At 36.1% G+C, this 116,193-nt stretch overlaps 3 protein-coding genes and 1 long non-coding RNA gene across 10 annotated transcripts; 1 reads left to right on the top strand and 3 right to left on the bottom strand.

Moving 5' to 3' along the window:
* The first annotated feature begins 4,270 nt into the window (after window positions 1–4,270).
* Window positions 4,271–9,558, top strand: LOC126715857 (uncharacterized). 3 transcript variants are annotated; one of them, XM_050416679.1, is made up of 4 exons: window positions 4,271–4,624; window positions 4,972–5,037; window positions 6,954–7,066; window positions 8,069–9,558. In XM_050416679.1, the coding sequence occupies exons 3-4, from the start codon at window positions 7,044–7,046 to the stop codon at window positions 9,192–9,194; spliced, it is 1,149 nt and encodes a 382-aa protein (XP_050272636.1). In that variant the 5' UTR covers window positions 4,271–4,624; window positions 4,972–5,037; window positions 6,954–7,043; the 3' UTR covers window positions 9,195–9,558. The 3 variants fall into 3 exon arrangements, with proteins under 3 accessions (XP_050272636.1, XP_050272638.1, XP_050272637.1); XM_050416681.1 differs by lacking the exon at window positions 6,954–7,066 and having other exon boundaries at window positions 4,272–4,624; window positions 8,051–9,558; XM_050416680.1 differs by lacking the exon at window positions 6,954–7,066 and having other exon boundaries at window positions 4,273–4,624.
* LOC126715858 (uncharacterized) lies at window positions 8,769–58,743 on the bottom strand. The gene is made up of 2 exons (XR_007651943.1): window positions 58,630–58,743; window positions 8,769–8,971 (listed from the first exon to the last, which is right to left on the bottom strand). It is a non-coding gene; the product is annotated as an uncharacterized LOC126715858 (long non-coding RNA).
* A 19,660-nt stretch (window positions 58,744–78,403) lies between these two features.
* Window positions 78,404–79,312, bottom strand: LOC126705469 (uncharacterized). Its single transcript, XM_050404499.1, has one exon. The coding sequence runs from the start codon at window positions 79,310–79,312 to the stop codon at window positions 78,404–78,406; it is 909 nt and encodes a 302-aa protein (XP_050260456.1).
* Window positions 79,313–92,636: 13,324 nt separating this feature from the next.
* LOC126715856 (separase) lies at window positions 92,637–115,557 on the bottom strand. Of its 5 annotated transcripts, none has more exons than XM_050416674.1 (27): window positions 114,870–115,557; window positions 113,461–113,638; window positions 113,276–113,383; window positions 112,281–112,433; window positions 111,725–112,188; window positions 110,716–110,824; window positions 110,455–110,580; window positions 109,156–109,449; window positions 108,959–109,075; window positions 108,593–108,814; window positions 108,330–108,440; window positions 108,039–108,185; window positions 107,554–107,919; window positions 107,382–107,471; window positions 103,441–103,704; window positions 103,202–103,325; window positions 102,251–103,072; window positions 100,193–100,430; window positions 99,311–99,413; window positions 97,658–97,855; window positions 96,473–96,522; window positions 96,167–96,396; window positions 95,812–96,055; window positions 95,101–95,509; window positions 94,347–94,586; window positions 93,929–94,016; window positions 92,637–93,840 (listed from the first exon to the last, which is right to left on the bottom strand). In XM_050416674.1, the coding sequence occupies exons 1-27, from the start codon at window positions 115,496–115,498 to the stop codon at window positions 93,314–93,316; spliced, it is 6,651 nt and encodes a 2,216-aa protein (XP_050272631.1). In that variant the 5' UTR covers window positions 115,499–115,557; the 3' UTR covers window positions 92,637–93,313. The 5 variants fall into 5 exon arrangements, with proteins under 5 accessions (XP_050272631.1, XP_050272632.1, XP_050272633.1 ...); XM_050416675.1 differs by having other exon boundaries at window positions 95,812–96,052; XM_050416676.1 differs by having other exon boundaries at window positions 112,281–112,415.
* Between the last annotated feature and the right edge of the window lie 636 nt (window positions 115,558–116,193).

The raw sequence follows: 116,193 nt of genomic DNA, 5'->3' as shown, positions 1-116,193 counted from the left end.
GGACGATGGAGTTGATCAAACATGAACACCTCATTTGGGAGTTTATAAATAATTGAAATAGAATGAAGTAATTTTATTTAGATATTTTAAAATAAACGAATAAAATTTAAGTAATCTTATTTGAAAGTAAGATAAAAGGATTATAATTAAATTATTTTTATAACAATATTATTATTATACCCATATTTTAAAACAAAATGCCGAATGTTTAAGGATGTTTTGAGAGTTTTAGTGAAAATTTAATTAAACTTAAGTTCATTCTCTTTGATTCCTCCCAATTTTGGGGGATGAAAACTCAAGGTTTTAAGAGAAAATGGAGGAACCATACTCTCATACCCTTTTTTTCCTTTTTAAGAATCCTCTCACACTTAAACTCCCAAATAATATAATAGTTATTATATTCCCGTCATTAAAACTCTTAAACAAATGAATAAAATGATTTTTTTTTTTTTTTATATTCATCTATTTTCCTCATTCCAGATAGAGTGGAAATGACAAAGTAAAAAATTTAAATTATAAAGAATCAGAATAAAAACAAATTTAAACTATTTAAACTTTAATGTGACGTTTGGTACGAGGGAATCCATATTACTCATAGCATCCAAATTTCTAAGAATGTGATTCTTTGCAATCTGGATATCTAGGAATGTAGTTATTCCTATGTTTGGTTTCATTGGGAATCTCTTAAGATTCCTAGGAATGTGAGACGATAATGTTTGATTTATTCTCATAAATCTTAAATGAATTATTTATTTTTCCCATTCTATCCTTAGATTTGAATGTGAACTATCAAGTCCTTTAAAAAAAAAAAAAATTCCTCTAAATAAATAATGAAAAAAAAATATAAATTATTAATAATTTGTTGAGCAACACACACACAACAACAAAAGTGAATACCTGGCAATAATGGAGGGTCCCTTTCAAAATTTTTTTTTTCCCACATGTGAAACCTAAATAGAACTTTGTTAAAGAATATATCAACAGAGTTGTCTATCCTGTTGTTATTTCGGTGGGAAAATATATTGATAATTTGTTTTTTATTTTATTTTAATTGCTTAAATGATAAGGAAAAATGGTTAAAATTGTTAATTTATAAAAAAATACAATTTCCTTTAAACTTGGGAATCTGGATACCCACCTATTTAAAAAGGAATCCACATTCCTACCGAGAGGGGTTTAAAAGGGGAATCCAAATTCCCCTGGCATCTGGTTCCCTGGTGTGATTTGCAACCAAACATGAGAATCTTTAAACATTCTTGTGAATCCTAAAACATTACCCCATACCAAATGCCACATAAGAGTCCGTTTGGTTGAGGCGAAAACAAGAGGGAATTTCCTCTCCAAATTGGAGAGAAAATGGGGGAAAGTGGGCTTAAGATAGGAAATTTCCCATCTACCCCTCTCCCCCCTCCAACCCTTTTTTTTTTTTTTCTTTTTTAAACTTTTTTTTTGTTATAATTTTTTTTTATATGTAATATAGGCATGAGAGTAAATTTATACGAACAATATTTTTTATCCTCTCAATTTTATTCTTAACCAAACAAATGAGTTTTTTACCCTTTCACCCCAACCAAACACATAAGGAAAAACTAAAATTTTTTCACCCCCTACTTTTCTATATTCACTTTTCCATTCCCTACCAAACAAGGCAGTATCTACATTAGAGACATACAAGATCTTTCCCCGCCAATCGAATTTAAAAAGTTTACTTTAGTTTTGTGTTTAGTTATAGCATTTACATCAATGGGTGTATAGTAGAAAATTGTGTCAATTTACATATTTTTCTTTGAAAAACTCTCCACATCAGTCTATCTAAAACATTGTAGATTTTCATTTTTGCCACAATAATTGTGTAAATATACAACTTAGAGCACTCACACCAGTGAATCTAAAATAGAAAAAGTGGTAAAATATACACATTTTGGCCCAAAAATTGCCCACCTCAATGGGTGAATAGATGTGCAAATACATTACTACAGTAATTATGCATATATCTACTATCACTGTTAATGTGTAAATGAATTTTTAATACTTTTTTCACTCTCTTTGTAGCAAACCTATTCATCTTCTTCCTCAATTTCCTCTTCCCCCTCTGTCTTTCACCTCCCCTTTGTCTTCTTCCTCTCTTCGTACAAAACTACCACCCCAACCTAACAATAAAACCATTGCCTGGCCCAACCTCAACCACTGGTTAGATATAAATTCCCGAAAACTAAAATTAGCAATAACTCATTATAGAACAAGCAAGAACCCATATGAAATCAAAACCCAAAATTAACCAAAACGGAGATGAAATAAAGTCAAGACCATGGCGACGCGACATCAAGAGGGAAGGGATCAGAGATGGTGGGTCACTGAAATTGGTGCTTGCTTAGGTTGTTGGCAGTGATGTGATGTTGGTGGTAGTGAGTTGATTGAGTTTGAGATGCTGCTAAGAAGAAGAAGAGCAGTGGTAACGGCTGAAAGGGACGTGAGAGGCGAGCAAGCATTGGGATGATGAAGAAGAAGAGCAGCAGCAGTGGCGGTTGAGAGAGATATGATAAGTGAGAGGCGGGGATGAGTAGGGGTGTGTAGCCAACCCATCAACCCGCCAAAACCGACCCGACCCGACCCAACCCGTTGGGTTGGGTCAATTTTTTGGGTTGGGTTGGGTTACAAATTTTTTTTTGATAGCAGGTAGAGTTGGGTTTGAGTCATAAAATTTCAAACCCGCCAAACTCAACCCGACCCACCCATATATTTAATATATATATTTAAAAATTTTATAAATTTAATAAAATTTTTAAAATAACTAGCTCTTCCTATCCTATATAAAAGTCAATTAGTTCACACAAATCCTAGTAAATTACTATTGTCGTTTAGTATTTAGTGTTGTTTGTTTTTAAGGAGTCACGTTGATACTAATCTTTGGGTTTTTTTAATATATTTATATTTATATTGTTTTCTACTCAATTTAATAATAATAATAAAATTTGTCCAACCCATAGGTTCAACCCGACCCATGTGGGTTGGGTTGGACTTATGTGATAGGTTGGGTTGGGTTGAATTTTTTTGACCCACCATAATGGGTTGGGTCAAAAAATCTCCTTAACCCAACCCAACCCGACCCATGCATACCCTTAGGGACGAGAGAGGTGAGAGGCGAGAGTTATGATCAGAGATGAGAGGAGAGAGAGAGAGACTAAATGAAAAAAAAAAAAGTTATTATGTAAAATAGATAGAAAATTTTATAAAGACAGATGTGAATGCTCCTTCTCTCACTTCTCACATCAAATTCTCTGTTCACCCTGACTCTCTTCCTCCTCTATCTCCTTTTAAATCTCTACAAAATGCTTTGCAAATTCATCAAACACATCCTAAATTTAGATCTCAAACTCATTAAACCCATATGGTTGTCCTAAATCTATATCTCAAGTTCATCAAACTCATATACAAATCCATATGGATCATCAAACCCATATACAAATTCATGTGAATCATCAAAGAGGAGAAGAAGAAGAAAAAGAGGCTGCCAAGATGAAGAAGTAATGGTGGCAGCAGTAAAAAAAAGAAGAAGCAACGACAACAGCAAAAGAAGGAAGCAGAGGTTCGCCTTTGTGGTGGTCATGACAGCTTCGACCATGACCATAGAGGTCTAGCCATGGTTAGGAGAGAAGAGAGCAGATAGACAAGAGAAAACGAGAGAGTTAAGAGAGAAGAAAGAAGAGAGAGAATATGATAACAAATAAAGGTAAAAATGATAATAAAAATATAAATAAAAAATAATTATTTAAATAAAATTGGATGGATATATAATAAATAACTTCACGTATGATTCTTAAAAGTAGTTGTATATATTATAATAGAAAAAGTTAGTTTTTATACTCAAATATATAGAAAAATTAAAAAAAAAAACTAACATAAACCATAGATCTCAAAACTTTGTCATTTGAATTGAGGAAGAGAGAGAAATAATAAAGAAAAATAGAGTAAAATTACCAAAAATTAGCCTATTTTTAAGTAACTCTACCCTCGGCTAACTCCCCCTCTTCGCACAATTCAAACGGCCCACAATTCAAACTGCCCAGTTTATAAAATAAAAATAAAAATAAATACAGAGATCAGAGTTTAGACTATTGACTATTCGGATATTCCCCAACACAAAATATTTTATTCCCCAGAGAGTACCACGAAACTGGAAGGAAGGTATCCAAAAAACTGCACCCTTTCACGTCACACCACGTGACCACGCAAAATCGAGCGTCATCATACTCACACTCAATAGCGCGTGAACAACCCCTCCCATCTCTCTTGCTCTGTCTCTCTCTCTTCTTCCCTCTCTATGAGGTCACACAGAAAAGAGTGACAGACTAAAACAGTAGCGTGGAAATGACTCGACCTCAATCACATAACCAAATCCCTATAGTTTTTCCCTCTCTCTCTCTCTGAAATTTTCTCAAAACTCAAACCCCCAAAATTGAAATTTACTACTTCAACATAGAAAGTTCAGTCCCGCTAATTTAAACCCCGATTTCTTCGCCCTCCCTTGCTTTTCGTAAACCTAACTCTCTCTCTCTCTCTCTCTCTCTCTCTCTCAAATTCTCGTCCTCGATGATCGATTCGCCACTCTGAACTGCAATTTCCGGTACCAACCTTGTTTTCTAATTATTAGGTTTTTCAAGTTTTGAAATTTTCCCTTGTTTTCTTCGCTCCCAAACAGAGTCCCACTTTAACTTTTACTTTCACTCTTTGAATTTTTTTTAACGGTTTTTTTTTTGAATATTTTAAAGCTGTGGATCTGAGATGTGGATAAAAAAGACATAGCCATGTGCTAACGAATCGTAGCTTCATGCGACGCCTATCAATTTATTGATTTTTTTAATTATTTAATTCACTGTTTCTTTAGCGTGTTACTTTGGCTAAGCTTGTTGTTTGTATTGCAAGCAAATTTGTATTAAATCTCTGAAAGACTTTGCATTGTTTTATTATCAGACGCCAGCTTTGCTCTCTCTCTGTGCATTCAAACTCGGCAATCGATCTAGATTTTCTCGAGGCCTGGTGAGTATTTTTTTTGTTTTGTTTTGAAAGTTTCAATTTTGATGTCATTGCTGGATTACCCAGAAGAATTTTATGCTCAGAATTATGTTGTTCTTTGTAATTGTGGAAATGGGTCACCTCAGAATTTTGTGGGTTTTCCTTCTTTGATCAAATTTGATTACTTCTGCTCAATTTTGATATCATTTCCGGATTAGCCAGAAGAATTATGCTCAGAATTGTGTTGTTCTTTGTAATTGTGGAACTGGGTCACCTCAGAATTTAGTGGGTTTTGCTTCTTTTATCAATTTATTACTTCTGCTCATTTGATTGCTAGTTCTTACATGGTTGGATCATGGAATTCTATTCAGAACAACATTTTTTTTTTCTTTTTGTTTATTGTTATTATTAAAAATTTTACAATTCTGATATGCCTCTGAAATTGCATTTTACCTTGGATGATTTGTTTGGGTGCTGGATAATTTGGCTTTGTTCAATGTTGATGACTTGGGGGAGTTGCTATATTTGTACTTAAATTTTTTGTGGTATTAGATTTTTCCTCCTCCTTTTATGTTACAATGCTCAAAAAACAACCTAGGTTACCTTGTCTCGTGGTGCTCTTCTTACTTTATCAAGTTGTCATACATTTTTAATGATTGGCATAAATTTTGGACGCTTTCTGTTATAAATCCTTTATTTAGTGATTCTGTGAATGAAGATGCACAAACAGGATCTCTAGGACATCCTAGAAGAGTGTTTATTAACATGTTTTCATAATTTAATCTACTGATTGGATATTAAATTGGACTGGTCGGATTGTTAGGTAGTCAGTTGAATATTTTTGATCTGGTAGTGGGACACGTCAATCTTGATGCAGCCATGCTGCTTACCTTGTCCAGTCTGAGCTTGGAGTTATCCCCGACTTGGAAAATGCTTGACGATCTGGTGGTTTAAATAGGCAATTTAAGTTTTTAAGATTTATACCTATAAATTTGTATGTCATTTGGAGCGGGAAATGTGTGTCCCTAGGATGTTGACTGTTTAACTTGCACTTTGCCAGTGCATGGATAATGTTGGTCTGCTGAATTTAGACTGTCATGGAGTATAATTAGCAGGGAAGTGCGTGTTGCTACTATGTTGAGTGGTTGGAGCCAAGTTACACTAGATAGTGGATTCTTGGACTTGGAAGTTGGAATTTCTAGTGGCATACTTACTAAAAAATGTCATGTTTGTGTGTGTAAATAGTGAAACAGGAAACAGTTGAGGGATTTGAGTTGGTTTTGCATGTTGCCGGAAATTATATTTTGAGTTTACTATTCTCGTAGTGCCTTGCTGATTATCTTGGGCTGTATGCCCCCTTATGTCACTTATAGTCCCTTTTTATCTTCTAGGCCTTATTTTCTTTTCTTGGTCTAGTGAATTTTTGTAATCGATTTTCAATTTATTATTGCTGTGGGAACAATTGTTTTCCATTAAAAAAAAGGGGGGGGGGGGGGTGGGGGGGATACAAAGCAAAGTTTTGAAAGTCTCTGTTAAACACATAGTAAGATTTTTCTTAGCACTGTGAATAACCAATACATTCTGTATAAGTATGGTTTCCACTCATCCATGTAGTTTGATGTGACAAATATTTCCTCTAGCATCCCACTCTAGTTCATAGGCTGTTTGTTCGCAGTTGTAAATGGAGTAATGGACATTTATTCATGGTTTATTCAGGAGTTTAACATTTTACTAGGCTTAGAACTTATCAACTTCTCTTTCACCTTTATGTGAACATTAACCACAGGAATATTCCGGGTGAGCATTCCAGGCGATGCTGATATTGGAGCATTCGTTGTGCTATATTGCAGAATTCTGTTTCAGATTTAGCAGCCTAGGAACTAGCACCTAATTTTTGTGTCTACATCCTTATTTATGGTCTCTGATGTTTGTCATGCTAGGATGGCTCTATTGTATAAGGTGAAAGGAACAGTATCTGTTATGGATATTCCTAATTTGTTGTTTTTGCAACTCTTCGGCTATTTGAAAGCATGCATCCCATGGACATGCTCAGGTAAGCCCAAAGAGAGCATGTTTCTTTGGAGTGTTGTTATTCATCTGTCTAGATAAATGTTTTCTGTTTTCCTTTGTAAATATAAACATATCTGTGCTTTGTGCTCCTCCAATAGACCACAATTTAGGATAGCTGAGTTCTGGAATTCTGGATATAGGAAATTGAATATATGTGATTTTATTTTAACACATGGTTCTCCTATTGTGAATGTTTAAATTGCATGCTCCATTTGCAAATGTGCAAACAAAATATTCATTCGGGGAACTTTTTTCTTAATAAAATTTCAGAATTTCCTCTGGCATTTTTTACAATGGCATTGATTGTTGTGCTATGCTCATTGTAATATCATTAATTGGTTTCTAGCTTAGAAGCTGAGGATATGTCTTTCAGAAGAGAAGGATAAGAGATCTTGGCATTTTTCTGCTGCTATTTAATAGTTACCTCTCAGAAATCCGTAACATTTTCTCTTTTTAAACCAACAGAACTAGGGCCAAATGATTTATCCACTCTTTAAGAGTGGAAACTTCTGTTAATTAACTTGAGGATAATCCTGTACATAGATGTGATGATGTTAATTGAGGTGGTTTATATGACTCATGGGAAAGCTGTCGCTTTGAAATTGGGTGAGAAAGGCATGTGATTAATTAGATGAATTCACAGAACAGTGAAGCCTCGCAAAAACCATTATAATTTCTAATAATGCATTTTTTATTTTATTTTTAAAAGATGAAGTTACTATATATAGGGTCCAATTGCAATATTTACAAAGCATTGAGAAATGAAAAGATTTTACATTAGACATGTATGTTATATTAAGATGATTGCTGCTAGTGCCTTACCATGCATGGGACAGGAATTAAAGTGGATTAATCTGTTGCATAATTTCTGTGTCTATTGTTTCCTATAAATAATTTTTAACTTCTTTTGCATATTTATTCACAAAATTTTGCTGATTATTTGGCCACCTTTATTGTAATAAATTAGCGGCGATGTGGTTGTCAGGTATAGTTTGAAAATGGTGAAAGGTAGCAGAGGACGACGCAGGATTATTTCCCGACAAGCCAGGGCAACTCCATACCCACTGCCTTCTTATAACTCAGATATGTCAATGGAATTGTGCCCTAAGAAATGCTCCAAGGCTTTAGATAAGAAGGACTTGGAAGATGTGACATGTTCTGTGTGCATGGAGTGCCCTCACAATGCTGTTCTTCTCCTTTGTTCCTCACATGACAATGGTTGCCGTCCCTACATGTGTGGAACTGGCTTTCGGTTCTCCAACTGCCTTGATCAGTACAAGAATGCATATGCCAAAATAACCTCATCGAATGATGGACAACATGTGCATGGCTCTGTCGATAGTCCCATTTTGTTACCAGATTCCAGTTGGCCCATTGAGAAGTGTGAAGTCACTGAACTTGCTTGCCCCCTTTGCAGGGGACAGGTTAAAGGTTGGACTGTGGTTGAATCTGCACGAGAATACCTAAATGCGAAAAAGAGAAGCTGCATGCAGGACAACTGCTCATTCCTGGGAAATTACAAGGAGCTGAGAAAGCACATGAGGGCAGAGCACCCCTCTGCACGCCCGCGTGAAGTGGATCCCATACTTGAACAGAAATGGAGACGGTTTGAGCGGGAGCGAGAGCGGGATGACGTGATCAGCACAATAAGGTCAACAATGCCAGGGGCAATGGTTTTTGGAGACTATGTAATAGAAAGTAATCATAATGCTTTGGATTCAGATGAAGAGGATGGAGGTTTTGATGTAAACGCTATGGCAGAGAGGGCTGGGAGCTTTGAGGTGGGCTTTGATAGTAATCTGGTGAATGTCTTTCTTCTATTGCATGCGTTTGGGCCGTCATCAGGGAATGACCATGGTAGACGGCTGAGGCATCAGTCTGAGAGGACCTTTCATCACCATGCATCAGATCAGAATGCTGTTGGTATTCGCCACCCCTCTCCCGATGTTGGGTTGGACTCCTCTGATCAAGATGATAACAATAACAGCGACGATGATGGCGGCAGTGGTATGTCGCTGGTTAGCCGCCTCCACCGCCATGGCAATGGAGTGTTATTAGGACGATCAGGTAGGAGACGCAGACGTAGAGATGCCACCATGGGTCCGAGGTAGATCAAAATGGTACTGGGAAAAAGGAGGGAGGAATAGGAAAAAAGTTTCATGGGTATATATATTCAGTAGGGGGAAAAAAATAGATAATAACGTAAAGAATTTGACTTCTCACATTTCTCATTTATATTGTTGCATGGGTTGCCTGGTAGATTAACCAGGATGATGAAAGGTGGAAAGATGGCTATTAGTCTTTCCTTGATGTGTATTTTTAGATTTAATTTCCTAATAACCTTCAATCCTCCTCTTGTTTTCAATTATGATGATCTTCCTATGTGTAATTTATCCATGTAAAGTTGTGGTTCTGTCTAACATTGTGTTGAATGTCATGCGATAAATTCAATTGCAAATTGAACTATTTACCTTATGTCTTGTTGATAAAGTAGCGATGACTTTATTTGCGGCCATTGTTAACTTTTTTATTTTTATTAATTTAAAAAAAAGAAAAAAAGAAAAAAAAAAGAGAACTTTATTATATTGAAATGTATAGATACAAGATATATCATATGTTGCCATTATTTCCTGGTACTTAGTTAACGGCTGCTTTCTGGTTTCGTTCTCTCTCTCTCTTTTTAATAGAAGATTTGAATTGTGGCCTATCCCAATTCCCAAGGCAGTTGGGTGAAATTTGGCCTTCCCCGTTAAATCAGAATGTACCGTATTTTGAATCAAAAGGTAAAACTATGGTAAAATGTGAGTTGAATTCACGATTTTAAGAGTTGAAATCGTGTGTTCAACTCGTGTTTCTATGGTGCCATGGATAACGGGAGAAGTGCCATGTGAAATCATGAATTAAAGAAATGTTTTCAAATCTAGTTCATTAATGAAAATAAATTATTTTCTTTCCTTTTTTCTTGGGTTAAAAGGGAACTTATCTGTTGCTGTTTCTCCCCTAAACCCAAACCTCTGTGGTAATGATTCTTCTTTATATCCTATTTTGGGTTCCTGAAAGTTGGATTTTGCTTCTGTTTCTATTTAAAGAAAAGTTTGATTTGCCAAACAAAAAAAAAAAAAAAAAAAAAAAACCTTCCTAACCAAACTGCACGCTCCTAGACTCCTAGTGGTATATTGGCATCAAACTATACATATTTGGGCCATAACCCCTTAACTAGGCTTCAATGACATCACTGGTACTAATGAGTGTGAATTCCTACCGTCATAGTGTGCTAGTCAAACACATTCAGCTTACAATAATGTTATAATTTTTCACAACTTTTATCACAAAATTGAGGTCATAGATGGTGATGAATACAACATTTTTTTACTAGATTATTATTATTATTTTATAGTAATCACAATCTGTCTTAAAAATTTATGAAAAATGTCGTCGAATTAGAAATATTTAGGCAATGACTGACCCAAGATTTCGAGTTAGGAAGGGCCGGATTATAAGTAAAAAAAAAAATCGTGAAATTTTAAATAAACATCTATTTAGTATTAACAAATTATCAAAAAAAAAAAAAAAACAAATACACAAAATCATTGTTTCGTAATACATTATAATGCAATTATCTACTAACAAAGACAAAAACACAAAACATCATTGTTTCTTACTATATTAGAGCATTTGCATCAGCTCATGCACAAATTTCTGTTTATTTTAGCATAATAACTTCTTTTTTTTAAAATTTATATACTCACTTTTCAAAATGCTCCACATCAAATTATTTATTTTACACTACATTTCATCATAATGTTATTTTCTTATCAATTTTTTATTATTATCTCAAATCATCTCTCTTCCTCAACTAAAAACCACTGCTCCAATCTAAATTATTTATAAAACATTCATTTGCTTAGCAACAATAATTGTGTAAATTTGTCCAATCAACCCAAAATACACTCACATCAGTCTATGTATCATTGTACACAAATACATTTGTGTTATAGTAATTGTGTAAATTTGCAAAAAATACATGTGTGCATTGTGCTTCGGTAATTGTGTAAATTTACACAGTTATTGTAGCACAAATGTAATTTTGCATGATGGTGTATTTTAAGGTTAATTGGACAAATTTGAAATTTTATACTATTTTACAACTGATGCAAATGCTATTACAATAAAATCAATGTAAAATGTTAAGAGAAATGGCCTAAATATAAATATAAAATTGTAAAAACTATACCCATATATATTTTCTTTCTGGGCCCGGGGCCCCTTGGGCCCACCTAATTCCTTCCCTGTATTTAGGCATCACCCCTTGGTGCCCAAAAAGTAGTCTCTCAAACGTGTAGCCCCACCCCAAACAAGTTTCTGAGTCTTCTATACTCGGTGGTGGAACCACAAAAAAAGGAGAGGCCCCCAAAGTTGAGTTATATATACACGTGTGCGTGAGAGAGATCCCACCAAAAACTTGAAATATTATTTTGGGTAAATTGTGTTTTTGTACCTGGATCATGGGATCTATTTGATTTTGATTATGTAATTTTAAAGGTTAGATTTTTGGTTCTTTAATTTTTTATTTATTTAAATGTATCAAGTTAATTATTCCCATCTACTTAGAAAAACACTTCTAGACAACAATAAGATGGTGCCACGTGTAAGGACATAAATGAACCACTTCTTATTCCATAACAAGCCAAGGTATCTGAAAAGAGTATTTATAAACATCCAAAATATTTATGGCTTAATTAGTTTTTATATTGTATTTGAAACCAAGCTTGGTCTCTTTTAACATGAGAGATAAATTAGTGGTCTTTCAGTGTGGATAGAAGTTGTTCCTTCACACCTCTTTAATGTACTTCTTGCCAATTATGAAAAGTTTGTTTTAATAAAAGTTTGAAGTATTTCTTCTATATAAAAAAAGTATCATTGGTAAATGATTCCTAATAATAGCATTTTTGTTTCACATATATTTATAATAAGAAACGGAATTCAATATTCAATTGATATCCTAAATCTCCTGAAATAATTATTACTTATCTAGGTAGAGAAAAAAACATTTTTCACTACGAGAAAGTATATAGTGTTTCTGAAACTCCAACTCAGCACACATGTTGTATTTTTAAGACCAATACAAAATTAACACATGAATTAAAAATTACAACTCAGTAACTCAGGTTACTTAAAATAAAAAGACACCAATACCCTCTAAATTTTCACTATCCCACCACTCTTCCTTTTCTTCTTTCTCCAAAACAAAAAATTTCATCTTTCTCTCTCACACACTCTCTCTGTTTCTCTCACACTAGCACAGGGACGGAACCAGGATTCATACTTGGGGGGTGCCAAAGCTTAAAACCAATTTTTTTTTTTTTTTTATTTATGAAAATAAAAACTAACATCTATTTCATATTCAACAAAATAATACCTACAAAATAAGTATTTCTTAAACATTTCATATTATAAAACACATCAACAAAGTATAACATACAAAATAAATGTTTCTTATTTTGTGCGCGATTCTTGTTTAGTCCATATATATATATATTTTTTTGGTTTTGTAGTTAAAGGGGCATGAATTTTATTTATTTATTTATTTTCTTGTAGGTCAATATCTAAATATTTTAGAGGAGGAGAGACAAATATATATATATATATATAAAAGGGCAAATCTTAATTTTTTTATACTAGTTTTTTTTTTTTTTTTAATTGGGGGGGGGGGGGGGGGGCAATGGCCCCCCTCTTGCATAGTGTAGGTCCGTCCCTACACTAGCACCTCCATCTTCCCCTCTCAACTCCAAACCTTGACAGCCACTGCCTAGCATCGCTAGTCATCATCAGTTTCGACGAGACTGACCTTTGTCTCGTCGAAAAACGCCCTCTCTCTCTGTTTCTCTCGCACCACCGTAGCACACCAATCACCAGCACCTCCATCTTCCCTCTATCAACTCCAAACCTTGTCAACCACTACCTAGCATGGCCGATCATCATCAGTTCCAACGAGACCGACCTTTGTCTCATCGGAAAACGCCCAAAATTGTCTTTCTGTTGTTTCCAACCACGATGCCGAAAGTTTTCTTGCCGCTTTCAAATCTTGACTTTGCATGAAGGGTTCTCCTCACTCTTTTTTCATTTTATTTTCTGGATTTTTCTTCTTATATATATGCCTTTAAAAAAATTTTTTTTTTGACATATACATTCTTATGTAAAAAGGGAACTTGTACTGTTTGATAAAATGCTTCAGTGAGTATGGATGCACTCAAAATACAGTAAAAGGGCTTTTTTTTTTTTTTTTTTTCAAAAAATTGTTCTTTTGGATTATATTAAAAGTGGTTAGTATGATGTAGTTTTATAAGTAGAGAAATAAAGCTTCTTTCTTTGTTTAGTTGATTTAATGTATTTGATGGTTGTGCTTGATTTTCAGGTATTATTTATTTGTTAGATTTTTTCTTTCTGTTTTAGCTATTCATGTTAAAGATGGTTTCTTTTAGATGCATTTAAGTTTGCAATATGTGTTGGCTTACTTGGAATTTTCACAATTTGTTTCATTCCTTGTAATAAATTTTTTTCATGGTGCAGGGATGGATGTGATGCTTTTGTTCCGTTGTTTTTGGTAAAGGAATTAATTTTAATAAATAGTTTCTCTTAAGAGTCTCCTATGAGGTATTCAATCTATATTTAGTCTTTGGTTGATTTATTATGGAAAATTATGATATTTTGATAACTGGCATAAAGCCTACTTGAGTGTGTGTGTTTATGGCTGAGGATTAGCAAGTGATGGACATTTTTGTTTTTTTTTGTTTTTTTTTTTTTTTTTAGTTTTCTTACAGGTGGGGGGAAGGGGATTTTTTTTTTTTTTTTTTTTTTTTTTTTTCTAGAGGAGAATTGTACAAGTGTGTTTACAAGAAGACTTTTAGAAGCATGGCAAGTTCATTTTGTGTGTGAAGGTTGTTGACACCAATCCCATACTTTGTATTGCTTTTGTTGAGTTTATTGATTTAAATTTTGAGATTTACCATGGGGGAAGGTTCAGGAATCTTAATGAGGCAAGGTTAGCTTTGTGCTCTATGTTATTTTTAGGGGAATTAATATTTTGATGGTTATGTATATATTTTTTTGTATGTTATAAACTTATAATGTAGGATACATTGTCTACCAATGGTTAGAAGACACCTACAAGTACAGCAAGTGTTAGAGATGGAATTGCTGTTGCTACAAGTGCTGTTTTTGTAACTGAAACTACTACAAGGGCTGGAGAAGCAAGGGTTGCTACTATAAGTGTTGGAGATTCAATAGCTGCTGTTGCAAGTGCTGAAGATTCAAATTCAAAGGATGCAGGCCAAGAAGAAGAACAAACCTTGGAAGATTTGAGAACATATGACTAGGCATTAACAATAATCTATTTTATGTAACCCACATACATTTGGTGGTGATGATTTTGGAGCTTTAGGTGATATAGATTATGTACCCACAAATAATTCTGAAATTCTTTTTTGTCCTTAATATAATTATGCAGTTTTAGGTGATAATTCTCATCAATTTATCCTGAATAAAGTTGCATTTTTACAGATTGCATATTTAGGTGATATACATGACTATGTTGCCACATCAATAGCGTGGAAACTCTTATGGGAATACCTATTCTGTCAAACTTGAAAATATGTCATTGCAAAATGAAATACTTATTCTGTTAAAGCTTGAGTAAGATTTTTTTTTTTTTTGGACATAGTTCTGGAATTTAGATTATATATATTGTGTCATTGTTGTTTGCTGTAATACCTATAATTTAGATTATATAAAATGCAACAGTGTTGTTTACCTGCCGTAATCAGTGGTGTTGTTTGTCTTTGGCACCCAATGATTATCAAAGTTAACATAAAGCTAAATTTTATTGAACTTCATAAACTCAACAAAAGGCAACATCAATCTACAATTGTCTACTAAATCAAAAGCTAACATAAAGATAAATTTTCTAATATGTCACTATTATTGGCATCAATATTCAAAAAGTTACATCAAGGTAACAACATGTTGACTGCTTTTGTTTTGCCAGCATACATAAACACACCAAAGCAAACTACAAAAATAGCCATGACCCTATTGATGCCCACTTTAGCTTTTTCACAACTATTTTGTATTTATCCATCATTGATTGATACTTTTGAGCTTTAATTTATCCCACTGCTTCATATTTGACATCTTCATCGCTTTAATGAAAAATCTTACATAGTTGACGACCCCCTACAATAATCCAAAAAGAAACAAAAATTTAATAATTAGTATAGCCAACAATACTGGATTTTTTTTTGGGGGGGGGGGGGGGCGTAGGTAAATAAAACTCCACTACAATTATGATGAAAAAGTACCAAGAAAAAGACAAAGCAGGCAATGTGCTAAGAACCATAAAAATAGCAAACTAATATATAAGTATAATTATCTAGCAAATCTGGTAAGGATTAAAAGTAAAAATATTTGAAGTATGGTCAAGTCACTCTCTGTGCTTATTGCCTCAGTTCAGATTGCCATATGCACATGAATGCTAACATGAAGAACAAAATAATAGTTAGGTAAGAAGATTATGCATTTATAGATTTGGAATTTAATTTAGTGAAGTAAATCACGTAGAAAAATTTAATTTGCATTAAAATTGTAATATCCATTCTTTTCTCAAGTGTTGCTAGTTCTTCTTAAGCTTTACATACCTAGTGCATTTTCATATCTCTCTGTACATGTTCACAAGACATAAAGCACACAAGCTACCATTTTTTTTGTGAGTTCACAGGCATTACATTAAACAAGCACACACATCCATAGCAAAACCATCACATGAACAAATATTCACATGCATACACCAATATCAGCACAATACATAACACACAGCCATAACAAACCCCAAACCCACATCAGAAAATCCCCACAGAAACAACCAAACACCAAACCCACGGCCAAAATACCAATCACAATTATGAAATTCAAATTTAACATTTCATATAAAACACAATAAAATGTCTATTAATTGTAATAACTATCACAATTATAATATTTCATATTTGAACACTCAGGGGTGAAGGGCTGGGAATGTCACGTGCCCACTAAAAAAAAAAAATCATATTTCAATCTCCACACTTGGACCCATATGTAAAATCCCATTTTTAAATCTCCAAACCCCCTAACAAAAGAAAAAAGGAGGGACCTTTGAGCAGAAAAAAAAGAGAGAAGAAAATAAGATAAGAAAAATAAAGAGAGACGGAGAGGTTGGAGCTCGTGTGGCGGCTTATCAGTGAAGACTAAGGGTTGTGAAGAGAGAAACCTGAGAAAAAATTTAGGAAGAAAATTACCTAAGAAAACACAAAATCCTTTCTCTACACAATTTGGAATTGAGGGAGAGACCAAATTCAATGTTTTCAATTTGGGGTAATTTTAGTCTTAGGGTTTTTTGGCACTAGGTCTGGGACTGAGGCTAAAAACTAATCCGGCCAGATAGAGTAATCGAGAGAAGGAGGGGAACAAAATATTATACGTGAGGGAAGGAAGAAAGCTTCTAGCGTAAGATGGTTTTGCTAGAAAAAGAAGATTTGGAGGTTTTTTGACGAGACAAAGGCCAGTCTCGTTGGAACTTGCAATGTTCGGCAGTGTTATGTTGCCGGAGACACTACAGTTGGGAAGTGGCTATCAGGGTTTGGGGTTGAGAGAGAGCAAGGGCTATGGTGGCATGGGGACTGGGAAGAGAGAGAGAGATTTGGGCTCGTTTGGTAAAGTAAAACGTTGAAAATACATGTGGATGAAAAAATGTGGAAATACGTGTAATGTCCAAACGGCCTTTTTAATTATTTTTTTTTATTTTTTTTTTTTAAAGAGTTTCAATTTATGACATTTGCTCCTGATGATAGCTCTTTATCATCAGACCAAGACACCAATTAGTTTTTGGTGTAGGTGGGGATTGAACCCCAAATCTCTTATATAACCATTAAAGACTTTACCAATTGAGCTAACTGGAACCTACACAAACAGCCTGATTTTGAAAAGAGGAAAATTAATTGGTTTTTGGTTTTGCAGAGAGAGTAGCGTGTTTGAAATTTTTTCAGAGCCAATTTAGTCATTCTATTTTAAATAGCTCAATATACTATGTGTCTTTTTTTTAGGCTAGGTGTTAATTTCTTATTGGTCTTAGAAACACCACATGTGTGCTGAGTTGGAGTTTCTAAAACACTATATACTTTCTCCTAAACTTATTCGATTTATGCCACATCGAAACTATTACAAGGACTTAAACTTAAATCAGAAACATCTGCAACTATTACAAGGACTTAAATAAAAAAACATCTACAACTATTACAAGGACTTATTAAATCAGAAACATTTGCAACTATTACAAGGACTTAAATAAGAAACACCCGCAACTGTAGCAACCACTACCACCAAATTAAATCACTCTTATTCAATTATAGCTTAATAAGGATCAAGCAGGGACTATGATTGACTCTGAAGGACCAAAGCTGTATAATATCCCCTACCTCAAGTCCGTTATTTTCTGCGATTTTGTTCCAAGGTGAGCTCAACATGTAAGAGTTGTTGCCACCTTGCTGCCACTTCTTCAATGAGATGCTGCATTCTTTAAGGCTTGGCTGTATTAACTGGACTTCCATACCCTTGTAATGAACCCCATCTTCTTTTTTTTGCTGTAGACTCATTTGTTCTTCTTCGCTCAGAAACTCCGCTATCATTTGTCCTTTTGGTATTGAAAGTCGAGCAAATCGACCCAACATATCAGTTTTATATAGTTTCTTCTGGATCACAAGCTTTACATCAGAACCATTCTTAGCCATGATTATGTTCTTGAACTCCTTAGCCATGATTATGTTCTTGAACTCCTTAGGCATGTCTGGTGGTGGGTCTGGACCGGCTTGCTGTATGACTATGGGGTTCTTGGATGTGGCTGGTGAGTGTGAAAGGGTTCTTTTATTATGGTGCTTCAGCTTCTTGAATTGGGTGTGGTTGAGAGACTTTCTTTCAGAACCCAGCAGCCCAGTCTTGAATTGTCTCATCGATTTCTTTCTCATAGATATTTCTTTGTGATATTTCCGATCAGCAACACTAACAACCTCTAACAACCACTCAAAGGGAGACCAACTTGGATCAATGTACACACCCTTGAAATCGTGAGAAGTAAACATGGTACTGGACTCTGTTCGTTGTTTGAAATTGCATGAGGAGAGAATAGGAAAGCAGAAAGCTGTTCAGAGGTAGATATATAAGACCTGTTTGAAGCGAGTGAGAAAGGAATTGGGTACCTGCATGATATGATGGACGAGACTTGGGGCTCTTTTCTACATGCAATACCATCAGTCCACATAATCTTCCTAATTAGTGTTTGAAATTTTCAATTATTCTAAGGTCTACCATATCACTATCACTCACAAATTAATCACAGTCATAAAACCAAACCTAACAAATGCTTATATGAAATTTTCAATTTTTCTAAGATATGAACTACCATATCACTATCACTCACAATGATAGATCCAACCAAAACAAATGTGTATATAGAAAAAGTCCGAAACGAAAAAATAAATTAAAAAACATCAGTTATTTTTCACTTCCATCCAAAGCTTTTTCTTTGCGCCCTAAAGTTGAGCACATTAGTTATAGCAAAAAAAAAAAAAAAAAAAAAAAAAAAAAAAAAAATTGTAATGCAAAAGTGGTGGTATTATCTCATACGCCATGAGGCCATGTCTATTATTGGCAGGCTGAGGATTATTATTAGAGCAAGAAACAATACTCTTCGCAACAAATTTCACAATTACTTGACAACTTGGCATGTTATTCTTTATTCCTGTACGAGCCTACCATTCACGCGAATTTATTAATCACCGTCTACTGTCAACCATTGTTATTATTATTTTATGAAGGGGAAGAAAATAAAAATCAACGCGGCTCTGTTTCTGGAAAAAAAAAGAACAAAAGAAAGAAACACCTCTCTTTTCAACCGTTCTCTAGGTATATTGCACCCACCTCTCTTGTCTTTTCCTTCCCCTGGGCTGCTTTGATATGTGTATAAAAGTTCAAATCAGAAGCTTTATGAAGTTTATCAAAAAAGTCCAGATCAGAAGTTGTTTGATCTATATGAAGTTGTAAACAAATCAAACCTAGTTGGATATTAAAAACTCAATCTTATTCATTTAAATTTATTTTGAACATGAATCAAGCTCAAGAGCTTCACTTAATAAGATTATATATTTAAGCTTAGTTTATTTTTTTGTCCAACTTGCTTAAGCTTATTCACAAATTACTTGATTAAGTTATTCTTTTATATGTATAGAAATTTCATGACTACAATTTTTTACCCCTTCAAAATTCTATGATTTTTTTACTGAAAATGAATTATTTATATTATTAATAAAGTCAAAAATTAATTTGATCTCATATTAATTTATTTACAAACTTATACAATTTAATTTTAAGTTTATATAAGTATTTTTTAGACAAATATGCGTATAAAAATATAATATTATATATAATTAAATCGAATCTCATATTCATGAGTTAAGGTTATTGAAAAATGGTAAATTTAATAATTTAACAACATATTTATAACACCCCCCTTATGTGTGTAGGATTTTAAATGTGAGATAGAGTGGAGGAGACAACTATTGAACTTAATTAGGATCTCTTGCTCTAATGCTATATTAAATTACTAATTATCCAAAAAGTTTAAACTGTTGGAAAATAATAAATTAATCATTTAACCACATAATTCTAACAAATTTAGTTAGTGTGAGAGTGCTTTTTTTTCTTTAGCACACAGGCCCAAGGATCCTGGGCCAAATAGTTGTATTTTGGTGGACTGGGCTTGATTCACCGCAGCTAAATGAGGGCTGATTACGAACCAAGTTGTGTGCAAGTCACATAAATCTCCTCAAGGCAAAAATGCGATTCCTCCTAAGCAATAAAATACCATTATAAGTGTTTTAGTATCATAAAATGACCCTTTACGCTTACAAAATAAGTAAAATAGATGTTCATAATATTCACAATGAGAAAGAGATTGAAATAGAATATTTAAGGCTTATCTTTTATTGTATAAACATTTTAAAGAATTCCTTCACTTGGTACCCCGGGCGTACTGTCGTGGGATCCCGGGACGTACTGTCGTGGGATCCCGGGGCGTATTAGGCCTGTAAGAACCCAGAATCTCTGGTTCTCTGCACTATACAATTTTTCTCCGTGCTTGTTATGCAATGGAGTTTTGTCCTTTCCTTTTACCTCTATAGGTCCTACACAAGAACAACTATACAAGGCACATATCTTCAAATAATTGTTAGTTTCTTAGATTAGGGTATATATATATATATATATATATATATATATATATTAATACATATACATATATGTAAATGAATTTCATGAGAATGATTCAGCCACGAGGATCCTGGCCCCAATTCTCACAGACTTATGCTTTTGCACAAGACTTGTGGGATTTGGAACTCAAGTCTGAGTGGCTTTGCTTGGGCAGGGACTCAGCTTTACAAGCAAGAATATATATGTATTGAGCAGCAAGAAGCAGTAAAGAAATATGCAAAGTAATTGTTAGAAATTCTCAAATCAATATGAGATATTTCATTATTTTTCTTGATTGTGGATTACAAATGTGCTCACTAAGACGTGATACAAGGTTCAAATAAGCTCAAAAATTACAGACTTTGATGGCTATTCAAGCCTCTAAGACTTGCAAAGTTTGAATCCTTTTGAATCCAAGTATGTGCTATAGTGGCTGTTTCTGGGATATCGGGAGACATTCCTCTGTTTTTCTTAAATTTTACAGAGTTCTAATGACTCTGTTATGATATTCTTCCTACTGAAAATCCTCCCCCTTTCAACATGGGTTTTCTCTTCCTTTTATAGTGTATTTTCTAGGGCTCCATGGTACTAGTGATTTCTCTCTTTTGCCCCTCAGAGCTCGTGCTGTGACAGTTGCTCAAGGGCTGGTCTCTTTCCTTTTTTCTCATAGTTTTCATCTTTTATTGCTGTTTCTCTAAAAGTAATTTGCTGACTTTCCATTCCGGGGCGTCCTCAGCAATTAGCCTTCAATCTCTCTTCTTTCAAGGTTTCTCATTTTTCAGACTTAGCTGTCGGTGTTATTTCCTTGTTGTCATTATTCCCAAACAGTTGGAATCTTTTACTGCTGGGTTGAAAGTTCTCTTCCAGTTGCTTCTACGTATGATTTTCTCATTCTTGGTTCCTTGTGGTACAACTCCTTTGTTCATGAATGTTTGCTTTATACTTTCTGATTCTTTGCTGCACCAGTGGGTACTTGAGAAGGACATCTCTGTTCTTCATTTCTTGTATTTCGTGGTACCTTTCTTGAGTTGTCTCAATCCTACAGTAGCTGTTCTGCGTTACCTGAGGATCCTGGGCATCTGGCAGCCTCTGGGTATCCCGGCCCTCTGGCAGCCTCTGGGTATCCCGGCCCAGTTCTTTCACTGAATTTTGCTGGAATTTTTAATGACATTTTTTGCTGGAAATCTGAACATAAATAGGGCCTTAATGTTGATTCTTCTTGCTGCTTGAATTGGGCCTTCTTTACTTTTCATGGAATGGGCATTCTTGTGAAATTTTGGCCTTCAACAGTTAGTTTAGAAGTTGAGCCTAAACTTGGCCTTGTGCTTGTCTTGTTAGCTAAACAAACGAAAATAAATAAGTTTTTTCATGAGCTGAACTTGAGATTTTCATAAACAACTTCGTTAATTTACAACCTAACTTCAAACAACAAACAACACCTAATACCATGATGACTACTCCTAATGATTTTAAGGGTGCGTACACTAATCCAAGTTGGTCTTGCTTTGACTTTGAATACTTATTAGAGGATGTTGGTGTTCTTTTCTTTCCTTGGATAAAATTAATAAGGCAAAAATACAGTGTTCGTCCTTAAAGTTTCAAGTGAGTATTATTACTCCAAATTTGATTTGACTTCTCACATTTGCATTGTCTCACACTTGTCATTGTCTCACACCTGTCGGAAACTACCACTATAAGGTGATGCCTTTCGGATTAAAAAATGCAGGATCAACCTATCAGAGGATGATGACTAGAGTGTTCAAACCCTAGCTAGGCAAGGTTATTGAGGTCTACATAGACGATATGGTAGTAAAAAGTAAAGTGGCGTTCGAGCACGTGAAAGACCTTGAAGTCATTTTTAGCATCTTAAGGGAGCAGAGGCTGCGCCTCAACGCTTCTAAGTGTTCATTTGGGGTCGGGTCTGGAAAATTCCTAGGCTACATGGTAACTTACAGAGGAATAGAGGTGAGCCCGGATCAAATCAAAGCGATTAATAGCCTACAGGCTCCTCGGAATCCAAAAGAAGTGCATAAACTCACTGGTATGATCGCAGCATTGAATCGGTTCATCTCACGATCTGCAGACCGATGCCGACCTTTTTACCTTTTGATGAATAAGTGGAAAGGGTTGAGTGGTCAAATGATTGTGTTCTAGCTTTCCAGTAACTTAAAGAATACTTGTCACGACCACCCATCATGTCTAGCCCTGAGGCCGATGAGGTTTTGTTCACATACATAGCAGTAGCCTCTCGTGCTGTAAGCTTGGTATTAATAAGGGTTGATAATGGGATACAGCGACCAGTATACTACGTAAGTAAATCGTTGCATGAAGCTAAAGCAATTCTCGCAGTAGTGCATGCCACGCGAAAACTTCCCCATTACTTTCAGGCGCACACGGTCATTGTCCTAACTCAACTTCCCCTCTGATCGATGCTCCGAAGCGCCGATTACACAGGAAGAATCACCATGTGGAGTACGCTTCTAGGGGCTTTCGATATTAAATACATGCCTAGGACCTCTGTCAAGGGTCAAGTCCTCGTGGATCTAGTCGCTGAATTCGCTGAACCCTCTGTAGAAGCAATAGCCGAGGAGGAAATCATGGATGGAAAATCGATTGGCACAATCTCGGCACAAGCAAGCTCACGATGGAAAGTCTATATGGACGGCACGGCCAACCAAAAAGGATCTGGGATAGGGCTAGTTCTAATATCACCCGAAAGGATTACCATTGAAAAGTCATTAAGACTTGGGTTTTCGGCTACGAACAATGAAGCCGAGTACGAGGCCTTACTCCAAGGAATGATCATGGTGCAAAAAATGGGCGGAAAGGCAGTAGAAGCGTTCTCGAACTCCAAACTTGTAGTAGGCCAAGTGATGGGTGAGTTGGAAGCTAGAGATGCAAGAATGTAGGAGTACCTCGGTTAAGTCAAGCGCCTGCAATCAGGCTTTGAATCTTTTAATTTGACGCACGTTTCTAGAAGTGGGAACACACATGCGGATTCACTGGCTACCCTTGCCACGTCTTTCGCGCAGGATCTACCTTGAATGATCCTTGTTGAGGATTTATGCAAAACAGGTACCCTCGAAAGGGATACAGTTCAGATCCATCAAATCAGAAGGAATCTAAGCTGGATGGATCCTATAGTGAACTTCCTCAAAGATGATGTATTACCCGAAGGAAAACTGGAGGCTGAGAAGATACGAAGGAATGCTCCTCAGTTTTGGTTGTTAGAGGACCACAAGCTATACAAGCGTTCCTATTCTGGGCCGTACCTACTATGCATACACCCAAAGGAATCCGAGTCCCTGCTTAAGGAACTGCATGAGGGAATTTGTGGAAGCCACACAGGAGGAAGATCGCTAGCTCACAGAACACTCACCCAAGGGTACTGGTGGCCGAACATGTAGAGAGAGGCCCAAGAGTATGTAAATAAGTGTGATCAATACCAGAGGTTCGCCCCAAATATCCACCAGCCAAAGGGAGTCCTTAACCCTCTCTCCAATCTTTGGTCGTTCTCTCAGTGGGGTCTTGATATTGTTGGCCCTTTCCCGAAAGCTGCAGGGAATAAGCGATACCTAATAGTCGGCACTAATTATTTCACCAAATGGGTAGAGGCTAAACCTTTGGCCAACATCAGAGACGTGGATGCAAAGAAGTTCATTTGGACAAACATCGTTACGTGCTTTGAAACCCCTCACACCCTTATCTCGGACAACGGTCTTCAATTTGATAGTAAAACCTTCAGGAAATACTGTCGCGATTTTGGGATCACGAACTGATATTCCACTCCTACCTACCCCCAAGGAAATGGGCAAGCCGAGGTCGTGAACAAAGTCATAGTGAGCGGGCTGAAAAAGAGGTTGGACGATGCAAAGGGAAGATGGGTGGAAGAGCTACTGCATGTCTTATGGACCTATCGAACGACGCCGCGACGGTCAACGGGAGAAACTCCTTTTTCAATGACTTATGGGGCCGAAGCTGTGCTCCCCCTCGAAGCCAGTTTCCCCACATTGAAGTCCAGCACCTTTACCCCAAGAAATAATGACGAGTTACTAGGGAGAAGTCTAGACTTAGCTGAGGAGAAAAGAGAAAAAGCGATGATCCAAATGGCCTATTACCACCAAAAGTTAAAGCGGGAGTACGATGTTAATGTAAAGCTACGACCCCTAAGTCCAGGCGACCTCATGATGAGAAAAATTTTTGGCAACGCCAAGAACCCTTCCTGGGGCAAGCTGGGACCCAATTGGGAAGGATCATATCGCATTACCTCTGTGGTAGGAATAGGTGCTTATTATCTGGAAGACTTAGACGAAAAAACTGTACCTCGTCCGTGGAATGTAAATAATCTAAGAAGATATTATTATTAATGAAAACAGCTCTGCCTGCGTTTTGTCCTGTGATCATCGCGCATTTATTGGCTCACTTCCATCTATTCAAGGTTTAAATAGAACCTAAGTCCTGCATGGCTCCTTGGACCACAGACTTAGGGGAAATTAACAACTTATGGCATCTATTCAAGTTTTAAACAGAACCTAAGTCCTGCATAGCTCCTTGGACCACAGACTTAGGGGAAATTAACAACTTATGGCATCTATTCAAGTTTTAAACAGAACCTAAGTTCTGCATGGCTCCTCGGACCACAGACTTAGGGGAAATTAACAACTTACGACATCTATTCAAGTTTTAAACAGAACCTAAGTCTTGCATGACTCCTCGGACCACAGACTTAGGAGAAATTAACAACTTATGACATCTATTCAAGTTTTAAACAGAACCTAAATCCTGCATGGCTCCTCGGACCACAGACTTAGGGGAAATTAACAACTTACGACATCTATTTAAGTTTTAAACAGAACTTAAGTCCTGCATGGCTCCTCGGACCATAGACTTAGGGGAAATTAACAACTTATGGCGTCTATTCAAGTTTTAAACAGAACCTAAGTTTTGCATGGCTCCTCGGACCATAGACTTAGGGGAAATTAACAACTTATGGCGTCTATCTAAGTTTTAAACAAAACCTAGGTTCTGCATGGCTCCTTGGACCACAGACTTAGGGGAAATTAACAACTTAGGGCTCCTGTGCAATTTTAAGGTATGTTCATAATCTCGTATAATAACATCTATGGTACTAAGTTCATCGCACAGTCCTGCCCCTTCTCATTTGTTTATATTAGTAGGATTGTTGCAAACATCAACTAAGGAAACAGTAGCATTAACTTGGAACAAAATAACGAAATTCCATCAACATTAGTCATAAAGATAAAAAAAAAATGATGAAAGAAAGAGCATTCTATATTAATAAGCCAAAAATAATAAAAGAGGATTGCAAAAGAACAAAATGTAGCACAACTCCCGTCTGAAGTAAAAAAAAATAAAATACAGCAATAAAAACCCTAGGAGCTAAGCCTCAGCAGGAGGATTCTCTTTTTGCTCTGGCTGAGGAGGGGGAGCATCCTTATCTTGAGAATCTGCCCCAAGATCCTCGGTGACTGACTCCTTAGCAGGATCCTTGGCCTTGGAGGAAGTTCTTTTTCCCTTGCCCTTGCCCTTGTTCTTCTCCCCTTCCGCATCCTCGGCCTGGATGGCTACTTAACCAGAACCCCCAGCAGTTTCAGTTAGGGGGATGGCATCAGGAATAATCGTAGCCTGCTCGGAAGCTTCAGCGGCATCATCAGGGATTTCTCGGACTCAGGGGGGAAGAAGACTTTCTCAGGCAGTCTCAAGGCCGAGTCTGCAAGGATTCCTGTAGCATTAAGAGCGTGGGCCCATGAAATACTGCAGTAATCCCTGCATACCTCTAGTAGCTCCTCAGAAAGCCTAGCTTCAGTCTCCTCCGCCCTAAGCTGACAAGAAGCCTTCTTTTCAGCCTCTGCTACTTCCCTGACTAGCTAAGCCTCTTCCTTGGCCAGCTGGGCCTCCTCCTTGGCCTTCTGCAATGCGGCCTTAAAATCCAACACTGTTTGCTTTTCAGTAGCGAGGTTGGTCTCAGTCACGTACAGTTTTTGGCGCTGGTCTTCGGCTTGACTTTCAGCGTTCTTCAATCCAGCCTCAGCACTCCTATGACCCTTCTTAGCCTCTTTGAGCTTCTCAGAGAGCTCATAATTCTCCTGCTTAAGGGTCCCTAGTGCCTTCTCCACCTCGGCATGAGAGAGAGCCTCAACGTCAGCTAACTTGTGATTGTTGCAGCAGTACTCCTCGACCACAAACACTTGCTGAGTAATCTGTCCAAAGGATTACAAAACGATATGTTAAAATGTGATAGAATCTAATAATTTTATCAAGAAGAAGATGAATTGCCTTACCATCGCAAGGTCTCTCTTCAGGGATAGGAAGAGCTCAGGCTGTGAAAATCGCCTATAGGCCTCCATGTCCCTGGGAAGGAGCATGTCTGCTCTAGGGCCTCAGCTATGTACCCTGCTTGGCCCCTGTTGTACTTTCGGACCGAAGCAGTATAGGGAATGGCGACTCCGTCCACTTCGAGTTTCGGGCTCCAAGTACATGGAGTAACGTGCACCTCAGTTCGCTCTGTATCTTCTCGGCTCTCCACAGATGGAGCCCTTTTGTCCCTCTGCTCCTAGGTTGTCTTTTGCTGTTTACCCTGGCTAGGGCCCACCTCGCCTTCCTCGAGGGACTCAACCGGCCTTTTCGTCTTCAGGTCCGAAATAACTTTTAAGCCGAGATAGGCAAGGAGTTGTGGAGCAACGGGAGGAAGGATAGGGGTCTGGGACTTGGAGGGCAACTTTGATGATTGCCCTTTGCCTCAGGAGGACATCAGCTCTCGTAGGCTCTTTCCTTTGTTGGAGGCCATATTGTCCACCTCCTTGTTTGAAGAGTCATCCGAGCAGGCAATTACAAGTGGCACGCCAACCGCCGAGTGTCTATCCTGTTCTCCCTCAGGATCTAAAAGCTCAATCAGAGGAGCTTTTGGAATATCCTCTTCGAAGTAAAACTCGTCTATCTCCTCCTCAAGAGAAAGACGAGATGATTCACTCTCTCCTTCAGCTTGTGCTGCGACTTCAGGATCGTCTTATGGAGGCAGTTGCGCAACTGGTGGAGGATTTTGAATGCCAGGTAAAACAATTGGCTTGAGATCGTTTCGGGCCAAAAACCTGGGCTTGGATACGTCAATCCTAGCCAACCTTGGACTACCAGCTCTTATGGCTTGGCCGACGACTTGGAAGGCGCAGGACAGGGGTTGGTAACCCAAAATCAAATGAGTCGCGCGTAGTTGCCCATCCTTGTTAACGTAGATCTCAGACCTCAAAATGTAGTTCAAGGCCGGAACGTTCACGTGGCTCAGCCGAGGAGCAACGTGTTCTTTATCTGCAAAATAGCTGAGAAGGAAATTATGGTTAGGTTACAAAAATTTTGGATTTTCAAGCAAAAGAAAATAAAGCTAGAGGGTTAAACCCCCTTCCTAGGGGATTGGTCCTAGAGGCACCGCACCTGGATCTCCTGCCCGAGTTGGACAATGAAGACCATCGCTCCACTCTCCTGAGACAATAAGGAAGTCATCCTTCATACCCTTATTGGATTTAGGGAGATAGGAGATCAGCCTAACGACCTCGGACCGAGATTTAAGATAATATCCCACCTTGTCAAGGTGGTGGCACTCGTACAGGTGAACTACGTCATGCCATGTAAGGCCTAGACCCATTCGCTTGTTCAAAACATCTATGTTGCCTAAGACCCTAAACATGTTGGGAGCGCACTGATGCGGCGTCAACCTATGGTTAAACAAATAGTCACGGGTAATTCTACGCATGGGAAGTGCCATTCCTCCTTTTATAAAAGCGATCATGGAAATGACGACTTGACCCACTTCCCTATTAGTTAGCACTCTTTTCGGAGGACAATACTCCAAAATCACCCCCTGCGAGATACGATATTTTGCCCTAAAGGCCTCCATAGCGGCCAGAGTATCTACTAAATACTTGAATCTACCCATCTAGTCAAACCAGAGAGCCGAAAAGGAAAACTGAGGTGAAAATTGATGGCTGAGGAGAAATTTGAGGCTACGAAGAGAGAGTAGAACTTATGGGTGTCCTTACAACAATCTCTGAAACACTTGGAAATCTCTTCAGGGAAGGACGCTTCGCAGAAGTAGCTACAGAAATTCAAAGGTCGGAAGTGTTCGTGAGATCTCTGGGTGCTGGAGTTCTCTAGACTTCTTATATGCGAGTAAAAAAGAAAAATAAGTCCCCTTAAGGCTTTATATAGCAAAGGGGGAAGAAGGAGATTGCTCCCGCTCAAAATTCTGGGAAGAATGTCAGCTGCTAGATCTGCACCTCACCATTAGATAAGGGAGACATAAAGCCGCCTGGAGTAAATAGCCACGCCTCGTAAATTGTAGCGCGTCAAAAGCAACTGCCCCCACACGTGTGAACCGGAAACTAATTGATTTTATCCTTTGAAAGATCAAAACCTCGCTTTTCTCCTCGGAAGGAGATCAAAACTGGAGTTTTGAGGGACTATTGATAAACTAATTGATTTTATCAGTTAGCACTCTTTTCGGAGGACAATACTCCAAAATCACCCCCTGCGAGATACGATATTTTGCCCTAAAGGCCTCCATAGCGGCCAGAGTATCTACTAAATACTTGAATCTACCCATCTAGTCAAACCAGAGAGCCGAAAAGGAAAACTGAGGTGAAAATTGATGGCTGAGGAGAAATTTGAGGCTACGAAGAGAGAGTAGAACTTATGGGTGTCCTTACAACAATCTCTGAAACACTTGGAAATCTCTTCAGGGAAGGACGCTTCGCAGAAGTAGCTACAGAAATTCAAAGGTCGGAAGTGTTCGTGAGATCTCTGGGCGCTGGAGTTCTCTGGACTTCTTATATGCGAGTAAAAAAGAAAAATAAGTCCCCTTAAGGCTTTATATAGCAAAGGGGGAAGAAGGAGATCGCTCCCGCTCAAAATTCTGGGAAGAATGTCAGCTGCTAGATCTGCACCTCACCATTAGATAAGGGAGACATAAAGCCGCCTAGAGTAAATAGCCACGCCTCGTAAATTGTAGCGCGTCAAAAGCAACTGCCCCCACACGTGTGAACCGGAAACTAATTGATTTTATCCTTTGAAAGATCAAAACCTCGCTTTTCTCCTCGGAAGGAGATCAAAACTGGAGTTTTGAGGGACTATTGTGGAGACTGGCCCAAAATAACAGGTTGGGCCTTGGACCCATCCGAGGACTCAGCCCATCGAAGGAGTCAACGTGACTCAAGCAATCCACATTCAAACGTCACTAGGAACAAAGAAAACATGTCCGAGGAGGAATTTCTTCTTGAACACTGAAAATCTGGAGCGAAAGTACATCCTAGCCACTGAAACCTCTGTCCTAAATACGTGAAAAGGAAGGAAACACGAAATATCTAATCAAAAGCTGCCACCGCCACATTGAATGCACTATAGCTACTTTCCTGGCCGCATTAATGTGGAGAAGGTCCCTGAACAGTACTACCTTGGCTACCGCAACTCACAAAGAACTGAGAGGGGTGTCTGATGGGACAGGTGCTCAAATAAGGGTTTAGATGATTGACAAGTGTAAAGCCCAGATGATAAGAAAATGCCTATATAATGTGTAGGAGTCCCCATAAGAAAAAGAAAGGAAGAGAAAAGGAAAATACTGTTGCATGCAAAGGAATCCTACTGCACTAACCTGTATTCATAAATCAAGTTTTATCCCTATCATTCTGGGCGGTTTTTCAGTACAAAGGCTTTTGTTCTTGTTCATGTGTTCCATCACCCCATGCAATATTCCGTTTAACTTATTTAAACCTAATTCTTCAATCCATACTCTACAAGAATTCATTGTGTTGGGCTTTTTGGACCAAGACTTGAAACAATAAGGATTTGGCCACCAAATTGTTCCCCTACAAACTCCATACAATCAAAATATTAATTACATCGTACATTATAGAATAAGCGTGACATGTGGATTATATATAAAATTATATAAAATATTTTGAAATAAAATTGTAGCATGTGTAGGGAATTTATACGAAACTCTCAGATTTATAAGATGCAAAAATAAAGAAAAAATATGTGCCTAAGAAAACAATTACACAGGACTATATTTATGTGATTGGGCAATTTGCTTACATCCATGGAGTTGCAATGATTTTACTATTCACAGGGAAAAATACTAAATGTGGCAGTACAATTTTTTCTCTCAAAACAACACACAGAACCCTAATCTTCTAAACAACAGTTTTTCTATCTTGCGCATAAGATTCACAATAAACTAAAAACGTACCAAAAATTTTTCATAGACTAAACCTCAGAAAAAATCTCATTAAAACCCATAGCACCTTTATACTAAGTCAAGTATTAATTTGGATCAAACATCTAGGCTTTCACAATGTCCAAGTGTCCAACAGCATGTTCATGCTTTTGATGACTATTAATTTGGATCATTTTTGCGTCGTGTGCATATTCTCTTTGAAAGAAAAAGTGACATTCATTTTGTATCCATCGAAGTTCCTTTACAATAAATTATGTTCATTTTGAGCTTCTCTCCCTCTCTTCAGAGATCAAACAATAAAGGAACTGTGTTTTCAAAATCATATTGGATTTGGGAAATCAGATTTAAAAGGAAAAAAAAAAAAAAAAAACTTTGGTCAAATCTCAATTATGAAACTATTATAGTATTATTGATATAATTATAAAATCATACCATAATTTTCATTCTGGATAAAATCATTTATCATACCTATAATTAATTTCAGTCTTTCTTCTCTAAGAATTATACAAGACTACTGAAAACTAATAACAATATAATTACAGTTTTACTATAAATCTATAAACTAATTAGCTATTGCAAATATTTAAAGTCAAAGTTAATACTTATAGTGTACATGTAGTGCGTGTTCATGTTCAGTTGAAAATTTTGTGTATAATATTTTTATGAATTACAACTTACTTTAATATTAAGTATGAATTACTAAAGTTGAGATTACAATAATTTTTTTATAAAAAAAAAAACGGGAATATTAAAAATAATACAATCTATAGGAAAACGCCAGAACATGAACACTCTGAAAAAATTAATATCTAATCTAATACTTCAATTGTGTGGTTCTGCACTCAAGATCTTTTTATAAAGAAAATCCTAATTTATCTCATTTGAGTCTGTCTTGATTTTATTTTAAAAAATAAAAAATAAAGCTCACTTTTTTTTTTTTTTTTTTCTCTCTCTCTCTCTAGCTCACTCATTACTCAGCGTAGTTTCTCATGAAAATTAATTTCCGCACATGTATATAGGCAGGTCTTAACACTTAAGGGAAATTGTAAACCTGTACAATTCAAATTTCAAAATAAATAAAGTAGAAATTAGCAGCTTAAAAACCCAACCGCCTTAGAAACTCCTAATACAAGACGGCGAGAGTTTACTACCCGTTGGGTTAGAGAATCAAGTCCAAGCAACAATGTTATAAATATTGAGATTATGGTTCCTTAAGCCTCAAGAAACACCATTGACCCAAGAAAGTAGAAACCCTCTTCTTATTTTTTTCTCTCCCTCTCTCGGTAATTATGGAGGATTTCAAGGGTCTTCTGTACATTGTTCCAAGTTGGTTTCCATTTTCTTGCTTAGAGGTTGCTAGTATTGTTGAACAAGAATATCGCAAAGAAAGATTCATGAAGAACAAGCCGTTGGTGTCTGTGTCTGTGTCTGTGAGAGAATCAACAACATTAATGGCGAAACAAAAGCCTTTCATGGTCACTCATGAGCCTCTTGGTTTGGAAAGAAAGACTACTATGAAGCGAAGCTACCATTGCCACAACCAAACCCAGTTCAAGAAGCTCAAAACCCATCAAGAAAAGATAATTATTTCAAGTCCATCAGAGATCAAACAAGAACCATCAACTTCCATTGATTCAAGTCGGTTTACTGTTGAGGAATATTTAGGGCCTACTCATAGGCTGCCAATCCGTCAAAACTGACCCGACCTGACCCAACCCAACCGGCCAGGTTGGGTCGGTTTTTAGGGCTTGGTGGGTTGGGTTGGGTTACAAAATTTTATTTGAAAGCGGGTCGGGTTGGGTTCGGGTCATAAAATTCCAAACCCGTCAAACCCGACCCGATCCACCCATATATTTAATATATATTTAAAATATATTATATAATTAATAAATTTTTTTAAATAACCAAGTCTTCCTCCTATCCTATACAAAAGCCAATTTTAATGTATATTAGCTCATATATTAATGTATAACTGAGTTGGAATGTTAGTTCATATATTAATGTATATTTTGTTTATCAACTCAGGTGGTAGATATGATTTTTTTTTTCTCAATTTAATAATAATAGTAATAAAAAAAAATTATCCAACCCATGGGTTCAACCCGACCTATGTGGGTTGGGTTGGATTGAATTTTTTTTAACTCACTATGGTGGGTTGGGTCAAAAGATACCCTTTTTTTGACCCAACCCAACTCATGCACACCCCTGCCTTCCCATATTGCTTCTTGGAAAAATCACAAAGAAAGATCTATGAGAAACAAATGGTGACTTTGAGAGAATCATCAACACTGATCATGAATGAAAAGCCTATAAAGATCACTGAGGAGACTTTGGGTTCTGAAACAAAGGCTCTGAAATGGGTTTCAAGTCTTCCACAATTCAAGAACATGATCAAAACCCATCAAGAAAAACTCCTTGTAAAACGAAACCCACCATGCAAATCCAAGAACCCTTGAGTGATTAAACAAGCTGGTCCAAACCCACCACCATTTATGCCTATTGAGTTCAAGAACATAATGCTAGTACATTTTAAATTAAATATGTTAAAACTCAAAATAACTGAAGATGAATAAAGAGATGAGTTATAATAAAAGTTGTTAAAGAAAGAGTTACTTCTATGTAAGTTAGATTAAATAAATTAAGAGAAGTTTTCTAAATTAATAAATAACATGTAGGTTATGTGAAGGGTTGGAAGACTATATATACTGCTATGCTATGGACTAATTTCATATCAAGAGTGAATGAAGAAAATAGTTAAAAACAAAGAGTATTTTGTGAGAGAGTGAATTCAATTATATTCCTAAATACTTGAGAGATTTCGGGCCAAAGAAAGGTGTTCTTCTGGTGGAGCTTTGGGCTTGAACACTTTGTGCAGAAGCTATTCTAACCATATAACATTTGTTGGGCTGTTGTATTCTGCGGGAGACAAGTCAGAAAAGGTCTGCACCGGTTATAAAGATTAGCCAACCAAGGGCTTGAATCTCCTTAAAGAGAGCGAGTGTCGCGCCTTAGTCCAAATAGTGTTGTGTAATTTTTCTTATTGAATTAATAATATTTAGAAGTACTATTCAGTTTCTCATTGTGTTATTTCCATTATTATTGTGTTTGCACCATCAATTTTAAGGAGATTCAACACATGGAGCCTACACAAGAGAAACCAAATGAAACTGTTGGAGATCTCAACAAGCCCTTTCGCTTTAAGGGAGCCCACTTCAAGAGGTGGAAAGGAAAAGTTCTCTTCTACTTGAGCCTTCTCAAAGTCTCCTACATCCTCACTAACAAGAATCCATCAAAAGTTCCTACCGATGAGATGAGTGAGGAAGAATATAGTCTCCATCAATAAAAAATAGATAAGTATACAAAAGATGAATATAATTGTCATTCTTATCTTTTGAATTGTCTTGCCGATCATTTCTATGATTATTATTATACAACTTACAATTCTGCCAAGAAAATTTGGAAAGCTCTACAAAGCAAGTATGATACCGAGGAGGCTGGTGCAAAGTATGCTGCTAGTAGATTTTTCCGTTACCAAATAGTTGATGGAAAATCGGTGGTGGATCAAGCACAAGACTTCCAAATGATCGTGGTAGAATCGAGATCCGAAGGCATAAAGATTGGAGACAATTTGGTGGTAGCTGGCATAATTGATAAACTACCACAATCTTGGAGGGAGTTCCAAAAGACTTTGCGGCACAAACAAAAGGAGACATCCTTGGAGACTTTGATCACATGCATCCGTGTGGAGGAGGAGGCTAGAGGATAAGATGCACTCATGACATAAGAGAGCAATGGTAATTCCCCCACAAAGGTAAACCTTATTTCAGCCAATAATAATATGCCTAAAAATTATTTTCCTAGAAATGTTCAATTGAAGCCTAAAAAAAGAGCCTTTAAAAATAATAATAGACCTCAAGGAAGGGGAAACCCAAATAAAAATTACAATAAGAACCAAGGACCCCCTTCACAAGATCAATTTAATAGATCATGTTTTGTCTGTGGCAAGAGTGGGCATATTGCTCGATTTTGCAAATTTCGGAAACATGAATCTGTCCCACAAGCTAACGTAACCGAAGAGCCTTTAGTGGCTATGATTACATACATCAATATGGTGCAATATGTTGAAGGGTGATGGGCAGATTCTAGTGCTAATAGGCATGTCTGTTATGACAAAAATTGGTTCAAATTGTACACTCCTTTTGAAGAAGAAAAAACTGTTATGCTTGGTGACTCTAGCAAAACCAAGGTTCTTGGAAGTGGTGAGGTTGAATTGAAATTCACTTCTGGACGTGTGCTAACATTGAAAGATGTACTTTACACTCCGTCCATGAGGTAGAATTTGATGTCATGTTTTTTGCTTAACAAGGCTAGTTTCAAGCAAACTATAGAATTTGATAATTATGTAACCACTAAAAAGGGGTTATTTGTGGGCAAGGGTTATGCTTGTGATGGAATGTTTAAATTGAATGTTGAGAATAATAAAGCATCTACCAGTTCAGTTTTTATGCTTTCTTCTATTAATTTTTGGCATGCTCGTTTATGTCATATAAATAGTAGATATGTGGGAATCATGAGTAGTTTAGGATTAATTCCAAGATTGTCAAAAGATTTTCAAAAATGTGAAACTTGTAGTCAAGCTAAGATTACAAAAAAGCCTCATAAAAGTGTTGTAAGAAATACCGAATTGCTCGAGTTAATTCACTCCGATTCATGTGAATTTGAGGGAATTTTAACTCGTGGAGGAAATAGATATATTATCACTTTTATTGATGATTTCTCAAAATATACAACTATTTATTTGTTGAAAAATAAAAGTGATGCTTTTGAAAAATTTCAAGATTTTTTAAAAGAAGTTGAAAATCAATTCGGTAGAAAAATAAAAAGAATAAGAAGTGATAGAAGCCGTGAGTATGAATCAAGTGCATTCAACTCATTTGTTCAGTCTTTGGGAATTATCCATGAAACTACTGCACCATATTCACCTACTTCTAATGGTGTGGTTGAAAGAAAAAATAGAACTTTAATTGAGTTAACAAATGCCATGTTAATTGAATCTAATGCACCTTTACATTTTTGGGGTGAAGCTATTTTAATTGCATGTCATGTTTTGAATAGGGTGCCACATAAAAAGTCATATACCATATCTTTCGAGATGTAGAAAGGACATAAGCCAAATTTGGGATATTTGAGAGTATGGGGTTGTCTTGCTTATGTAAGGCTTACTGACCCTAAAATACCTAAATTAGGTATAAGAGCTACTACTTGTGCCTTTTAATAATGCAGCCTATAGATTTTTTGATCTTGAAAATAAAATAATTTTTGAATCTGGTGATGCAATTTTTCATGAAGAAAAATCTTCTTTTAAATTGAAAAATAGTGGGGGTGAAGAAAATATTTTGTCACAACCTAGTTCTTTTACTTCACATTTACAAAATCAAGAAAATTTTGAAATGGAACATAGAAAGAGTAAAAGAGCTAGAGTTGAAAAAGATTTTGGTCCTGATTATTATGTTTTTAACATTGAGGAAAATCCCCAAAATTTAAAAGAGGCTTTAACATCACCTGATGCTATATTTTGGAAAGAGGCTGTAAATGATGAGATGGAATTTCTAATTTCTAATAGAACTTGGAAATTAGTATATCTTCCACCGGGTTGTAAGACCATAGGTTGTAAATGGGTCCTTAGAAAAAAGTTGAAACCGGATGGATCAATAGATAAGTTTAAAGCTAGACTTGTTGCGAAAGGCTTTAAACAAAAAGCTGATCTTGATTTCTTTGATACATTTCCAGTAACAAGAATTACATCTATTAGATTGTTAATTGCTATTTCTGCAATTTTTGATTTGAAAATTCATCAAATGGATGTAAAAACTGCTTTTTTAAATGGGAACCTAGAGGAAGAGATTTATATGGACCAACCTGAAGGCTTTTTAGAGCCTGGACAAGAAAGCAAGGTATGTAAGCTAACTAAGTCCCTATATGGCTTAAAACAAGCACCTAAGTAGTGGCATGAAAATTTTGATTCCTGTGTGATTGAGAATGGTTATAAATCAAATGAATGTGATAAATGTATTTATTCTAAATTATGGAATAATCTACATGTTATTATTAGCCTTTATGTGGATGATATGTTGATTTTTGGCTCAAATATGCATGTTATAAATGAGACAAAAAATATGCTTAAAAGCCATTTTGATATGAAAGATCTTGGTGAGGCTAATTTTATTTTGGGCATGAAAATTACAAAAACATGTGGTGGAATATATCTTGATCAATCACATTATGTTGAGAAAATATTGAGAAAATATAATTTTCATGATCACAAAAGTGTAGCTACTCCTTTTGATTCTAGTGTTCATTTATTTCCTGTGAATAATGATGATGAGATTTTTAATCAAAAGGATTATGCTAGTATCATTGGTAGTTTGCGTTATGCTACTGATTGTACTAGACCTGACATTGCATATGCAGTAGGACCAAAATATTTATGGCTTAATTAGTTTTTATATTGCATTTGAAACCAAGCTTAGTCACTTACTTTCTTACCTGAAACCTACTATAGATGCCTTTAATTTTATCTCTTTTTCCCATACTACTAGTAGAATAAGCAATGCTATACATGCGAGATATGTTAATGGTCTTTCAGTGTGGATAGAGGTTATTCCTCCACATCTCCTTAGCGTACTTCTTACCAATTATAGCTAGTTTTTTATAATGAAAGTTCAATGTATTTCTTCTATAAAAAAAAGTATCATTTGTAAATAATTTCTAATAATAGATTTTTTTTTTCACATATATTTATAATAAGAAACGGAATTTAATATTCAATTGAACATCCTAAAGCACCTAAAATAATTATTACTTATAGGTAGAGAAAAAAAAAATCATTTTTCACTCTAAACTTGTTCGATTTATGCCACATCGAAACTATTACAAGGACTTAAATCAGAAACATCTGCAACTATTGCAAGGACTTAAACTTAAATTAGAAACATATGCAACTATTACAAGTGCTTATTAAATCAGAAACGTCTGCAACTATTACAAGGACTTAAATCAGAAACATCTGCAACTATTACAAGGACTTAAACTTAAATCAGAAACATCTGCAACTATAGCAACCATTACCACCAAATTAAATCACTCTTATTCAATTATAGCTTAATAAGGATCAAGTAGGGACTATGATCGACTTTGAAGGACCAAAGCTGTATAATATCCCCGACCTCAAGTCCACTTTTTTTTGCGATTTTTTCCAAGGTGAGCTCAACATGTAAGAGTTGTTGCGACCTTGCTTCCACTTCGTCAATGAGATGCTACATTATTTAAGGCTTGGCTGTATTAACTGGACTTTCATACCTTTGTAATGAACGCCATCTTCTTCCTTTTGCTGTAGACTCATTTGTTCATCTTCGCTCAGAAACTCAGCTATCATTTTTCCTTTTGGCATTGAAAGCCGATTCTTCAATATATCAGTATTAGATAGTTTCTTTTGGATCATAAGCTTTACATCAAAACCATTCTTAGCCAGATTATGTTCTCGAACTCCTTAGGCATGTCTGGTGGTGGGTCCGGACCCGCTTGCTGAGTCACAACTCTGGGGTTCTTGGATGTGGATGGTGAGTTTGAAAGGGTTCTTTTCTTATGGTGTTTCAGCTTCTTGAATTGGGTGTGATTGAGAGACTTGAATTGTCTCATCGGTTTGTTTCTCAAAGATATTTCTTTGTAATATTTCTGATCAGCAACACTAACAACCTCTAACAAGTACTCAAAGGGAGACCAACTTGGATCAATGTACACACCCTTGAAATCGTGAGAAGTTACCATGGTATTGGATGATGTTCCTTGTTTGAAGTTGTACGAGGAGAGAAGAGGGAGGTTGTATATTAGCAGTTTGAAGTGATGGAAAGAAGAGGTGGGAAGAAGGGGGTATTTATAATATAACAACCCCAGTTGGAGGAAGAAGGGGCTATACGGAACCACCAATATGCCCTCCATGGCCCGACCCCACCAATCTCTATGCTTTCTCCCCTCCATGGCCATTCCAATCTCATCATGTCCGACAAATCTCTATACTTTTTATGGCCATTCCAATCTCACCCTGGCCGACCAATCTCTATACGCTCTATGGCCATTCCAATCTCACCATGTCCGACCAATCTCAATAGTGCCCTCAGGATTTTTTTCTAGGGGGATAGAGTAAGAAATTTGTCATGGGAGTAGATAAAAAATAAAATGATTTTTTTTTTTTTTTCTGTACAAAATACTTCCATATTATATACAATAATCTAAAATAGTATTCTAAATACAATTCAGTATATAATACAATTATATTGTACAATAATATAAAAAAGTTATTAATAGTTTAAAGATCATTAAGACAACAAATATAATTAAATAATTAATCATAAATTTTTGTCAAATTAATTATAACTTATTATATTTATATATATTATCAATTATATAAAAATATATGATAAAGAAGAATACTAACACACCTAAGAGTAGAACAAGGAGTAATGTGAAACAAAGAAAAAAAAAGTAACTAATATAAGTTTTTGCTTTTGAAGTGTATGCCTTTTTTTTTTAGAATCATGTATGACTTTTTAATCATATATGTGATCGCTCTCTTGGAATTTGAGCAAGCACTAAAAAACTTCTTGGACTTAATTGAAAATCTATAGAGTATATATCAAACAATTTGATCAAATAAAGAGAAAGCTAAGAAAATACAGAAGAGAGAGAGAGAGAGATAAAGATAATGAAAAAGAATCACAAATGTAGATAGAGATATATTGGTTGTAACAGTAGTGTAATTTTTGCTTATGGAGAAAAAAAAGTGCATGAAAAAACAACTTCATTTTGCTCTCTACAGTAAAGTAAGTTAGAGTCTTGCAAAGAATATACATATATATTTTTAACAAATGAGCAAAAATGAAACTTTTTTTTAATAATATTCAATACACAATATTATCACAAAAATTTTATAACAAAATCTAGGTGGCAAGTTGTTAATGGTAGGTAAAAAGTGATTAATTATGGGTCCAAATAAAACTAGTTACAACTTGCCATATAACATTTATTGTGAAAATATTGCAAAAGTAGCATTAAGACGATCATATTCAAATTTATTTTAATTGGGTTTAAATAAAATTTAAGGTCAGAGTGTTCAAATTTTTATTTCAGAGGGGTCAAAACAAAAGTTTAAAAAAATTTATATACATAAAATTTTTTTTGGAGAAGTCAGGGGGTTTGAACACGCTGGCTTGAACATAATGTCGCCCAGTCTATACCCTTTATGGCCATTCCAATCTCACCATGTCCGACAGCTCTATGGCCATTCCAATCTCACCGTGGCCCCACCAATCCAATTTGAACGAGGAAGTATACCTCTCCAAACGCAACTTTCTTATCCCATGCATGCCGATATCGCAAAGTCCTAAAAGCTAAACCCTTCCATCGACATATATAACACACTTCTATCACCATCAGTTTTCTATTTCACATGCGGCAGACATGGTACAATATAAATCTATAATAATTTATATTGCAGACATAGAACAATATAAATCTATAATAATTTATATTGTTGAATCTATATATAACTCTTTGTAAGGACTGGCGTATGACCCTTAACCCAAAGAATATGGGTAACGGCCCAACGAGCTCAAATCAATACATTTGTTAGAGAGTGAATTTTATAGGTAAGAGACTCAATAAGTCAAATACGGGCCATGATAGATTAGACTCAAGTCATAAAGATAAGAAAATACAATTTGAAAGGAATTATGCTCCTCGGTCAAGTCCGAGAAGGGAGTGTTTTTTTATTAACTCAAGCTTTTCCTTTTAAGTACAAAGAGTTCTCTCTTTTTCTCTCCGAATTACATGCCCCTTCTCTCACAGGAGCCTTTTCCTTATATATTCCCATTCTTCTCAATCCCAGCCTTCCACCTGTTGACTACGTAGATGATCTCTTGGATGATTGTCCCATCAGAATCTTCCTGGAAACTTTGTGTGTAACTGTAAGGCTGAATATCACTGTTCATGTGTCATTTGCATATAAATGCGATCAGTTGGTTAGGTGTAGAACATTTAATGTGGTGGTAGCAGCTTTCTTTTCAAATATTTCTTAATTCACTGTTGACTCCTTTCCCTGAAATTGATCTTCTAAGGTATGGTTGCCTCTTGCACGGTATTCTCTAGGTGGTCAGGCTCTAGCCTCCCACAACGCCTCTTAAGGAAGTTTGGCTCCTTAGGAGACATCACTTGTTCGTTGTTATTGGCCCTTGTCCTCGGCCCATTAAGCCACATGCTTTTCTTATTGTCTGATCATCCTCGGGCTCCTTTGCGTCCTCGAGCATGACCTACGGCCCAATACTCCTACTTGGCTCTTTTATCCCCACAATAGCCCCTTAAAACTCCAATATTCTTTTCTTCCGAGGAAAGAATGGTGTTTTGATCTTGGTCCCTAAACTTCACACGCTTAATAATTCTCACATGGTAACGTCTTTTCACATGCTGTGTATACGTTCCTGACGCTTCGGCATCCACGACGCTCCATTGATTGCTTCATATGGTGCCTTATCCCCCACGTTCTACAGTGCGATTAGAATCTTGCGGTAGGGATTTTCCATGGAAATTCGAGCGGGAACTTTCCTGCTCATTCTTCCTTCCTATATAAAGTACGCAGAGAAGTCAGTTCCTCCATTTTTTGAATCTTCAATCTTTCAAGAAGTGGTCCGAGGTGCTCCCTTCCTACAGTAAGTACCTTCTAGCTTGTATATTAACTTTTAGGATCCCTTTCTCCTTGGCCTCCTATTCTCCACCTCATTCTTCAACATTCCTCTCTTACTCCTTAGATGGGTAGGTTCGCTAGTTTAGTAAATACTCCCGAAGGTATAGAGAGTGGTGATCCTCTCAATGAATGGCACGCTCTAAGATCTAAGGGAGATGTGGTGATCCTTATGATTGCCTTCATAGAGGGAGGGATGAGGATCCCCATGGGGAGAGTGACTGGGGATTTTTTGATCGCCCATAAACTCTGCTCGACCTAATGTTTCCCAAACCTATTTTGGATATTGGGTAGTGTGGACGCCTTTAATGAAAAGATGGGAGTAAATCTTACACATCATGATGTCAACTAGGTGTATAATTGCTAGCACCTTAAGACCTTAAAACTAGGGTCCCCGAAATCAAGCTCATCTTGTGTGTCCCCAAATCTAACAAGGGCATGGACTAAGATTTTTTGATTATCTCGGGTGAGTGGCATGATGGTCTTCATTGTTCGACATGAGAGGGGCAACCAGGTGGGGTGTTTTAGGTTTAAGTACCCTGTTTTGACAGTGAACACTTCAATTTCATAGCTTCTTGTTTTTCTTCTTGTAGTTCAGAGACATATTTCTTTTTGTTTAATAAACCCTTTTTCTAACTATACTTTTGTTTCTTGGACCTTTGTAGACAAGAATTTCACAGCCCCCAATTTCAACTTCGTTAACAAGTCAGATCTCACCATGATACTCAAATATGAGATTTTTCTCCATATGGACAGGTAGCTACGCGCCGCTCATGTCATCCTCGGATACAAGCCAATCTCATCTAGTTTTCAGTCCCCCAAGTACGTCATAAAGGCGAAGGATCTTCGGCTACAACAAATCAACATCGCAATACTCGGGTTCCTCGCTAGTCCTCCACTTGAAGTTACCCAACAGGTCGAGTTGCCCACCCAGCGGGTTACCAAGGAAGAAGCAACCTCCTCACACCTAGCTCCCGAAGAAGAAACAATCAAAGTAATTGAGATTATAGACACTGAAGAGGATTTCGAGGTCTTTGATTAGCCACTCCTTACAGAGTCTCCACGTGCTACCTTCTCCCATTTACCATCTACTTAAGTAATTAGCAGTTAAGAGCCATGGTCGTCCAGCAGAAAAAGAACACCAATCTCCTTGAGCTTTTGGAATCACATGCTGGAGGGTTTACTCCCAAGGTGGCTATCTAACCTTGGCCTCCGACTCCCCTCCCTACCCATACTTCCCATTCTGAACAAGCAGATAAGAAGAGGAAGAGAGATTGAAAGGGTAAGGAAGTGTTCGAAGAGGGTGAAGTTGTTCCCTTCAAAGAACTTGAGCCCAAAAAAGTGGCAAAAATTGCCAAAGGGGCACAAAGAAAGACCTCGGCTGAGGGTACGGGCATGGAGATGGTATTTGAGCCTCGCCCTAGGGTTCTGACCTATAACCCACCACTCGAGCTGGATGGAGCCCCACTCCCATTGGACTCTTCCATTTGGGACTTCCAAAAAGGCAAAGCCAGCTACATAGCCAACGCATTGGAACAGCCCTTGCTTCTGCCTCAAGACATGGTCGACCTGAGGACTCTAAAGAAGCATGGGGTGTTCCTAACCCTGAAGAGGGACTTGGCCATGGTATGCATTTCAGTCTATTTATTGTATCACATATATGTACATTCTTTTCATTATTGGTGTTATATATATATATATATATATTTTATTCATTTGAAAGATTAACTTTGTTGCTTTTTTCCAGGTAATCCAAACAACCAACATTGTTGAGGAATGAATGGATGATGCCCATGCTCAGTTGAAGGATGAGGAGGCACGCCGTGCAGCTGTTGTCAAGACTTTGGCTATGGCTAAGAAAAGGATTAAGGACCTTGGCATCAAATTGACTGAGGCAGATAGAGAGAAAAAAAGTGTTGAGGTTGCACTAGCCGACGCTAAGAAGCAGGTTGAAGATCAGCGTCAACAGCTTCGCAAGGCGAAGGAGTAATTGGCCATTGCTCAGAAGTAGATTGAAGCTCAGAAAAAAAAGAGATAGAGAAGAAAGAGGAGGCCATCGCTTAGGCCGAGTAGTCCGGTTATGACATTGGAGTGAAGGAGATAGAGGATGCTCTAAAGAGCCCAGGTTATGGGGCTCTGTCGAGGCTATTGTCTTCAAGTATGGACAGAGGCATTAAACATGGCTGGAGTGGAGGCTTCCTTGGACTTGAGGAAGACGGAGAATATCTTCTATCCTCCAGTGCTACAAATAGCAGCCCCACCAACATCCCAAGCATCCAGTGCTCCTAAAGCTCTTACGACTATTTAGCCTACTGTTAAGGCTCCTAGAACTATTTAGATTGCTACCAAAGCTCCCGGAACCATTTAGCCTGCTGCCGAAGCTCCTGGAACTACCCAACCTACTGGTGGAGGCAACACCAAGGTCACCTTAGATCCTAAAAATGCACCCACTAAGGAAAAAGGAGCTTCTAAAGGGAAAGAGGTCGAACGATCTGGGCCACCAGCAACAGCTACAAACGATCCTCCACCACCTACAGGCAACTAGGACATCATTGCTCTTCACTACTTTTGCTCACTTTTTTTGTATTGTTAGTTTTTATTTTATTTTATTTTATTTTATAATTTTATAGAATGAGAGCGTAAATGTAATTCCTTTGTTTTACCAAGGTAGACTTCAATGAAAAGTTTAGAAAGAAAATGTAAAGGCACTCTCTTTATTTTACCAAGGTAGAAATCAATGAGAAATTTCAGTTCTTTTTGAGTATGTGATATCAAAAAGACAAAATTTATTATGGTAAAGCATAATCTATATTGTTAGAAACCTGTTTTTAGATATGGCTAAGCTTTAAATCATGAAATCAAATTGTAAGCTTCCAACAATTGTAAACTAACACAACGATGCTCCACCATGTTTTTGGACGCCCAAGTAACTAGCAAACCAATGCTTAATCAAATAAGGTTAACTTACCCAAGGTGCGTATTTCGAGAAGCCGGTGGCAGCCAAGGCCGTGTTTAATACTTAAAGAAATAAATAGTATTTGTGGGGTCAAAGAATTTGACAACCTCGGCCCATTTCATACTAAGCCCAAGGCCCATGCCGAGGAGGGAGAAATGGTTGAGGTCAAACAAAGAAAGCCTAAATAACCTAGAAACGTTGCCGAGGACGACCTTGTTCTCGACATCCCAAATCCCAGGAGGAAAGAACGGCACGTAGTCAAAGGCAGTCTCCCAGAGCGCCCCCAGAAAAAGTACAAATACAATAGACACCCATGGGGGTATGGTGTAGGAGCAATCCAAGAAGAAACTGTCACCTCTGCATTGAATGCACCCAACTAACGTTCTGGTCGCATTGATGAGGAAATGACCCCTGAACAGTGCGGCTTTAGTTGCCGCAACTCACAGAGGGTTTGGGAACGTGGTTGATCGGACGAGCACTCGAATGATGACCTGCATGATCAACAGATAGAGGGCCAAGATCAACTAGAAGGAGATATATAATGAGAGAGATTCTCCAAGAATGGGGATCAGAAAAAGAGAGCAGGAGGAAAGAAAAAGAAGAAGGCGGTAGCAATTTGCATGATCTTGGAAACCTCTGTAACCTAGTACTGAAGGAGGAAGAAGAACACTAAGTTCCTCGGACAAAATTTCATGTTTTAACCCATATCCTTATTACCCAATTCATATATAACCATGTCTAGTTGTTGTAGTCCAGACTAAGACCTAGTTCTTAAATCTATTATCTACAAATTTATTGTATTGGGCTAGTTGGGCTTGAGACCATTCATCCAACAGTAAAAGTGCTCGAACCCAGGCCCTACAGTATTAATTTACTCAAGGTATATGGTCCAAAGAACTAAGCATGACCAAGGTTCTATTTAACAGTCAAACAAATAAAAAGCATTGATTTACTCAAGGTATGTGGTCCAAGGAACCAGACAATAAAAAGTATTAATTTACCCAAGGTATGTGATTCAAGGAACCAAGCATGACCAATGTTCTGTTTAACACTCAAACAAATAAAAAGTATTAATTTATCCAAGGTATGTGGTCCGAGAAACCAGACATAACCAAGGTTCTGTTTAACATTTAAACAAATAAAAAGGAACTTAGGTAGTAATCATCAGAATAAAAGATGGCAAGATTGCCTTTTATTAATAATAGTACATTCGAAGGTTATTTACATTCCACAGACGTGGCATAACATTTTCATCTAAATCTTCTAGAAAATAAGCTCCTGCCTTGGCTACTGAAGTGATGCGGTATGGCCCCTCCCAGTTAGGTCCTAGTTTCCCTTAAGATGGGTTCTTTACAGCTCCCTCTACCTTTCTTAACACCAAATCCCACAGTGCTAATGGTCTAATCTTCACACCCATATCATACCTTTACTTGAGTTTTTGTTGATAGTGCGCCAACTGAACCATGGCTGCTTCTCTTCGTTCGTCGATTAGGTCCAAGCTCCTTTTTAGTAATTGATCATTGTTGTCGGGATTGAACAAGCTTGTCCTTAACGTCGAAAACCCAATATCTAGAGGGATCATGGCCTCGAATCCATATGTCATAGAAAAAGGCATTTCCCTAGTTGAACGACAAGGAGTTGTCCGATATGTCTAAAGAACATATGGGAGCTCTTCGACCCATCTATCCTTTGCTTCATCCAATCTTTTCTTGAGCCCACTTATTATAACTTTATAAACTGCTTCAGCCTGCCTATTCCCTTGCGGGTAGGCTGGGGTTGAATACCTATTTCTAATGCCAAGCTCACAACAATACCTCCTGAAGGCCTTACTGTCAAATTGAAGCCCATTGTCCGAGATAAATGTATGCGGAATCTTATATTGGGTAATGATATTTTTCTAAACAAACTTCTTTGCATCAACATCCCTAATGTTAAACAATGGTTTGGCCTCAACCCATTTTGTGAAGTAGTTAGTTCCAACAAGAAGCCACCTATAGTTTCGCACAGCTCTAGGAAATAGCTCTACAATATCCAGGCACAATGCAAATGGCCACGAAATAGACAAAGAATTCAGTATACCCCTAGGCTGATGAATGTTTGGAGCAAACCTTTGGCATTGATCAAACTTTTTAACACATTTTGTGCTTCCTTTTGCATGCTTGGCCATCAATAACCCTGAGTAAGAGCCCTATGTGACAATGATCTGCCCCTTGTATGACTTCCGCATATTCCTTCATGCAATTCCTCCAAAAGTGGCTCCACTGCCTCGGGATGGATACAAAGTAAGTATGGCCTTGAAAAAGAGCGTTTATACAACTTTTGTTTCTCGAACAACAAAAAACGAGGAGCTTTTCTTCGTATCTTATCTGCCTCACACCAATTTCAAGAGGTAACACTCCTTCTTTCAAGAATGAAAAGTACGAGGTCCATCCAACTGGAACCAACCTTGATTTGGAATACTCCGACTTTCATCACTTCGACCTCAGCAGGCCTCACCAGATCTTCAATAACAGATCTTCTATAAGGATGATCAGAAGAAGGTCTTGTTCGGAGGAGGTTGCCAAAGTTGCCAAAGAGTCTGCATGAGAATTCCTACTACTCGAGACTTGCTGTATGGAGAAAGACTCAAAGCCATATTGTAACTGCCGAGCTTTAACTACATATCCTTGCGTCCTCTGATCCCTAGCCTCCAACTCTCCTTTAATTTGCCCGACGACTAACCTTGAGTTCGAGAAGACCTCAATAGCCTTTCCAATTTCTTGATCATAGCTACCCCAATCAACAGGGCTTCATACTCTGCCTCATTAGTAGTGGTTGAGAAGTCCAACCTCAAGGATTTTTCAATAGTAATTCTATCTGGAGATATTATTACGATTCCCACTACAGACCCCTTTTGGTTAGCCGCCCCATCAACATAGAGTTTCTAAGGTACATGTCCATGGATAGAAACTGTTGAAATTTGTTCTCCCCCAGACCCCTACTCCTCGGCTTCGACCGCTGTTGGAGACTCAATAAACTCGACCACCAAGTATGCAAGAACTTTTCCTTTGATAGAGGTATGAGGCATGTACTTTATATCGAATGCTCTCAAAATTGTCTCCCATTTGGCAACTTTTCCTGTATAATTGGATTTTTGAAGTAATGACTGTAAAGGGAGTTGAGTTAGGACTACAACGATATGCGCCTGGAAATAGTAGGGGAGATTCTGTGTAGCATGCACTATGGCCAAAATGGCTTTTTCCAATGGCAAATAACGGACTTTGGCCTCCTGCAATGACTTACTCACATAATATACTAGTCTCTGTACCCCATTCTCCATCCTTACCAAAACCAAACTTACTACATGAGATGCCACTGCAATGTAGGCAAAGAGGACTTCTTCTTTCTTGGGTCTAGAGAGAATAGGTGGTCGAGAAATGTATTCCTTCAACTGCTGGAAGGCACAGGCGCATTCTTCGTTCCATTTAAACCCTTTCCACTTGTGCAAGAGCTAGAAAAATGGTCTACATCTATCTGCTGACCGGGAGATAAATCTATTTAGGGTTGCATTCATCCTAGTCAACTTCTGCACTTCTTTGGGATTCCAAGGAGGTTGTAAGTCGTTTATCGCCTTAATCTGATCAGGATTAACTTCAATTCCACGATGGGTGACCATGTAGCCCAAAAATTTACCAGAACTAACATCGAAATAACACTTCGAAGCATTGAGATGCAACTTATGTCTCCTCAGTGCCTCAAAAACATTTTCAAGATCACTCAAATGCTCGGCCACCACTTTGCTCTCCATGACCGTGTCGTCAATGTAATCTTCAATGTTCTTACCAAGTTGAGATTCAAACATTCTAGTCATCATCCGTTGGTAGGTAAACCCAGTATTCTTCAATCTAAAAGGTATTACTCGAGAATGATAATTCCCAGTGGGCGTCACGAAAGCAGTCTTCACCTACTCAGCCAAAGCTAATGGTATCTAATGATACCCCTGGAATGCATCCAAAAACTCATTCGAAAATGACTGACTATAGCATCTACCAATTGGTCTATCCGAGGAATCAGGAAAGAATCCTTAGGGCAAACTTTATTCAAGTTAGTAAAATCTACGTAAACTCCCCACTTCCTTGACTTCTTCTTCACCACAACTGTATTGGCCAACCACTCTGGGTAAAAAACCTCCTTAATTGCCCCTGTACGCTTAAGCTTCATCACTTCTTCCTTGACAGCCTCAACATGTTCTTTAGAAGAGCGCCAAGGTGGTTGCTTCTTTAGAATAATGGTTGGGTTGACATTTAGATGATGACAAATGAAATTCGGATCCATTCCAGGAGCTTCATAGACGTTCCAAGCAAATACATCCACATTCCTTCTAAGGAAAGCTAGTAATTCCTCTTTCTCTTGAGGAGGCAATTGGACTCCAACTTGGAAGCACCTCTCTGCATCGGCATCGATGATAACCTTTTCTAATTCCTCACACCTCACCCTTTCACCTGCAACGTCCGAGGATACTTCTACCTCCATTAATTGCTACAAGGCCTTCTTGGAGATGTCCAAGGGTTCACCCTCGGACTGGTGTTTGATAGCAGTGACCAAGCATTGCCTTGCCATGGCTTAGCTTCCAATCAACTCCTCAACATGGTCCTCAGAGGGATACTTCACATTTAAATGCAAAGTCAAAGAAACAGTTTCCATGGCATGAAGCCACGGTCTTGCTAAGATCGTAGTATAAGGTGAATAAGCATCCTATAGACACTCAATTTTGCACCCATGATTTAATCAATGAGAATGACTTGAATGACCAATCCATGTACCCCAAAAATCATAATTGCATTACATGCATCGACTTGCCTTTGTATTACATGCATCAATTCATTCATTGCATATCATAAAAATGATTTTGAGATTCTAACGGTTACAATGGTGTTTCCAGTTATCAAATCGGATTATCGGATCGAAAGATATCGCATGATCAAGTTTGCATGGTTAACATGCACTGTGTCTAGGTAAAGTTGACCACACATGATTAATTTAAATTAATTCTGATTGGTTAAACAATTAAAATTAATTAAATAATTTTGTGATTGGTTGATAATTAGTGTTTAAAATAGGGATACATGCATAGGAATAAAAGGGATGATTAGATAACAATAAAATTATGGATAATCTGAATTATCTAGAAAAGAGATGAAAAATCGTAGACAGAGGATGGAAACACGTCTAGTTACAAGGACCGGTCAAAAAACCCTAGAAGAGAAGTCCAAACGGCACCCGAACACGAAAGTGCGTACGGGGTCCAAAGGCCAATTTGGCACTTTTAGAGTGTCGAATTGGCATCTTTGAGTTTTTGGTCCAACGGCCTTTGGGTGAGGATAAGGCACATCATTTTCGATCTTTTCGTAAAAGGATGCGTCCAGATTCAAACCCTAATTGTCCATACCTATTTTTTAGAGTCTTCTGGCCTCTATAAATAGAGACTGAACCTCATAATTCAATACATTTTTTTTTTTACACTCTGAGAGGCACATGTTTTGGGGCTCCCAACAGCTCATATTTTCTGATCTCCTCTCTGATTTTCTGTTGAAGCTAGGGTTTTTAGGTTTCAAGGATAACTGAATAAGTTTCTTTAAACCCTAAAACATCCTCTCAAGGACAAAGTGTGCTCATGCAAGAGGTTGTTTTCTAACCCTTTATTTTTATGCTTTTCCATATCATGATGATGCATGTTTAATAAATTGTTTTAGATATTCATATGTTAACTTGTTAATTTAGTTTATGAAACTATGTTTTTGATTCCTTTATTATTTATATAATCTGTTTCTTAATTCTAAAGATCTGCATGTAATTAATTCTTTTTCTTCAAAACAAAACAGATCTGCATATTCCTTAGATGCAGATCTAAATTTTTCTTCACAACAAAACAGATCTGTCTCTTCCTTAGATGTAGATCTGAATTTTTCTTCAAATAAAACATGACTGCATCTTTCTTAGATGCAGATCTAAATTTTTCTTTAATCAAAACTGATTTGTATCTTCTTTAGATACAGATCTGAGTTTTTTAATGCATACATATTTTTGAAATAAGAAAAAGATTAGTCATGATTGTGTTTGATTTTGTTTTGTTTAATTCATGTTGCATAAATTTATACTATGAATGAAACTCTCTTCTTAAAAAAAATCTTTTTCATTCTTTTAAAACACATAAAAACATATTTGATTTTTCTATTGTCAAAAACCCATTTTATTTATTTATCATAAAACAGATCTGTTTTTTCTATTATCAAAAACCCTTTTTTTTAGTTCTTTAAAAAAACAAATCTGATACTTTTTCAAATCAAAAGACTTTGTTTTATGTAAGAAACATAGATCTGAATTTTTATCTCCAAAAATCACTTTTTTTCTACATACTACAAAACAGATCTGGTATTTTGACAAATCAAAATCAAATTTTTTCACCAACCAAAACAAATCTGATTCTTTTCAAAAGAAGAGATTTAATTCATAAATAAGTTTGTGTGATCTAATTTTAAATTCACATGTTCAACATATCTTTCATGACATGCATAAAATGGTATATTGGTCACAAAAGTCTAGAAAACCAAACTCTGTTTGGATGGAATGGGTGCCTAACACCAGTGGCAACTCCAAGAATTTTGTTTAGGGGGGTCACTAAAAAACTTAAATGAAAAAAATTTTAATAAAAAGAGAACTTGAATATATTGAGTTATCGACAAAAAAAAAAAAAAAAAAAATGAAGTTTACAATTTCCTTCTGCAAGTTTTCAAATTTTGAATTGTTACATTATAGTTCATTATAAGTATTTATTGCCATTGTGGATAGCTTTGACCATTTTATTTTACTAAGTTTTTCTAACATTTTTATTTTTATTTTATGCAGTTGTTATTATCTATTTGTCTTTGTTTTTATAAAAATATTTTAAACTAAATGAATAAACTCAACTCATTGGCTTTGTATTAATTATCGATGCACACAACCACACTCATTCATACATAAATAATACACTACGTGTCTACTTAACTAATCAAATACTTGAACAATTACTAACTTTACAATTTTTTTCTTGAATTTTTCTGACTTTATAACAAAAAGTTATTATAACATGATAACAATACATACACATACAACAAACCCTCTCTATTTCCAAATTACTAAATTATATAAAGTTATATTATATTTAGGGTCATGTTAATGGATGCCCTTAGGGCAATTGTTATATTTTCATAAAAGTGGTTTCAAAACATTTCCCTTATATTTCTACTGTATACACAAACTTCCACACACATCATTATTTACACCAATTACATTATAACAAAAAGTAAAACACACAATCAATATTCGACACACTCACACACATATAATATAAATTTATAATAAAAAATGACACTTTCAATTCACAAATACTTACTCTTACTTTTAGAGTTGGAAATACTTGTAATAAGGGTGTATAAAATTTAAGTCAAGGTGTGCAAAAATAATATTTTTAAGAATAAATTGAAGTATTAAACTAACAAAAAAAATATTATATATATAAAAAAAATTGAAGTTAGGGGGTTCATTTGAACCCCCTGAATAAAGTGTAGCACCGCCCCTGCCTAACACCTTCCCATTTTGTAACCTAACCTCCGAATTTAGGTCATTGGTTAAGTAGACCTAACGTTGTCTTTATTTATTTTGGGTAGAATGTAACTAGGACAATAAGCCATGTAATTATTTTGGTAGATTGTAACTAGGACCCAAAGCTATGTAATTTTCAAGATATGTAATTTTATTCAATCAATGAAGACAACAATTCAATTATGTATTTGGTTTTCTTTTTCTTTTTTTTGGTATAAAAAATATGTGGCAACTCCACACTACTTACCAAAAAAGAGAGGTACCTTAAAAGGTACCCGAATCTCTTTTTTGAGGGACGCTTTTTTTTGAGGTCTCTCACACATCCACCACAATGAAGTTCACTTCCACCACTTCTGACCCTACCTGAACAGGCAGTCTAATCATGCCCCTTGGGATAACAGTCTTCCCATCAAATTCCACTAGAGGGGAATCATAGCTGACTAGATCCTCGGGTTTCAGTTTAAGTCCCTAATACAGATCAGGATACATGATCTCTGCACCACTGCCTTGATCTACCAGAACCCTCCTTACATCATAACCCCCTATCCAAAGGGTAACCACTAAGGCATCATCATGTGGCTGAAAAGTTCTAACTTTATCTTCATCGGAAAAGCTCAAAGTTGATTGGACTTGCATCTTCCCCCATTTAGGTTCAGGGACTGGATCCTCAGTGTATGAACTTGATACAAACATGACCTCAAATGAGTGTATGCCAATCCGACCTGGGGCTACCAGAATTACATTGATTGTTCCTAAGGATGGTCTCAAGATGTTCTCTAGCTGATGTGCTGACCAAAACTGACTCTCCTATACAAATGGCTGGTACAGAAACTGTTTCAGCTTTTCGATCTTGACCAGTTGCTCAAGATAATCACGTAAAGTTCTACAATCTTCTGTAGTGTGTCAACGGTCTTGATGATACTAGCAATAAAGACCTTGATTACGCTTGGTAGGGTCTCCTCCCATCTTATTTTTTGGCCACTTGAATTATGGTTCATTCTTTATCTTGACAAGGATTTGGTGTACGGGCTCCCTAAATACTGTATTAACTACTTGAGCAGTAAAGTGCCTAGCATGTACAGGAAAATCTCTCCTGGGTCGATTGTGATTATACCTCTCCGACCTAAAGTCTCTTTGGTCAGGGGGGGTCACCTTCGCTTTCCCTTTCCCTTTCCCTTGCTGCTGATCTTCATCGACCCGTTTGTACTCGTCAATTCAATCCATTAACTAACGCATGCTTCGTGCAAGCTTCCTGGTCAAGGATTTTCTCAAATCATGCTCAGTGGGAAGGCCGGCCTTAAATGTCCTTATAGCCACATCCTCGAAATCTCCATCTATCTCGTTGAACATCTCCTAATATCTGTTGGAGTAAGTCTTTAAAGTCTTACCCTCTCTTATTGCCATTGACAGTAAGGAATTAAAGGGACGAGGAACCCTACTACACGTAACAAATCAAGCCCTGAAGACCCTAGTGAGCTGTTGAAAGGAGCTAATAGAGCCCTTTTCCAACCCATTAAACCATCTCATTGCGACAGGCCCCAAGTTAGATAGGAACACTTTGCACATAAAGGCCTCATTCCTCGAATGAACAACCATTCTCTGATTAAAGTGACTAACATGCTCCACTAGGTCTGTCCTCCTATTGTAAATGGTAAAAGTGGGTTGCGCAAACCGACGAAGAAGTTTTCCCCTTTCAATCCTCCGTATAAATGGTGATTTTGAAATCTAGCGTAGGGCCATGCTCATTGCATCATTCCCTAAGCTCTTATGAGCCGGACTCCTACTCCCCTGTCTATGATGACATTCCTCCCTATAGGAAAAAGATTCACTAGGAGGAGTTCTTGACCTTGGCCTTGGCCTGTAACTATCATCATCCCCAAACTCAGATCCTAAGCTTGAAGGAGATGCCATCCTTTACCTAGGACGTAATTTTCTACGCAAATGATCAACTTCCAATTGTAGGTTTCTAGTCTCTTCCCCATGCGATACATGACTCCCAGTTTTAGAATGACTCCTACTGGTATGAGATGTGTGCACACTTACTTCACGATCTCACCTCCATTTTAAGTTGAGAAAATGGTCCTAGTGTTGAAATCCCACAGACTTTTCTCGATTTGGTCCTGAACCCACCATGACTACACAAGACTATGAACGCTTTCCCAGTATTCTCTATAGACGACGCCAATTGTAAGGACTGGTGTATGACCCTCAACCCAAAGAATATGGATAAAGGCCCAACGAGCCCAAATCAATACATTTGTTAGAGTGGATTTTATAGGTAAGAGACTCAGTAAGTCAAATACATGTCATGATAGATTAGACTCAAGTCATAAAGATAAGAAAACACAAATTGAAAGGAATTATGCTCCTCAGTCAAGTCCAAGAAGGGAGTGTTCTTATATTAACTCAAGCTTTTCCTTTTAAGTACAAAGAGTTCTTTCTTTTTCTCTCTGAATTACATGTCTCTTCTTTCATGGGAGCACTAGCCTTCCACCTGTTGACTATGTAGATGATCTCCTGGATGCTTGTCCCATTAGAACCTTCCTAGAAAATTTGTGTGTGGCTGTAAGGCTGAATATCACTGTTCAGGAGTCATTTCCACATAAATGCGGCCAGTTGGTTAGGTGCAAAACATTTAATGTGGTGGTAGTAGCCTTCTTCTTAGATATTTCTTAGTTCACTGTTGACTCCTTTCCCTGAAACTTATCTTCCAAGATATGGTTGCCTCTTGCACGGTACTCTCTAGGTGGTCGGGCTCTAGCCTCGCACAACGCCTCCCAAGGAAGTTTGGCTCCTCGAGAGACATCAGTTGTTCGTTGTTAATGGACCTTGTCCTTGGCCCATTAACCCACGTGCTTCTCTTACTGTTTGATCATCCTCAGGCACAACCCACGACCCAATACTCTTACTTAGCTCTTTTATCCCCACACTCTTCTATCACCACTCAAGGCCTAAGTGCTAAAACCCTTCCATCATGATTAGTTTTTTATTTCACATTGCCCCCCCCCAAATTCCCAAAAATCCCTATTAGTATTGGGGTCATATTAATGGGTACCTTTAGGTTAACTAGTATAGTAAACCATTTTAGAAAAGTTATAATACCACTTTTATGGAAAATATAAAAAAAAAAAAAAAAAAACCATAAAAAATTAATTGATATATCATTTTCCCATAAAATGTTTCTAAAAATAGTTATTAAATCAATCGCATGCCATTTTTTGCAAAAGCCTAAAACCCTCCCATTAGTGTTTTATTTCACATGGCTTCACCAAATTCCTCAACCCATCTTTTTAATTTTTTTTATCAAATAAAATACAGCCAATATTCTTGAAATTTGGGCTAATACCAGCTAAGTCCAAAACATTTCAAAGCAAGGACAGACCTAGGTGGGGCCCGGGTCACCCTGAGTCCAATTTTTTTTTTTTTAGTTATTATATATTTCATTTTTGTAGTTGGGCCCTCCTTCCAAAACCTTAAGCCTCCTTCTTCTTATAAGCCTAGCTAGCCTCACCCAAATAGCAATTATCCAACCCAAAAACTTAACAAAAATAATAAAAACATTCACAATGGTGATTGTATTTTAGGGAAAAAAAAAACTATTTTACCACCAAAGAACCAAAAAATCATGTGTTATGGAGAAGTTAAAGCTAAATTTTTTGCAACTACAGTAAACTAGTATATATACCAGTTCACTGTAATAAGTTGTTAAAAATAAAATACAACATTTTATTAAGATTATATCTCTTCCTTTAATTAAAAAACTCAAATTCTCTCTTTTCTTTTATTATTTTAATAAGTTTTTTATATTATTTTAAATGAAGTTATAAAAAAATAGAACAATATTTGATATTGGGTGTATTATAAAGTGAGGTGGTAAAATAGATAAAGTAGTTTTTTGAGGTGCTAAAAGCTAAAATTTTTAGCACCACCATTGTTAATACTCAAAATTCAATAACAAAAATTCTAGCCAGCCTAGTATTAAAAAAAAAAAACATTATTTTGTTTTTTGTTTTTTTCTTTGTTGGTAAATGATTGCATTTTAATATATTTAGAAACAACGATTTTGAGTATTTATAATTTTTTAATACTATATAGATGCCTATTTAAAGTTTTTTATTCTTTATACTACAACTCCCGTTGGTTTAAAATCCTAGATCCGTCCTTATTTCAAGTTTGACAAATTTGGTCTCTAATCATTGTGACAGAGATTAACAAAATCAGTAACTATTTAGAGACCAAGTTGATAGTAATGGATGTATTTTCCTGTGTATTTTTAGATTTAATTTCCTAATAACCTTCAATCCTCCTCTTGTTTTTGATTATGATGATCTTCCTATGTGTAATTTATCCATGTAAAGTTGTGATTTCATCTAACATTGTGTTGAACGTCATGCGATAAATCCAATTGCAAAGTGAAGTATTTATCTTATGTCGTGTTGATAAAGTGGCTATGCCTTTATCTGTTGCCATTGTTGGAAGAGAACTTTATTATATTGAAATGTAATACAACTATACAAGGCATACCTGTATCATATCCACCCCACACCCAACCACATTCGGTTTTTTTATTTATTTATTTATTATTATTATTATTTTTTTATTTAAAGAAGATTGGAATTTGTGGCCTATGCATACAATTCCAAGGGTGCATACACTAATCCAAGTTGGTCTACCTTTAAGTACTTTGTTAGGGATTGTTAGTGTTCTTTTATTCCTCTTAAAAAAAAATTACTATGTCTTTTCTTCCCTTGCGTTTCCATCAGTAGATAGCTATTGTTCTTTCCCTGTTGTGTAATTTTTAGATATAATTTTCTAATAACCTTCAGTCCTCCTCTCTTGTTTTCAATTATGATGATCTTCCTATATATGTGTAATTTATTTATGTAAAGTTGTGATTCCATCTGACATTGTGTTCAAATGTCATGCAATAAACCCAATTGCAAAATGAACTATTTACCTTATGGTGTGCTGATAAAGTAGCGATGCTTTTATTTGTTGGCATTATTATTTGTTGTCTTCTCTACTGTCAGGTTTTTGACTTCATGGAATTAAATTTTGGGTGACATGTTCATTGTGGCATGTTTTTTTTCACCAAAATTTGAATATATTGTAGACTTGTAGTGTGAATCAATGGCTACTTGTTACCTAAAAATGCATGCATGGATCTGAAAACCACTACTATTTTAACCTGTCAAATATGAAAAATTATGCTTTCTCACCATATTAAAAAGATTAGTGGCGGTAACAAGAATGGATTTAAGCTTTGTTCATAAGTAGATGATTAGGCATAAGATATTATTTTAAATTCATAATATAATATGTGTTTTTCGACTTTTGTTTATCGAGAAAAGGTTTCAAAGTTCAAATCATCATGTGTTTTTAAACTTATATCAAGTAATATTTATATCAGTAATTTTTCTTCAAATCCTTAAATTCATACAATCAAAATATTAATTACACCATACATCATAGAATAAGCGTGACACGTGGATTATATAAAAACTTTTATATGAAAGTTTTTGAAATAAAATTGTAGCATGTTAATGCATTTTGCGAGTCATCACCTAGTAGGCTATAGTAGCTAGTAGTGTAGTACAAACAAAGTAGAGTCCATGGCTTCATGCACCATTTTTTGCGTCATGTGCAAATTTTCTTAGCAAGAAAAAGTGACATTCATTTTGTATCCAACGAAGTTCTTACTATTTTTACCCCAAAAAAAAAAAAAAAAAAAAAAGAAGTCCTTTTACTATAAATTATGTTCTTATTGAGCTCCTTTCCGTCTCCTCAGAGATCAAACAATAAAGAAACTATGTTTTCAAAATCATATTGGTTAATGGGTAATCAGATTTTTTTTTTTTTTAAAGAAAAAAAAAAAAATATATATATATATATATATATGTATATATATCTTTAGTCAAATCCCAATTTGAAACTATTATATTTCTCAAAAAAAAAAAATTGTAACTATTATTGATATAATTATAAAATTATCTATAACTTTTTTTTCCTGGATAAAATTATACCAATATTTAATTTCAATATTTCTTCTCTAGGAACTATACAAGACTAAGGAAAATACGGAGCAATAACAATATAATTATTTTTTTACTATAAATCTATCAACTAATTAGCTATTGCTAATTTAAAATCAAAGTTGATACTTATAGTTTGTGGTGTGTTTGTGTCGATCAGTTGATAATTATGTGTGTAATATATTTATGAATAACAACTTACTAAAGTTGATTTTACAATAAATTTAAAAAAGAAAACAAGAATATTAAAAATTAGAAATTAATACAATAATTTACTGGAAAAAATACACCAGAACATCCGAACATGAACACTATAAGTAATCAGCACAATAAGGTCAACAATGCCAGCGGCAATGGTTTTTGGAGACTATGTAATAGAAAGTAATCATAATGCTTTTGATTCAGATGAAGAGGATGGATGTTTTGATGTAAACGCTATGGCGGAGAGGGCTGGGAGCTTTGAGGTGGGCTTTGATAGTAATTTAGTGAATGTCTCTCTTCTACTGCATGCATTTGGGCCGTCGTCAGGGAATGACCATGGTAGACGGCTGAGGCATCAGTCTGAGAGGACCTTTCATCACCATGCATCAGATCAGAATGCTGTTGGTATTCGCCACCCCTCTCCTGATGTTGGGTTGGATTCCTCTGATCAAGATGATAACAATAACAGCGATGATGATGGCAGTGGTGGTATGTCGCTGGTTAGCCGCCTCCATCGCCATGGCGGTGGAGTGCTATTAGGAAGATCAGGTAGGAGACGCAGACGTAGAGATGCCACAATGGGTCCGAGGTAGATCAAAATGGTACTAGGAAAAAAATTTCATAGGTATATATTCAGTAGGGGAAAAAAATTAGATAATAACGTAAAGAATTTGACTTCTCACACTTGAATTGTCTCACATTTCTCATTTATATTGTTGTATGGCTTGCCTGGTAGATTAACCAGGGTGATGAAAGGTGGAAAGATGGCTATTGTTCTTTCCTTGATGTGTATTTTTAGATTTAATTTCCTAATAACCTTTAATCCTCCTCTTGTTTTCAATTATGATGATCTTCCTATGTGTAATTTATCCATGTAAAGTTGTGATTACGTCTGACATTGTGTTGAACGTCATGCGATAAATTCTATTGCAAATTGAACTATTTATCTTATGTCTTGTTGATAAAGTAGCGATGCCTTTATTTGCAGCCATTGTTAAGCCCTTTTTTTTTTCCTCCTATTAATTTAAAAAAAAAAAAAAAGAGAGAGAGAGAGAGAACTTTATTATATTGAAATGTATGAGATACAAGGTACATCATATGTTGCCATTATTACCTGGTACTTGGTTAACTTAAGGGCTGCTTTCTGGTTCGTTCTCTCTTTTTTATAGAAGATTTGAATTTGTGGCCTATCCCAAGGTAGGTGGGGGAAATTTGGCTTTCCCTGTTGAATGTACCGTATTTTGAATAAAAGGGTTACATGACAGCTCTAGAAATTTTTCTTAGGATGTTCTTTAAGAAGGATAAATTACACAAAAGAGAAATTCATATATTGATAACAACAACAATAAAAAAACACGTAAATACATATAGTTTATGTAGGGTCTCGTTTTTCAGCCCAATACCACACAGTGGGTGGGATCTTGGACCAGCGGGCCCAATACAATGAATTTGTAGAGAGTGGGCTAAAAGGCTGGGCCTTGGTGAACGGATAGTCGTTAGTCATGGTGTTCATGATGATCGCACAGAGGTGAATTGAGCTTCTCCAAGAAGACTTTCTCCTCGGCATGGCTTGGGTGGCTCCGGTTCTTGGACCTTGTCCTAGTCCCCTTTCTGGACTGCTTCTTCCTCCTTTTATACTAGCTTTTTCCCTCCCCCCAACGTTCACGTGTAGGTTCAGCTTTATAGGGCTGGTACTTGTCCGATTAGCCCATACCCAAAGTGGTTGGGGGTGGTTGTAAAAGCTGAAAAGTATGGCTCTGTCAGGTGCAGAGTACTTAATTGCAGTAATGGCAACCTTTCCCTTGTTCTTTGTCATTTTAGTACTTTTCCTGTTCGGCGAAATGACCCGGAATGTCATCACCAGGACCGAGTTGCTCCCTTTGCCTTCGGCTATATTTATGGCCGAGGAGGGTCCTTCCCATGGCCGAAGGGTGGGCCTTCCTTGGATCAGGCCTTGGGCCCAGCAGAGACATCGACATGGGCTTCCCGGTTTTATAACCCCCCCACAATAACCCCTTAAAATCATGCTTTCCGACTCCTCGGACGGAGAGGAGGGTTTTGGTGACGTCGGGCCTATGTCATGGCTTGCCAAGTCTTGTCCTTCATCAATGCTGGAGCCTTTTCATTTGCCTGGGGCACGTCCTTGGTTATAAGACATTCTTTTAGTTTACCCACGCTACGTTCCTGCCGTTTCTGTACACGAGGCGCGCCTTTATTAAGGTCTTTTTATGAGGCAATGCGAATCCAACGGTTGAAGACTGCTTTAGGAATTGAGCGGGACTTATCGCGTTTGTAGTTTTTCTTGGAGATTTGTTCAGATTAAATGCCACCAGGCCTGCCCCCCATATAAAAAGCATGGTGGGAGGTCATTTCCTTTATTTGCAGACCTTTTAAGCTTTTCAAATCCCTAACCCTCCAATTGTGCCCAAAGTCCCCATTACCAGTGTGACTGAGCCTTAGGGAGTGACATGGTCATGGCCAGGATGAGGGTGAAGGGACCACACACTCTTCAGAAGTCTTGGGTATCTTCGAGATTCAAAATGGCCCAGTCAGGGCAAGGGAGACAAAGACTCAAGACATTTCTTCTCCTCGATAAGGTGAGAAAGGAGCCTCTTCTTTCTTCAGCCAAAATCCAAAGTAGGTGAAGGTCGCATCAAATTTTTGGTGCGACAACACTAAGATTTCCCATCGCTGGTACCATCCGTTCTCGCTCGATCGCTGCAAATACGATACTTGCTCGATTGCTGTTAGAGCTGGTATGGGGATTTGGCATCCCCGCTTCTTCCTCTCTTCCATCACTGGTGCCATCCAGACTTACTTAGTCGCTGCTACAGTAAGGTTGTGGACCAGGTGCCTCCGCTTCTTCTTCTCTTCCATCATTGGTGCCATCCAAACTTGCTTAGTCGCTGCTAGAGCAAAATTGAAGGATCTATCGTTCCCGTGTATCCCTTTTTTTCTTTTCTTTTTTTTCTTTTTTTTTTTTTTTTTTTTTTTTTTCTATAGTTAGCTTCTGGTATAGGCTTGTCTAAGCCCCTTTTTTGTATGTTGTACTACTTCTTTGTCTAATAAAAGATGACTTTATCCCATTTTGCATGTTCTTTCTTTTCTGCAATAATTATTTTGTGAATGGATGTACTGGCGTCTTTTTCTTTCGAACAGTACTTAGGGCCGATGCCCTCGTTAGCAAAGAGTTATCACTTTGAACTTATCAAAACTGAAGGGCACAATAATGCCGACTTCAAGTAGGTTAACCATATGAGACCAATCGGGATAATAGCTGAATGTTCCATATTGCGTATGGGGTGATCACCGAGGATGTGTAACCTAAAATGGACTGTCCGAGGGGGTCGCCGAACACTAGGGTGCTTTGCCATGTTTCAGATGATATTCATAGCCTTAACTTGTTTTGGGCATCCGGTCCAAGGACCGAGGCATAACTATACCGGGTCTAAACACTTGGTTGTGTTAATTTCCTTAAAGCTCGGGGTCCGAGGACCGCGCGGGATTTCCATTCTGTCTGGGACTTAAGCCTTTCTTGATGTAGTTAGTTTCCCATAGGTTTGAGTCCGAGGACCATGCAAGACCTTAGTTCTGTCCAACATTTATATTCTCTAGTGACGAGTTTCCACATAGGTTTGAGTTCGAGGACCATGCAAGACTTTGGTTCTATCTAGCACTTTCTTCTTGAAGTAGTTGGTTTCCTCATAAGTTTGAGTCCGAGGACCATGCAAGACCTTGGTTCTGTCCAACTTTTATATTTTCTAGTGACTAGTTCCCACATAGGTTTGAGTCCGAGGACCATGCAAGACCTTGGTTTTGTCCAACACTTATATTTTCTAGTGACTAGTTTCTCCATAGATTTGAGTCCAAGGACCATGCAAAATTTTGGTTTTGTCTAGCACTTTCTTCTTGAAGTAGTTGGTTTCCCCATAGGTTTGAATCCGAGGACCATGCAAGACCTTGGTTTTGTCCAACACTTATATTTTCTAGTGACTAGTTTCCCCATAGGTTTGAGTCCGAGGACCATGTATGACCTTGGTTCTGTCTAGCACTTTCTTCTTGAAGTAGTTGGTTTCCCAACAGGTTTGAGTCCGAGGACCATGCAAGACCTTGGTTCTGTCCAACATTTATATTTTCTAGTGACTAGTTTTCCCATAGGTTTGAGTCCGAGGACCATGCAAGACCTTGGTTCTGTCTAGCACTTTCTTCTTGAAGTAGTTGGTTTCCCCATAGGTTTGAGTCCGAGGACTATACAAGACCTTGGTTCTGTCTAACACTTATGGGAATTCGGTGAATCGGGCTACCGGACCCGCGAGAATTAGCCCCTTGACAAATGTGTGGGGCATAGACTTGATGTTAGAAGCCCCTAGAACTGCTCGTGCCACTGGCACTTCGAAGTGTAGCCTTGAGTGGGAGCCGAGTTAGGGCAACAACCGCGTACTGCTGGAAATGATGGAGAGGCTTTCGCATAGCTTGCACCACTGCCAAAATTATTTCTTTCGAGGGACCCTTGTTGACAGGGGCTTGATTCTACCATGACTAACCGCCGCCTGCGCCAACGCACAAGCCTTCCCACAGATGGTGCTAATTGTAAGGTCTTGTTTTTCAGCCCAATACCACACAGTAGGTGGGATCTTGAACTAGCGGGCCCAATACAATGAATTTGTAGAGAGTGGGCTAAAAGGTTGGGCCTTGGTGAACAGACAGTCGTTAGTCATTGTGTTCATGATGATCGCACAGAGGTGAACTGAGCTTCTCCAAGAAGACTTTCTCCTCGGCACGGCCTGGGTGGCTCCGGTTCTTGGACCTTGTCCCAGTCCTCTTTCTGGACTGCTTCTTTCTCCTTTTATACTAGCTTTTTCCCTCCCCCCAACGTTCACGTGTAGGTTCAGTTTTATAGGGCTGGTACTTGTCCCATCAGCCCATACCCAAAGTGGTTGGAGGTGGTTGTAAAAACTGAAAAGCATGGCTCTGTCAGGTGCAGAGTACTTAATTGCAGTAATGGCAGCCTTTCCCTTGTTCTTTGTCATTTTAGTACTTTTCTTGTTCGGGGAAATGACCCGAAATATCATCACCAGAACCGAGTTGCTCCCTTTGCCTTCGGCTATATTTATGGCTGATGAGGGTCCTTCCCATGGCCAAGGGGTGGGCCTTCCTTGGATCGGGCCTTGGGCCCAGCACAAACATCGATATGGGCTTTCCGGTTTTATACCCCCCCACAGTTTACAATTGCCTTCTACGAGTTTTCGTATTTTGAAATAATTGCATGAAAGTCTCATTATCAATGCTACAAGTTACATCTCTTTCAATGTACACAACCAAGCAATCATTCATCCATTGAATGTAAAATAAATTATGAAGAAAAATTTAATTTTATTGGCATAAAAAAAACTGAGGGTGTTCCCAATTTTTTTTTAAAGGATAGACAAATAAAAAATTTTAAATTATTATATATAAAATTTTTCCACCCTTGCCTTAACGTGGCACCGCCCATGAAAGGGTAAAACTATAATAAGAAAGTGAGTTGAATTCACAATTTTAAGAGTTGAAATCGTGAGTTCAACTCATGGTCTATGGTGCCATGGGTAAGGGGAGAAGTGCCAAGTGAAATCATGAGTTAGAGAAATGTTTTCAAATGAGTTCACCAATGAAAAAAAAAATCAAGAGTCTTTTCTTTTTTTTCTTTTTCTTCCTGGGTGTGGTGGGCCTTTTGTGATTTTGGGCTGGACTATCTCCTGCTGTATTGTGCCCCGAATATTCTGGATAGGAGGGTTGGGACCGATCCAATTGTAACCCACTCTGAACCGGCTTGTGCACAAACTATGCCCCGTTTGCCGAAACTTCAATCACGTGCCCACGGCAGGTGCAATTGCAACAGAAGAGTCATGACAAACAAATATGATAAAACAATGATGAAAGAAATAAACTACTGTTAAGGCAAGACAAGTGAGAAATTCTTAGTCAAAACAGGGAAAGAAAACACATTCTGAGTAAGGTTACAAAGATGAGATGAAAAGTAATAATAATAAATGAGAAAATTGAAGAATGAAACATTAGTTTGCCACATTTGATTATGCTACGGGGGTAAGGCCAAGGAGGAAACCACTTTCTCAACGTGGGTAACTTCACAGGATAATTCTGCCATGGAACTTACCCACTCTAAGGGAATGGGCCTGAATGGCTTGTGCCTAAATGAGTCCTTTTTCTCTAATAGAGGGTAGGCTTTTAAAGGCAGAGAAGGGATTAGCCTATCGGTGCATGCCTGCCATTCTACACTCTCTGTTTTCTCTTCCTAATTCTTTCTTTCTTCTCTATTTTTGTTATTTTTTTAATTCTTTCTCTCTGCTTTTCTTTTTCTCAAAGCTTACCCATGTAGTAATGTTGTAATTCTCTCCTAGTGGTTACTATTGCCGTGATCATGATCCCGAGTGCACAGCAAGGGTCCCTTATATACTGCCTACTGTGATTGGCTTTTACCATTTTAGCCTTTAACTACCTTTGTCTGGTCTGGGTGTCCTTGCCGACCGCCACTAGTTTGTCAACTGTCTAGTCACCACCACTTACCTGTGCTGGCTGCGCCACTCCCCATCATTAGACAAAGAAGATTATTTTGTTTGCTTGCTCACTGTGACATCCTTATTTGCCACAGTGTGGGTGTTCTCTCTTTCTATCTCTCATGGCATGCATCTAGTGGTTTCAGCTCATTCTTAGTTCTTTTGGGTAGTATGTCATCCCAACAAGACATTTCCCCTAAAAGAACTTGAGTGAGAACCCCAGAATAGGCTTTCTCCTCTCCCCACTGCCAAACCATACCCTCTCTTACCTCTAACCCATGACCCACCACTTCCTGTATTGGCTGGGTACAGGTTAGTGGTGTCTGGGCTTTGTACGTGCTCCACTTCTGTTCAAAACTTGTCTGCTACTCATGCGTTTGCCATGGTCTGGAGGCTCGTCCGTGCATTCTACCGCTCATCCTTGACCTCTTATTGCGGGAACTATTTTTTGATTTCCCATTCTTTATGGCCTACTCTCTTTAGGGATTGGGTCTTGCTTGATGGTGGGTTTTTCTTCCTTCAGCTTACTCTTTTGCTCCTTCCGTAATTCTACTACCTTTTTCTGCCATACCACTTTGCTGTTCCCACCATGGTGTTATTTAACCTGGGCTCATTAGGCCTTTTTGGGTTTGCTGCTTATTCTTCTCATAATGACTCAATATGGTCATTGGTTTCATACTCATGCTACTTTGGGCTTTTCTTGACCCATTTCATTGCTTATGGGTTCTTTTGTCACATTTCTTTCTTCTTGAGCATTCTTAGCCCATTTACTTTCATTGGGCATCCTTGGCCCATTTTCTAATTTTGCATACCCATGGGCTTTTCTGGCCCAATTGCCTTATTCCTCATTCTTGGGGCTCATGGGCTCCCCATCAACCCCTTACTTTCTTACTCCATTACTTTGGGCTTGCTGTGGCCCATCCTTACTTTGCTACATCACATAATACCGATGAGTTTTCTACTTATCTTTCAAGGCTCCTTTAGGCCCAATTGCTTTCCTCAAGGCCCATTTATGCACTTTATGGGCCTATGAACCACTGCTCCTGCCATCCAGGTTTAATGGTTCTTCTAACCATCCACTAACTATTCTCTACCCATATTGTTGGACTTTTTCTTGCTATTAGGCCTCAAAATAAGCATCAACACTGGGTTAAGAGGGAACTTAATTCTATTACTATTTCTACCCTTAATCCAAATTTCTTTGGTAATAGTTCTTATTTGTCTCCTCCTATTTTGGCTTTGGGTACCTGAAAGATGGATTTGGCTTCTGTTTCTATTTAAATAAAAGTTTAATTTACCTGCCCCACCCCCCCCCCACCCCCGCCCCACAAAAAAAAAAAAAAAAAAAAAAAAAAAAAAAAAAAAAAAAAAAAAAAAAGCCAAAACAAAACAAAAAAACCAAAAACAAAAGACCCTTCCTAGTTGCCATGTCAGGCTTCAATGAAGGCAAAAGTCTCATGCGCCCACTTTTGCCTATTAGCTGGGCTACAACAGCAGATATTACATTTACAAAATCATGGGGGCCAAAGTGAAATAACCAAAAACTGAGAGACCACCTTGCTAAATGGGGATGGATTGGTTTGTGTTTTAAGCCGACGACTTTTGCCTATTAACTAGGCCACAACAGACAACAGATAATATCTGTGGTGGCCCAGTTATAGGCGAAGGTTTCATGCGCCCACTTTTGCCTATTAGCTTGGCTACAGCAGATATTACATTTACAAAATCCTGGGGGCCAAAGTGAAAAAAACCAAACACTAAGAGACCACCTAGCTAAATGGTGATTGATTGATTTGGGTTTTAAGCTGACGAGCTATTCATACAAGACTTTTGCCTATGAACTTGGCCACAACAGAAAATAAAATTTCCGTGCTGGTGGCCCAGTTAATAGGCAAAAGTCTCATGCGCCCACTTTTGCCTATTAGCTTGGCTACAAGTTACAACAACATATATTACATTTACAAAATCATTGGGTTCAAAGTGAAAAAACCAAAAACTAATAGACTACCTAGCTGAATGGTGATGGATTGGTTTGGGTTTTAACTTTTAAGCTGACGAGTTATTCATACAAGACTTTTGCCTATTAACTTGGCCAGAAGCCGACAACTGATGATAAAATGTCTGTGGTGGCCCAGTAGCATTCTCGTCAGTAGTATATTATAGAAAAATATGTAAAATTTACAAAGTTTTGATTAAAAATGATTTACATCAATCCATGTAGAAATTTGTAAATTTTCAAGCTTGTTACCGTAATCATATAAATTTATATTGATACTATTCATTTTGTATTTAATTGTTTATTATTTCTTTACATATCTCGAGAATAAAGAAAAATAGTTGATGATGTTTGTTGTATATAAAAAAAGTGAAACAATTCAAAAATCAAGAAAAATTAATATTTTAATAAAATACAGTATAAAATAGATAATTTGATGTAGTCTATTTGAAAAGTGAATATGTAAAATAAAAAAAAAAGTATATTCTTATGTTAAAATAGACAAAAAATTTTGCATGAGTTAATGCAAATGCTATAGGCAAAAGTCTCATGCGCACCCTTTTGCCTATGCTTGGCTACAACAACAGATATTACATTTACAAAATCATGGGAGCCAAAGTGAAAAAACCAAAAACTAAGAGACCACCTAGCTCAATGGTGATGGATTGCTTTGGGTTTTAACTTTTAAGCTGGGCCACAACAGATAATAAAATTTCTGTGGTGTCCCAGTTACAGTCAAAAGTCTCATGCTCCCACTCTAGCTTGGCTGCAACAACAGATATTACATTTACAAAATCATGGGAGACAAAGTGAAAAAACCAAAAACTAAGAGACCACCTAGCTCAATGGTGATTGGTTGGTTTGGGTTTTAACTTTTAAGCTGACGAGTTTTGTTTTTTATGGGAAGCTGACGAGTTATTCATACGTCTTTTTGCCAATTATGAATTAACCAGGCCACAACAGATAATAAAATTTCTGTGGTGTCCCAGTTATAGTCAAAAGTCTCATGCTCCCACTTCAGCTTGGCTGCAACAACTTGTATTAAATTTACAAAACCCTGGGGGCCAAAGTGAAAAAACCAAAAACTAAGAGACCACCTAGTTAAATGGAGTGGTGTGGAAAGCTGACGGGTTATAAAAGTAGGGACAGGGTTTTAGACATTTAGGTCCCCTTCTCCTCTCGTGATAACAACCATGTTGCCTATAAATACCCAAAGCCCATCTCTCAAATTCTCCATCACTACTAAAATCTCCCTCTTCTGTCAACCACACCCAATTCAAGAAGGAACCCATTCAGTACCATGGTGAGCTCTCACGATTTCAAGGGTGTGCACATTGACCCAAGTTGGTCTCCCTTTAAGTGCTTGTTAGAGGTCGCTAGTGTTGCTGATCAGAAATATCACCAAGAAATATCTATGAGAAACAAACCCATGAGTCTCAACCACACCCAATTCAAGAAGCTGAAACACCACAAGAAAAGAACCCTTTCAAACTCACCATCCACATCCAAGAACCCCAGAGTAGTGACTCAGCAAGCCGGTCCGTACTCACCACCAGACATGCCTAAGGAGTTCGAGAACATAATCATGGCTAAGAAAGGTTCTGATGTAAAGCTTGTGATCCAGAAGAAACTATCTAAAACTGATATGTTGGGTCGTTTTGCTCGTCTTTCAATTCCAAAAGGACAAATGATAGCTGAGTTTCTGAGCGAAGATGAACAAATGAGTCTACAGCAAAAGGAAGAAGATGGGGTTCGTTACAAAGGTATGAAAGTTCAGTTAATACAGCCATGCCTTAAAGAATGCAGCATCTCATTGAAAAAGTGGAAGCAAGGTAGCAACAACTCTTACATGTTGACCTCACCTTGGAACGAAATCGCAGAAAATAATGAACTTGAGGTCGGGGATACTATTCAACTTTGGTCCTTCAAAGTCGATCATAGTCCCTGCTTGGTCCTTATTAAGCTATAATTAATTTGAATGAGAGTGCTTTAATTTGGTGGTTGCTATAGTTGCAGATGTTTCTGATTTAAGTCCTCGTGATAATTGGAGATGTTTCTGATCTAAGTCCTTGTAAGTTGCAGATTTTTTTTTTATCTAAGTTTAAGTCCTTGTAATAGTTGCACATGTTTCTAATTTAAGTCCTTGTAATAGTTGCACATGTTGAACATGTCCTATGGGGATGTAAATTTGCTGCTGATGTTTGGGGAGAATCAAGACTCAAGTTACCTCTCTTGCCTTACCCAACGGATGAGTTTTTGGAGGTTGTGTGGGAGGTTAGAAGCAGAAAGCCTGAGATTGATTGGGAGCTGTTTGTGGCTACAGCTTGGGGACTATGGAACCAAAGGAATACGGTCAAATTTGGAGGACAACGTAAATCTGCTCATAAACTTTGCCGTGATATGGAGGAATATGTGAAGGAGTTTCGGCATGAGAATCCCCCCCCCCCCCCATGTAAGGCTTCTAGACCAGTTACTCCCTCTTGGAAGCCGCCAAAACAGGCTGGTATAAAGCTAATGTGGACGGGGCTGTCTGTAAGGAGAGGGGCTACTGCGGTATAGGTGTAGTGATTAGGAATGCAGAAGGGCAGCTGATGGGGGCAATGAGCAAAAGGTTGGCGCTTCCTCTTAAGGCTTTGGAAACTGAAGCTATGGCAATGCAGGTGGGGATTCAACTTGCGTGGGATCTGGGATTGAAGGATGTGGTGTTTGAGAGCGACTCATTGACAGTAATCTCAGCCCTCTTAAGCGATACCTCTCCACCTTGGTCGATTCAAAAGGTGACTGAAGGAATCAAGCAAGACCTCAAGTGTTTCAACACTTGGGCTGCAGTCCATGTTCGTCGTAGTGGGAACGTGGCTGCCCATCTCATGGCAAAAAATGCTATTTCAGTTGTAGATAGTCTTGTATGGGTCGAGGATATCCCACCCGTTATAGCTATGCAAGTCTCAAAAGATGTATCAAGCATGAATGTTGTTTCTTTCTAATGAAATTTCAGAGTTTTCTAATCAAAAAAAAAAAAAAAAAGTCCTTGTAATAGTTGTTATTTAAAAAAAAAAAGTCCTCTGTAATAGTTGCACATGTTTTTTTTTTTAATTATTAGTTTTAATCAGAAATTGATGTGGCATAAATTCGTATAAGGTTTCTTTTTTTTTTTGAAAAATAATTATAATATGCTACTTACCTTCCATTTTGAACCCTTTCTCCCAAGACCTCCAAGCATTTTGTGCATGAGGAAGTGTCAATTCAGCTACAAGACCTTCTGATAAATCGTATAAGTTTAGAGTGACTAATGATGTCCTCTCTACATAGATAAGTAAGAATTATTTTTGGTATTTTAGGATGTCAATTGAATATTGAATTCCGTTTCCTATTATAAATATACGTGAAAAAAAATGCTATTATTATTAGGAATCATTTATAAATGATACTTGATGCACTTACCAAGCTTGGTTTCAAATGCAATAGAAAAATTAATTAAGCCACGAATATTTTGGATGTTTATAAATACTCTTTCAGATACCCTAGCTTGTTATTATGGAACAAGGAGTGGTTCATTTATGTCCTCACCCGTGACACCATCGTATTGTTGTCTAGAAGTGTTCTTCTAAATAGATGGGAATGATTAAATCATTACATTTAAAAAAAAAAAAATTAAAGAACCAAAAATCTAACCTTTTAAAATTACATAATCAAAATCAATAGATCCCATAATTCAATTACCAAAAACACAATTTACCCAAAATAATATATCTAGTTTAGAGGGATCTCTCTCACGCACACGTGTATATATATATAACTCAACTTTTGGGGCCTCTCCTTTTCTGTGTGGCTCCACCTCCGAGTATAGAACTTATTTGGGGTGATCTTCATGTGTGTGGTGGGGCTACACGTTTGAGAGACTACTTTTGGGCAACAAGGTGATCTCTAAATACGTCTAATTTAGCGATATTTTTCATAATTATTAAGATAACATATTGTGATTATTATTATTTTTTGATTATGTTAATGAATATCTTTAGGATAATTGTTAATAAACCATATTAAGAAAATTTCGATACCACTTTTATAAGAAATATAAAAAGTTGTCAGTAAAATTAATTACTTTATCATTTTCCTAAAAAATATTACTAAAAATAATTTATAAATTAATACTCTTAGAGCATTTGTTAACATTTCCGTTTTTTATTTAATTTTTTATGAAAGACATTGTGAATCTGTGATTATAAAAAATAAAAAAAAATGATATCTTATTGAAAATAATGTTGTACTCATCACAATCTATGCTCTCAACTTTGTGATAAAAGTCATGAAAAGTTATTACAACCGGATGTGTTTGACTAGCACACCATGAAGGCAGGAACTCAGACTCATTAGTACTGTAACATTTGCATTAGTTCGTTCAATTATGTTTTGTCTATTTTAACATAAAAACATACTTTTTCTATCTTACATACTCACTTTTTAAAATATTTATATCAAATTATCTATTTTACACTACATTTCATTAAAATATCAATTTTTCTTTATATTTTAAATTGTTTCTCTTTCTTTATACGCAATAATCACCATCTGTTTTTTTTTTCTTCATCTTCCAAATACATAAAGAAATAATAAATAATTAAATAAATAATAAATAATGTCAATATAAAATTACACGGTTATTATAGCAAATTTATATATTTACAAACTTATACATGAATTGATGTGAGTTATTTTTAAGTAAAACTATGTAAATTTTACACTTTCTTCTGTTATACTTCGACTGATGTGAATGCACTGACCCACCACATACATTTTATTATCTGTTGTGGCCAAGTTAATAGGCAAAAGTCTTGCACGAATAGCTCGTCAGCTTAAAAGTTAAAACCCAAACCAATGCAATCCATCACCGTATTGTAGCCAATCTAATACGCAAAAGTGGGTGCATGAGACTTTTGCCTAACGGGACCACCACCACAGACATTTTATTATCCGTTGTGGCCAAGTTAATAGGCAAAAAGTCTTGTATGAATAGCTCGTCAGCTTAAAAGTTAAAACCCAAACCAATGCAATCCATCACCGTACCATTTTAGTTTTGGTTTTTTCACTTTGTCCCTCATAATTTGTAAATTTAATATCTGTTGTTGTAGCCAAGCTAATACGCAAAAGTTGGCGCATGAGACTTTTGCCAAACGGGGCCCCCACCACAGACAATTTATTATCTGTTGTGGCCAAGTTAATAGGCAAAAGTCTTGTATGAATAGCTCGTCAGCTTAAAAGTTAAAACCCAAACCAATCTTCACCATTTAGCTAGGTGGTCTCTTAGTTTTTGGTTTTTTTCACTTTAGTCCCCATGATTTTGTAAATGTAATATCTGTTGTTATAGCCAAGCTAATACGCAAAAGGGGGTGCATGAGACCTTTGCCTATAACTGGGCCACCACAGATATTTTATTATCTGTTGTTGCCCTTGTGGCCAAGTTGTTGTCCTTGTGGCCAAGTTATAGCTGCTCTGTGTGTTTTGTTATCTTTATTTTTTTTTCTCGGTTTGCCAAACCCCAATTAGATTCAGGCATGATACACTTTTTAGTTATTGGGAGAGCCCATGGGAGAGCCCAAGTACTCTCTTTCGGATCCAGGAAAAGGCTCTCAGAGATCTTTTTTTTCCTTTTGGAAGATACAGGAGCGAAACAATCAACCTATTGAATTTTAAGAATATGGAATCATAGTCTAAAAAATAAAATATAATCATGATCTAAAATAAACGTATCCATTAGAAACATAGTATAAAAAAAAAAAAATGGATCAATTGATTCGTTCTAATTCATTGATTAAATCTTCTGGTATAAATATTTTAATGTAATAAAGAATAAATATTGGAAAAAGACATGACTTTGCAAAAATGAATAGATATATATATATATATATATCTATTTTTTTAACAGTTTTCACGAAAAAATATATCAATAAAGTCTTTGCCTCTTAAAAAAAAAATCCATCATCATCAGTTTTTTATATCACATTGGTCCGCCAAAATTCCCCAAAAAAAACCCATTAGTTTTTTGGGTTATATTAACCTTGTTTTTAGATCAATTGTTATTAAACAATTTTAGAGAAGTTTTACGGCTACTTTTGTGAGAAATATAAAATGCCATAAAAATATTAATTATTTTATCATTTTTTTCATAAAATATTTTTAAAATAGTTTTTATATCAATACATTTAGAATGTCTGTTAACTTTTCCCTTATATTTTTATTCCATGACAATTTTTGCAAAAGTCTAAAACCCTTCCATTAGTGTTTTATTTCACATGGCTTCACCAAATTCCCCATCCTACTCTTTTAGTTGTTTTTTTACATAGTAAAATACAATCAATACTTTTGAGATTTGGACTAATGCCAACTAGGTCCAAAATTTACATGATTATTGTAGCAAACTTATAAATTTACAAACTTATACACGAACTGATGTGAGTTATTTTTAAGCAAAATTATGTAAATTTTATACTTTTTTCTGTTACACAAACTAATGTGAACAGGGGTGGAGCCAGTGGTGGGCAAGGGGGGGGGGGGGGGGGGGAGGGCGCAACTGCCCCCCCTAACCTTCCTCCCAAACCCCTTTAGTATAAGATTTCTGGATTACTTTGCTCCCCCCACGCCAAGAATTTCTGGACAAATTTCAAAGACAACCAATTAACATCAAATTCTAACCCATAATTTCAGTTAACCATGCAAATGATACAAATTTGATAGTTTGATGCAGAAATTAATTCCCCCAACAAAGAGGAGTATACAATATGTTATATATCTTAAAACGAAAACAAAGAGCTATTTAACAGCGTTCGAGACACCTGCAAAATTAGAATTGGCTACCACAGTGTTCTGATACAAAGAACTGCTTAATATGCTTCTGTCAAATACCTAAAGTTCAAGTAAATTGAGATTTTACATTCTATTGATCTAATATCATGAATGTTTGTGAGAGTTAGTGCCTTATGAGGTGGCTTGTTATTCTCTAGCAGCACATGCAAGAACTTGATGTGCTGTCATGAGATGTGCCACACACTTGTACTTTTATCAACAAAGTTATACTAAATATCATACTAGAGAAAAAAGATACAAAGAGATAATACTAAATTGGACACATTGATACTTACTATTTTTTTTTTTTTTTTAATGGGAGATTCACAACACTTAATCTTTACAACAATTGAAATTCAATTTTCATCACACTTTTTAAGTTTAAATAAAAATCATCTACTAAATTGTGTTTAAAATATTTCATGGCTCCAACTCTAAGTAGCGGATCCATACTTACAAACTTTTTTCATGACACTAAATCTCTAATGCTTACATCTTTCCACTAATCTTTTTTTTTCCCCTCAATCTCTTTGACTCTTTCATTGTTTCAAATTCTATGTTTTGGTAACAAACTTTGAGGCTTTTTAGCAATGAAGTGTTAAAAATTAATTAAAAAATTGAGTGAAAGATCAATAGATGAACGATTGTGTTTCCAAAGTTCCCTCTAATTTTGCCCTCCCTGTATTGAAATCTTGGCTTCTCTACTGAATGTGAATGCACTGGCCCACCGCATACATTTTATTCTCTGTTGTGGCCAAGTTAATAGGCAAAAGTCTTGTATGAATAGCTCGTCAGCTTAAAAGTTAAAACCCAAACCAATGCAATCCATCACCATTTAGTTTTGGTTTTTTCACTTTGTCCCTCATAATTTGTAAATGTAATATCTGTTGTTGTAGCCAAGCTAATACGCAAAAGTGGGCACATGAGACTTTTGCCTAACGGGGCCACCACCACAGACATTTTATTATCTGTTGTCGCCAAGTTAAAGGGCAAAAGTCTTGTATGAATAGCTCGTCAGCTTAAAAGTTAAAACCCAAACCAATCTTCACCATTTAGCTAGGTGGTCTCTTAGTTTTTGGTTTTTTTCACTTTAGTCCCCATGATTTTGTAAATGTAATATCTGTTGTTATAGCCAAGCTAATACGCAAAAGGGGGTGCATGAGACCTTTGCCTATAACTGGGCCACCACAGATATTTTATTATCTGTTGTTGTCCTTGTGGCCAAGTTGTTGTCCTGTTGTTGTCCTTGTGGCCAAGTTGTTGTCCTTGTGGACAAGTTATAGCTGCTCTGTGTGTTTTGTTATCTTTATTTTTTTTCTCGGTTTGCAATAAAGTCTTTGCCTCATAAAAATAAAATAAAAAATCCATCATCATCAGTTTTTTATATCACATGCTCCGCCAAATTCCCGAAAAAAACCCATGAGTTTTTTGGGTTATGTTAATCGTGTTTAGATCAATTGTTATTAAACAATTTTAGAAAAGTTTTAACGTTATTTTTGTAAGAAATAAAATGCTACAAAAAAAATTAATTATTTTATTATTTTTTCATAAAATATTTCTAAAAGTAGTTTTTAAATCAATACACTTAGAATTTCCGTTAACTTTTTTCTTATATTTTTATCCCATGACAATTTCTGCAAAAGTCTAAAACCCTCCCATCAGTGTTTTATTTCACATGGCTTCACTAAATTCCCCAACTTACTCTTTTAGTTGTTTTTGGTAAAATACAATCAATACTTTTGAGATTTGGGCTAAAGCAAGTTAGGTTCAAGACATTTTAAAGTTGACAAACCTAGTCTCTAATCACCATGACAAAGAGCAAAAAAATGAGTAACGATTTAGGGACCAAGTTGATAGTAGTGGTAGTATTTTCCTGTGTATTTTTAGATGTAATTTTCTAATAACCTTCAATCCTCTTTTTTCAATTATGGTGATCTTCCAATGTGTAAATTATCCAGGTAAAGTTGTGATTTCACCGAACATTCCGTTGAATGTCGTGCGATAAATCCAATTGCAAATTGAAGTATTTATCTTATCATGATGATAAAGTAGCGATGCCTTTATCTGTTGCCATCGTTGACTTTAAAAAAAAAAAAAAAAAAAAAAAAAAAAAAAACAAACAAACAAACAACTTTATTATATTGAAATGTAATATAAGATATACGTATCCAACCACATTCGTGTTTTTTTTTTTTTTTTTTTTTTTTAAAGAAGATTTGAATTTGTGGCCTATGGTAACTAAAATGTGAGTTGAATTCACGATTCTAAGAGTTGAAATCGTGAGTTCAACTCATGTTTCTATGGTGCCATGGCAAGGGTGAATTGATAAGGGGGGAGGAGTGCCATGTGAAATCATGAATTGAATAAATGTTTTCAGATCGAGTTCATCACCCAATGAATAAAAATTCTTGAGCCTTTTCTTTCTCTTTTTCGTGGGTTAAAAGGGAGCTTAATTATGTTTTTGCCCATGCCTTGGCAAAGGTTGCATCCAGGGATGGAACTAGGATTTGAAGTCGAGGGAGGCAAATATAATTTTCTTGAAGGGGTAAATATAATTTTTCTTAGACTTATTTTCTAAAATCTTAAATATATATCTACTATTTAATATTTTAAAAAAAATTTGGGGGGGGGAGGGGGGGGGGGGGCCACAGCCCCCCTCTGTCTATATGTAGTTCCGTCCCTGGTTGCATCTCCCCAGAATCCAAATTTATGCTGCGATAATTCTTCCTTGTCTCCTAGTTTGGGTGCCTGAAAGATGGATTTGGCTTCTGTTTCTGTTTAAAGGAAAGTTTGATTGATTAAAAAAATAAAACGTTCCTAACCAAGCTGCTATCTCAGGCTTCAATGACATCACTAGGAATTGAGCGTGACTTCATACCTTCGTGTGCACATTGAGGTTAAAATAATGTTACACAGTACAATAACTTTTCTCACATTTTTTTTTATCACAAAGTTGAGGTCGTAAATTGTGATGAATACAACATTATTTTAATCTATGTAGCACGGGTGCGTTTCGGGACTCGGGTGTGGGTGCGGGACTCAGCAATTTTTGAAAAAGGTGGGTGCGGGTGCGGGTGCGACGGGACTCGGCGATTAAAAAATTATTAAAAATATTTTTATTTATAATTTTTAATATATTGCTAAGCATACTTTTTCACATTATACAAACATATACCAAATTTAAGAGTAATAGACAATAGTAGATAATAACTAAAACATGATGTTCATAAATTAAACACAATCCACAAGATTGAAACTAAAACATTCATGATGTTCGGAAATTAGAATACAACTCACAAATTTGAAACTAAAACAAAATAAAAGATAATCAACAAGACAATCAAATACTAGCATCAAAATCAATAGCTTCACTTCGAACTTCACTTTCACTAGTAGTAACACTAGTGTTAGCATTTCCAATAACCATAGCCTCCAACTCTGGCTCATCAAGTGTAAGGGCTGCATTCTCAAGAATGCCAGCTCCTCCATGTATGTCGCTCTCATTCCAAGAGTCTCCTGCAATATCCCACATCTTTGTTAATGTATTTACGTACTCCTCATTGCGCCTTGACAAGAGTCGAAGATTAGAATGCACATAGACCAAATCTTCAGCGCGTGCAAGAGCCATTTTGTTTCTTTTTAAGGAATGAATGAATTTGTATGTGCTCCAATTCCTCTCAGCACATGAGGATGAACAAGGTTGTCCAAGAAGTTTAAAGGCAAGGGATTGAAGAGTTGGAAATGCGGAGCCGTGGTATTGCCACCAAACCAAAGGTAGTAAGTCCCACCTATCTGTCAAGGCATCTGGTAAAGGAAACCTCCCTCCTGAAAATGAAGCAAACTCACACTTCACCGCCTTTAATTCACTCTCATCTTCAAAGTATCGATCCAAACACTTGCTCCTTTCCATAGAAATTTCATGATCCCGATGTGGCGAGATGCGTTTTGGATTCTCCGAAAGCCATTCAATGGAGTAATACCTAGTTAAAGAGTAAAAAACAAATATAGATGAAACGTGTGTTTTACTAGAAGAGGGAACTAAGGAAAATAGAAAATAAATGTACTTACTTAGGATTTAAGGAATGAGCCAAGCAATATAGTGGTGTACAATTTTTAGTCCATCGATCAATGAGTATATCATACACCACACTCCAAAATGAGCTATACTCATCATCTTCCAAGCCTTCGTGCCGATATATTGCTGCCTTCACCTTCTCTATCATTGAATCCCACATCTCATACACAAGATGAAGACAAGGCTTATCTGTGTCGGCTACTCGTAGCATATCATAAATAGGTGTTGTGAATTCAAGGATATAATCAACTTTATCCCACCAAAGATCACTTAGAATCATATCTTTCACCTTTACAGCTTTTCTAACATCATCCTCCCTATAAGAAGCCCATTGCTCACTAATGGTCATGGCTTGAAGGCATCTTTTTATTAACTTCAACCTTTTCAGCATTACAACAATTGAAGCAAATCTAGTATCAGCAACTTGGAGCAAATTTTAATGGACTAAATTCATTAAACATTGCCAACCTCATTGAATGATTCATAATAAAAACACATATGAAAGATGCATCATTAGCAATACGTGTAATCCAACTACATTCCTCATATGTAACTTCATTCTTTTCAATGTTTTTTGCTGTACAAATATTCTTCAAAGTTAGATTGAGAGTGTGGACAACACAGGGTGTCCAAAATATTTTAGGATACTCAACTTCAATAAGAGCTCTAGCAGATTTCATCACATTAGCATTATGATGACTTGGACAACTTTTTCATGTCCAATCTCTTTTATAGCATCCTTCAACACCCCAGCAATATAATGTTTGTCTTTGAACTCACCTGACCCATCAATTGCCTTTATAAACACCGGACCCCCATCTGATACAGCCATAATATTAATAAGAGACCTCCTTTGTGGATTTGACCATCCATCAGAAATTATGCTTACACCATTTTCAAGCCAAGAATCCTTAATTGGTTTCAAGAGTCTTTCAACATGAGCTCTTTCTTTTTGCAAAAGTGTTGTTCTCAAGGCATTGTATCCAGGAGGAACATAACCTAGGATGTTATGGGTAGCAGCATATGCATAGGAAGTACGATAATATGGGTTCCTTGCAAAGTTAAATGGAAGCCCACCAGTGTAAAACATCCTAGCAATTCTACTATCCAATTCATATCTAGTAGTATTCTGGAATGCTTTCTCAATAGGAGAAATCCCAGCCACCTTCCTCCTCTTACCATCAACCGGATTTGTACTATCACTCCCTTCCTGTCTCCGAAATGGGGAAATAGGTATAGGCCCACGGCCTGGGATAGGTGGGGGTAAGGGAATTCGACTTCTCTGTTCACTCTCTAACTTATCATTCTCAACTTGATCATGCATTCGCTGCATTTCCAACCTATGGCTCGGTGTCACATTAGGACATGCTTTAATACCTTTATTAGCAATTTTTAATAAATGAGCCTTAACCCTAGAATAGGATCCCAAATAAACCACACCACAATAGTTGCACTTAAAGTATGTGTTTCCCCCTTTTTTAACGATAGCACCCGGCGGTTTTTCTACTTTAGTCACATACTGCCAAAGAGGACATTCAGCATTTGGCACTTCTTGAGATGAAGTTTCTGTGCTAGTAACTTCATCCATTGCAAATTCAATAGATTCAATTTAACCTACAAATAATAACTATTAAGTATTAAGTATTAACTAAATAAATTAATAATAAATCAAACCCATGTTCTCAAATTCACAAAACAGATTCATAAAATAGATTCACAATGAATAATAAGTACTAACTAAATAAAATTAAGATTGAAAACTAAAAGTCTAAGATTCACAAATCAGTATCACAGATTCACAAATCACAAATCATTGAAATCAAAGATCAAACTAAGATTGAAAGGTACCTGAGTTAAGAATGCGTGAGAAAGAGTTGAAGAAAGAATGAGCTGAAGAACAGAGTCACAACAAGCAGCCAAGCAGAGACAGAGGCAGAGATCAGAGCACAGAGAGAGTGAGAGACGAGTGAGACGGAATGAGAGAGAGGCAGAGAACTAATGAGAGTGAGGCAGAGAACTAATGAGAGTGAGAGATGAGTGAGCCTTCAGTAGGGTTTAGTATTTTGCTCAAACGGTGCGTTCTGTGCCTTTTTTTTTTTTTTTTAATTTCGGCCGTATCGGCCGTTTCAGCGGTTTTGGCCGATATCTGTCGATACAGCCCGAGTCGGCCTGATTCAGCGCAGCCCGAGTCGGAGCCGCGTCGGTGCGAGTCGGCTAAAAAATCGAAATCGCCACGTGGCATGACTCGGTCGGACGCGGGCAACGGCGTCCCTCGCGTGTCATCGCGTCCCACCGCGTCCGACGCGGTTGCGGCACCTCCGGTGCCGCATCCGTGCTTCATAGATTTTAATTTACTGAGCTATCATTTTTATTTTATAATAATCACAATATGTCATCTTAACAATTATGAAATTTTTTGTCAAATTAGACATATTTAGGCATCAATTATTTCTCAAACCGAACTTGAATTGTTCATATATAGATTTGTTTATTTACAACCCTGACTTCAAGCAACGATCAACGTCCAATACCATGGTTCCTCCTGACGATTCCAGGGGTGCATACACTAATCCAATTTGGTCTACCTTTAAGTACTTTGTTAGAGGTTGTTAGTGTTCTTTTCTTCCTCTTGCTAAAAAAATAAAATACGATGTCTTTTCTTAATTCCCTTGCGTTTCCCTCAGTAAATAGCTATTGTTCTTTCCCTGTTGTGTAATTTTTAGATGTAATTTGTTTTCAATTATGATGATCTTCGTATGTGAAATTTATCCATGTAAAGTTGTGATTCCAACTGACATTGTGTTCAATTGTCATGCAATAAACCCAATTGCAAAATAAACTATTTAACTTGTGGCGTGTTGATAAATTACCGATGCTTTTATTTGTTGCCTTCTCTACTGTCAGATTTTAAAATTGAAGGAATTAAAGTTTGGGTGATATGTTCATTGTGGCCTGTTCTTTTCACCAAGATGTGAATATATCGTGGTGTGAATTCATGACTAATTTTTGCTTAAAAAATGCATGTATGGATCTGAAAACCACTGCTATTTTAACCTGTCAAATATGATAAAATTATGCTTGCTCACCATATTACAAAGATTAGTGACGGTAACAAGAATGGATTTAAGCTTTGCTCATATGCAGATGATTACGTGTAAGATATTATTTTAAATTCTAATGTGTTTTTGTTTGAGCAAAGGTTTCAAAGTTCAAATCATCATGTGTTTTTAATCATTTACCTTTAAATCCATAAAATCAAAATATTAATTACATCGTACATTATAGAATAAGCGTGACACGTGGATTATATAGAAAATTTTATATAAAATATTTTGAAATAAAATTGTAGCATGTGTAGGGAATTTATACGAAATTCTCAGATTTATAAGATGCAAAAATAAAGAAAAAATATGTGCCTAAGAAAACAATCACACAAGACAATATTTATGTGATTGGGCAATTTGCCTACATTCATGGAGTTGCAATGATTTCACTATTCACAGGGAAAAATACTAAATGTGGCAGTATAGTTTTTTCTCTCAAAACAACACACAAAACCCTAATCTTCAAAACAACAGTTTTTCTATCTTGCGCATAAGATTCACAATAAACTAAAAATGTACCAAAAATTTTTCATAGACTAAACCTTAGAAAAAATCTCATTAAAACCCATAGCACCTTTATACTAAGTCAAGTATTAATTTGTATCAAACATCTAGGCTTTCACAAAGTCCAAGTGTCCAACAGCATGTTCATGCTTTTGATGACTATTAATTTGGACCATTTTTGCGTCGTGTGCATATTCTCTTTGAAAGAAAAAGTGACATTCATTTTGTATCCATCGAAGTTCCTTTACAATAAATTATGTTCATTTTGAGCTTCTCTCCCTCTCTTCAGAGATCAAACAATAAAGGAACTGTGTTTTCAAAATCATATTGGATTTGGGAAATCAGATTTAAAAGAAAAAAAAAATTTGGTCAAATCTCAATTATGAAACTATTATAGTATTATTGATATAATTATAAAATCATACCATAATTTTCATTCTGGATAAAATCATTTATCATACCTATAATTAATTTCAGTCTTTCTTCTCTAAGAATTATACAAGACTACTGAAAACTAATAACAATATAATTACAGTTTTACTATAAATCTATAAACTAATTAGCTATTGCAAATTTAAAGTCAAAGTTAATACTTATAGTGAACATGTAGTGCGTGTTCATGTTCAGTTGAAAATTTTGTGTATAATATTTTTATGAATTACAACTTACTTTAATATTAAGTATGAATTACTAAAGTTGAGATTACAATAATTTTTTTATTAAAAAAAAAACAGGAATATTAAAAATAATACAATCTATAGGAAAACGCCAGAACATGAACACACTGAAAAAATTAATATCTAATCTAATACTTCAATTATGTGGTTCTGCACTCAAGGTCTTTTTATAAAGAAAATCCCAATTTATCTCATTTGAGTCTGTCTTGATTTTATTTTAAAAAATAAAAAATAAAGCTAACTTTTTTTTTTCCTCTCTCTAGCTCACTCATTACTCAGCATAGTTTCTCATGAAAATTAATTTCCGCACATGTATATACGCTGGTCTTAACACTTAAGGGAACTTGTAAACCTATACAGTTCAAATTTCAAAATAAATAAAGTAGAAATTAGCAGCTTAAAAACCCAACCGCCTTAGAAACTCCTAATACAAGACGGCGAGAGTTTACTAACCGTTGGGTTAGAGAATCAAGTCCCAGCAACAATGTTATAAATATTGAGATTATGGTTCCTTAAGCCTCAAGAAACACCATTGACCCAAGAAAGTAGAAACCCTCTTCTTATTTTTTCTCTCCCTCTCTCGGTAATTATGGAGGATTTCAAGGGTCTTCTGTACATTGATCCAAGTTGGTTTCCATTTTCTTGCTTAGAGGTTGCTAGTATTGCTGAACAAGAATATCGCAAAGAAAGATTCATGAAGAACAAGCCGTTGGTGTCTGTGTCTGTGAGAGAATCAACAACATTAATGGCGAAACAAAAGCCTTTCATGGTCGCTCATGAGCCCCTTGGTTTGGAAAGAAAGACTACTATGAAGCGAAGCTACCATTGCCACAACCAAACCCAGTTCAAGAAGCTCAAAACCCATCAAGAAAAGATAATTATTTCAAGTCCATCAAAGATCAAACAAGAACCATCAACTTCCATTGATTCAAGTCGGTTTACTATTGAGGAATATTTAGGGCCTACTCATAGGCTGCCAAACTGTCAAAACTGACCCGACCCGACCCGACCCAACCCAACCGGCCAGGTTGGGTCGGTTTTTAGGGCTTGGTGGGTTGGGTTGGGTTACAAAATTTTATTTGATAGCAGGTCGGGTTGGGTTCGGGTCATAAAATTCCAAACCTGTCAAACCCGACCCAATCCACCCATATATTTAATATATATTAAAAATATATTATATAGTTAATAAATTTTTTTAAATAACCAGGTCTTCCTCCTATCCTATATAAAAGCCAATTTTAATGTATATTAGCTCATATATTAATGTATAACTGAGTTGGAATGTTAGTTCACATATTAATGTATATTTTGTTTATCAACTCAAGTGGCAGATATGATTTTTTTTTTCTCAATTTAATAATAATAGTAATAAAAAAAATTATCCAACCCATGGGTTCAACCCGACCCATGTGGATTGGGTGATGGGTTGGGTTGATTTTTTTTTAACCCAACTCATGCACACCCCTGCCTTCTCATATTGCTTCTTGGAAAAATCACAAAGAAAGATCTATGAGAAACAAACGGTGACTTTGAGAGAATCATCAACACTGATTATGAATGAAAAGCCTGTAAAGATCATTGAGGAGACTTTGGGTTCTGAAACAAAGGCTCTGAAATGGGTTTCAAGTCTTCCACAATTCAAGAACATGATCAAAACCCATCAAGAAAAACTCCTTCTAAAACGAAACCCACCATGCAAATCCAAGAACCCTAGAGTGATTAAACAAGCTGGTCCAAACCCACCACCATTTATGCCTATTGAGTTCAAGAACATAATGTTAGTACATTTTAAATTAAATATGTTAAAACTCAAAATAACTGAAGATGAATAAAGAGATGAGTTATAATAAAAGTTGTTAAAGAAAGAGTTACTTGTATGTAAGTTAGATTAAATAAATTAAGAAAAGTTTTCTAAATTAATAAATAACATGTAAGTTATGTGAAGGGTTGGAAGACTATATGTACGGCTATGCTACGGACTAATTTCATATCAAGAGTGAATGAAGAAAATAGTTAAAAACAAAGAGTATTGTGTGAGAGAGTGAATTCAATAATATTCCTAAATACTTGAGAGATTTCAGGCCAAAGAAATGTGTTCTTCTGGTGGAGCTTTGGGCTTGAACACTTTGTGCAAAAGCTGTTCTAGCCATACAACATTTGTTGGGCTGTTGTATCCTGGGAGAGACAAGTCAGAGAAGGTCTGCACCGATTACAAAGATTAGCCAACCAAGGGCTTGAATCTCCTTAAAGAGAGCGAGTGTCGCACCTCAGTCCAAATAGTATTGTGTAATTTTTCTCATTGAATTAATAATATTTAAAAGTACTATTCAGTTTCTCATTGTGTTATTTCCATTATTATTGTGTTTGCACCATTAATTTTAAGGAGATTCAACACATGGAGCCTACACAAGAGAAACCAAATGAACCTATTGGAGATCTCAACAAGCCCTTTCGCTTTAAGGGAGCCTACTTCAAGAGGTGGAAAGGAAAAGTCCTCTTCTACTTGAGTCTTCTCAAAGTCTCCTACATCCTCACTGACAAGAATCCATCAAAAGTTCCTACCGATGAGATGTGTGAGAAAGAATATAGTCTCCATCAAGAAAAGATAGATAAGTATACAAAAGATGAATATAACTGTCGCTCTTATCTTTTGAATTGTCTTGCCGATCATTTCTATGATTATTATGATACAACTTACAATTCTGCCAAGAAAATTTGGAAAGCTTTACAAAGTAAGTATGATACCGAGGAGGCTGGTACAAAGAAGTATGCTGCTAGTAGATTTTTCCGTTACCAAATGGTTGATGGAAAATCGGTGGTGGATCAAGCACAAGACTTCCAAATGATCGTGGCAGAATTGAGATCCGAAGGCATAAAGATTGGAGACAATTTGGTGGTAGCTGGCATAATTGATAAACTACCACAATCTTGGAGGGAGTTCCAAAAGATTTTGTGGCACAAACAAAAGGAGACATCCTTGGAGACTTTGATGACATGCATCCGTGTGGAGGAGGAGGCTAGAGGACAAGATGCACTCATGACACAAGAGAGCAATGGTAATTCCATCACAAAGGTAAACCTTATTTCAGCCGATAATAATATGCCCAAAAATTATTTTCCTAGAAATGTTCAATTGAAGCCTAAAAAAAGAGCTTTTAAAAATAATAATAGACCTCAAGGAAGGGGAAACCCAAATAAAAATTACAATAAGAACCAAGGACCCCCTTCACAAGATCAATTTAATAGATCATGTTTCGTCTGTGGCAAGAGTGGGCATATTGCTCGATTTTGCAAATTTCGGAAACGTGAATCTGTCCCGCAAGCTAACGTAACCGAAGAGCCTTTAGTGGCTATGATTACAGACATCAATATGGTGCAATATGTTGAAGGGTGGTGGGCAGATTCTGGTGCTAATAGGCACGTCTGTTATGACAAAAATTGGTTCAAATTGTACACTCCTTTTGAAGAAGAAAAAACGGTTATGCTTGGTGACTCTAGCAAAACCAAGGTTCTTGGAAGTGGTGATGTTGAATTGAAATTCACTTTTGGACGTGTACTAACATTGAAAGATGTACTTTACACTCCGTCCATGAGGAAGAATTTGATGTCAAGTTTTTTGCATAACAAGGCTGGCTTCAAGCAAACTATAGAATCTGATAATTATGTAATCACTAAAAAGGGATTATTTGTGGGCAAGGGTTATGCTTGTGATGGAATGTTTAAATTGAATGTTGAGAATAATAAAGCATCTACCAGTTCAGTTTATATGCTTTCTTCTATTAATTTTTGGCATGCTCGTTTATGTCATATAAATAGTAGATATGTGGGAATCATGAGTAGTTTAGGATTAATTCCAAGATTGTCAAAAGATTTTGAAAAATGTGAAACTTGTAGTCAAGCTAAGATTACAAAAAAGCCTCATAAAAGTGTTGTAAGAAATACTGAATTGCTTGAGTTAATTCACTCCGATTTATGTGAATTTGAGGGAATTTTAACTCGTGGAGGAAATAGATATATTATCACTTTTATTGATAATTTCTCAAAATATACAACTATTTATTTGTTGAAAAATAAAAGTGATGCTTTTGAAAAATTTCAAGATTTTTTAAAAGAAGTTGAAAATCAATTCGGTAGAAAAATAAAAAGAATAAGAAGTGATAGAGGCCGTGAGTATGAATCAAGTGCATTCAACTCATTGGTTCAGTCTTTGGGAATTATCCATGAAACTACTGCACCATATTCACCTGCTTCTAATGGTGTGGCTGAAAGAAAAAATAGAACTTTAATTGAGTTAACAAATGCCATGTTAATTGAATCTAGTGCACCTTTACATTTTTGGGGTGAAGCTATTTTAACTGCATGTCATGTTTTCAATAGGGTGCCACATAAAAAGTCATATACCACACCTTTTGAGATGTGGAAAGGACATAAGCCAAATTTGGGATATTTGAGAGTATGGGTTGTCTTGCTTATGTAAGGCTTACTGACCCTAAAATACCTAAATTAGGTATAAGAGCTACTACTTGTGCCTTTCTTGGTTATACGATTAATAGTGCAGCCTATAGATTTTTTGATCTTGAAAATAAAATAATTTTTGAATCTAGTGATGCAATTTTTCATGAAGAAAATTTTCCTTTTAAATTGAAAAATAGTGGGGGTGAAGAAAATATTTTGTCACAACCTAGTTCTTCTACTTCACATTTACAAAATCAAGAAAATTTTGAAATGGAACCTAGAAGGAGTAAAAGAGCTAGAGTTGAAAAAGATTTTGGTCCTGATTATTATGTTTTTAACATTGAGGAAAATCCCCAAAATTTAAAAGAGGCTTTAACATCACCCGATGCTATATTTTGGAAAGAGGTTGTAAATAATGAGATGGAATCTCTAATTTCTAATAGAACTTGGAAATTAGTAGATCTTCCACCGGGTTGTAAGACCATAGGTTATAAATGGGTCCTTAGAAAAAAGTTGAAACCGAATGGATCAATAGATAAGTTTAAAGCTAGACTTGTTGCAAAAGGCTTTATACAAAAAGCTAATCTTGATTTATTTGATACATTTTCTCCGGTAACAAGAATTACATCTATTAGATTGTTAATTGCTATTGTTGCAATTTTTGATTTGAAAATTCATCAAATGGATGTAAAAACTGCTTTTCTAAATGGGAACCTAGAGGAAGAGATTTATATGGACCAACCTGAAGGCTTTGTAGAGCCTGGACAAGAAAGCAAGGTATGTAAACTAACTAAATCCCTATATGGCTTAAAACAAGCACCTAAGCAGTGGCATGAAAAGTTTGATTCCTACATGATTGAGAATGGTTATAAATCAAATGAATGTGATAAATGTATTTATTCTAAATCATGGAATAATCTACATGTTATTATTAGCCTTTATGTGGATGATATGTTGAATTTTGGCTCAAATATGCATGTTATAAATGAGACAAAAAATATGCTTAAAAGCCATTTTGATATGAAAGATCTTGGTGAGGCTAATTTTATTTTGGGCATGAAAATGGTGGAATATATCTTGATCAATCACATTATGTTGAGAAAATATTGAGAAAATATAATTTTCATGATCACAAAAGTGTCGCTACTCCTTTTGATTCTAGTATTCATTTATTTCCTGTGAATAATGATGATGAGATTTTTAATCAAAAAGATTATGCTAGTATCATTGGTAGTTTGCGTTATGCTACTGATTGTACTAGACCTGACATTGCATATGCAGCAGGAGTGCTTAGTAGATTTACTAGCAAGCCTAGTAAAGATCATTGGCTAGCTATTGAGCGAGTCATGAGATATTTAATTGATACCAAAAACTATGGCATATTTTATAAAAAGTACCCTGCTGTGATTGAAGCTTTTAGTGATGCTGATTGGAATACTTTGTCAGGTGATTCTCTCTCTACCACTGGTTATATTTTTACCTTAGGTAGTGGTGCTATTTGTTGGAAATCTAAAAAGTAAACAATAATTGCTAATTCAACAATAGAAGCTGAATTAATAGCATTAGCTTCAGCTAGTGAAGAGGCAAATTAGCTTAGAGATTTGTTATATGAAATTCCACTTTGGGAAAAGCCAATTCCACCTATATTAATTCATTGTGATAGCACTGCCGCAATTGGTAGAGTTAAAAGCCGTTACTACAACGGTAAATCCAAACCTATAAGAAGAAAGCACAGTGCCGTGCGATCTTATTTGAGTAGTGGCATCATAACTGTGGATTATATTAAATCTAATGATAATCTTGCAAATCCATTTACCAAGGCCTTGGCAAAAGATAAAGTCTGGAATACATCGAGGGGGATGAGACTAAAGTCCATAGAATCATGAGCCATGTATGAGGATACCCAACCCAAGGACCAAAGATCCTGAGAATTAGGTTCAATGGGAAAAACGAATCATACGATGGTCGTAAGAAATGCACTATTCATTTTTTTTTAAATTATTTATTCTGTAAATATTTTTTTTTTTAATTGTTCATCCCTATGATGTAAGTGCATTTATCCTGTAATGTGAAAAGGTTGAGTAAAAAACTCTTAATTAAATTTGTAGCTCGTATGAGTGGGGTGTCTGAATTACAGGAGCACTCTTGACAAAATTTCACCTATGTGAGTGTGAGGGTGGGGCCGCTCCCTATGAGTTTTGGACTTAATCTCAAATACACTCATGAAACTAGGATCAACACACGGCCGTAAAGTGCTAGCTATAAAAGCTCATGTCAACACCTGGATCACTATGTGTGAGCATCAATACTTTATTTCCCTTAAGCAGTCATAGTTCAAGTCGGAGATCACTACTGACTCTGGAGTAGAGATTGTTGTTTCACTAAGTGAAGGTTCAATGCAGAGCACACCTTCATGATGCATAATAATCCATCTTTGCCCGGTAATCTCTCATTTTCCAAATTTAATATTAAAATGAGTGGGGGAATGTTAGTACATTTTAAATTAAATATATTAAAACTCAAAATAACTGAAGAGGAATAAAGAGATGAGTTATAATAAAAGTTGTTAAAGAAAGAGTTACTTGTATGTAAGTTAGATTAAATAAATTAAGAGAAGTTTTCTAAATTAATAAATAACATATAGGTTATGTGAAGGGTTGGAAGACTATATATACGGCTATACTATGGACTAATTTCATATCAAGAGTGAATGAAGAAAATAGTTAAAAGCAAAGAGTATTGTGTGAGAGAGTGAATTCAATAATATTCCTAAATACTTGAGAGATTTCGGGCCAAAGAAAGGTGTTCTTTTGGTGGAGCTTTAGGCTTGAACACTTTGTATAGAAGCTGTTCTAGCCATACAACATTTGTTGGGTTGTTGTATCCTGGGGAGACAAGTCAGAGAAGGTCTGCACCGGTTACAAAGATTAGTCAACCAAGGGCTTGAATCCCCTTAAAAAGAGCGAGTGTCGCGCCTCAGTACAAATAGTGTTGTGTAATTTTCCTCATTGAATTAATAATATTCAGAAGTATTATTCAATTTCTCATTGTGTTATTTCCATTATTTCTATGATGTTTTATATTTTGAAATCATTATCTAATTTCTTCATTATCATCTTCCGAGCTATATCTTTTTATATGTACACAGTTAAGCAATCATTCATCTATTGATCTCCGATTTAATTGATTTATTTCAAATTTGATAAGATCTAAATGGGCTTTTTCTATGGTTAAAGATTAACAAATTTTTACTTATGTTGTTGGACTTATTAATTTTTTTTCCCAAATTTTTAATCAAATTGGTTTGTTATTGAGTTTTTTTTTTTTAAAAAAATGTTAGGATATTGTTAATAGGGTCATATTCAAACTTATTTTCGCTGAGCTTAAAAAAAATTCAGGATCAAGGTGTTCAAAATTTTATTTTAGGGGGTCAAAAAAAAAAAAAATATATATATATATATATATTATATACTTTTTTTTTTTTTTTTTTTTTGGGGCCAACAGGGGGTTCATTTGAACCCCCGGGCTCCTAGTGGAGCCGCCCATGTTCAGAATCAACCATAGACCTTTTTTGACCCTAATTAAGCTATAAATGGGAATAACGATTTTTTTTTTTTTTTTAAGTACTTACTTTGCTTGTTCCTAAGTTCAGTTTATTAATCTGCCCGTATGCATTCAAATTTCATTTTTGAATATGACATTTGAATTTGTTCTCAAGTTAATTACAAATATTTCTGATTAAGTGCTTGTATTATTAATGATAATAATGGTTCTGATTTTTTTAAAAAAAAAAAATTTATGGAATATTAATTGTGCTGATCTTGATGATAATAGTAATTATGTAATATATATATATATATATATATATATATAGTGGCAAAGCTAGGAAATTTTTCCTAAGGCCAAACTATAACCATAACAAGATCTTTTTTTTTTTTTTTTTTGTGAGAGAGAGTTTTAACTTATGACATCTGCTCTTGATGATAACTTTTTATCATCAAACCAAGACACCAATCAGTTTTTGGTGTATGTGAAGATTGAACCCAGATCTTTTATACAACCATCAGAGACTTTATCAGTTGAGCTAACTGAAATCAACAACCATAACAAGATCTTAAGTAGGAAAAAAAAAAAAAAAAAAAAAAAAAAAAACTTTCATTTTGTCATCTAACAGTATGTTTTAAGATGAATCAATGTCTATTTCTTTAAAAGTGGTTAGTTTTCACTATTTTGAAATCAAAATGTTAAACTTTATATATTACTTATACATGCTTTGATTTCTAAGTGTATACCGTTATCATATATAAATATCTATACTATTTATAAGAGGATTTCTCTCTTTAGACTGGATTTTTATGTGATTCAGAAATACCCCTAAATCTTAAGTTTAACCGGAGAAAAAAAAAAAAAAAAAAAACTTGAGGACAACTTGATAAAAATATATCTTCAACTCCACTTAAAATGCCTACAAAATAGTACACTTTCTTACTAATCTGTCTTCAAAACAAACTTCATCCCCCCTCCCCTCCTCTTCTAGCTTATCAGTGCTTAGTTTCTTTGTTTTCTGGCATGTAATCCTCTTTGATGTTGTGCAAGTAAAGAAGACCTAACCCATAATATTCACAGAGAGAGAGAGAGAGAGAGAGAGAGAGAGAGAGAGAGAGAGACATTAGGGTTTTTTTTAGGTTTCCTAGAGTAAGTGAATGGACTAAACACCCAGATCAAGTACATGCCCTCCCAATTGAAAAGTGCATGGAGGTATCACTTGAGCTAAAGGCTCCGTACGTAGATTTAGTTAGGCCATTTCTGCACCAATTCAATTTTAACAATCAAATAAAATGTCTAACCCTTATAATTACCTATTACTTTACCAAATAAACTATAAGTATCGACTTAGACTTTAAATTCGCAATAGTCAATTAGTTTATAGATTTATAGTAAAAATATAATTACATTGCTATCAATTTTAAGTAGCCTTGTAGAATTCTAAGAGTAGAAAGATTGAGATTAATTAATTGTGCGAAAAAAAAATAGTATGATTTTATTATTTACAGATATTAGTTTCATAATTAATATATGATTTCTAAATAAAGAATTATATCAAAGATCTAATTTCCTACTCCAATATGATTTTGATAATGTAGTTCCTTGATTGTCTGATCACTAAAGAGAGATAGCAGCTCTAAAAATAACATTATTTATTTACAGTAAAAGAAAAGGACTTCGCTTAGTAATGAAAGTCACATTTTTGTGCGAAGAGAATATACACCTGACGCAAAAATGATGCATAGACTCTCTTTCATTGTACAAGCCTCCCACGTAGTGACTCGCACAATGCATGAACATACTACAATTTCATGCAAAATATTTTAAACAAAATTTTCCTTTTTTATTCATGTACTATGATTATACTTTATTATGTATGATGTCATTAATATTTTTTTTTAATTGTGGATTTAAAGGTAAAGTATTTGAAGAACAATTACTGATATAATTTTAACAACACATCATCATACCAATTACTAATATACGTTACTTGATATAAATTTAACACAAGATCATTTGAACCTTGAAACCTTTGCTCAAACAAAAGTGCATAATGTATTATGAATTTAAAATCCTTTTTAATATAAAGAGCATAATTTTGGTCATACTTTCTTAGGTTAAAATAGCTGTTGCTTCAGATCCATGCATGCATTTTTAGGTAAAAACTAAAAAGTAGCTATTGATTCACACCACAATACATTCACATTTGGAAAAAGAAACATGCCACAATGAACGTATTGTAAAGAAAGACTATTCTAGAGCGAATATCTAGGAATCCAAGGTAATGAATTTTGTATTATTGCTTAACTGAATAGATTACAAGAAAATTAGGATATTTATACAAGATTAACAGCTAACCATCTCTAACAGATTAGCGCCAATTACTCCAGCTTTTAACAGAATTTCTAATGAACCAATAGATTAGGAACACATCCCATTATGTAACTAATTGAGTCACTAACACTCTTATAAACTACATGCAATTTATGTCTTGATACCAAACTACATGTCGTTTTGGTATTCTTTTTAACATATTGAACTTTCTCTTCTTCAGCTATCTTTACACATATCACCCAAACTTTAATTACAATGAATTTTAACAGTAGAGAAGTGAAGTGGAACTCAATTTAAAACATGGACCACCCTAAATTAAGCGGTTGATCCTTGGAAAGTCACCCTAGTGGATATTGCTAAATCAATGGCCATTCCAGTCAGCCAACAGTACAATATTTTACAAAATTGAAGACACTAAAAGCAAGCTAAACTAGATAATTTCTTTTCATTTACAATGCAATATCAAATCTGCACTTTCCAATCCTCCCTATTCCAAAGGAAATAGTCAATTCATGGGATGGAATGTGGGAATAATTCAACATTAACTTAGACAAGGGTTGCACAGGGGGCTTACAGTAATAACAGAATGTTACAGTTAAGTAAAAAAGGGAAAACCAAATGTTGAGGATTGAAAACTGCAAGGGGCAACAAGAGTTAAGACTTTTTACTATGCACTAGATGTAAGATGAAGACCCCATCTTCACTTACTCTTCCTTCCAATGCATGTTTGAAATGCATCTTCTATAAAATGGGGATTAGAAATTTTTTGGGGGAAAAAAAAAGATTGAAGATTTAAGGGCCCATCTTTGCCGACTCTTCCTGCCAATGAATGTTTGACATTTATCTTCTATAAAATGGAGAATAGAAAAAAATAAATTTGGGGAGATGTTTTGGGGGGGGGGGGGGGGGGGGGAAAAAAAAAGAATGGTAACTGTCCAAGCTAATATTGACGAACAGTTGAACACCTACTCAGACGTGATATAAATCCATTTTTCTCCTTATACCTGTTGGTATACCATAACATACTGGTGATGCCCCAATCAAAAAAGGAAGTGTGCAAGCTTCACGAGCCTGAGACATGAATGATCCAATCTTTGGACCATGGTCACAGGAGTCCTTAAAGGAACTTTTGTCATGAGCTTCAGGTGATTTCTTCCTTCGGGTTTTCCTCCTCACATTACCTTTACAGCCCCTTATTGCCATGGCATCAAATTCTTCCACTACTAAATCACATTGGGCACAACCTAAGGAAGGACTTGATCTTTCTCTTAACCAAGCATCAAGCATGGCCTTCCCAAATCGGTCAATATCCTTGTCTGTCACTTCCCATAGATTGGCAACAATGACAGGAGAACCAGCTAGCAGATAGGATAGTGGAGTTCCTTGTGGAACATAACTTCCATTTAGCGTCAAAGAACCACTACTGCATCCCATCAGAAGAGTCGCAGCACAGTTTTCAAGTTTTTGAATCTCATGCCTAGGAATGTACTGTGCTCCTGCATCAACATACAGAACTAAAATTCAACATACTTTAAAGGAAGAATATATGAAATCACTGTGATTAATTTGTTTAATTGGGCACACCACTTCCATGGCCAAAATAAATAAAGAGATCATGGCTTTTCAAGGCCGCAACCAATTCTTCAGCGGTCGGTGCAGATCCAGCCTTCCCCTGTAGAGTTATTTTCAAGAGAATTAAATTTAAGAAAGAAATAAATTATGCAACTTATTTAATATAAAATGTGGGTTGTGATGAATACTTTCCAAATCACAAAGTTCTTAAAAAGATGATTCAATTGCATGGTCCAAAGACACCTGTGTGCACAAAAGTATAAATGCATGCATGCATATGTTTATAGGTGCATATAACACATGCATGTATGTATGCATCTACATATGTACACATGAATGGAACTACACCATACAAAGTACAATTACATTTTTAATTATGGCATTCTTCAATCGTTTTCTTTTCCGACTGAAGGAGAGACCAAGAAATTACCTCCAAGTTGTGATCTCTAAACCAGTTTTCAAATTCAACTTGTGTGCTGCTGAGATCACCACTGGGATTCAACAAGTAAAATGCATCCATGGGATCTATCAAAGGAAAGGTGGCACAAATCCTCCCAACTTGCTCTTGCTGGTGGTGGCTTCTATCAAGTGTTGCAGAGATGCTGCCAACTGAAGGCATGCGATAAACCTCCTGGTTTCTTAATACTGGTAAATTCTCCCATGGAAGCATCTGTCAAAGTCAATGGGAATGTTAAAAAAATAATAATAATAATAAAAAGGTATCGAAATAGAACAAATCATCACCCCATTCCCAAGGATAGAATACAAGCTGCAGACTGTGCATGAATCCAGAAACTTGTTCATTGCTTAATTTGCATTAGTAAGGAAAAAACAGACATCTCCTAAAATGACAAATTTTACTTACAAATAAGTGCCAAAAACCATGGATGAAGAATCAGGAGTAATACATTACAGTATTTTCATCTGAACTAGCACTTAGTAGAACACATCAACATGTGTGTAAAATAGTCAAGTTTAATTTTGTACTGAAGGAATATTGCTTAGTTACTTTAAGACCCCAAAACCAAATACTCACTTCATAAACTACCTATTAACAGATGAATAAATTAACTAATGCCGATTTGAAAATCATTTGAATAAGTGGAGGCATCAGCTACAACTTTACAACATGAATCTCTGGATCAGTTAAAATATGAAAAAAAAATGTAAAATCAAAGACCCACCTGCACTTCACAGTCCAACACTAGAATTATTGGCTCTCGATTTATAGAGTCTTCTTCCCCTTCAAGCTCATTCGCTGCTTCTTGTATTAGTTGGAAGGCCAGCTCAGACTGCTTGTCTACTCCATTAGAGGCATAAGACAATGTCCCACACTTTGCTTCATCGCAATATCCTACTCTACCAACATAGCAACCACTTCTTAAGCACTGCTGTGAAATACATGCTTCTCCTTCAAATGCATACTTGGAGCCTCCAAGAATAACCTTTAGAAGATTCTCATTTACGTCCAGTTTGCACTTAGATTTTAGATCACGCACCAGTTTCTTATATACTATGTCCAGGAGCTTGCAATTAGACCATTCTCCCAGAAGCAAATATTTCCAAGGACCCAACCATGAATCCTCTATGTTCCTAGTGGATGCCATCATGCAAGCACCAACAATTAAATTGTTTCTCAAAACTGAATACCCAAAGCTAAGATAAAACTATGAACTGCAGTGAAACACTCCCAAAGGCCATTAGAAAAAAATCATAAGTTGACAGTTGTTACCTAACTAGAATCTATGCAATTAGAGAATAAATATGGCAACAAAGTTTGGGTAGGGCTGCCAAATCCCAAACACTAATGAATCCATGCAAGTCCACACACAATAACAGAGGCTTACACACAAAAAGGAGGCATTCAGATGTAAAATGAAAAAAAGGTAACCTACCTCAGCAATTTACCCAGCTGACAATCAAGCTTCTTTCTCCACGTCCACCATAGTGTCCTATTCCTTTTTGTATCTTCTAAAGGAAACATTGAAGATGATAAGTAGTTCTCCTCCAATATCAATTTAAACACAGGAGCTACATCATCAACAACAGTGGAACCCCATGGACAGTGCCAATGTTCACCCGAGTCCATGCTCTTATAAAGTTTATCAGAGCCAGAGTTAGCATCATCATCGGAAGCTTCTGCCACAATTTTACAGAATATTTAGGATGTTCTGCATACAAGTACTGGAATGTGTATGAGATACCATGAATTTACAAATTCCATATCTCTGTCAAGTGTCAAATAAATACCTTCTATAACCGGATCCACTGGCAAAAGTACAACAACAGGTTGTCTCTTAGAGTTCAAGCGCGACACTAGCATCCATGCACGCACACATGTAGGATAACACAGCAAATCCTTTACTAAACTAGCATAAGCTCCTCCAAGCAAACTTATGCAAATGACTGTCATGCAAGGAAGGCCCACAAAGAATTTTGCTACAAATTCTTCAAGATCCTTAATAGAGTCAGGTGCAAGCCTGCAGCAGGAAAAAGAGATTATTGAGTTAGGAAGTGTGATTTGATGATTCAGTCTTCAAAGGCAATAGCCACAACCTGATCAAGTTGCTTGTTTCTTCTACTCCGCAGCCAGTAACATGTGAGCCCTAAAAATAAAACTTATTAAACTATGAAATAGCAAGTGCTTATACACTGAAGAACCAAGTGACTATCAAAAAGAACAATTACAGAATCAAAATGCTAATCTGCAGAGCGAAAGATGTATTGCCGACAACCAAGTTCTTGTTAAAACTTATTAACAAACAAATGTAACATCTGAATGGGGTAGGGGCATGAAATTTTCAAATGATTGTTCATTTCCCTATTGAGCAAGAATTTCCAGAGAAGGTCAAAAAATTATACTTATTCACAATTGCCATCGGAACAGATAATAGCAGGGTGGCAGGAAAACGATAGAACTTCGATTGTATCATTGCATAACTTGGAACTCACTTTCTGAAGTGATATCTACTGTTTAGAATAAAATTCCCCAAATTCCTGATCTCCTATATATATTGTATTGGGATCTTTGCCGCAGAAGTCTCATCAAAATAATAAATTTTACACTCAAAAATAGAGCATCTTATCAAATATTTTATGATTAGCCTTACAAAACTCAAGCTGAATATGCATTGAGATTATTAATAACCAACTTACTCAAGTGAGATATTGTCCCCATCTTATACTTGTAGCCACACTAACAACATGCAAACTCAAAAAATAGCACACATGCACCAGGGTATTACTAGAGTCAGTTATGACTCTCACATATTGTTCAATGCATATTTCAATGATAAGAATGTCTTTCAAATTTGATTTATATTTCTACAAGATCTTCAAAGGCACAGCCAACAACTACATTGTAATTTGACATTGTTTCAAGTTCTATTGGATATATAAAATCATCAGATGTGACCTTCCATTGTGCAGTGCAAATCTCATCAGTTATATAAATAAATAATGAAAATTTTTGTTATACTTATTTCTTATCACGCAGAATCAAGAGGAATACTCATCACATGCAATTTAAGGAGGTATGGCCTAAAGAGTCAGCAACTATGTGCTTTCTGAAAATGCTTCAGAAAAGCAGGAAAACAATAATAATTATTATTAAAAAAAAAGAAGAATACAAATTGGAAAACCAGTGAACATAAAAGTCAAGCTAAGGGGAAGATTCACAAAACTTGCAGTTGGTCCAATAATTAAAAATGGATAGGCAAACAGAGAAGCTTGTGAACATACCTCAGCATCCACAGGGTGTTGTACTTTGCATCTCCCAATCATATTTGAAAAGAACTGGTAATTAAGATGAGTGCCAAGTGAAGCTTGATGAAAATATGAAGCCCAATGATTTTCAGAGAGTGCTTTGCAAGAAGGGGACAACGGAAAAAACTCAGTTGAGGCAGAAAGTACATATATGGTAGCAAGTAATTTAGAAACCTGTTGTGTCATTAAAAGTAACAGTTAATAATCTCCATGATTACATGAAATTATGAAACAAAGTCTACTTCAGCAAGAGAACACAGAGCTTTCAAAATTCAATATAAGAGGGTTTCGTTACTTATCCAAAAAAAAAAAATCAAAATAATAGGGAATTACTTGCAACTGCAACACATGGAAGCTGAGGTAAAAGTGGACTCAACTCGAGTAGATTTCTAACAATCCAAATTCCAAAACAGAATTTTTTGCAGGAAAAAAAAAAAACCAGAACTAACACTATATTTAACTTGACATTGCAGGCTGAAAGCCAAATCAATTTTTAGATACCCAGATATTGATATCCCCCTATCTAACTCATAAAATTCATACTAACACCACAAGGTCATATTGCAACCAGATCCGATACAAATACCTGTTTTTTTTCTATAATTAATTAGGGAAATTTAGATAAAAATAAATCACAATTATGACAATATATTTAGATCCATGAATAGGACTAATACATAAACCAACCAAACTTAGTTGGTAAACAAAAACCACAATTAAAATTCCAAAAAACTCTTGTATGGTCCCAAATCCCAAAAAAGACAAAAATTATAGTTGATTTATGTCTGTTCAAATTATCCATTTGATTCTCAAATAAACCCTCAACCACATATTTTGTCAATCAAGCTTTCTAGGTAAATATCAATGGAAGATCACACAACAGCAAGAAGCTTTGACACCAATCAAAATGGGCAACAGCATATTGGGGTGAAGTCAGATGATTCAAAACTATTACGTCTCCCATAAGTTTCAGTGTCACATTCATAATGAGATTTGATTTGTCGTCACAAACATTAATTGAAAGCCACAAGTTTAGGTATGTATATTTTATTAAAAAAATCGTGACCTAATAATTTTATTTAACAAAATAGATATTGAAAGTTGAATCAAAATAATTGCACAATCTATTTTGCCATTGCCAACCTCAATAAATAGAAAACCAGATTTTAGACCAATTCCAGATTTTATGGGACATATTAACCAGATTGTTTCTTGATTACAATAATGAGATTTATAATCCTTTGAAAACAATTTAAGTAACATGAGGGGAAAAGATAACTACAAATTTGTTTGTACTTTAATGAGGGGGAAAAATATTGGATTGGCATAATTGCATAAAAAACTAGATTAGTTTAGAAAAAAATTGACGGCCCAACTACTAGGGAATATAAGTCATTATGCAACAGAAATAGATACTTGGACTAGATATAAATTAGTTCAAAAAATCTACAAAATGGGGACAAGATAATTCTAGAAATCCAAGACACAGGATATACTCCTTGTAATCATTGGATGACAAGCCTTAAAACACCTTTAAATTCAGTAATGTGTCCCAGCAAAAAGTTGCCAACAACCAACGACCAAACATAAAGAATCAATATCAAGACAGAAAATTTAAACGAATTTCACCTTCTGAAAAAGTATAGGAACCTCACGGCAGAGAACAAAGGCCAGCATCAACCAAGACACTAATTTTGGTAAATGAATGTCAAACAGATCACAGCAAGAGGTCCTGGTGACAAAACCAACAATAAGAGAAGGCAAAGGAGGTTAGTTATCAAAATTTTGATCGCATAGAGAGCCTATTATTGCTATTATAGATCCAAAAATTCATCATTTAAACAACAGATACATACTTATGTCATGTCATACAATTTAATATACTATCAAGTCATTGCACACATCCCTGAGTGAAGAGAGTAATCTATCAAACCTATTGTCCAGGAGAAACAGTGTGTGATTGTGAACATGTGCGCACACAAGCAGACAACTACAAGACCAGAAAGAAAACAATCTTTTAATCTGACAGAGTTCATTTGATGAACAACATATGCAACAATGCAAAACAAATATGGACACAATTTGATGAGGTGAGTGAAATATCAAAAACAACCCTTTGAGCATTCATTTTACTTACCACACCACATCTTCAATGGGGATATTAGAAAAGGTAGGAAAAAAAATTATTGTCCTTAGTAAAACCAAAAGATCATCACTAATTTAATAGGCATATTGACAAACAGAAGAAAAGATTATTAAGGTAATATATTATAACCTAAAAATCTCATGCCCCTGAGAATCACAGTCCAAAAATTTTCAATCCCATAAAAGCTGTGAATGCAAGTTCAGGAATTATGATCATTCCTATGAGAGAAAGACAAGTTAACAGCAGCCCATCTAATTAGAAATCAGCAATATCTAAGTATTTATAAGGGAAGTATAGACACATAAAGATCCATACACATGAATAAAATGCATAACAAACACACAAGCACCTATTGTTACAGATACCTGGTATCCTTAGAATGGTAACTCTTCAAAGAAAACCAAGCTATGTTAAAAAGTATCGCTGCACGCTCAATAGTGAATGCATCTCCAGATATCTCCTTTCCAATAAAATCAAGCAAAAAAGTAGGTGGAACGGAAGAGTCAACATAACCAAACGAATTTCTGCTAAGTAGGACTGATATGCTTTGAAACAAAACTTTATGTGTATCATGAATCTGACCAAGATCCCCTAAGCATTTTCCTGAAAATAAAAACATATTAATTATAATTATAGTATAATAGGCATATAAGAAAGAAAGAAACTAAACTCCATGCATAATGGATGTCACTAATTAGCCTCAATTGCAAAAATAATGTAAAAGAAACAGAAGCTTGTCTCTTCATCGGATAAACCACCATGCACGTCCCTAATAGTACTGATTTTGGCATTGTTGTTGAAATAATTTTCATTGTTGATGGTATTGGTTTCAGTCGTTCTCAAGCATAAAGGTTTCTTTTCATCAATGGAAAAAACTATAGTTGTCAGGCATGATCTAGTTTGATTGCTATCACTTTGGCTACAATGAATTCTCCAGCTCTTACTCCCCAAAACCGATTCCAAGTTCAAGCACTCCAATTACAGAGGCTGAAAATCCAACTGAGCACAAAGTACCGAAGCAATTGTGGTTTGCCCCAATTTCCACATCCGAATAAATATCATCAAATGCAATACTCCATCTCCATCACCCAAGTACCACAAATACCACGACTATATAATCCAAATACCATGAGCGTGGTGATACGTGAAAGAGATTTAAAAGGAGAAGAGAGCTTAAGAAGAGGAAGTTAGTGTGCGTTTGGCTACAAATTAAAAAGCTAACTTATTTTACTATTCAGCTTATTTTTGCTATTATTCATGGGCCCCACTGCACTTTTTGGTACTATTCATAGATCCCACTGTAATATTTCAGCTAACTTTAACCTTTATCTAGGTACTTTCAGCAAAATAAACAGATCTCAAACAGACCCTTAATAAGTTTGTATCAAAAGAGGAATTTTTGTGGAGTTGTTCATGAGATGAGTTCAAATTCCATCTTTGTTGAGTGGAATACAATTTGCTCTCCAAAGTCCAATGGGGTTTTCGGGTGTGTAAGTTGGGCACATCAAATCAAGCCCTATTGGGCATATGGTTATGGCAATTTGGGAGAGATGAGTTGCTGCTAAGTATGGGGACGATGGACAACGAAGCACCTTAGAAGTATCCATGTTTGTAGCATATGGAGAAGTATTATGGAGGGTTGAAATAGATTCGCAAGTCATGAGCAATTTGAGTGATTGGATGGAAACCGAGTGAGGTTTTGGAATGACAAGTGGTATGGGCATCAATCTTTGAAGGAGAGTTACCCGGAGTTGTATGCAATAGCAGCTGACCAGAATTGTATACAATAGAATTACTTTCACTAGAACCCATGACAAAACCATTCAAATAATGATCTCACAAAAGCACAAAGCCACCATAAACAAGAGTAATGTTAACCGGAAAACAGTTCATTCAAGCACCCGATAACCCTGTGCCAAACTCTTTCCTAAACTATAACAACCAAGAACAATCTTCCATCTTCCTTTGTGTGCAAAATAATGCCATTTACAAATGTCTAAACTCTAGAAAGATTTTGACAATTTTCCTTTGTCATACCTATTCTAGTTTAACAAATAAGAAACAAACTGGCTAATACTTATATAAGCAGATTTAAAATAATAACAAAATAAAGGGAGAAAAAAATTATATATATAATAAAAAAAACTAAATAATTGACTCATCTGAAAATGACTGATAATATCTGAAAATGACTGTCTTGAGAATGGGTATAAAGCATATGTAAACAATATCTGTGGAAAACATTCGGCAACAAAGAATGTGATGGGCAAAGAGTAACTAAATCCTCTCTTCATTTAAAGGTTTAAACACGGCATATATTTGCTTCATCTTAAAGAATACAAGTACAATAAGAGACAATCAGGAAGTGTTTGTGCATGAGGAATAGCAAGTTAATAATCAGAGCAAAAAGTTTGCATCCATACCTATGCCAGTGAGTAACCTCAATGAAAGCCGTCTCCGGACAAGCTCCCACTTCATATTTAGAAAATTATTCAATAACCCAGATTTCATAACTTCCATTAGAAGACAATGCCAACACCTCATTTTGTCCGGAATACATTTTACTTCACAGCCAGAGGAAACTATACAACCATTCGTTTCCATGAGTAACTCCCTCTGGCTAAGCGTATCAGAGCAATCAGATCCATTATTGTCTTTCAAACATCTCGAAAGGCCTACTTGCAACTCACCAGATGTTTTCATACTTACGTTCTGTGTAGATCGATATCTGGAACGAGTTACCCTTGAATTATTCTCAGGGATTAAACACTGATCCTTTAGTAAAGGTTTTGGAGCATTCTTTCTAGACTTTTTGGCCTCCATCTTCGCTTTTGGTGCCTCTCTTGTGGATTTCCCTGTGCCGTGATCATTTTCTACAAAATTAGATGAATTATTGCTGCCAACACATTCGGCATCTTTCACAAAAAATTTCTCAAGCATCATTCTTTCAGCATTTTCCTTTTCAGGACAACTAACACAGTTTTTCCACACGGAAAGATCTAGTTTGTCCAGGGCCAATTTGTACTGATTTTCAGCATGAGATAATCTCTCTACAGAAGTATCTGCCGTAGTTCTATCAGAATTACTTCGTGATAAATCACCTAGATGCTGATCAAGAGTTGCTTCCATCATCAATCTGCACTTTATGCAAGAAAAAGTTGTACTGGTATCCATTAAAATTTTCCTGGCACTTTGAAGTTCCTTCTCAGCCAAATCCCAAAGTTGTTTCTTACGGTATAGTTTTCCTGGCAAAATTTAAACATATTCTGTAAGTTAGCTCACTAACAAATCTATTCTAACCAAGTAGAGAATGAAGTATTTATAATCATAGGAACAAATACTATGGTAAGTAAAATTTCATTCAACCTTCATACCTAAGACAGAGGAGAAAGCAACTATAAATAGTGGCAAGCCTTGTGAGCAAGAGATGTTTTTTCCCCAGATTAAAAAAGTTTCAGCTTCAGCTCCATTTCCAGTAATTTCATGAATAATCCCAATCTGTGTCATATAATAAACATAACAATAATTCAAAATGTTAGCAAAAGAAAGAGTAGCACTCACTGCATTGAATCAATAGATTAGAATGATTGAAAGAAAGAAAGACAAGTCAAACCTGAAGAGTGCTTTCAAGATAACATTGAAGTACATTCCATGGGCTAAGATAACAGCCTTCCAAGTCCCATTGAATAGTATCAAAGGACCAAATTTCAGTAGCAATTGATCTGCGAATTTGGAGGTTCTTAAGGCCGTAAGTAAGCTTCTGAATGACATCCCCAGTTTCATTGTACTTTTCAGTGTGCTGCTCAACAGAGTACATAAATTTTTCTTGGAAAAGTCTAGTACGCAACCGATGAGCTTCTTTTGCATATGAAAGAGCCTACAGAAAAGGAAAAAATCATTACAAAACAGAAGTTTGCAATGGCATACTAGAGACAAGTGTATTATGAGATTAAACCAAACAAAATAACCACTAAAATTGTGAAGGATCAAGTAACTCAGAAACAGTCTGGTAAATTTCTAGAACTTTGAAGAATTCTGGTCAATGGTTATGGATCAAATGGCATTTCCTACCCCCATACATTAGAGGTGGAGATGGAGGGTGAGGTCAGGGGTTGAATCACACAGGGTGCTTGAGTTGCACTAACTGGAAAAAAAAAAAAAAAAAAAAAAAAAAAAAAAAAAAAAAAAAAGGAGAGAAGAAGGTGCCTAAATGATGCAGGAGGCAGTGAGAAGACATATTTCCTATATTTTATTTGATTTTATGTATCAAGGGAAATTTTGTAATTTCCTAATATTCTAGAATAGGCTGTGCTTATAGTCTATTGGGTCCTACTTTAGTTTTATTTTAAGCTTGGTTATTTAGTTTCGAACCTTAGAGCCAAAACCCAGAATTAGAATTCATGCCAACATTCTTGACAAACCCAGAGAAAATTGATAAATTAAATATGAACACATTAAATATTTGAACAAGAACAGAAACCCAGCAAATTTAAAACCCAAAAAATTAAACTCAAACCCAGATTCAAAAATTTAAATTCAAACCCATATTTCAAACCCCCACACCACCAAAACATCAAACACAAAAATCAAATTCAGATTTTTGTCTCCCAAACACTAAATTCAAACCCAGATTTTCGGCCCCCAAACTCAAAACTCAAAACCCAAATTTTCTTATACTTTTTGAGAAACCAAACACAAACCTCAAATCCAAGCGACATGTCATATAACCTCAGGCAAATTCTAGAGCTGGAAGAAATCAAAGCGATTCTGGAGAAAATCTAAGACCTTCACGACAAGCTCAACGACGCTATCAACTCAATTTCGCGGTCTCACTTTCTCAACTCTGTCAAAGCTCTCAGAAAGCACCACAACAACAACAACATCAACAAAAAGAAGCAATTCAACCTCAAAAACGACGCCGTTGAGGACACCGGCCAGGCCGAGTTCGTTTTTGTCAAGGACTTCCAGGTCAACGATGACGACTCGGCCATTCAAGAAGCCAAGAGTCTCCATGGGATTTGGACCGCGCTCAAGAACCTCGAGGACCAGCTCGAGTTCTTCCATGTGAGTCTGTCCTCTCATTTACTAGGGTTTCCTTCAATGTGTCTGGCGGCAGAACATGCTGCGACGACACAGCCTCCGCCCAGGACGGCTCAACTTGTGGTGTGGGTTGTTGCTAGGTTGTGGGGGTGGTCTAGTGATAGTGGCGTGGTGGTGGGCCTGCCTCTCTCTCCTCTCTCTAGCTCTCTCAACTCTCACCATGTCTCACCCTCTCTTTTGCTTTGATTTATGAATCTCAGCTCTATTGGGGTTTGATATTTTGTTGCTTTTGTTAGAGGGTTCATGTGTATGCTTAGATCCCTATTAATAGTTCGGGAAAGATTGTTTTGAGTTTGGAATATTGATCTTGTTCTTATTTAATTTCTTATTCATGTTTATTCTGATGTGGATCTTATGTTTAATTTTGTGATCTTATTTTTTGAGTTATTCGTGATTTTTGGTTTTCGATTTTGAGATCTTAAGTCTGGGTTGGTGTTCTTGTTCAAGATACTTTTAGATCTTAATTCATATGAATTTTGATTTTTATTTTTGTTTTGATTTTTTTTATTTAGTTAAAATTAATAAATTAATTTTTTTAATGACGTGGCATTTTTTAATGCCTAATAACATTTTTTATTATTATTTTAATGGTCACGTCAACTTTTAGTGTGCCAACAGTGCACTCCATTTGCCATATGTGCATTTTCCGTCTCTGATGTAACGGCAAGGACAACAACGAGACGCGTTTTCCAAAATAAGGACTAAAAGCGGTGGAAAAAAAAGTTAGGGACCAAAGTGGGAATCGCGTGAAAATGTAGGGACAAAAATGTGGTTTTCGCCTTAGTTTAATTGAAGTCAAGACTCCTGTTTCATTTGCCACTTCACATAACGCATTAAATAATGTCCCTTTAAAAAGTTTGGCTTTTTTCTAATATAGACAAACAATTTGGGATAGAGAAGTACTTAGAACTATTTAATTTTCATATGACCCCACTATACTCTTTTTCCTCACTGTTTAATGTTGGGGCAATTGGTCAAATTTAAATTAGTCCTTGTCCATTGAGTAACACTGAAGCAGGCAGCAAGATGCTCCCAAAAAATAAAAGTACAAGCAGTTGGAATCTAAAAAAAATAAAACTATGGTCTAAAAGGGCCTAGTTGGAATCTTAAAAAGTCTTATTTCTGTGTTAATATCATGTTTAGTAGTTTTACAACTTTGTTTAGGAGTTTTTGAATAACTTTTCTGTTTTACTTGGGAATCCCAATACTTGTAGGAAAAGAATTGGAAATAACTCATAAAAAGTCTTTATGTAATCTGTGATTCAGAATACAACTCAATAAATTTCAGCAACTTTCTAAAAACTTTGAGGGTGTGATCACTGTCCCCTTTTTCAGTGTGAATGCCTATGAAACCGAAATATGACAGCCTAGGCAGTTTTCTTCTTTAAAATTTTTGTTTCAATAACCAGAGCCAGAATATCCAGCAAACTTGATTCCTAACTTCAGTAGCTAGACTTCAAGATCCAACCTTTTCCATACCTAATTAACCCCATACAAAGCCCAACAAGATCCTGTTAAGAAGTCTAACTATAGTGTTGAATTCCTAAAGATCCAGCATTAGATTGGATGTCACAGACCACTGCTCTCTGTGCCGTGCCAAACACCTTAATCCATATTATATTATCATTACATGTAAACTGAAATCTTCAAAGGTTTGAACTGGATTGACATATGCTGATAAAAAATTATTTGATGATTTCATGAAAGGTAAGAATCTAAAAAATCAACACTAGCATAGTAAATCTTCTCAGCTAAGATTTACAACTCTTAGTTCTTTATCAGACCTTAAATTCAGGAAAAGAGAACATTACTTATCTATTTCCACTTGAGAATGCACTTATAAAAAAATAAAAAATAAAAATTATCCACCTAAGAATATAATGCTATGCTAGGAAGCACAGACACTTCATTTGAGGTGACATACCCGTGCTTCCTAGGTAAGGGCTAATTTTTCAAAAATTGTTGTCATTGTGTCTTACCTGTACCCATGCTTCCTAGCTTTTAGGTGATTTACATGCTTTAGCATCCTTTTTAGAGGCTTATTCTTTTATATGAGTTTGAAAGGGTCATCCTCAAACTCTTCTACATTTTCTCAATTCTTTTGGAATTTTTTAAAATATTGATAGCAATATTATTTATATGTAATAGCATCATCTTTTTTGTCCATCAATACAATCTAAAATAAGAAGTCACTCCTATAATTCAATTATACCAATCCATATTTGTCATATTTAAACTCCTGTTTTGATGGCCTTAACTTGAATCTGTAATTTTTCAATCTTTTGATGCAGAAAGCCAAGAGTTCAGAATCTTGAACTCTAAATGGAGAAGATTAAGTACCAAACATTACATCAAAATTTCCAAACTTCATGCACAACAACATTGCAGGATTCAGTGACTAAGAAGATATACTCTAGGTTCATAAAATCTGAAAGCAAATCAAATGGGAGATACCTCAATTATCCTTCCATGTGAAACAAGTCTTTCACACAAGTCATAGTAAAGATATCCAGCAAGGAACACAGATTGACTGGGCACAGAAGCCTATAAAAAGAGTGACAGACATAATAATAAGTATTTTTTATTGGGGATTAAAAACCAAAGTAGCTACTTGAGAGGTTCTTACACTTGAAATGAGCTGAAATGCAGCCTCTTTAACTTCATCAACTGTGATATCTGATCTAAAAGTGCTCTCAAGATTGCAAGAGGCCTGGGAACTTGCAAATGAAAATGAGAAACTCTGTTGGAAGCCAACTAACAGTGGATGTGACCCCTTTAGACAACGTATCCAGAAATCAACAGACTTACAAAGGTCACCATACTGCTCAGATAAGTTAATGATTAATGTCTCATTTACAGGTGAAATACAAAGTGCATGACTAGTCCTTCTACTTTCCCACAGTTTGGCCAAAAAATTCTCTAGTGGAACATTCTTGCTTTTGAATAATCTAGTCATCAGCCTATATATGTCATGGTGAAAATCCATGCAACCCTGAGAATATAGAAGAAAAGAAAGCAATGTTGTGAATAAATAAAAGAAATGTCAAGAAAAACCATAATAACATGCTACAGTACAGAACCTGCAGCACCTAACATGATCAAGAAACAAACCTTCAGTGATAACATATCAATAATATTATACAGTAGTAGCAGTGTATTTTCTGGCAGCATAGAGCCCAGGTCATCTGCAGAGCAATGATCTGGAATAGAAATGCTCAACCATAACTGCAGGGCAGCATTAATATCTTGGAAGATTTGCTGCTTGTAACAAATCCAAGCAAAATTTTAGTAAATGAGAATAACTGCTACTGTCAAATGTCATAAAAAGATATAAACTGAACATACAAAGCTTTAAAGCATTAATTACTCAATTCTGGAGACTAGCCTTTTAAGCATTAACACCTTTGAATTTGGTTCGGCTTCCTGGGTACATAGTGCACGTAAGCAGTACGTCACAGCTAATTGATGACAAGTTGGGATTCCACAGCTACATGTTTCACCATACACCTCACGCTGTTTGAGGTCACGTCAATCAAAAACAAAAATCCAGAAAGAGCATAGAATTGACCACTAAATGTTTTTTTGATAAGTCAAAATGGGAATAACCTCTAAATGTATAATCAATGATGAATATAATAAAGCTTAAACAAATCTAAAAAACTTACAATTGTATATATGGATTCTGACAGACACTGAATACTGTCCTTCAAACCTTCAATCCCACAGACTCTTAATGCCTTTCCCTTTCTCACTAAAATTCTTGATTTTTGTAAATAATTATGAGGTGTAACATACACATCTCGCAGGAGGATACCAATAATTTTCATTTGCATTTGCTGACAAAATTCTGGATAAAACGCATTCATTTCCTCATACGCAAGCAGTTCCTAAAAAAATTCCATGAAAGAAAAGTAGAGAAAATGGCTATGAGCCACATCCATATAATATATGAATAAGGGGGGGGGGGGGGGGGGGGGCGGGCATGATACCTAAAAGCTTATAGAAAGGAAAATTTGACAAAAAGGCCAGACCTGCTCTAAGATTATGCCAACTGTCCTCTTTGACACTTGCACAGAAGATGACAGCAAACAGTACAAAGTTGGAGCACTACCCCCCTCAGCCATGCTTGTACAACGTTTACATTCGATCTAGACAACAATTAAAAATGAGACAAAAGAAGCAAGACAAATAATAGTGACAACACTTGAAAGCTCTCAAAAGTGCTTACCTTTACCCACTGCTTCACCAAGGGTACAGGACCTGACAGCATTTCAAACACCTCTCCAGGAACAGACCAATCTTCAAGGACCTCTGCAATTGTCCTTTTCACCTTATGACTATCACACTGATGGAGAACATCCAAAAGAAAAGCACTTCTAGTGCAAGCCTCATTAACAAATTCTATAATAGCGTCTTCTGAAATATCAACCTCTAACCCTTTTGGTTTCTGTACAAAAATCTGGCAAAGACGTTTGACACAAGTCCATGATGCCCTACAACATAATTTCAATGCCTTGGAAGCCTGCAAATATATAATAATTATTAAACACTTATTTTTTTAAAGGCAGATAGTGTGGAAAGGAAGGTGGGTTCTGAAACACGGACATGGGGCACCACAAAGAATGCCATTACAACTGGGCTATCACTTGAACCCAATAACATCCATTAAACACTTATACAAACCAAAATCATAAAGGGCAATAGATATGACAATAAAAAAATGCTATTTTTTTATTGGTAAATTACAAAAGCATCCGGTGAGTCTTGAACCCCAAACCCACAACCTCACCCTCTCCTTTTAACTTATAAGAGGAAGTGCCAATGGAGCTAGAGCTCATTGGCAACAATAAAAGAATGCTTATTGTAAGATGATGTCAAAGCTCACTCAATTTTCCTTCTGATCATACGGCCAATTGCCTGTAAAAGGCTTCTAGCTGACTTCAGACAAAAGCAATCAATATTTTAGTACTAAAGAAATCAATTATACAGTTGTCTAACACATCTATTCCATGCCAAAACACAGATTAAAGTCTTTTACTAAATTTTTAACACCTAACTTTCTTCCTTATGCTAAAATCTTACTTTTCTAGTATAGGTGTTATCTGTCTAACTTCCAACGGTCAAAACAAGGATAGACAGAAAAATTGTCAAGTTTTTTCAAATTTCCTTATTCCATACTCTTGGTTAAAATGAGAAATAATTAGTAATGGCAATATAGGGTAATGAAACTGGAATAATGAAATAAAATAATTTTAACATGACCCAAAGAGCAGCAACAAAATCGACCTAACACAGTAGCTTATGCACTGCCTTTGGAATTATCTTTCAAATTTTATAAAAAAACGCCCGTTGATAATAGAAGGAAAAAATCTACTGAACCTAATATGACAGTGTTTCTATCCCCACAAAATGATAGTGCAGCTCCAAACTTATCGCATACAAACTTGAAACAAATGTGTGGAAAGAACATCAAAAGACACTCAAAAAACACAAAAGAATATATAATAATAATAATAATAATAAATACCTCTATTACTTGCTTATTTCTGTACAAAAATACTCCGATGTTGTGAAAAGAGGCAAATAGGTGTTTTAGCCCTTGAGTTTGAACCCATTCACTGGTAATAATGTGTTTAACTAAATGCATACTCCTCTGAAATAAGAAATGTCAAATCAATTAGCTTAACTGAAACACATATCATTGAATCCTGCAATAATAAAGAGAATCAAGAATGAATCAGAAACACGGTGCTTAGGAAATTAAATATTACATAATAAAAGAGCCAACCTTCATTTTAAGCTTTGTTCTGGCAGAGATGGTGAAAGCGGCGATAGCTACACTAATTACAGCTTTGCTGTTTTCATCGAATCCATCTCTCTCCCCTTCATATATACAACTGCTCCATGAACAAGAAAATTCAGAGAAGCCTTATTGCTAACTTGGTTCATCTTCTAAACAATGCAAGACATTAAGAAATGAAAAGTTCCAAAATTATCAACATAAGTTTCAGTCCTCTGTACAAGTAGGCTCTCTACGTCCTATGGCTTCACTTTCAAGAGCTCTTCTTGGTTGTTTATAACACTTAAACTAATGTAAAGAAAACATCTAAAAAGGTGCATCACACATTCTAGATTGGTGTAAGAGTCCTTCATGGGGTAGGCACTAAATATAAATTCTACCCTCCATACCTCTAGACACATCAATACAAACTGATATAATTTGAAAATCAAATTTAGATAGCTTATAAATTTAATCTTACTATGTTGTTAGGATCATAGTAGTTTCCAGAATTGAATGCACAAGCAGCCATATTTTTCACAGCTATGGGAACTAAACAAAGACATAAAGAATTACCTTTGAACAAGATTTCTTTATAATAAGAAGATAAAGAGAGGACAGAAGTCCAAGCACACAAGAAGTATACAAAATTTATTCGGAGATATTAGAGCGGGATCTACTTTTGGGGAATATGAGTCGAAGCACCCAAGGGGGAAATTGGGAATTTTTCTGATAGGGGATCAGAGTGGTTTTCCAAAACCACAGAGTAAAACAAAAAAGAAAAAGAATGGAAGCACAGTAAATTAGTAACCAAAGAAGAAAGCAAGTGAAGGAACTCCATCTTCAGCTTAGGAACGGAAATCACAACACCCTCAACAGCTCTAAATTTATGTTAATTGTAAATGCACCGCATCAAACACAAAGGGTGGCCTTCCAAGCAACACAAGTGGAAAATACCATAAAAAGAAAAGGATGGGGGTGCGAAAGACAAAGTAAAAGAAATCCACAATTAACTTACCTTTGACAGGAAAGAAAAATATCAGCAAACTGATAGAATGCATCCTGAATTATACTGAGTTTTGTAGTAATAAAAGCATCTTCATTTTCACTAACAAGCTGTTTCCTTTCTGAATTTACTAAATCCGCTAGGGGCTGGCATAAGAATTTCAACGCATTTAGGTAAAATAGCAGATAAGCTTTTCTATCATTCTGAATGCAATCTATAGATGCCTCATAACCAGAACTCAATTGTGAACAACTCTGACGAACAGAATCTGTTTGTTTGACATTAGATGTCACACAATTCTCTTTGCAGCTAATATGAAAGTAACTACCCAAAGAACCAAGCAAAGCAGCTAAGTTCTTCAGTATATCCCCATCATCATGTAAAATTCGAATAGCACCTCTGGACTTCGCATCCGAATTGATAAGGTGCAACCCAGCTGCATAAAGCCTCAGTATCATATCAAAGGGAGATCTAACCTGCCAAACAAATTCGATTAAAATTAAAATGTAAGACATGCAAATATCACCACAAACAAAAATGCACAATATAGACTACATAAACAAGATACCTGATAGGAATCACCTGCTATTTTGTTTAGATGTGTCGCCATTGTAATACTTAAGTTTGCACTTGAAGTTCGACATTTATTGGCACAATAAGAGACAAGTTCAACATACTCTATTCCAGTATTTTCCACTTCGAACTGGAAAAATAAAATAAACTTTGAAAACATAAGATTACTAGACAATGCAATAACTCTGAAAACTTAAAAGTGCTCTTCTCCAAATAATGAATGTGCAAACTAATAATTTATGGAGGAGGTAGTAGATGAAAAGTATGGAGTTCAATGAGGTCGTTGATGTACTGAGGTAGTTGCTGGTTCATATGGTATGGAAGTGTGGAAATTTACCAAGGGTGGATGAGATTTATTCTCTAAGTTATATTATATATGAGGTTGGAAATTTTCTAGAATTTGCTTTTGGAATGATCAATGATGTGATGATATGCTAATGAAAGATGCTTACTCAAAATTATTTTATGTTAATGCTGATAGAAATGCAACTGTGCCTAATTTGTCTAGACTTCTCTTTTGAGTGTGTTACGCAGATACCTAGTTTAGCAAAAGACTGGGATTTAGAGTCTATTGATGTTCATGGATATGTTGTATGAGACTAAAGTTTGATGGGTTGAGGAGGATAGAATGATGTGGGGGGCATCCAATATGAAGAAGTTTCAGGTTTGGTAATATCATAATGTGTTGAAAATAATAGACAAGGATTTGTTTTTTCTATGGCCAAAGCTCTTTTTCCTACAACACAATCTTCATTCGATACACATGAGACATGACACAACAAGCCAGTGATCATCTTACTTGTAAACGATATTATATTTGTATAGATATCGTATTCCATGTTATAAAACGTATAATTAGAGAAGATAACATTATAGCCATATCTTTGGCTTTAAACATGGTCATAGGTGAAACTGATGATAGAAGTCTTCCTTGAACCATATGCCTGATTCATTAAAACTTCTCTCATGTATACAATTTATCAATATTACCTTGCATTCATAGGTAATGGAATCCAACACACACATTAATAAGTCAATGATGAGCAACGATCTATTCTCTAGTAGCAAGAATAAAGATGAACATATCCTCCGCACAACCTGCATGTTGACTGATGATTAAGAAACACATATAGATCCTACATAATACATATGGCCAGAAATCAGACACAGGTCACCTTGTAAATTTGATCTTTTAATGATGACTTTGCATACTCGGAGATTGTAGCATAGCAGAATGCACGTACTAGATCCCCATTAAAACATGCTAGCTCCCCCACCAAAAATAAAGTACATTTCCCCAGGTAAGTCACAAGCGCCCTGTGCAACTTCTCATATGCATTGGCATCTAATACCCTAGCACATTTAAATTCAATCAAACAATCATTGCACTAGTCATCCTGTTCTAAACGAACAAAACAAACACTTTACACCTATAAACACATATAGACACAAATTTAAAACCAAACACAATCTTTGCTTCAAAAACCCTTAACAAAAAGCCAAAAACCCTTATCAAATTTAAGTCCAATCTCTATAGCTATTATGTTTCAATTCCGATCCATCAGAGAAACTCATCTCAACTTAAAATTAGTAATGTTGCCCCCATTCTTGTCAAAATTAGAGCATAATCCAGAAGTTTCAAATCATTAAAATATCCTAAGGCTTTACCTATCAAATATATATATATATATATATATATATATATTAATATATCCAAAGGCTTCAACTTCCTTTCATTTCATTTCCCACACTTCCTCGGCAGCCAAACACAACCTTTCAAATAAACAAAACTCATGCAACTAACAATTTAGTATTGCTAGCCCCATTCTAGCTAACATTAGTGCATATTTCAGAAGTTGCATTTCATTAAAATTTCCAAAGGTTTCAATCTCCTTCCCTTTCATTTTGCACACTATCTCGCTGACCATACACAACCTTTAAAACAATCAAAAATCACGCAACAAAAAAGTTGGTAATGTTAGCCCCATTCTAGTCAAAATTAGTGCATATTTCACAAGTTTCAAATAATTAAAATCTACAAAGGTATCAATTTCCTTTCATTCCCACATTGTCTCACCAACCAAACACAATCTTTCAAACAATCAAAACTCTTCTCAACTAAAAATTTAGTAATGTTAGCCCCATCCTAGTCAAAATTAGTGCATATTTCACAAGTTTCAAATAATCAAAATCTCAAAACGTATTTTCTTTCATTTCCCGCACTTTCTCACCAATTAAGCACAAACTTTCAAACAACCAAAACTCAAGCAACTAAAAGGTTAGAAATGTTAGCCCCATTCTAGTCAAAATTGGTGTATATTTCACAAGTTTGATAATTAAAACCTCCAAACATATCAATTTCCTATCATTTCCCACATTTTCGCGGCAACCAAACACAACCATTCAAACAATCAAAACTCACACAGCTAAAAAGTTAGCAATGTTAGGCCCATTCTATTCAAAATTAGTGCATATTTCACAAGTTCCGAATAATTAAAACCTCTAAACATTTCAAATTCCTTTCATTCCCCACATTTTCTTAGCAACCAAACACAATCTTCCAAAAATTCAAAAACTCACATACCTAAACCACGGCCGAACCTCCTCAACCAAACCAATCACCCTCCTATACACCTCCTCGTCCTTCCTCTGCCCCAAGGCCGCGCACTTCACCATCGTTGCAACCACCTCCACAACCAACAGCGCAAACTCCTTATCTCCACAACTTTTCTCCACGTCCGGCACAAACTTCCCCACCGAATTTGCCGATTTCTTCACTTTCACGCCAAAATCCATCCCTCTGAAGCTCTCCAAAACCCTAAACCCCTCGGCCTCAGCGTCGCGGTACCGCCCCAACCCCTCCATACAATGCAACAAGCGAACTCTCTGGACGTGAACGGAGTAGGGTTTACAAGAGAGCTGGGAAGAGAGGGAGTCCAAGCAAGTGAGGCAGAGTTGGTAAATGTTGAGGAGGTCGAGGGCAAATCGGTCATTTGAGGAGCGTGGATCGGAAGAGGAGAGGCACTTGGGGAGGAGGGAAAGGGCGCGATTGAGGAAGGGGAGGAATTGCTTGGCGAGGGGACGGATTTGGTGGTTTGTGAGATCTGAGAAAGGGTGGAGGTAGTTGGAGAAGAGAGGAAAGAGCGTTTCCGCCGTGGAGGGGGAAGAGGATTCGAGTTTGGAGAGGAGAGAGGATTCGGTGGCGGAGGACATTACTGTGAGTGAGAGAGAGAGAGAGAGAGAGAGAGAGAGGAAAGGGTTGGGGAAAATTGAAAATGAGAAGGAAACAGTGGGATTTGTTTGTGTTTTTAAAGGGCGCGAATAGAGCCCGCTCATGGAATTTTTCAAACTTGTTGGAAGCGTGGAAGGAAGAGTTTTTTTTTTTTTTTTGGCCATTACAATTCACCCACTATGATTTGGTCAAAATTTAAGTTACCTATATTTGATTTAAAATTTGACATTTTACCAATCTAAAATTAGTTTAATTAGAGTTTTGTAACATATCTTTGTTAAAAACATCACTAAATATGTTTATAATTAAATAGTTTAGTTAGAGTTTTAACTTTTAAGCACAACAACCTTTATAATGAAAAATGAGGGTTAAATTTTATATATATACACACACACTAGTCTTTAAGTACAAACTCATGCGTGTGCTTAGAGGCTCTTTTATTTTTTTAAGTAAAAGTTAATAATTTACATCTATTATAATTTAGAATTTTTTTTTAACAAATAAAAATGATAAATTTTAGAGATACGTGTAATTTCTTTTTTTAATGTGAAGGGAAAATAATCCTAAATTTTAGGAGTTTTTTTTTTTTAATTCAAAATGAATTTGTTATTTGAGAAGACATAAACAGTAGAGCATGAGAGGACTTACCCGGGTAACAAGGATTGATACCTTGCAT

Source organism: Quercus robur, chromosome 2 (assembly GCF_932294415.1).
Source record: "Quercus robur chromosome 2, dhQueRobu3.1, whole genome shotgun sequence".
In the NCBI taxonomy this organism is placed as follows: Eukaryota; Viridiplantae; Streptophyta; class Magnoliopsida; order Fagales; family Fagaceae; genus Quercus; species Quercus robur.
This window is presented reverse-complemented; position numbering and strand designations above follow the sequence as displayed.

Bases quoted from the DNA above. Each gene is read 5' to 3' on its own strand.
- LOC126715857 (XM_050416679.1), top strand. From the start codon at position 7,044: ATGCATCCCATGGACATGCTCAG. The intron at 7,067-8,068 runs GTAAGCCCAAAG...TGTGGTTGTCAG, and splicing joins CATCCCATGGACATGCTCAG to GTATAGTTTGAAAATGGTGA.
- LOC126705469 (XM_050404499.1), bottom strand. From the start codon at position 79,312: ATGGATGAAGTTACTAGCACAGAAACTTCATCTCAAGAAGTGCCAAAT.
- LOC126715856 (XM_050416674.1), bottom strand. From the start codon at position 115,498: ATGTCCTCCGCCACCGAATCCTCTCTCCTCTCCAAACTCGAATCCTCT. The intron at 113,384-113,460 runs GTGACCTGTGTC...GTCAACATGCAG, and splicing joins TAAAAGATCAAATTTACAAG to GTTGTGCGGAGGATATGTTC. The intron at 100,431-102,250 runs GTATGGATGCAA...TTTTATTTTCAG, and splicing joins GAGGTTACTCACTGGCATAG to GAAAATGCTTAGGGGATCTT.